The sequence below is a fragment of the Siphateles boraxobius genome, unplaced genomic scaffold (genome assembly GCF_051911475.1).
Source record: "Siphateles boraxobius isolate OS27281-9 unplaced genomic scaffold, OSU_SipBor_1 12, whole genome shotgun sequence".
Classification (NCBI taxonomy): domain Eukaryota; kingdom Metazoa; phylum Chordata; class Actinopteri; order Cypriniformes; family Leuciscidae; genus Siphateles; species Siphateles boraxobius.
Window position 1 is genome coordinate 4,638,221 of NW_027508722.1, and position 122,036 is coordinate 4,760,256.

General features: G+C 44.8%; 61 non-coding genes across 61 annotated transcripts; all 61 read left to right on the forward strand.

The window, feature by feature from the left end:
• The first annotated feature begins 14,198 nt into the window (after positions 1 to 14,198).
• Positions 14,199 to 14,280, forward strand: trnal-uaa (transfer RNA leucine (anticodon UAA)). The gene has a single exon. It is a non-coding gene; the product is annotated as a tRNA-Leu (tRNA).
• Positions 14,281 to 15,152: 872 nt separating this feature from the next.
• On the forward strand, positions 15,153 to 15,234 carry trnal-uag (transfer RNA leucine (anticodon UAG)). The gene has a single exon. It is a non-coding gene; the product is annotated as a tRNA-Leu (tRNA).
• A 583-nt stretch (positions 15,235 to 15,817) lies between these two features.
• Positions 15,818 to 15,899, forward strand: trnal-aag (transfer RNA leucine (anticodon AAG)). Its single transcript has one exon. It is a non-coding gene; the product is annotated as a tRNA-Leu (tRNA).
• Positions 15,900 to 30,287: 14,388 nt separating this feature from the next.
• Positions 30,288 to 30,369, forward strand: trnal-aag (transfer RNA leucine (anticodon AAG)). Its single transcript has one exon. It is a non-coding gene; the product is annotated as a tRNA-Leu (tRNA).
• Positions 30,370 to 31,673: 1,304 nt separating this feature from the next.
• trnal-aag (transfer RNA leucine (anticodon AAG)) lies at positions 31,674 to 31,785 on the forward strand. Its single transcript has 2 exons — positions 31,674 to 31,711; positions 31,742 to 31,785. It is a non-coding gene; the product is annotated as a tRNA-Leu (tRNA).
• A 427-nt stretch (positions 31,786 to 32,212) lies between these two features.
• trnal-aag (transfer RNA leucine (anticodon AAG)) lies at positions 32,213 to 32,294 on the forward strand. Its single transcript has one exon. It is a non-coding gene; the product is annotated as a tRNA-Leu (tRNA).
• Positions 32,295 to 33,372: 1,078 nt separating this feature from the next.
• On the forward strand, positions 33,373 to 33,454 carry trnal-aag (transfer RNA leucine (anticodon AAG)). The gene has a single exon. It is a non-coding gene; the product is annotated as a tRNA-Leu (tRNA).
• Positions 33,455 to 34,556: 1,102 nt separating this feature from the next.
• On the forward strand, positions 34,557 to 34,638 carry trnal-uag (transfer RNA leucine (anticodon UAG)). The gene has a single exon. It is a non-coding gene; the product is annotated as a tRNA-Leu (tRNA).
• A 1,125-nt stretch (positions 34,639 to 35,763) lies between these two features.
• trnal-aag (transfer RNA leucine (anticodon AAG)) lies at positions 35,764 to 35,845 on the forward strand. Its single transcript has one exon. It is a non-coding gene; the product is annotated as a tRNA-Leu (tRNA).
• Positions 35,846 to 37,280: 1,435 nt separating this feature from the next.
• On the forward strand, positions 37,281 to 37,362 carry trnal-aag (transfer RNA leucine (anticodon AAG)). Its single transcript has one exon. It is a non-coding gene; the product is annotated as a tRNA-Leu (tRNA).
• Positions 37,363 to 37,565: 203 nt separating this feature from the next.
• On the forward strand, positions 37,566 to 37,647 carry trnal-uag (transfer RNA leucine (anticodon UAG)). Its single transcript has one exon. It is a non-coding gene; the product is annotated as a tRNA-Leu (tRNA).
• Positions 37,648 to 39,034: 1,387 nt separating this feature from the next.
• On the forward strand, positions 39,035 to 39,116 carry trnal-aag (transfer RNA leucine (anticodon AAG)). Its single transcript has one exon. It is a non-coding gene; the product is annotated as a tRNA-Leu (tRNA).
• A 1,442-nt stretch (positions 39,117 to 40,558) lies between these two features.
• On the forward strand, positions 40,559 to 40,640 carry trnal-aag (transfer RNA leucine (anticodon AAG)). The gene has a single exon. It is a non-coding gene; the product is annotated as a tRNA-Leu (tRNA).
• Positions 40,641 to 41,742: 1,102 nt separating this feature from the next.
• trnal-uag (transfer RNA leucine (anticodon UAG)) lies at positions 41,743 to 41,824 on the forward strand. The gene has a single exon. It is a non-coding gene; the product is annotated as a tRNA-Leu (tRNA).
• A 1,138-nt stretch (positions 41,825 to 42,962) lies between these two features.
• Positions 42,963 to 43,044, forward strand: trnal-aag (transfer RNA leucine (anticodon AAG)). The gene has a single exon. It is a non-coding gene; the product is annotated as a tRNA-Leu (tRNA).
• A 1,172-nt stretch (positions 43,045 to 44,216) lies between these two features.
• On the forward strand, positions 44,217 to 44,298 carry trnal-aag (transfer RNA leucine (anticodon AAG)). The gene has a single exon. It is a non-coding gene; the product is annotated as a tRNA-Leu (tRNA).
• Positions 44,299 to 45,400: 1,102 nt separating this feature from the next.
• trnal-uag (transfer RNA leucine (anticodon UAG)) lies at positions 45,401 to 45,482 on the forward strand. Its single transcript has one exon. It is a non-coding gene; the product is annotated as a tRNA-Leu (tRNA).
• A 1,048-nt stretch (positions 45,483 to 46,530) lies between these two features.
• Positions 46,531 to 46,612, forward strand: trnal-aag (transfer RNA leucine (anticodon AAG)). The gene has a single exon. It is a non-coding gene; the product is annotated as a tRNA-Leu (tRNA).
• Positions 46,613 to 48,054: 1,442 nt separating this feature from the next.
• On the forward strand, positions 48,055 to 48,136 carry trnal-aag (transfer RNA leucine (anticodon AAG)). The gene has a single exon. It is a non-coding gene; the product is annotated as a tRNA-Leu (tRNA).
• Positions 48,137 to 49,571: 1,435 nt separating this feature from the next.
• Positions 49,572 to 49,653, forward strand: trnal-aag (transfer RNA leucine (anticodon AAG)). Its single transcript has one exon. It is a non-coding gene; the product is annotated as a tRNA-Leu (tRNA).
• A 1,078-nt stretch (positions 49,654 to 50,731) lies between these two features.
• On the forward strand, positions 50,732 to 50,813 carry trnal-aag (transfer RNA leucine (anticodon AAG)). Its single transcript has one exon. It is a non-coding gene; the product is annotated as a tRNA-Leu (tRNA).
• A 1,102-nt stretch (positions 50,814 to 51,915) lies between these two features.
• trnal-uag (transfer RNA leucine (anticodon UAG)) lies at positions 51,916 to 51,997 on the forward strand. Its single transcript has one exon. It is a non-coding gene; the product is annotated as a tRNA-Leu (tRNA).
• Positions 51,998 to 53,135: 1,138 nt separating this feature from the next.
• trnal-aag (transfer RNA leucine (anticodon AAG)) lies at positions 53,136 to 53,217 on the forward strand. The gene has a single exon. It is a non-coding gene; the product is annotated as a tRNA-Leu (tRNA).
• A 1,705-nt stretch (positions 53,218 to 54,922) lies between these two features.
• trnal-aag (transfer RNA leucine (anticodon AAG)) lies at positions 54,923 to 55,004 on the forward strand. The gene has a single exon. It is a non-coding gene; the product is annotated as a tRNA-Leu (tRNA).
• Positions 55,005 to 56,439: 1,435 nt separating this feature from the next.
• Positions 56,440 to 56,521, forward strand: trnal-aag (transfer RNA leucine (anticodon AAG)). The gene has a single exon. It is a non-coding gene; the product is annotated as a tRNA-Leu (tRNA).
• Positions 56,522 to 57,623: 1,102 nt separating this feature from the next.
• On the forward strand, positions 57,624 to 57,705 carry trnal-uag (transfer RNA leucine (anticodon UAG)). The gene has a single exon. It is a non-coding gene; the product is annotated as a tRNA-Leu (tRNA).
• Positions 57,706 to 58,970: 1,265 nt separating this feature from the next.
• Positions 58,971 to 59,052, forward strand: trnal-uag (transfer RNA leucine (anticodon UAG)). Its single transcript has one exon. It is a non-coding gene; the product is annotated as a tRNA-Leu (tRNA).
• A 1,424-nt stretch (positions 59,053 to 60,476) lies between these two features.
• On the forward strand, positions 60,477 to 60,558 carry trnal-uag (transfer RNA leucine (anticodon UAG)). The gene has a single exon. It is a non-coding gene; the product is annotated as a tRNA-Leu (tRNA).
• Positions 60,559 to 61,433: 875 nt separating this feature from the next.
• trnal-aag (transfer RNA leucine (anticodon AAG)) lies at positions 61,434 to 61,515 on the forward strand. Its single transcript has one exon. It is a non-coding gene; the product is annotated as a tRNA-Leu (tRNA).
• Positions 61,516 to 62,950: 1,435 nt separating this feature from the next.
• Positions 62,951 to 63,032, forward strand: trnal-aag (transfer RNA leucine (anticodon AAG)). The gene has a single exon. It is a non-coding gene; the product is annotated as a tRNA-Leu (tRNA).
• Positions 63,033 to 64,134: 1,102 nt separating this feature from the next.
• trnal-uag (transfer RNA leucine (anticodon UAG)) lies at positions 64,135 to 64,216 on the forward strand. The gene has a single exon. It is a non-coding gene; the product is annotated as a tRNA-Leu (tRNA).
• Positions 64,217 to 65,351: 1,135 nt separating this feature from the next.
• Positions 65,352 to 65,433, forward strand: trnal-aag (transfer RNA leucine (anticodon AAG)). Its single transcript has one exon. It is a non-coding gene; the product is annotated as a tRNA-Leu (tRNA).
• Positions 65,434 to 65,648: 215 nt separating this feature from the next.
• Positions 65,649 to 65,730, forward strand: trnal-uag (transfer RNA leucine (anticodon UAG)). Its single transcript has one exon. It is a non-coding gene; the product is annotated as a tRNA-Leu (tRNA).
• A 1,139-nt stretch (positions 65,731 to 66,869) lies between these two features.
• Positions 66,870 to 66,951, forward strand: trnal-aag (transfer RNA leucine (anticodon AAG)). Its single transcript has one exon. It is a non-coding gene; the product is annotated as a tRNA-Leu (tRNA).
• A 1,098-nt stretch (positions 66,952 to 68,049) lies between these two features.
• trnal-uag (transfer RNA leucine (anticodon UAG)) lies at positions 68,050 to 68,131 on the forward strand. The gene has a single exon. It is a non-coding gene; the product is annotated as a tRNA-Leu (tRNA).
• Positions 68,132 to 69,217: 1,086 nt separating this feature from the next.
• On the forward strand, positions 69,218 to 69,299 carry trnal-aag (transfer RNA leucine (anticodon AAG)). Its single transcript has one exon. It is a non-coding gene; the product is annotated as a tRNA-Leu (tRNA).
• Positions 69,300 to 70,401: 1,102 nt separating this feature from the next.
• trnal-uag (transfer RNA leucine (anticodon UAG)) lies at positions 70,402 to 70,483 on the forward strand. The gene has a single exon. It is a non-coding gene; the product is annotated as a tRNA-Leu (tRNA).
• A 1,086-nt stretch (positions 70,484 to 71,569) lies between these two features.
• Positions 71,570 to 71,651, forward strand: trnal-aag (transfer RNA leucine (anticodon AAG)). The gene has a single exon. It is a non-coding gene; the product is annotated as a tRNA-Leu (tRNA).
• Positions 71,652 to 72,752: 1,101 nt separating this feature from the next.
• trnal-uag (transfer RNA leucine (anticodon UAG)) lies at positions 72,753 to 72,834 on the forward strand. The gene has a single exon. It is a non-coding gene; the product is annotated as a tRNA-Leu (tRNA).
• A 1,083-nt stretch (positions 72,835 to 73,917) lies between these two features.
• trnal-aag (transfer RNA leucine (anticodon AAG)) lies at positions 73,918 to 73,999 on the forward strand. The gene has a single exon. It is a non-coding gene; the product is annotated as a tRNA-Leu (tRNA).
• A 1,102-nt stretch (positions 74,000 to 75,101) lies between these two features.
• trnal-uag (transfer RNA leucine (anticodon UAG)) lies at positions 75,102 to 75,183 on the forward strand. The gene has a single exon. It is a non-coding gene; the product is annotated as a tRNA-Leu (tRNA).
• A 1,086-nt stretch (positions 75,184 to 76,269) lies between these two features.
• On the forward strand, positions 76,270 to 76,351 carry trnal-aag (transfer RNA leucine (anticodon AAG)). Its single transcript has one exon. It is a non-coding gene; the product is annotated as a tRNA-Leu (tRNA).
• A 1,101-nt stretch (positions 76,352 to 77,452) lies between these two features.
• Positions 77,453 to 77,534, forward strand: trnal-uag (transfer RNA leucine (anticodon UAG)). The gene has a single exon. It is a non-coding gene; the product is annotated as a tRNA-Leu (tRNA).
• Positions 77,535 to 78,091: 557 nt separating this feature from the next.
• On the forward strand, positions 78,092 to 78,173 carry trnal-aag (transfer RNA leucine (anticodon AAG)). The gene has a single exon. It is a non-coding gene; the product is annotated as a tRNA-Leu (tRNA).
• Positions 78,174 to 79,259: 1,086 nt separating this feature from the next.
• Positions 79,260 to 79,341, forward strand: trnal-uag (transfer RNA leucine (anticodon UAG)). Its single transcript has one exon. It is a non-coding gene; the product is annotated as a tRNA-Leu (tRNA).
• Positions 79,342 to 80,499: 1,158 nt separating this feature from the next.
• trnal-uag (transfer RNA leucine (anticodon UAG)) lies at positions 80,500 to 80,581 on the forward strand. Its single transcript has one exon. It is a non-coding gene; the product is annotated as a tRNA-Leu (tRNA).
• A 203-nt stretch (positions 80,582 to 80,784) lies between these two features.
• On the forward strand, positions 80,785 to 80,866 carry trnal-uag (transfer RNA leucine (anticodon UAG)). The gene has a single exon. It is a non-coding gene; the product is annotated as a tRNA-Leu (tRNA).
• A 1,086-nt stretch (positions 80,867 to 81,952) lies between these two features.
• trnal-aag (transfer RNA leucine (anticodon AAG)) lies at positions 81,953 to 82,034 on the forward strand. The gene has a single exon. It is a non-coding gene; the product is annotated as a tRNA-Leu (tRNA).
• A 1,086-nt stretch (positions 82,035 to 83,120) lies between these two features.
• On the forward strand, positions 83,121 to 83,202 carry trnal-uag (transfer RNA leucine (anticodon UAG)). The gene has a single exon. It is a non-coding gene; the product is annotated as a tRNA-Leu (tRNA).
• A 1,158-nt stretch (positions 83,203 to 84,360) lies between these two features.
• Positions 84,361 to 84,442, forward strand: trnal-uag (transfer RNA leucine (anticodon UAG)). Its single transcript has one exon. It is a non-coding gene; the product is annotated as a tRNA-Leu (tRNA).
• A 203-nt stretch (positions 84,443 to 84,645) lies between these two features.
• trnal-uag (transfer RNA leucine (anticodon UAG)) lies at positions 84,646 to 84,727 on the forward strand. Its single transcript has one exon. It is a non-coding gene; the product is annotated as a tRNA-Leu (tRNA).
• Positions 84,728 to 85,814: 1,087 nt separating this feature from the next.
• trnal-aag (transfer RNA leucine (anticodon AAG)) lies at positions 85,815 to 85,896 on the forward strand. The gene has a single exon. It is a non-coding gene; the product is annotated as a tRNA-Leu (tRNA).
• Positions 85,897 to 86,099: 203 nt separating this feature from the next.
• Positions 86,100 to 86,181, forward strand: trnal-uag (transfer RNA leucine (anticodon UAG)). Its single transcript has one exon. It is a non-coding gene; the product is annotated as a tRNA-Leu (tRNA).
• Positions 86,182 to 87,729: 1,548 nt separating this feature from the next.
• Positions 87,730 to 87,811, forward strand: trnal-aag (transfer RNA leucine (anticodon AAG)). Its single transcript has one exon. It is a non-coding gene; the product is annotated as a tRNA-Leu (tRNA).
• A 215-nt stretch (positions 87,812 to 88,026) lies between these two features.
• Positions 88,027 to 88,108, forward strand: trnal-uag (transfer RNA leucine (anticodon UAG)). The gene has a single exon. It is a non-coding gene; the product is annotated as a tRNA-Leu (tRNA).
• Positions 88,109 to 89,199: 1,091 nt separating this feature from the next.
• Positions 89,200 to 89,281, forward strand: trnal-aag (transfer RNA leucine (anticodon AAG)). The gene has a single exon. It is a non-coding gene; the product is annotated as a tRNA-Leu (tRNA).
• A 1,757-nt stretch (positions 89,282 to 91,038) lies between these two features.
• trnal-aag (transfer RNA leucine (anticodon AAG)) lies at positions 91,039 to 91,120 on the forward strand. Its single transcript has one exon. It is a non-coding gene; the product is annotated as a tRNA-Leu (tRNA).
• An 872-nt stretch (positions 91,121 to 91,992) lies between these two features.
• On the forward strand, positions 91,993 to 92,074 carry trnal-uag (transfer RNA leucine (anticodon UAG)). Its single transcript has one exon. It is a non-coding gene; the product is annotated as a tRNA-Leu (tRNA).
• A 1,703-nt stretch (positions 92,075 to 93,777) lies between these two features.
• Positions 93,778 to 93,859, forward strand: trnal-uag (transfer RNA leucine (anticodon UAG)). The gene has a single exon. It is a non-coding gene; the product is annotated as a tRNA-Leu (tRNA).
• Positions 93,860 to 94,945: 1,086 nt separating this feature from the next.
• trnal-aag (transfer RNA leucine (anticodon AAG)) lies at positions 94,946 to 95,027 on the forward strand. Its single transcript has one exon. It is a non-coding gene; the product is annotated as a tRNA-Leu (tRNA).
• Positions 95,028 to 96,607: 1,580 nt separating this feature from the next.
• On the forward strand, positions 96,608 to 96,689 carry trnal-aag (transfer RNA leucine (anticodon AAG)). Its single transcript has one exon. It is a non-coding gene; the product is annotated as a tRNA-Leu (tRNA).
• Positions 96,690 to 122,036: the final 25,347 nt, after the last annotated feature.

Genomic DNA, 122,036 nt, shown 5'->3' on the forward strand with positions numbered 1-122,036 from the left:
GTCCTTTGAGCGGTTGGTGCTGGCCCACCTCAAATCTATCACAGACTCTCTCCTGGATCCCCTGCAGTTTGCCTACAGAGCCAATAGGTCTGTGGATGACGCAATCAACATGGCTCTGCACTTCACCCTCCAGCACCTGGACTTTCCGGCAACCTATGCCAGGATCTTGTTTGTGGACTTCAGTTCCGCCTTTAATAACATCATCCCTGCCCTGTTACAGGACAAGCTCACCAAGCTCAATATACCGGATTCTACCTGTAGGTGGATTACGGACTTTCTGTCTGACAGGAAGCAGTGCGTTAAGCTGGGGTCACAAGTCTCTGACCCCCAGTTTATCAGCACCGGCTCCCCTCAGGGCTGCGTCCTTTCTCCTCAGCTTTTCTCCCTATACACCAACAGCTGCACCTCCAGTCACCCATCCGTCAAACTCTTGAAGTTTGCGGATGACACCACCCTCATTGGGCTCATCTCTGATGGGGATGAGTCTGACTACAGGTGGGAAGTTGACAACCTGGTGTCCTGGTGTAGTCAGAACAATTTAGAGCTCAATGCTCTAAAGACAGTGGAGATGGTAGTGGACTTTAGAAGGAGTACAGCCCCACCTACTCCCATCAACCTGTGTGACTCCCCAGTAAACATTGTGGAGTCCTTCTGTTTCCTGGGCACTATCCTCTCCCAGAACCTAAAGTGGGAACTGAACATCAGCTCCCTCGCCAAGAAAGCACTTCAGCGGATGTATTTCCTACGGCAACTGAAGAAATTCAAGCTCCCGAAGACAATGATGGTTCACTTTTATACAGCCATCATAGAGTCCATTCTTACCTCCTCCATCACCACATGGCATGCTGCTGCCACGGCCAAGGATAAGAGCAGACTGCAGCGTATCATCCGCACTGCGGAGAAGGTGATTGGTTGAAATCTGCCTTCCCTCGAGGACTTGTACTCCTCAAGGGCGCTGAAACGGGCGAAGAAGATTGTGGCAGATCCCTCCCATCCTGGTAATTCCCTGTTTCAGCTACTCCCCTCTGGCAGAAGGCTGCGGTCCGTCAAGACCAGCACCTCACTGTCACGTTACGCTAAATAGAACCCAAGCGCAGACAGTACTTTCACAAAACACGGTTTATTTATAAACGGAAAACAAAGACCCACGATGGGGCAAACAAACAGTAACTCAGACAATAACTAGACTTGACCATAAATAGAAACTGGAACTTTCACAGACAGATCACAATACTCACAGAACCGAATGTTAACAAGACGAACCAGCACTGAGGAACAAACACCGGGAGCTTACATAGAACACATCACAAAAGGTACAGGTGACACTGATGAACATCAATACTAACGAGGGAACAAGGGGCGTGGTAAGGACACATGATCACAATCACAGGTGACACTGATACAACATTAACAAGGAAACGAGGTAAAACACAAGACAATGCCAACACATAGCCCAAAACAACCGGCCATGTGTTTGCACACAAAACAAGAGACAAATACATGACATAACCTCCTCCTTACGGAGCGGCTACCAGCCGCTCCACATGGGACATAACCGACTGTAAACTAGACATAAACCAACAAAACATAACAACCATTAACAGTGGCAAACACGAAAACATAACAGTAGGATCGGGATGACACAATAAAAATAACACATGAGGGAGGGGGGGTGGGGGAACAAAAGAGTTCGTAGGTGGAGGTCCAGGGTGGGTGGGTGGAACAAAAGTCCTAAATTCACTGGACATGGGCACTGATTGAGGACACGAAAACCGGACAGTTCTGGGTGGAGACACATGAGGTACAGTCTTGGGGGGGACAGGTCGGGGCACAACAGAAACAGGGGTAATCGGGGAAACAACAGATGTTGTGGCAGCAAGCAGAGGAGACGATACAGAACCCAAAACTGGGGGCGTTGCAACTCGCAACGGAACTGGGACAGGGGGTGCCACAGACGACTCAGCATGGACCGAACTAGACTCCACAGCTGGGACAGGGCTGGACTTGGTCACTCTCCCATCTACCACAGCGTGGACAGAACTAGACTCCACAGCTGGGACAGGGCTGGACTTGGTCACTCCCCCATCTGCCTCAGCGTGGACCAGACTGACAGAAGCAACCTGAAGAATCGGGACGGAGCCGGAAAGGAACTGAGACGGCAAACCCGACGATCTCTTCCTCCTCCTCTTTGACCGCGGTGCAGAAGCCATAGCCGGACCTAGGATCGGTACTGTGATCCCCGCAGCCAAGGCTGAAGGACCCCCCGCCAACGTCGAAGCAGCGAGAACGTGGGCGCCAAGCGTTTTCGTGGCTAGGACGCGACTCTCCGGGATCGCTGGTAATGCAGAAGCTGACAACGCCATTGTGGGGTCCTGCTGCTCCTTTTGACGCACATGGTCCACCACCTCTCGAAATGGGCGTCGGATCAGCCCCTGCCGTTCAGCCAGCGGAGGTGGTACATTGAGCCCCGCGATGAAATAGGAGTTTAGGAGGACCTCCGGCGTAAAATTTCTCTTCTCCTCTAGGCCCTGGGCATATCTCTCCAGGGATCTCTCTCCCTGGGGAGGAAACGGAATCTTGCCCCTCCTCATGTCCTCGATGGTCGACTGCCACCATCGCTCCTGGTCACCCAACTGGCTACTGGCGGAACAAGACATAGTCGACTGTCTGCTGGGTTCAAATTGGCTGGTTCGTTCTGTCACGTTACGCTAAATAGAACCCAAGCGCAGACAGTACTTTCACAAAACACGGTTTATTTATAAACGGAAAACAAAGACCCACGATGGGGCAAACAAACAGTAACTCAGACAATAACTAGACTTGACCATAAATAGAAACTGGAACTTTCACAGACAGATCACAATACTCACAGAACCGAATGTTAACAAGACGAACCAGCACTGAGGAACAAACACCGGGAGCTTACATAGAACACATCACAAAAGGTACAGGTGACACTGATGAACATCAATACTAACGAGGGAACAAGGGGCGTGGTAAGGACACATGATCACAATCACAGGTGACACTGATACAACATTAACAAGGAAACGAGGTAAAACACAAGACAATGCCAACACATAGCCCAAAACAACCGGCCATGTGTTTGCACACAAAACAAGAGACAAATACATGACACTCACGTCATAAGAACAGTTTTTTCCCTTCTGCTACTGGTCTCCTTAACAAGGCCTTGAGCTCTCAGTGACACTGGCTTTAAACTTGAACTTATTGCTATTGTTGCACTTTGGCATATTTGCACCATTGCTTTATTGGATACCCCATGTGGGCACATTTGTGGTGTTATTATAGCATGTACCTTATATGTTGTATGTTATATGTATGCACCTCCTGCCAAAGTAAATTCCTTGTCTGTAAATATTCAAGGCGATTAAAACCCCCCATTCTGATTCATTCTGATTCATTCATTCTGATTCCATTCTGATCTCGGCCAACTTTTTAATCCATTATTTTACTAGGAATCTTTTGAACATTGCACAATTCACATGTTTTAACGATTGCTACACATTGGATTTGATTAAACAATCTTCAAAGTTATAGGCTCTTGCTTTACTGAGCATTTGCTTCATACTCATACACTGTGGTTTGCTTAATTTTACAGAGACTTAAGTTGTTGAAGGTAGAACTGCAGCAATTGGCTCCAAATTACACAATCATCTAAAGTTGTATATTAAATGTGGCTCAAACCCATTATCTCTGTATCAGAAGCCTGTCACTCATCTCATTGCGCCACTGTGAAGTTGTGCTTTTGCTAAGATGCAGAAGGCCCATAGTTCAAGTGCATAAACCAACAAATATAATGACATAAAGCAATCAAATTTTTAACTATGATTTCAAAAGATTTAAGCGTTTTGGCAAAAAAAAAAAAAACGTATATTTCTGGAAAACTAGCTCTGTTCAAACTTCTCATGTACCTTCAGGACATGGTGTTGATGATCCATTCTAAATTTTGGTATCTGTAAAAATCGGTATCTGCGGATTCAACATGACACAAGGAATGCATTGATACCACATTTATGCTTTTCTGACAAACTGTTCAAAAGTTATTGGCCAAAATAGCCATTTTTACCAGATCTCATGACCTGTAGGTGGCGCTGTTCCCAACTTTGGCATGGACACTCAGATCATGGTTTCGATGAAGCGTACCAATTTCCGTTTCGATTGATTAAACTTTGGCTGAGATACAGCCTCTGAACCAATTTTGGGTCAACCTCGTTAAGTTTGCAACATCATGACTTTTTTTTTAACCAGTATGGCATGAAATTCTGTTGAGTCATTTCTGTGCAGCTCAGTCCAAAGAACATTTGAGCAAGTGTTTGGACAAAATTGGACAAAATTTGAAGGAGGAGTAGCAAAAAAACTGATTACTGTACTTTTCAAAATGGCCACTACTGTAATGGGCGGAGTCTTGATGTACAATATTGATTGCAATCATCATAATGAGTGGATTCAGGTGTATTAAGTTTAATTTTTCAAGATCTAAGGGTTCAAAAGTTATAACCATTTTAATGTTGAATTTTTGAACTGGTGGTGGCGCTATAGAGTTGGTTCTAGAGACTCAAAATTTGGTCAAATTGGTATTCATGACCATCACTAAAAGTTTGTCAAATTTCATAATTTTCCTACTTGTGGTTCATAGGGCTGCCACTGACAACCATTCTGGGTGAAGAAGAACAATTAATTTTACATAAAACCACTGCATGTTGTATGTGATAGCTTCAGATGAGACCATTCTTAGGCACAATGCCTGGAAAAGATGCAACTTCTGCATCTTTTCCTGCCACAGTACCTCATGCGGTCTGGGCACGTGTCACACTGAGTTGCGAACCCACGACGCTGAGCATCGGGATACGTGGTGTAACACGCTGAGCTAATCACTCAAGCATGTTCACCAGCCTGCTGATTAGAGGTTTCAGTGTGAGAATGAGTTCACAAAAAAGTTTCATGACTCGTTAACCAGATTAGCATGCTAAGCTAGCTTAATACTAATTTAGCTTATGACGTGGTACATCCAATCCTGGCAAAATAGATATCCTCGGATTCGACATGACACAAGGAATCGATAGACACCAATTTTATGATTTTGTGACAAACTGTTCACAAGTTACAGCCTGTGAACCAATGTTGGGTCGACCTTGTTAAATTTGCGACATCATAACTTTTTTTTTCAAGTATAGCAAAAAAATCGGGAACAGTACTTCTATGCGGCTTGGTCTAAAGATAATTTGAGCAAATTTTGGACAATTTTGGACAAATTCTGAAGGAGGAGTAGCGAAAAAACTGTTTTACATTCGCTCCAATATGGCGACCAGTCACATTGTTGAAAAATAACATATGAGATATCGTTGAAATTGACATAACCCAAGGAATATATTGACATAAAGAAATCAAATTTCAAGCAATGTTAGCAAAAGTTATAAGCGTTTTTTCAAAAAACAATGATATCTCTGGAACACTAGGTGGCGCTGTGATCAAACTTCTCAGGTACCTCCGGGCCATGCTAATGGTGATCCATACCAAATTTGGTGAAGAAATTTCAAATAGTTTAAAAGATATTGCAAATTATGACAAAATTCAAAATGGCGGACACGGGGTACATCCCACCATGGCAAAATTGATATCCACGGATTCGTCATGACGCAAGGAATCCATAGATACCACAATTATGATTTTCTGACAAAGTGTTCAAAAGTTATTGTCCAAAATAGCAATTTTGCATATCTCATCACCCGTAGGTGGCGCTGTTCCCAACTTTGGCATGGAACCTCAACACATGCTTCCGATGAAGTGTACCAATTTTCGTTTCGATTGATCAAACTTTGGCCGAGATACAGCCTCTTAGCCAATTTTAGGGTGGACCTTGTTAAGTTTGCAACACTATAACTTTTGAACAAAGATGAATAAAAAAAATCGAGAACAGTACTTTTATGCGGCTCAGTCCGAAGATCATTTGAGCATATGTTTGGACAAAATTGGACAAAATTTGAAGGAGGAGTAGCAAAAAAACTGAATACTGTACATTTCAAAATGGCCACTACTGTAATGGGCGGGGTCTTAATGTAAGGGGTTGGTTGTGATCAGCATGATGAGTGGAATCAGGTGGACTAAGTTGCATGTCTCTAGATCAAAGGGTTCAACAGTTATAACCATTTCAATATTGAATTTTTGAACTGGTGGTGGCGCTATAGAGTTGGTCCTAGAGGGTCAAAAATTGGTCCAATTACTATTCATTAGCATCACTACAAGTGTGCCAAATTTCATCATTTTCCTACTTACGGTTCATAGGGCTGCCATAGACTCCATTTGCGGAATAATAATAATAATAATAATTAAAGCTGCAAGCAGCCTTACGGGGCCAAGCCTTCAATGGTTCCATGGGTTCAAAAAGTACTTAAAAATACTTTGCTTTCAAAACTTTAAAATAAACTTTAATAACCAAAGTATTCTTACTTATTAACTTCTTACCTCACAGAAGAAATGAGTTCATCCAGCTGCTAAGGTTCAGTAGTTAAAAAGAGAATGAACTCAAAATAAAGACTTTGCATATAAATGAAACCCACGTTATATTTAATAGGAAGACAGAATAGTACAATGCTTTTCAGTATGATAAAGGAATTGAAATGACACAACTTTATAAAGTTGTAAGACAAAGGACTTGAACCCACACTCTCTGGGTCATATGCCTGTCACTCATCTCATTGAGCCCCTGGGAAGACATGTGTTTCCATAGATGTAGAAGTTCCATAGTTCAAATGAGAATCAACTGAAAATGAAGATTTAGTATTTAAATGGACAGCATGTTATGTTTAATGAGTTTAGTTTATATTATTGTGATTCACTGTTAGGTGGTTGTCCTGCACCTTTAATAAATAAAGTTAGTCCAAGATGCAGTGTATAGATTAATAAAATATTATATTACAACATATTTTCATTTTTACAATTATTACTTAAGTTCTGTATTGATTACGAAGTTTTGTCATCATCTAAAGGTTCTAAATGGTTTAGATTTAGTGTATTTAACTGATTTTGTACTGATGTTCCTCATCTCTATTTGTTAAGATTAACAGGTTCTTGTAGGAATCTTACAATTCTGGACTTTTGGTACTACTTAGGATATTGAACTGCACTAAAGGAGAGAATGTTTTGTCCTAAAGTCTGGAACAGGTTTCCTGATAATGTTCACTATTCTGACAAACAGTCCTAGTTTAATTGTAGATTAAACACATCTCTTTAAACAAGAATTCACGCAATGCATTTTATAATTTTGTCATTTTGTTCTATTAGATCTAATACATATTTTTATGTTCTATTTTCAGTTTCTAAATTGTCATGGGCATATTAGATATTATGTCATCTCCAATTTGGATCCAGCCTTGTATGAGGATTTCAGATGATACTAACTTCTGTGAAGAGATGATGCCAACTCTGTTTTAAAGTTGACATGAAATCAAAATTGACCCTATTAACTTTGTTAGTACATATAACTTGTCTTGTGGTGAACAATTAATCTGTGGAAGTTAATGCTCAGAAAAAATACAAGTACTCCACAGCGACTCCTGGGGTCACTGTTTCACAAATGGAAATGTTGCATAGTGTGCCTTTAATGTAATACAACACTATTAACTAAAGCTTAAAACAATTATTGAACCTGGTCTTTAAACTGTAGAAGTTTGTCAGTTTATAAATCCATTAACACCATATACCTAGCCTCTCTTTGTTCTGCTAATGGTCACAATTGTGACCTGACGAATAATCAAGTTTTTTGTATGGACTTTGATATATTTTTTTGACGTAATTGATAAAGATTGTTTAATATCCTTATAAATTCATACATGTTATCTCAGGGAAAAGAAATTGGAATTACATGGGTTAACTGCCGTATGCAACTTTAACCTATATTTTTGCTATAAGTACATTACTTTGACAGTCACCTTTGATAATGTCTTGTACAATTATGTTTTTTTAATGCTGCCTAGAAACAATATTGTGGGAGGTGATAAAAATGTGAATTAAAAATAAGTTATTTTTAGTTTAAATACCTTTGAGCACATTGGATAAAGTAAGCAAATTAGAGTGGGCCTTTTAAGAAGTGATTTTAAAGCACTATTGTTGCATATTTAAATCTATATAGAAAAGAATACTAACCGTTTCTTTAGTTATTCACAATGACACTTATGGTTACACTACTTGCTTTTCCCAGTATGGTTTGTGAAACTAAACTTAGTGCCTAGTTAAGAATGGCTAGAAGAATGCACGCAACTTTCCAAATGTAAGATAAGCCCATGCAATAAAGGTCACATATTCCAAGAATTGACACATTTGCTTTAATAAAATTGAAGAAAAAAAACGACATGAAACAACATTTAACAAAGCTTTGCCATAAAAATAAATAAATCAGTAGCATTTCAGAACATAATGGACAAAATTAACCTAATTTCAATAGCTTTAGAAAATATGACTTAAATCAATATTTGCCATTCATTAAAAAAAAAAAAAAAAAAAAAAAACACTACCACCATTTCAATGGAATTACAATCCTGAAAACTACTTTAAACTTCAAACTACTTCAACCTTCTTCAAACTTTCAGGTCCAAACTTTCACAAGCCAGCTTAAACGTTATCTCGGCCAACTTTTTAATCTATTATTTTACTAGGAATCTTTTGAACATTGCACAATTCACATGTTTTAACGATTGCTACACATTGGATTTGATTAAACAATCTTCAAAGTTATAGCCTCTTGCTTTACTCAGCATTTGCTTTATACTCATACACTGTGGTTTGCTTAATTTTACAGAGACTTAAGTTGTTGAAGGTAGAACTGCAGCAATTGGCTCCAAATTACACAATAATCTAAAGTTGTATAACATGGGGCTCAAACCCACTATCTCTGTGTCAGAAGCCTGTCACTCATCTCATTGCGCCACGGTGAAGTTGTGTTTTTGCTAAGATGCAGAAGGTCCATAGTTCAAGTGCATAAACCAACAAATATAATGACATAAAGCAATCAAATTTTTAACTATGATTTCAAAAGTTTTAAGCGTTTTGGCAAAAAAAAACGTATATTTCTGGAAAACTAGGTGGCGCTCTGTTCAAACTTCTCATGTACCTTCAGGACATGGTGTTGATGATCCATACTAAATTTTGGTATCTGTAATAATCAGTATTTGCGGATTCAACATGACACAAGGAATGCATTGATACCACATTTATGATTTTCTGACAAACTGTGCAAAAGTTATTGGCCAAAATAGCCATTTTTACCAGATCTCATGACCTGTAGGTGGCGCTGTTCCCAACTTTGGCATGGACACTCAGATCATGGTTTCGATGAAGCGTACCAATTTCCGTTTCGATTGATTAAACTTTGGCTGAGATACAGCCTCTGAACCAATTTTGGGTCAACCTCGTTAAGTTTGCAACATCATGACTTTTTTTTTAACCAGTATGGCATGAAATTCTGTTGAGTCATTTCTGTGCAGCTCAGTCCAAAGATCATTTGAGCAAGTGTTTGGACAAAATTGGACAAAATTTGAAGGAGGAGTAGCAAAAAAACTGATTACTGTACTTTTCAAAATGGCCACTACTGTAATGGGCGGAGTCTTAATGTACGATATTGATTGCAATCATCATAATGAGTGGATTCAGGTGTATTAAGTTTAATTTTTCAAGATCTAAGGGTTCAAAAGTTATAACCATTTTAATGTTTAATTTTTGAACTGGTGGTGGCGCTATAGAGTTGGTCCTAGAGGGTCAAAATTTGGTCAAATTGGTATTCATGAGCATCACTACAAGTGTGCCAAATTTCATCATTTTCCTACTTACGGTTAATAGGGCTGCCATAGACTCCCATTTGCGGAATAATAATAATAATAATAATTAAAGCTGCAAGCAGCCTTACGGGGCCAAGCCTTCAATGGTTCCATGGGTTCAAAAAGTACTTAAAAATACTTTGCTTTCAAAACTTTAAAATAAACTTTAATAACCAAAGTATTCTTACTTATTAACTTCTTACCTCACAGAAGAAATGAGTTCATCCAGCTGCTAAGGTTCAGTAGTTAAAAAGAGAATGAACTCAAAATAAAGACTTTGCATATCTGCATTAAGTTTAATTTTTCAAGATCTAAGGGTTCAAAAGTTATAACCATTTTAATGTTGAATTTTTGAACTGGTGGTGGCGCTATAGAGTTGGTTCTAGAGACTCAAAATTTGGTCAAATTGGTATTCATGACCATCACTAAAAGTTTGTCAAATTTCATAATTTTCCTACTTGTGGTTCAAAGGGCTGCCACTGACAACCATTCTGGGTGAAGAAGAACAATTAATTTTACATAAAAGCACTGCATGTTGTATGTGATAGCTTCAGATGAGACCATTCTTAGGCACAATGCCTGGAACAGATGCAACTTCTGCATCTTTTCCTGCCACAGTACCTCATGCGGTCTGGGCACATGTCACACTGAGTTGCGAACCCACAACGCTGAGCATTGGGATCCGTGGTGTAACACGTTGAGCTAATCACTCAAGCATGTTCACCAGCCTGCTGATTAGAGGTTTCAGTGTGAGAATGAGTTCACAAAAAAGTTCCATGGCTCGTTAACCAGATTAGCATGCTAAGCTAGCTTAATGCTAATTTAGCTTATGACGTGGTACATCCAATCCTGGCAAAATAGATATCCTCGGATTTGACATGACACAAGGAATCGATAGACACCAATTTTATGATTTTGTGACAAACTGTTCACAAGTTACAGCCTGTGAACCAATGTTGGGTCGATCTTGTTAAATTTGCGACATCATAACTTTTTATTTCCAGTATAGCAAAAAAATCGGGAACAGTACTTCTATGCGGCTCGGTCCAAAGATCCTTTGAGCAAATTTTGGACAATTTTGGACAAATTCTGAAGGAGAAGTAGCGAAAAAACTGTTTTACATTCGCTCCAATATGGCGACCAGTCACATTGTTGAAAAATAACATATGAGATATCGTTGAAATTGATATAACCCAAGGAATATATTGACATAAAGAAATCAAATTTCAAGCAATGTTAGCAAAAGTTATAAGCGTTTTTTTAAAAAAAACACTGATATCTCTGGAACACTAGGTGGCGCTGTGATCAAACTTCTCAGGTCCCTCCGGGCCATGCTAATGGTGATCCATACCAAATTTGGTGAAGAAATTTCAAATAGTTCAAAAGATATTGCAAATTATGACAAAATTCAAAATGGCGGACACGGGGTACATCCCACCATGGCAAAATTGATATCCACGGATTCGGCATGACGCAAGGAATCCATAGATACCACAATTATGATTTTCTGACAATGTGTTCAAAAGTTATTGTCCAAAATAGCAATTTTGCATATCTCATCACCCGTAGGTGGCGCTGTTCCCAACGTTGGCATGGAACCTCAACACATGCTTACGATGAAGTGTACCAATTTTCGTTTCGATTGATCAAACTTTGGCCGAGATACAGCCTCTTAGCCAATTTTGGGTGGACCTCGTTAAGTTTGCAACACCATAACTTTTGAACAAAGATTAATAAAAAAAATCGGGAAAAGTACTTTTATGCGGCTCAGTCCGAAGATTATTTGAGCACATGTTTGGACAAAATTGGACAAAATTTGAAGGAGGAGTAGCGAAAAAACTGAATACTGTACATTTCAAAATGGCCACTACTGTAATGGGCGGGGTCTTAATATAAGGGATTGGTTGTGATCAGCATGATGAGTGGAATCAGGTAGACTAAGTTTCATGTCTCTAGATCAAAGGGTTCAAAAGTTATAACCATTTCGATGTTAAATTGTAGAACTGGTGGTGGCGCTATAGAGTTGGTTCTAGAGGGTCAAAAATTGGTCCAATTACTATTCATTAGCATCACTACAAGTGTGCCAAATTTCATCATTTTCCTACTTACGGTTCATAGGGCTGCCATAGACTCCCATTTGCGGAATAATAATAATAATAATAATAATAATAAAAATAATAACAATAATAATAATAATAATAAGAAAACTAATAGATACAATAGGTGCCTTGCCCTTCGGGCTTGGCCCCTAATAGTAATAATAATAAGAAAACTAACAGATACAATAGGTGCCTTGCCCTTCGGGGCTTGGCCCCTAACTAACAGATACAATAAGTGGCTCAGCCCCTTCGGGGCTTGGCCCCTAACTAACAGATACAATAGGTGGCTCAGCCCCTTCGGGGCTTGGCCCCTAATAATAATGTATAGCACACAGGGGTGCCCAATCCTACTCTGTGCAGTACAGTCTATCGGCAGGACTGGGCACCCCTGGTCTTTAATAATGGAGTTTGCAAATTTGACTCATTGGGAGTTTTTGGTGAACTGACAGCTACCTCTTGATTTTGAGTTGAACTGCGACACATCTGGCTGCCATTTTGGAGTATGGCCCAAAGGCTTTGATTAGGTAATTCAGTTGTGTTTGATTAAAAATGGTATTGCAATCTTCAGGGAGGGGGGCCTCCAAGAGTGTAACTGCGTCCCCCCTCTACTTAGTAGGCCTTTCCACCTGTCGAGGAGCTCCTTCAAGGTATGAAGAATTTCAACTGATTTAACTATGGAGAAGTGAGACACTAAAAGAAAAAATTGGCGAAAATGGCCCACAGAAGGCATTCTTACAAGGTAGTGTGATCGAGCGGTCTAAGGCGCTGGATTAAGGCTCCAGTCTCTTCGGGGGCATGGGTTCAAATCCCACCGCTGCCAAGAATGCATTTTAGAAGGCACCTGTGAAAAGACTGGAGAAGTGACACTGCTTGCTCCCAGTCTCTTCAAAACTCAGCCGTTTTTGCTTTCCTTGGCCGAACTCGGCGGGCTTCAGAGCCTGACGATGAAGGTCCATACCCAACAATTTCTCTATTTCTGAAATTTAATGGCCAGAGAATGGCCCACTAGAGTGGCCAAACCGGGGTAGCGTGGCTGAGGGGTCTAAGGCGCTGGAATTAGGCTCCAGTCTCTTCGGGGGCGTCGTTTCGAATCCCACCGCTGCCAGCAGAGGTGTTAATGAGGGCCAGACACCTAAAGTGTGCTCTGAAAAGGTGCAAAAGCGGCTGAAAATATGCACGCTCTAAAATCAGAGACAACAATAACTTGCAATTATTATAATGACACTTCAAAAATGATTTTTATATATAATAATAATGTATAGCACACAGGGGTGCCCAATCCTGCTCTGTGCAGGACAGTCGATCGGCAGGAATGAGACTTGTTGGTGAACTGACAGCTACCTCTTGATTTTGAGTTTAACTGCGACACATCTGGCTGCCATTTTGGAGTAGCCAAGCCAGGGTAGCGTTGCCGAGGGGTCTAAGGCGCTGGATTTAGGCCCCAGGCTCCAGTCTCTTCGGGGGCGTGGGTCCGAATCCCACTGCTGCCAGCAGAGGTTTTAATGAGGGCCCGACACCTAAAGTGTGCTCTGAAAAGGTGCAAAAGCAGCTGAAAATATGCACCCTCTTGAATCAGAGACAACAATAACTTGCAATTATTATAATGACACTTCCAAAATGAATTTAAATATAATAATAATGTATAGCAGGACAGTCGATCGGCAGGACTGAGAGTTTTTGGTGAACTGACAGCTACCTCTTGATTTTGAGTTTAACTGCGACACATCTGGCTGCCATTTTGGACTATGGCCCAAATGCTTTGATTAGGTAATTCAGTTGTGTTTGATTAGAGATGGAATTGCAATCTGCAGGGAGGGGGGCCTCCAAGAGTGTAACTGCATCCCCCCTCTACTTAGTAGACCTTTCCACCTGTCGAGGAGCTCCTTCAAAGCATGAAGAATTTCAACTGATTTAACTATGGAGAAGTGAGACACTAAAAGAAAAAATTGGTGAAAATGGCCCACAGAAGGCATTCTCACAAGGTACCGTGGCCGAGCGCTCTAAGGCGCTGGATTAAGGCTCCAGTCTCTTCGGGGATGTGTGTTCAAATCACACCACTGCCAAGTCTACATTTTAGAAGGCAATTGTGAAAAGACTGGAGAAGTGACACTGCTTGCTCCTAGTCTCTTCAAAACTCAGCCGTTTTTGCTTTCCTTGGCCGAACTCGGCGGGCTTCAGAGCATGACGATGAAGGTCCAAACCCAACAATTTCTCTATTTCTGAAATGTAATGGCCAGAAAATGGCCTACTAGAGCAGCCAAGCCGGGGTAGCGTGGCCGAGGGGTCTAAGGTGCTGGATTTAAGCTCCAGTCTCTTCGGGGGCGTGGGTTCGAATCCCACCGCTGCCAGCAGAGGTTTTAATTAGGGCCAGACACCTAAAGTGTGCTCTGAAGAGGTGCAAAAGCAGCTGGAAATATGCACCCTCTAAAATCAGAGACAACAATAACTTGCAATTATTATAATGACACTTCAAAAAAGAATTTTAAATATAATAATAATGTATAGCACACAGGGGTGCCCAATCCTGCTCTGTGCAGGACAGTCGATCGGCAGGACTGAGAGTTTTTGGTGAACTGACAGCTACCTCTTGATTTTGAGTTTAACTGCGACACATCTGGCTGCCATTTTGGAGTAGCCAAGCCGGGGTAGCGTTGCCGAGGGGTCTAAGGCACTGGATTTAGGCCCCAGGCTCAAGTCTCTTGGCCCAAATGCTTTGATTAGGTAATTCAGTTGTGTTTGATTAGAGATGGAATTGCAATCTGCAGAGAGGGGGGCCTCCAAGAGTGTAACTGCATCCCCCCTCTACTTAGTAGGCCTTTCCACCTGTCGAGGAGCTCCTTCAAAGCATGAAGAATTTCAACTGATTTAACTATGGAGAAGTGAGACACTAATAGAAAAAATTGGCGAAAATGGCCCACAGAAGGCATTCTCACAAGGTAGCGTGGCCGAGCGCTCTAATGCGCTGGAGTAAGGCTCCAGTCTCTTCGGGGACATGAGTTCAAATCCCACCGCTGCCAAGTGTTCATTTTAGAAGGCAATTGTGAAAAGACTGGAGAAGTGACACTGCTTGCTCCCAGTCTCTTCAAAACTCAGCCGTTTTTGCTTTCCTTGGCCGAACTCGGCGGGCTTCAGAGCCTGACGATGAAGGTCCACACCCAACAATTTCTCTATTTCTGAAATTTAATGAGCAGAAAATGGCCCACTAGAGTAACCAAGCCGGGGTAGCATGGCCGAGGGGTCTAAGGCGCTGGATTTAGGCTCCAGTCTCTTCGGGGGCGTGGGTTCAAATCCCACTGCTGCCAGCAGAGGTTTTAATGAGGGCCAGACACCTAAAGTGTGCTCTGAAAAGGTGCAAAAGCAGCTGAAAATATGCACCCTCTAAAATCAGAGACAACAATAACTTGCAATTATTATAATGACACTTCCAAAATGAATTTAAATATAATAATAATGTATAGCACACAGGGTTGCCCAATCCTGCTCTGTGCAGGACAGTCGATCGGCAGGACTGAGAGTTTTTGGTGAACTGACAGCTACCTCTTGATTTTGAGTTTAACTGCGACACATCTGGCTGCCATTTTGGAGTAGCCAAGCCAGGGTAGCGTTGCCGAGGGGTCTAAGGTACTGGATTTAGGCCCCATGGCTCCAGTCTCTTGGCCCAAATGCTTTGATTAGGTAATTCAGTTGTGTTTGATTAGAGATGGAATTGCAATCTGCAGGGAGGGGGGCCTCCAAGAGTGTAACTGCGTCCCCCCTCACTTAGTAGGCATTTTCACCTGTCCAGGAGCTCCTTCAAGGCATGAAGAATTTCAACTGATTTAACTATGAAGTGAGACACTAAAAGAAAAAAATGGCGAAAATGGCCCACGGAAGGCATTCTCACAAGGTAGCGTGGCCGAGCGGTCTAAGGCGCTGGATTAAGGCTCCAGTCTCTTTGGGGGCGTGGGTTCAAATCCCACCGCTGCCAAGTCTGCATTTTAGAAGGCACCTGTGAAAAGACTGGAGAAGTGACACTGCTTGCTCCCAGTCTCTTCAAAACTCAAGATTTTGCTTTCCTTGGCCGAACTCGGCGGGCTTCAGAGCCTGACGATGAAGGTCCACACCCAACAATTTCTCTATTTCTGAAATTTAATGGCCAGAGAATGGCCCACTAGAGTGGCCAAAGAAGCGTGGCCGAGGCGTCTAAGGCGCTGGATTTAGTCTCTTCGGGGGCGTGGGTTCGAATCCCACTGCTGCCAGCAGAGGTTTTAATGAGGGCCAGACACCTAAAGTGTGCTCTGAAAAGGTGCAAAAGCAGCTGAAAATATGCATCCTCTTGAATCAGAGACAACAATAACTTGCAATTATTATAATGACACTTCCAAAATGATTTTAAATATAATAATAATGTATAGCACACAGGGGTGCCCAATCCTGCTCTGTGCAGGACAGTCGATCGGCAGGACTGAGAGTTTTTGGTGAACTGACAGCTGCTGTCGTGGCTAATTGCTGGTCTCTGGTCCTGATCAGTAGTTTTTCAGAGTCTAGTAGGAGTTAGTCTTCAAAAAGTTTTCAGAGTCGAAGTTCCAGGTCTCAGAAGAAGAACTTTATTGAGCAATTCAACAAAGTGAGATGGTCAGCTGAATCATCTGATCTTACAGTGGTTGAAACATAGATTTTATACATCTTTCTTATCGCCAGTGTCCAATTAGTGTTTGTACCGTTATCTCTTACACATTGCTCCTCCTTGGTATCACGCCACCATTAAGATCACATGCTCCGAGGCCTTATTTCTATTGGTGGCGGAGTATCACATGTATAGTTTTTTAAAAAATATTACATCATATATGTTTTTTAGTACTTTTCTGTACCTTGCACCAACGTCATCTATGCATTAAAGGTACTTTTCCAACTCTACATTGCCCTATGGCTAGGGTGACCAGATTTCTCAGAGTGGAATACGGGACAGACACAGAACCCACAGACCTACAACACCTACTGCACACATACAAGTATTTACACTTAATAATATTGTTAGCTATGTAAAAAAATAAATGTAGACTTACATAAAATTGCAGATCAGTGGGAACAAGATGGTTCTTGTTTTGTATTTTTCACTGGAACCAATTTTTGCCAGCGTGCGCTTGTCTTTTAAGAGTTTATCATAAAATGCGGAGCAGTCCAGTCCGAAATTAATTCGTACGAAAAGCATTGCCTTCATTGTTGTTACACTCAGTCGAGATTTTTCATCCGTCCATGATGCATTCATTAACGAGAACACACGCTCCACAGGTGCAGATGTACCAGGCAGGCATAAAACAAACTCCACAGCCAAAGATAAGACTCCAAAGTTGAGTGACTTGCTCCCCATCTCACTAAACACGTCTGTCCATCTATCAGACACAGCCACCTTGTTTTTGTTCCACTCAGTGATGTGACAAGTGACAATGTTTTTAGCACAGGCCCACTCATCAAAGAGCATGGTTTCGGCAACTGATGTGAGAGCAGGTATTCTTGAGTAGAACTTGCTGAGGCTGCTCTGAATGTCTCTCCATTCTGGAACACTTCTCAGTAGGACCCACTCTAGTTCTCTTGTATTCTCCAGTGAGCAGCTCCAATTGTCAAGGTAATGCACTGATGCTGAGTAAAAGCTTCTCACTGCACAATAAAAATCATCAGCTTTTATGTCACCAGCTTCAACAAGGGTGTCTAACTGTGTTTTGATGTCAGAGGGAATGAATGATTCCTCCAGCCTGGCCTGCAAGACATTTCTCAGATCATAAATGTGCAAAGCCACTTCTGTGGCAGATATATTTTCTTGCTCTACTGTCGCCAGTGCACGATGGAAAGCTGCAGTTTGCTTAAGTGCAAATCCAAGCCAAAGTTTTGTGCAAGGGCTGCTGAATGTGTCTTTTAGAAACTTTGGCCACTTTTCTTGAGAAAGAAAGTATGCACGTAGACCATCAAAAAGGTGCAGAATTCATTCAAGAGCTGGACCAAGAGAGAGGAAACGTGTGCTGCCATGCTGCAGTAATTTTTGATAGTCCAGCTGTACAAAGTCACAAAACTCCTTGAGCTCCCTTACGCGCACTGTATAGATATGAAAGTATTTGTATACCTTCACAGCAAAACACTCCAAATCAATTGGTAAGCAATCCACTGCTGTTTGCAGGGTATTGTGGATGATGTGTGCATTACAGCCAATGCCCAGAATATCCCTTCCTAGCTGCATTTGCAGCTTTCTCCAGATATTGCCTTTACCAGCTCTTTTAACACCACCAAAGTTTGTGTTAGTGTTATCAGCACAAAGTGCAACTATTTTCTGATCAAGGCCTTGTTTTTCAATGACATGGGAAATGTAGGCAGTTTGCAAATCAGTTGTCTCACCTGGCAGTGATGAACATTCAATTATCTTGACCTTTACACCCTCTAGTGGCTTGAAGTATCGCACAAGCACAGGAAACAATTTAATGTCTTTGTGGTTGGATGCATCCACAGTTAATGTGACACAGGAGCACTTGTCCAAATCATGCTGAACTTCTTCCTCTGACAAAGGACCAAGAACGTTGCATATTATAGCCTCAGATTTAGTGCGAGCAGAAGAAAATTTCGGATCATACAATTTCTTGATCAATTTTGCAGTGCAGTCAGCTGACCGAAAACTATGGCCATGAATAACAGAATGGTATGCAAAAAGTCCTTCACTTGCATGCACTTTATCAGATTCGCAACTTTGCTTCACAAAAAATTTGCTGACACTTGGAGTAGCACACTTACTTTTAGCAGCGTCCATGTGCTTATTTGTGTGCATATGCTGCGTAATGTCGGCTCGGCCTCCGTGAGCAATGGAAAAGCGAGCCCCGCAAATGTCGCATCTTAATTTACTTGCCTCTGATAGTGACTCTCTTTTGAGAAATTTTAACTCTTTTTGAAGATCCTCATTAAATGTACATGTACGCTTCTTTGACATCTTTGCAGCTGAGTCAAGCTTATCTGTTTGCTCTCGTCTCGTATACACTTAACTGTGACGTCGGATTCCGCCTTCACTAAATGCAAGTTGATTGAGTGAATTGTGATTGGATGGAATTGTCCTTCTGCCTTCTCTTATTGGATGGAAAATGTTTTCTCTATGAGGAAAATATATGAGGTGATTTGCTAGTTTTATTATTAGGCTATTTCGAAGAGTACTCGCGCTATCACTCAGGAAAAAATAAAATAAAATAAAAAACCTAAAATATATATTAACGATGAAATACGGGACAAAACATGATTTTTTCATAATAAGTCGGGACACTAAAATTAGAGTTGAAATACGGGACTCTCCCGGGAAAAACGGGACGTCTGGTCACCCTACCTATGGCCTACTGTTGCTCAGCATTACAGCATTCAGACTTGAGCATCAGATAGAGGAGGGGTAACAGAATTCTCCAACACATCCCCCCTTTGGGACTAACTCTAGTCCCACCTTCAATTTTCCCAGGATGTATCTCCATGAGCAGGTCTCTTTCATATCCTACCAATATGATACATTTAGACCATCCAGTCATTCTACCAATAGACCTGTTATCACAGAGGTACACCCTGGAGGAAGAGTGAGACCAAACATCTCCACCCCCATTTGTCTGGAGTGGAGTAAAAGATCTCGCCTTCCTGTCAAACCATCATTCTCTATATGGACAAAGCAGCTTCAAACATTCCGTGTATTCATCATACAGTGTATAGTCTCGAAGTTACAATTGTCCCACGATGCCAGAGGAACCATGCAGGCGCTTCCTGGTGGCCCGTGGCGCTATCTGGGTTGCTACACCGTTGCCAGAGGTGCCCTGGCAGTGCCTAGGGCGCTATCTGGTGTTGGAGCAGACAGCGGGTTTTTAAACCACCAGTTGAGTCTGCCCTTTGTTGAAACAACAGTAGATGACCGCGCTTGCAAATAATTCCTCTTTTACATCTTATATACAACAGTTCCAGTAGTCTAAATGCACACAATGTCAAGGCTTCTTCGTTTTGTTACTGTAATATGCCCATATATGTAAAAAGGTGGATAAAGTGATCTAAAAATAACAAAAACACTCTCATTTCTTTTGCATACAATTACATCACCTCATATCACGGGTAATGTTCTGTTTTAAACCTTCTATTTCCCTTCAGTCTTGCATTAAAATTTGTGACAGCAGTGTGATTATATAAAAACATATCTTAACATGATTATAAGTATAGGATATACAGGACGGGGGCCCTTAAAATAAATGCATAACTGCCCATCTTACTAACTCCCTACTCTACCCATGCATGTTCTAACAAGCTTCCTATTTTTACCCCCAAAAAGAAAGACAGAGTTTTCTAACTCCCTCTCTTGTCAAAAAACAAAGTCAAAAACCTTATAACAAAATTAACAGGTACCCCCAGTCCTTTTACCTTTTTTCATTAGAACTCATCTAACTCATCCAGGCCTGGTCCAATAGGATAGACTCCTGAGTTGCATCCAATGTCAACTCTGTCTCGGTTAACCGACACATTGATCATCTGCTTGGCTCGGGTCATTGACTGAGCAGCTGCAGTGGCCAACATGGATCTGAGAAAAGGTATAACGCAACAGAACAGCAGAAGAGCAACAACAACAACCACAACTATTATTATCCCCACCTTAATCAGCCACTCTTTCCAGGCTCCAAACAAAGAATCAAACCAGTATCCAATATTTCTGTCCCTTCCCGCATTTTCAGCAGCCTCTTGTCTTAGCGCCTTCAGTTTCTTCATAGCCCTAGTGAAAGTTCCATCGGGGGCTGTGTTATTAGGAATAAAGGTGCAGCAGTCAGTCCCAAACATTACACATACTCCTCCTTTATCTGCCAATAACCAATTCAGGGCTTGCCTATTTTGCCATGTCATTTTGCTGGTGGCTTTTAATTGTTGGCCTAGCGCCTCAAGTGCATCATCCGTATAATTAATAAATCTTTGCTGATTGTAGTATATGTAATTTATACATTCAGTATTCTTATTAACAGGTACCCATAGAAGAAATGATTCAAACCCTGACTTTATTTCATCCCTAGCCTTAAATTCATGTGGTATTCCTCTAGGCTGTCCAATTGCATCAATTTTAACATTGGGATCTGGGGTATAAGCTCTCTTAGCTCTGTGCTTATGTCTACTCAACTTTTCTATCGTTTCTTCCTCATTGAGATCCCAGTTTACAATTCCTATTCCTTGAGCTAGCCTCACCCTGGCACAGAGTCCTTTCCAATCAACTAGGGTGGCTCTTAGTCGTTTACCCCCACATAGCCAAAAGAAATCAGCTACTGCTTCAGTTTGATTTTCAAGTGGTCCAATCAGGGGAAAGGATAAGGTAGCATTCTCGCAGTTTTCATGAGCACCTGTTACAGACATGTTTTTATTTATTGTTGCTGTGGCATATATTGAGCTAGAGGATTTATATACGTTTGTCTCGTTGTACATCTCATAATCCAGGTGCCAAATTATAGCACATTTACCTTGAAAGGTTCCTACATTTCGATAGCCCATAGTTTTGTTAAAACATTCATACTCCAATGTTTTATCCAGAATGTAATTTTGTGGGGTCTCCTAATTGGCTTTATCTATTCTTACGTCAAGCTCCTTGCATGCACTTCCCCAACCCTCCTGGTTATAAAATCTTTGATAATAGTGGTTCCCTAACATGGCCAGGCACTCAGCTGGACAGTATGGAATTACATGTCCAGTTCTGTTACAATATTGTGAATTAAATCTGGCACACTGCATGTAGTCATATTGGTTTGGTACTATTCTTAACTTCTTCAAAGGTGAGGGTGAGCATAATACACATGTGCCTTGTTTTACCTGTCTTACAGTATACACTGCCCATTTATACCATTCATTATGATAGGCATCATCCAACAGTTTTTCTTTTTGTAGTTCTACTTCCAAATCAACTTCAGTTTGGGTATAATCTTCATGAATAGTCATAGCTTTCTGCAGGGATCTTTTTACATTATGTCTGCGTGCTTTGTTACCTTGTGTTGGTTGAGTCAGGTTAGCGTGACTTATCCCACTCAAAGCTTGAGAGGTCTGGTAATTCAGTGTCTGGGGGATTAATTTCTGGGAGGTCAATGTCTGCGAAGTCATTTTCTGGGAGGTCGATTCCTGGGATGCCGATGTCTTGGAGGTTGAGTGTGACAAAGTTGTATGGTTCATCAGCAGAGGGTCCTTCTCCAGGGGATTGTTCGCCTGGAGGCATTGTGTCTGGGGAAGCTGCTGCATGAGGTGTATCACCAGAAAGACCAATACTAGGAGCTCTCTCTCCTTCAGGCTCCAGGTCCTCTGAAGGCTGTCCATCATTCCGCTCCGGCATTTCATCCCTTGGCTCAGCGTGTTCAGTCTCCCTAGAATGAGGTTCATCAATGTTAATATCTTCACTTTCAGTTCCCTGCTCTTCTGGGGCATCTTGAGCTATCTCCTCTTGACTCCCTTCCTGACTATCTATTTCCTCCTCTTGCCTTCTAGGTCTCAGCCTTGGGACTCGGGTGCAATGATTCAAATGATACCAGGTTGTGCTGCCCTCTACCTGTACTGCTGTGGGGGTTGCTCTTACTACAGTATAAGGTCCTTCTCTTCGTGGCTCATTCCACCTTCTCCTAAAGACTCTTAGGTATACCTGGTCTCCAGGTACCACCAGACAGGGAACTTCTTCCTCTTCTCTGGGTCCCCTGTTTTGTTCCTGTGAATGAATAGCTTCATGTATAGCAGTCAATTGTCTCATATATGTCCTTAATTCCAATTGTAACTGTTCTAACGGTGGCCCGTCATAAGGTCCTCTCAAATGAGGCACAGGCATTGGTCTCCCAGTCAACATTTCATGGGGGGTCAGATTAGTGATCCTGTTGGTTTGCATTCGATAGCTCATCAGTGCGAGTGGCAACGCATCTACCCAATTAAGTTTAGTGTCCGCACAAATTTTGTTGATTTTGGCCTTAATAGTCCCATTGACCCGTTCCACAAGTCCCTGTGACTCAGGATGGTAGACACACCCCAGTCTCTGCTTGATCCTCAACTGTTGTATTACTGCCTTTACCGTTCTTTGAATAAAAGCAGACCCATTGTCTGAACTGATCTGGGATGGGATACCAAATCTTGGTATGACCTCTCTCGTCAGAAATTTTATAACTGTCTGTGCTCCTTGCTCTGCTGATGGTTCTGCTTCCACCCATCTACTGAATCTGTCTATAATGACCATCATGTACCTTTTTCCTCTTACTGCTTTTATCATGTCCACATAATCCATTACTAGATGCTTAAAGGGTCCTTCTGGAACTGGAACAGAGCCTATTGGAGTTGTTGTTCCTTTTCTTACATTGTTCTGTGCGCAAATTTCACATTCACTCAGAAATTCATCTACCCTTGTTTGTAAGTATGGGGACCAGAATCCTTGTCTTTTTATCTTTCTCATAATGTCCCCCCTTCCACAGTGGTCAAAACTGTGGGCGTCAGGTATAAGAATATTAAGCAATGGGGTGGGGGCTATCATAAAACCTTCATGAGACCTCCAGATATTATTAGCATCTCTAGTCGCCCCCCTTTGTTGCCATAAGTGTATTTCAGGTGGTGTAGCTCTGGACTGCATTTGGGCAATACTTTCTATAGTAGGAAGGGGCTGGATCAAAACGGATGGTGCCATTACAGCAGATTGACACCCAGAAGCCAATTTTGCTTGGCTATCTGCGGCGTTATTGCCTTTGATAACAAAATCATTTCCTTTCTTGTGAGCCTGGCATTTGACGATGGCCAATTTGGCTGGAAACATCATAGCATTAATCAATGCAGTAATTTGGTCCCCATGTTGGATTGGGGTTCCATCACTCTTTTTGAATCCTCTTTGTTTCCATACTGCACCGAAAAGATGGCATACCCCATGGGCGTATGCAGAATCCGTATAAATGTTGGCTGCTTTATTTTTGGCCAGCAGACATGCTGCCGTAAGGGCTTTTAGTTCGGCCAACTGTGCTTAACAAGGCTGTTCACAACGTTGTGTCAGCACAGGAGTAAAATTGTCCCCATCTCGTTGTACAACAGCAAAACCAGCATGATTACCCGAGTGATCTCTAAAGCATGAGCTCCCTACAAAGTAGTACACGTCTGCATCAACAATTGGTGTTGATTCCAAATCTGGTCTCAGACGAGTGAATGCTAGAGAGGCAGCAACACATTCATGAGGTGTTCCTTCCCCCTCTACTGGGACAAAGTTAGCTGGGTTTGTTGTGGTACATCTTTTGATTGTTATATCAGGATAAGTCAACAATGTGGAGTACGCCAAACATCTGGCCTGTGTCAAAACAAAACGTCCCTGTTCCAATAACTCAGCAATCTTATGATGGGTATAGATGATGACTGGATAGCCCATAGTAACAGCAGAGGCTTTCTCAAAAGCAAAGTATACTGCAGCTAGACCTTGTTGATAACATGGTGGGTAGCCTTGGGCTACACTGTCCAATTTGGTGCTATAGTAGGCAATGGGTTGCTCCGTCCGCCCACTGCATGTCTCCTACATCAGGACAGCAGAAGCAAAGCCCTCTTTTCTGTCTGCTACATACAAATGGAAAGTTCTGTCATAATTTGGAATCGTTAATAATGGGGCTGTTTGTAATTCTTTTTTGAATGAGCTGAATGCTATCAGTGCATCAGGATCCCATTTCAATGGTGCTCTAAGATTTTGGTGACCAGCCTGTCTCATAATGGTCCGCAATGGAGCTGTTTTGATCGCATAATCTTCTATCCAATCAGCACTAAAACCAGTCATTCCCAAAAATGAAATCATTTGACCCACAGTTTGCGGTTGGGGTGCTTTACTAATTCCTTCCAATTGGCTGGTTGATATTGCCTTTGTTTGATGTGCAATTAATCGACCCAGATACTCTACTTGAGGCAAGTAGTATTGCAATTTCTCTTTTGAGGCTTTATGGCCACCTTCTGCTAATTTGGTTAATACTTTAATGGAGTCCTGATGGCACTGTTCCAGCGTTGTTGAACAGATCAACAAATCATCCACATACTGTATTAATGTACTATCCAGTCTTAAGTCTTCTAGATCAAGTTTTAACGTGAGTGTTTAAGAGGTGAGTGTTTAAATCCTTGGGGCATTCTCGTGTATGTGTATTGTTTACCTTGGTTAGTGAAGGAAAAAAGGTTTCTGCTTTCTTCTGCTAGAGGAATGCTGAAAAATGCAGAGCACAGATCAATCACAGTGAAATAGTTAGCAGCAGGTGGAACATTTGTCAAAAGCGTATGTGGGTTTGGCACCTCAGCTGGCCAGTCTTCCACTACTTCATTCACTGCCCTTAGGTCATGCACTAGTCTCCACTTAGATTTATTGGCTTTTTCTACTGGTAAAATTGGAGTGTTGCAATAGCTAGCGGTCTCAATTAGTACTCCTGCCTCTATTAACCCTTCAATTGTTTTTCTTATGCCTTCTATTGCTTCGCGTTTCAGTGGGTATTGCTGTTTCCTAGGCAGCTGGACTCCTGGTTTAATAGCAATTCTCACAGGGTTTGCTGACTTGACTAGTCCTACATCTGTGTCATGCTTAGACCATAACTGTAGGGCCACCCTTTCTTCCATTTCTATCATTAATTCCTTCGTTTTAGAGATTGAGTCATGTTGTTGTTCTGTTTCTACAACCAGTTTTGGGGTACCTATCATATTAGTTACACATAGAATCTTTAGGTGTGTTTTATCTGGTGTTTGTAAAATAAAGGGGTTCTCAGTGGCTTCCCACCGTTTTTCCTTAGCTTTTAACATCATTGGACCTAGATCTTTTGCCCGACATCCTTCAATGACGCACAACGTCACATGTGGGACTGAATTATCAACCCTAAAGCATGTTCTGGTGAAGTCACTGTCTTCAATTTGTAGTGCTGCCCCTGTTGGTCCTATAATTATATGGTGTGATCTTAAATGCACTTTCTGGCCCTCAGTTTTCTCTAACCACTCTTTTTCCTGTTCTGGATCCCTAAGGGGGTCATATATCATTGTAGGAGTGATATTCAGTTTCTGGTGAGGTTGGTTTCAGGAATTGTTCTTTTATATACTTTTCCTATCTATCCAGTGTTTGTCTTAGTCCCTCATCTAAATTCCCAATCCAAAATACATTAGCTTGTGGTTCCTGTTGATCCATTTCACTCATTACTATCATCTGTTTTATACCTGCACTATCTATATATATCCCTTGGGGAGTGCACCATATCTGTAAATTTAGCTTGCATATTGCATCTCTTCCCAACAGATTGACTGGTGTTTGGTCTGATACTAGCACAGGAATTTTAATTTCAGAGTCTTTGACTTTTATGCTGACAGGAGTTGTCATTGGAATTAGCTGCGTTAGTCCCGAGAATCCTACTGTCTTTACATATTTTCCAGACCTGGGGAGGTGTGAGGCATAAGTTGGGCTCAAGCAGGTATATGTTGCTCCTGTATCAAGCATAATAGGTGTTATCTTGTCCTCTATCTTAACCCGCAGCATAGGTTCTTGGTCAGCATTTGATGACAGCATTGGAAGCTGACTCCTCCCCGTAGGATTCTCTGGGCATCCCTAGTATCCTTGGTCCGGGCCACGCCATGGGTTGACGGGGCCAGATACCTGATACTGCTGGTTTTGATTTCCTTGTCGCCCTGGCTGTCTTAGCTGGGGCCCATCTTGGGGCCATGGGTTAACTGGGCAGAATCTCTTGGTGTGTCCAGGCTGATTACATCCCCAACAGGTGCTTGGTTGGTCAGGGTTTCTTTGCTGGTTGTAAAATTGTCTCCCTCTTCCTCTTCCTGGGATTGTTCCATTTCTATTGTCTTGATGTTCAGGAAGGTATATTACAATTGGTGCAGCCAGTTGTTGTGGTTTTCCTGTGTTGACGGGCACATTCTGATTCATGTTGTTTGGTGCTTGCTGGACAGTCTGGGGAGCTTGACTTGGTATGTTGACAGCCGCCATCATGGCAGTCGGGTCGTCTGTCTCCTTCACCGCAGCTTGCACTTTCTTCTTTTTGTTGATTGATTCATCCAGCTGCAACTGGGTTAGTTTTCTTTGAAGATCTCTTTCTTGGTTTTTCAGCTTCTGCTCATTTTTTCTGTGTTGTTCTACTGCATGAGCCACATGGTCACTAAATTATTTAGGTGACTTTGAGGTCAGTCCCACCACATCTTCTAACTTGGCTTTCACTGGTGCAGGCATGGCTTCCACAATGGCAGTTCTGAACAGTGCTGTTATTACTGGGTCATGTTCGGGGTTTCTCTCCAATTCTTGCTTCCACTTCCTTGCTTGTTTCTGGACATAGGTGATTGGGTTTTCTCCGTCTCCTATTGGCTCTCCTTTCAGTGATTTTGGGTCCATTTGGGTCTGATAATATTTTCTCAGCACTTGCCATATCGCTGGTGTGCATTGGTCCAGTGGTCTGGCGTCCATTCTAGGTGAATCAATCGCCTGATGTAGTCCTGCGTCCTGTAAGATCTCATTAGTCCTAGCTCCTCCCACGCATTTAGCCAGCAGGGCCTTAACATCTCCAAGGGCCAAAATCTTGCCCATTGTCTCTTCTTCCAGCGATCTGATCCACTTGCCAGCTCCTTCATGTAAATCAGGTAGGTGGGCTATCAGTCCTTCCAGATCCTGCCCCGCCCACGGCACATACTGTCCCTTTTGACCTTTAATTAGGATGGGGCACTGCACAGTTTCTTCCTTCAGTGGGTCCTCCTCTTGTTTGCATGTACTTATCATAGGGCAAAACTTATGATTTTCCATATGCCAGTCTTCTTCTCCCCTATACATGCTTGGTTTCTTTAGTGCCGTTCCCTTAGGTTGTATGGGGTGGCTGGTGGGGCAGCTGGCGAGATATCCTCAAGGAGTAGGGTCCCTGTCACACTCTTGACTTCCCTGCGAGGTCTGGCTGGGCTGAGTGAGCGTGACTTGTGCTTTCGGCGGTTCTGATGTCTCTGGTGTTCTTGAGGTTCGTGTTGTTCTGAGCCCGTGACATTCTTCAGGGATTCCTGTAAGCGTTTAAAGCTGTGATTGATTTGTTCTTCTGTTGTCCTTATATCTTGTTCCAGCTCATCACATTCTTGTTCGAACAGCTGATTGGTGTCTACTTCCTGGTTCAGTTTTTCCCCAAGACTCTGCAGGGCTTTCGCTGCATAATGGTATGGATTAGACAGGGTGGGGTTCTTGCGTTCAGTAAGGTGTTTCCTATTCAAGCTGCTACCTTGACTTCCATCATGGCTTGATGGCCCCTTGTTTAGTGGAGATGATGCTTCAAACATGTCAGCATCTGCCAATATTTTGTGGTCATAACCTGTATTCCTGTGGTCTTCTCTTTCCTCCTCCTCTCTTTCTTCTTCCTCATCCTGCGTATCTGTGAGGGTTACGTTGCCTTTGATCTTCACAGTGCCCTCCATCAGGGGGAGCTGTTTACCAGTCATATCATAGGGTGTGAGCTAATGCTCTCCTATGCCTTTCTTTCCCGTATTCACTGAGTCCCTCCCACATTTGTTTTTCCCTTGACTTCAAACTTTTTCCTTTAAACCTTTTTCTGACTGTTTATCGTCTCTTTATCTTTTTGCTTTATTTGCAATCCGTCTATTCATGCGCTTAAAATTTTATTCACACACTTCTATCCCTTCTTCAATATCAAAAGTATGTAGAAAGCCCCAATGTTCAGTCTTAATTCTCTTTCAACAGACGCTGGGTTTCTCTATCTGGATCACAGTATTTGCAGTCTGGCTAATGGCCAAATAGTGGACAAAACCAATTCTTTGGAGTGTTCTTTGTTTTTTTGGTAAGCACAGTTTTTCACTTGATTTTTACTTGTTAGTTTTATTTTATCCATTAATTTCTAATACATTTTTATACTTCTTTTTTCTATTTATTCTTTATTCTGGACTTTTTTCTGCTTCTGCTGCTATTTCTCACTAATTGGTTCCACTGTCCTCTGCTTCCCAGCACTATCACTGATTAATGACTAGTTAATGCACCTCTTGGCAGAATGCCCGGGAGAGCCAAAAACTCCCTTCTCTCTATATTTTAGTCTTCTGGTGTATACTTTTACATTCTTTAACTCAATTCTTTTAACTTTTCTTACCTTTTTATGTAAAAAACTTTAGCTAATAATTATTATAAGGATTTTAAATGTTTTTGTTCTTTATCTATACTTTACCTTCCTTACTTTGTGCACATTTTAATACCCCCTATTCTCTTTCACAAAAGACAGACAGACAAACAAACAGGTGGTCAGTGTACTTCCTACACTGCCTGGCGCCAATTAAACAATTCTTTTACTAGACAGTGTACTCTTACTTCATGAGCGCAATCTCCACGCTATGCACTTCTTGCTTTTTGAGACAAACACACATACAGCAGCTTCTTTGGACCTGGAAATCAGACTGCCTTCTTATCTTTTATCTCTCAGTTGTTTTTTAGGTTCTTTTGCAGTGGGGTTTTATAATTGCAGAGCAATCATCAAGCTTGTCAGCTTCTCAGAGGCAATTCACAAAACAAAATATATGCAAAAACTGCTTACCTGATTTTTGGCCGGCCTTTGTTTTGTGAATGCCACCGTCAGCGTCAACACCACGATGATCTCCTGACCCCAAGCCTGCTCCTGGCTGGCTCGCCAATTATGTCGTGGCTAATTGCTGGTCTCTGGTCCTGATCAGTAGTTTTTCAGAGTCTAGTAGGAGTTAGTCTTCAGAAAGTTTTCAGAGTCGAAGTTCCAGGTCTCAGAAGAAGAACTTTATTGAGCAATTCAACAAAGTGAGATGGTCAGCTGAATCATCTGATCTTACAGTGGTTGAAACATAGATTTTATACATCTTTCTTATCGCCAGTGTCCAATTAGTGTTTGTACCGTTATCTCTTACACATTGCTCCTCCTTGGTATCACGCCACCATTAAGATCACATGCTCCGAGGCCTTATTTCTATTGGTGGGGGAGTATCACATGTATAGTTTTTTAAAAAATTACATCATATATGTTTTTTAGTACTTTCCTGTACCTTGCACCAACGTCATCTATGCATTACATGGGTTTTTAGGTACTTTTCCAACTCTACATTGCCCTATGGCCTACTTTTGCTCAGCATTACAGCATTCAGACTTGAGCATCAGATAGAGGAGGGGTAACAGAATTCTCCAACACTACCTCTTTATTTTGAGTTTAACTGAGACACATCTGGCTGCCATTTTGGAGTAGCCAAGCCGGGATAGCGTTGCCGAGGGGTCTAAGGCGCTGGATTTAGGCCCCAGGCTCCAGTCTCTTCGGGGGCGTGGGTTCGAATCCCACCGCTGCCAGCAGAGGTTTTAATGAGAGAAAAAAATGGCGAAAATGGCCCACGGAAGGCATTCTCACAAGGTAGCGTGGCCGAGCGGTCTAAGGCGCTGGATTAAGGCTCCAGTCTCTTTGGGGGCGTGGGTTCAAATCCCACCGCTGCCAAGTCTGCATTTTAGAAGGCACCTGTGAAAAGACTGGAGAAGTGACACTGCTTGCTCCCAGTCTCTTCAAAACTCAAGATTTTGCTTTCCTTGGCCGAACTCGGCGGGCTTCAGAGCCTGACGATGAAGGTCCACACCCAACAATTTCTCTATTTCTGAAATTTAATGGCCAGAGAATGGCCCACTAGAGTGGCCAAAGAAGCGTGGCCGAGGCGTCTAAGGCGCTGGATTTAGTCTCTTCGGGGGCGTGGGTTCGAATCCCACTGCTGCCAGCAGAGGTTTTAATGAGGGCCAGACACCTAAAGTGTGCTCTGAAAAGGTGCAAAAGCAGCTGAAAATATGCACCCTCTTGAATCAGAGACAACAATAACATGCAATTATTATAATGACACTTCCAAAATGAATTTTAATAATATAATAATAATGTATAGCAGGACAGTCGATCGGCAGGACTGAGAGTTTTTGGTGAACTGACTGCTACCTCTTGATTTTGAGTTTAACTGCGACACATCTGGCTGCCATTTTGGAGTATGGCCCAAATGCTTTGATTAGGTAATTCAGTTGTGTTTGATTAGAGATGGAATTGCAATCTGCAGGGAGGGGGGCCTCCAAGAGTGTAACTGCATCCCCCCTCTACTTAGTAGGCCTTTCCACCTGTCGAGGAACTCCTTCAAAGCATGAAGAATTTCAACTGATTTAACTATGGAGAAGTGAGACACTAAAAGAAAAAAATGGCGAAAATGGCCCACAGAAGGCATTCTCATTAATGAGGGCCAGACACCTAAAGTGTCCTCTGAAAAGGTGCAAAAGCAGCTGAAAATATGCACCCTCTTGAATCAGAGACAACAATAACTTGCAGGGAGGGGGGCCTCCAAGAGTGTAAAAAAACAAAAATGAATTTCAAAAAACAAAATTAATTTAAATATAATAATAATGTATAGCACACAGGGGTGCCCAATCCTGCTCTGTGCAGGACAGTCGATCGGCAGGACTGAGAGTTTTTGGTGAACTGACAGCTACCTCTTGATTTTGAGTTTAACTGCGACACATCTGGCTGCCATTTTGGAGTATGGCCCAAAGGCTTTGATTAGGTAATTCAGTTGTGTTTGATTAGAGATGGAATTGCAATCTGCAGGGAAGGGGGCCTCCAAGAGTGTAACTGCGTCCCCCCTCTACTTAGTAGGCCTTTCCACCTGTCGAGGAGCTCCTTCAAGGCATGAAGAATTTCAACTGATTTAACTATGGAGAAGTGGGACACTAAAATAAAAAATTGGTGAAAATGGCCCACGGAAGGTATGCTCACAAGGTAGCGTGGCCGAGCGGTCTAAGGCGCTGGATTAAGGCTCCAGTCTCTTTGGGGGTGTGGATTAAGGCTCCAGTCTCTTTGGGGGTATGGGTTCAAATCCCACTGCTGCCAAGTCTGCATTTTAGAAGGCACTTGTGAAAAGACTGGAGAAGTGACACTGCTTGCTCCCAGTCTCTTCAAAACTCAGCCGTTTTTGCTTTCCTTGGCCGAACTCGGCGGGCTTCTTCACTAAAAGAAAAAATTGGCGAAAATGGCCCACGGAAGGCATTCTCACAAGGTAGCGTGGCCAAGCTTTGATTAGGTAATTCGATTAGGCTTTGATTAGGTAATTCAGTTGTGTTTGATTAGAGATGGAATTGCAATCTGCAGGGAGGGGGCCTCCAAGAGTGTAACTGCGTCCCCCCTCTACTTAGTAGGCATTTCCACCTGTCGAGGAGTTCCTTCAAGGCATGAAGAATTTCAACTGATTTAACTATGGAGAAGTGAGACACTAAAAGAAAAAATTGCCGAAAATGGCCAACGGAAAGCATTCTTACAAGGTAGCGTGGCCGAGCGGTCTAAGGCGCTGGATTAAGGCTCCAGTCTCTTCGGGGGCGTGGGTTCAAATCCCACCGCTGCCAAGTCTGCATTTTAGAAGGCACCTGTGAAAAGACTGGAGAAGTGACACTGCTTGCTCCCAGTCTCTTCAAAACTCAGCCGTTTTTCCTTTCCTTGGCCGAACTCGGCGGGCTTCAGAGCCTGACGATGAAGGTCCACACCCAACAATTTCTCTATTTCTGAAATTTAATGGCCAGATAATGGCCCACTAGAGTAGCCAAGCCGGGGTAGCGTGGCCGAGGGGTCTAAGGTGCTGCATTTAGGCCTTAGGCTCAAGTCTACTCGGGGCGTGGGTTTGAATCCCACCGCTGCCAGCAGAGGTTTTAATCAGCTGAAAATTTGCACCATCTCGAATCGAAGGCAACAATAACTTGCAATTATTATAATGACACTTCCAAAATGAATTTAAATATAATAATAATGTATAGCACACAGGGGTGCCCAATCCTACTCTGTGCAGTACAGTCGATCGGCAGGACTGGGCACCCCTGGTCTTTAATAATGGAGTTTGCAAATTTGACTCATTGAGAATTTTTGGTGAACTGACAGCTACCTCTTGATTTTGAGTTGAACTGCGACACATCTGGCTGCCATTTTGGAGTATGGCCCAAATGCTTTGATTAGGTAATTCAGTTGTGTTTGATTAGAGATGGAATTGCAATCTTCAGGGAGGGGGGCCTCCAAGAGTGTAACTGCGTCCCCCCTCTACTTAGTAGGCATTTCCACCTGTCGAGGAGCTCCTTCAAGGCATGAAGAACTTCAACTGATTTAACTATGGAGAAGTGAGACACAAAAAGAAAAAAATGGCGAAAATGGCCCAGGGAAGGCATTCTCACAAGGTAGCGTGGCCGAGCTTTGATTAGGTAATTCGATTAGGCTTTGATTAGGTAATTCAGTTGTGTTTGATTAGAGATGGAATTGCAATCTGCAGGGAGGGGGGCCTCCAAGAGTGTAACTGCGTCCCCCCTCTACTTAGTAGGCATTTCCACCTGTCGAGGAGCTCCTTCAAGGCATGAAGAATTTCAACTGATTTAACTATGGAGAAGTGAGACACTAAAAGAAAAAATTGCCGAAAATGGCCAACGGAAAGCATTCTTACAAGGTAGCGTGGCCGAGCGGTCTAAGGCGCTGGATTAAGGCTCCAGTCTCTTCGGGGGCGTGGGTTCAAATCCCACCGCTACCAAGTCTGCATTTTAGAAGGCACCTGTGAAAAGACTGGAGAAGTGACACTGCTTGCTCCCAGTCTCTTCAAAACTCAGCCGTTTTTCCTTTCCTTGGCCGAACTCGGCGGGCTTCAGAGCCTGACGATGAAGGTCCACACCCAACAATTTCTCTATTTCTGAAATTTAATGGCCAGAAAATGGCCCACTAGAGTAGCCAAGCCGGGGTAGCGTGGCCGAGGGGTCTAAGGTGCTGGATTTAGGCCTTAGGCTCAAGTCTACTCGGGGCGTGGGTTTGAATCCCACCGCTGCCAGCAGAGGTTTTAATCAGCTGAAAATTTGCACCATCTCGAATCGAAGGCAACAATAACTTGCAATTATTATAATGACACTTCCAAAATGAATTTAAATATAATAATAATGTATAGCACACAGGGGTGCCCAATCCTACTCTGTGCAGTACAGTCGATCGGCAGGACTGGGCACCCCTGGTCTTTAATAATGGAGTTTGCAAATTTGACTCATTGAGAATTTTTGGTGAACTGACAGCTACCTCTTGATTTTGAGTTGAACTGCGACACATCTGGCTGCCATTTTGGAGTATGGCCCAAAGGCTTTGATTAGGTAATTCAGTTGTGTTTGATTAAAGAATGGTATTGCAATCTTCAGGGAGGGGGGCCTCCAAGAGTGTAACTGCGTCCCCCCTCTACTTAGTAGGCCTTTCCACCTGTCGAGGAGCTCCTTCAAGGTATGAAGAATTTCAACTGATTTAACTATGGAGAAGTGAGACACTAAAAGAAAAAAAATGGCGAAAATGGCCCACAGAAGGCTTTCTTACAAGGTAGTGTGATCGAGCGGTCTAAGGCGCTGGGTTTAGGCTCCAGTCTTTTCGGGGGCATGGGTTCAAATCCCACCGCTGCCAAGTATGCATTTTAGAAGGCAATTGTGAAAAGACTGGAGAAGTGACACTGCTTGCTCAAAGTCTCTTCAAAACTCAGCCGTTTTTGCTTTCCTTGGCCGAACTCGGCGGGCTTCAGAGCCTGACGATGAAGGTCCACACCCAACAATTTCTCTATTTCTGAAATTTAATGGCCAGAAAATGGCCCACTAGAGTGGCCAAGCCGGGGTAGCGTGGCCGAGTGGTCTAAGGCGCTGGATTTAGGCTCCAGTCTCTTTGGGGGCGTGGGTTCGAATCCCACCGCTGCCAGCAGAGGTTTTAATGAGGGCCAGACACCTAAAGTGTCCTCTGAAAAGGTGCGAAAGCAGCTGAAAATATGCACCCTCTTGAATCAGAGACAACAATAACTTGCAATTCAGTTGTTATTATATTTAAATTCATTTTGGAAGTGTCATTATAATATGACACTTCCAAAATGAATTTAAATATAATAATAATGTATAGCACACAGGGGTCCCCAATCCTGCTTTGTGCAGGACAGTCCATCGGCAGGACTGGGCACCCCTTGTCAATTGAGTTTGCAAATTTGACTCATTGAGAGTTTATGGTGAACTGACAGCTACCTCTTGATTTTGAGTTTAACTGCGACACATCTGGCTGCCATTTTGGAGTATGGCCCAAAGGATTTGATCAGGTAATTCAGTTGTGTTTGATTAGAGATGGAATTGCAATCTGCAGGGAGGGGGGCATCCAAGAGTGTAACTGCGTCCCCCCTCTACTTAGTAGGCATTTCCACCTGTCGAGGAGCTCCTTCAAGGCATGAAGAATTTCAACTGATTTAACTATGGAGAAGTGAGACACAAAAAGAAAAAATTGGCGAAAATGGCCCACGGAAGGCATTCTCACAAGGTAGCGTGGCCGAGCTTTGATTAGGTAATTCGATTAGGCTTTGATTAGGTAATTCAGTTGTGTTTGATTAGAGATGGAATTGCAATCTTCAGGGAGGGGGGCCTCCAAGAGTGTAACTGCGTCCCCCCTCTACTTAGTAGGCATTTCCACCTGTCGAGGAGCTCCTTCAAGGCATGAAGAACTTCAACTGATTTAACTATGGAGAAGTGAGACACAAAAAGAAAAAATTGGCGAAAATGGCCCACGGAAGGCATTCTCACAAGGTAGCGTGGCCGAGCTTTGATTAGGTAATTCGATTAGGCTTTGATTAGGTAATTCAGTTGTGTTTGATTAGAGATGGAATTCCAATCTGCAGGGAGGGGGGCATCCAAGAGTGTAACTGCGTCCCCCTTCTACTTAGTAGGCATTTCCACCTGTCGAGGAGCTCCTTCAAGGCATGAAGAATTTCAACTGATTTAACTATGGAGAAGTGAGACACTAAAAGAAAAAATTGGCGAAAATGGCCCACGGAAAGCATTCTTACAAGGTAGCGTGGCCGAGCGGTCTAAGGCGCTGGATTAAGGCTCCAGTCTCTTCGGGGGCGTGGGTTCAAATCCCACCGCTGCCAAGTCTGCATTTTAGAAGGCACCTGTGAAAAGACTGGAGAAGTGACACTGCTTGCTCCCAGTCTCTTCAAAACTCAGCCGTTTTTGCTTTCCTTGGCCGAACTCGGCGGGCTACAGAGCCTATGTTGGGTGTGGACGATGAAGGTCCACACCCAACAATTTCTCTATTTCTGAAATTTAATGGGCAGAAAATGGCCCACTAGAGTGGCCAAGCCGGGGTAGCGTGACCGAGAGGTCTAAGGCGCTGGATGTAGGCTCCAGTCTTTTCGGGGGCGTGGGTTCAATTCCCACTGCTGCCAGCAGAGGTTTTAATGAGGGCCAGACACCTAAAGTGTGCTCTGAAAAGGTGAAAAAGCAGCTGAAAATATGCATCCTCTTCAATCAGAGACAACAATAACTTGCAATTATTATAATGACACTTCCAAAATGAATTTAAATATAATAATAATGTATAGCACACAGGGGTGCCCAATCCTGCTCTGTGCAGGACAGTGGATCAGCAGGACTGAGAGTTGTTGGTGAACTGACAGCTACCTTTTGATTTTGAGTTTAACTGCGACACATCTGGCTGCCATTTTGGAGTAGCCAAGCCGGGGTAGCGTTGCCGAGGGGTCTAAGGCGCTGGATTTAGGCTCCAGGCTCCAGTCTCTTCGGGGGCGTGGGTCCGAATCCCACTGCTGCCAGCAGAGGTTTTAATGAGGGCCAGACACCTAAAGTGTGCTCTGAAAAGGTGCAAAAGCAGCTGAAAATATACACCCTCTTGAATCAGAGACAACAATAACTTGCAATTATTATAATGACACTTCCAAAATGAATTTAAATATAATAATAATGTATAGCAGGACAGTCGATCGGCAGGACTGAGAGTTTTTGGTGAACTGACAGCTACCTCTTGATTTTGAGTTTAACTGCGACACATCTGGCTGCCATTTTGGAGTATGGCCCAAATGCTTTGATTAGGTAATTCAGTTGTGTTTGATTAGAGATGGAATTGCAATCTTCAGGGAGGGGGGCCTCCAAGAGTGTAACTGCGTCCCCCCTCTACTTAGTAGGCATTTCCACCTGTCGAGGAGCTCCTTCAAGGCATGAAGAACTTCAACTGATTTAACTATGGAGAAGTGAGACACAAAAAGAAAAAATTGGCGAAAATGGCCCAGGGAAGGCATTCTCACAAGGTAGCGTGGCCGAGCTTTGATTACGTAATTCGATTAGGCTTTGATTAGGTAATTCAGTTGTGTTTGATTAGAGATGGAATTGCAATCTGCAGGGAGGGGGGCCTCCAAGAGTGTAACTGCGTCCCCCCTCTACTTAGTAGGCATTTCCACCTGTCGAGGAGCTCCTTCAAGGCATGAAGAATTTCAACTGATTTAACTATGGAGAAGTGAGACACTAAATGAAAAAATTGCCGAAAATGGCCAACGGAAAGCATTCTTACAAGGTAGCGTGGCCGAGCGGTCTAAGGCGCTGGATTAAGGCTCCAGTCTCTTCGGGGGCGTGGGTTCAAATCCCACCGCTGCCAAGTCTGCATTTTAGAAGGCACCTGTGAAAAGACTGGAGAAGTGACACTGCTTGCTCCCAGTCTCTTCAAAACTCAGCCGTTTTTCCTTTCCTTGGCCGAACTCGGCGGGCTTCAGAGCCTGACGATGAAGGTCCACACCCAACAATTTCTCTATTTCTGAAATTTAATGGCCAGAAACTGGCCCACTAGAGTAGCCAAGCCGGGGTAGCGTGGCCGAGTGGTCTAAGGCGCTGGATTTAGGCTCCAGTCTCTTTGGGGGCGTGGGTTCGAATCCCACCGCTGCCAGCAGAGGTTTTAATGAGGGCCAGACACCTAAAGTGTCCTCTGAAAAGGTGCGAAAGCAGCTGAAAATATGCACCTTCTTGAATCAGAGACAACAATAACTTGCAATTCAGTTGTTATTATATTTAAATTCATTTTGGAAGTGTCATTATAATATGACACTTCCAAAATGAATTTAAATATAATAATGATGTATAGCACACAGGGGTCCCCAATCCTGCTTTGTGCAGGACAGTCCATCGGTAGGACTGGGCACCCCTTGTCAATTGAGTTTGCAAATTTGACTCATTGAGAGTTTATGGTGAACTGACAGCTACCTCTTGATTTTGAGTTTAACTCCGACACATCTGGCTGCCATTTTGGAGTATGGCCCAAAGGATTTGATCAGGTAATTCAGTTGTGTTTGATTAGAGATGGAATTGCAATCTGCAGGGAGGGGGGCATCCAAGAGTGTAACTGCGTCCCCCCTCTACTTAGTAGGCATTTCCACCTGTCGAGGAGCTCCTTCAAGGCATGAAGAATTTCAACTGATTTAACTATGGAGAAGTGAGACACAAAAAGAAAAAATTGGCGAAAATGGCCCACGGAAGGCATTCTCACAAGGTAGCGTGGCCGAGCTTTGATTAGGTAATTCGATTAGGCTTTGATTAGGTAATTCAGTTGTGTTTGATTAGAGATGGAATTGCAATCTTCAGGGAGGGGGGCCTCCAAGAGTGTAACTGCGTCCCCCCTCTACTTAGTAGGCATTTCCACCTGTCGAGGAGCTCCTTCAAGGCATGAAGAACTTCAACTGATTTAACTATGGAGAAGTGAGACACAAAAAGAAAAAATTGGCGAAAATGGCCCACGGAAGGCATTCTCACAAGGTAGCGTGGCCGAGCTTTGATTAGGTAATTCGATTAGGCTTTGATTAGGTAATTCAGTTGTGTTTGATTAGAGATGGAATTGCAATCTTCAGGGAGGGGGGCCTCCAAGAGTGTAACTGCGTCCCCCCTCTACTTAGTAGGCATTTCCACCTGTCGAGGAGCTCCTTCAAGGCATGAAGAACTTCAACTGATTTAACTATGGAGAAGTGAGACACAAAAAGAAAAAATTGGCGAAAATGGCCCACGGAAGGCATTCTCACAAGGTAGCGTGGCCGAGCTTTGATTAGGTAATTCGATTAGGCTTTGATTAGGTAATTCAGTTGTATTTGATTAGAGATGGAATTGCAATCTGCAGGGAGGGGGGCATCCAAGAGTGTAACTGCGTCCCCCTTCTACTTAGTAGGCATTTCCACCTGTCGAGGAGCTCCTTCAAGGCATGAAGAATTTCAACTGATTTAACTATGGAGAAGTGAGACACTAAAAGAAACAATTGGCGAAAATGGCCCACGGAAAGCTTCTTACAAGGTAGCGTGGCCGAGCGGTCTAAGGCGCTGGATTAAGGCTCCAGTCTCTTCGGGGGCGTGGGTTCAAATCCCACCGCTGCCAAGTCTGCATTTTAGAAGGCACCTGTGAAAAGACTGGAGAAGTGACACTGCTTGCTCCCAGTCTCTTCAAAACTCAGCCGTTTTTGCTTTCCTTGGCCGAACTCGGCGGGCTTCAGAGCCTATGTTGGGTGTGGACGATGAAGGTCCACACCCAACAATTTCTCTATTTCTGAAATTTAATGGCCAGAAAATGGCCCACTAGAGTGGCCAAGCCGGGGTAGCTTGACCGAGAGGTCTAAGGCGCTGGATTTAGGCCCCAGTCTTTTCGGGGGCATGGGTTCAATTCCCACTGCTGCCAGCAGAGGTTTTAATGAGGGCCAGACACCTAAAGTGTGCTCTGAAAAGGTGAAAAAGCAGCTGAAAATATGCATCCTCTTCAATCAGAGACAACAATAACTTGCAATTATTATAATGACACTTCCAAAATGAATTTAAATATAATAATAATGTATAGCACACAGGGGTGCCAAATCCTGCTCTGTGCAGGACAGTGGATCAGCAGGACTGAGAGTTGTTGGTGAACTGACAGCTACCTCTTGATTTTGAGTTTAACTGCGACACATCTGGCTGCCATTTTGGAGTAGCCAAGCCGGGGTAGCGTTGCCGAGGGGTCTAAGGCGCTGGATTTAGGCTCCAGGCTCCAGTCTCCAGTCTCTTCGGGGTAGTGGGTCCGAATCCCACTGCTGCCAGCAGAGGTTTTAATGAGGGCCAGACACCTAAAGTGTGCTCTGAAAAGGTGCAAAAGCAGCTGAAAATATACACCCTCTTGAATCAGAGACAACAATAACTTGCAATTATTATAACGACACTTCCAAAATGAATTTAAATATAATAATAATGTATAGCAGGACAGTCGATCGGCAGGACTGAGAGTTTTTGGTGAACTGACAGCTACCTCTTGATTTTGAGTTTAACTGCGACACATCTGGCTGCCATTTTGGAGTATGGCCCAAATGCTTTGATTAGGTAATTCAGTTGTGTTTGATTAGAGATGGAATTGCAATCTTCAGGGAGGGGGGCCTCCAAGAGTGTAACTGCGTCCCCCCTCTACTTAGTAGGCATTTCCACCTGTCGAGGAGCTCCTTCAAGGCATGAAGAACTTCAACTGATTTAACTATGGAGAAGTGAGACACAAAAAGAAAAAATTGGCGAAAATGGCCCAGGGAAGGCATTCTCACAAGGTAGCGTGGCCAAGCTTTGATTAGGTAATTCGATTAGGCTTTGATTAGGTAATTCAGTTGTGTTTGATTAGAGATGGAATTGCAATCTGCAGGGAGGGGGGCCTCCAAGAGTGTAACTGCGTCCCCCCTCTACTTAGTAAGCATTTCCACCTGTCGAGGAGCTCCTTCAAGGCATGAAGAATTTCAACTGATTTAACTATGGAGAAGTGAGACACTAAAAGAAAAAATTGCCGAAAATGGCCAACGGAAAGCATTCTTACAAGGTAGCGTGGCCGAGCGGTCTAAGGCGCTGGATTAAGGCTCCAGTCTCTTCGGGGGCGTGGGTTCAAATCCCACCGCTGCCAAGTCTGCATTTTAGAAGGCACCTGTGAAAAGACTGGAGAAGTGACACTGCTTGCTCCCAGTCTCTTCAAAACTCAGCCGTTTTTCCTTTCCTTGGCCGAACTCGGCGGGCTTCAGAGCCTGACGATGAAGGTCCACACCCAACAATTTCTCTATTTCTGAAATTTAATGGCCAGAAAATGGCCCACTAGAGTAGCCAAGCCGGGGTAGCGTGGCCGAGGGGTCTAAGGTGCTGGATTTAGGCCTTAGGCTCAAGTCTACTCGGGGCGTGGGTTTGAATCCCACCGCTGCCAGCAGAGGTTTTAATCAGCTGAAAATTTGCACCATCTCGAATCGAAGGCAACAATAACTTGCAATTATTATAATGACACTTCCAAAATGAATTTAAATATAATAATAATGTATAGCACACAGGGGTGCCCAATCCTACTCTGTGCAGTACAGTCGATCGGCAGGACTGGGCACCCCTGGTCTTTAATAATGGAGTTTGCAAATTTGACTCATTGAGAATTTTTGGTGAACTGACAGCTACCTCTTGATTTTGAGTTGAACTGCGACACATCTGGCTGCCATTTTGGAGTATGGCCCAAAGGCTTTGATTAGGTAATTCAGTTGTGTTTGATTAAAGAATGGTATTGCAATCTTCAGGGAGGGGGGCCTCCAAGAGTGTAACTGCGTCCCCCCTCTACTTAGTAGGCCTTTCCACCTGTCGAGGAGCTCCTTCAAGGTATGAAGAATTTCAACTGATTTAACTATGGAGAAGTGAGACACTAAAAGAAAAAAAATGGCGAAAATGGCCCACAGAAGGCTTTCTTACAAGGTAGTGTGATCGAGCGGTCTAAGGCGCTGGGTTTAGGCTCCAGTCTTTTCGGGGGCATGGGTTCAAATCCCACCGCTGCCAAGTATGCATTTTAGAAGGCAATTGTGAAAAGACTGGAGAAGTGACACTGCTTGCTCAAAGTCTCTTCAAAACTCAGCCGTTTTTGCTTTATTTGGGCGAACTCGGCGGGCTTCAGAGCCTGACGATGAAGGTCCACACCCAACAATTTCTCTATTTCTGAAATTTAATGGCCAGAAAATGGCCCACTAGAGTGGCCAAGCCGGGGTAGCGTGGCCGAGTGGTCTAAGGCGCTGGATTTAGGCTCCAGTCTCTTTGGGGGCGTGGGTTCGAATCCCACCGCTGCCAGCAGAGGTTTTAATGAGGGCCAGACACCTAAAGTGTCCTCTGAAAAGGTGCGAAAGCAGCTGAAAATATGCACCCTCTTGAATCAGAGACAACAATAACTTGCAATTCAGTTGTGCAATTCAGTTGTTATTATATTTAAATTCATTTTGGAAGTGTCATTATAATATGACACTTCCAAAATGAATTTAAATATAATAATAATGTATAGCACACAGGGGTCCCCAATCCTGCTTTGTGCAGGACAGTCCATCGGCAGGACTGGGCACCCCTTGTCAATTGAGTTTGCAAATTTGACTCATTGAGAGTTTATGGTGAACTGACAGCTACCTCTTGATTTTGAGTTTAACTGCGACACATCTGGCTGCCATTTTGGAGTATGGCCCAAAGGATTTGATCAGGTAATTCAGTTGTGTTTGATTAGAGATGGAATTGCAATCTGCAGGGAGGGGGGCATCCAAGAGTGTAACTGCGTCCCCCCTCTACTTAGTAGGCATTTCCACCTGTCGAGGAGCTCCTTCAAGGCATGAAGAATTTCAACTGATTTAACTATGGAGAAGTGAGACACAAAAAGAAAAAATTGGCGAAAATGGCCCACGGAAGGCATTCTCACAAGGTAGCGTGGCCGAGCTTTGATTAGGTAATTCGATTAGGCTTTGATTAGGTAATTCAGTTGTGTTTGATTAGAGATGGAATTGCAATCTTCAGGGAGGGGGGCCTCCAAGAGTGTAACTGCGTCCCCCCTCTACTTAGTAGGCATTTCCACCTGTCGAGGAGCTCCTTCAAGGCATGAAGAACTTCAACTGATTTAACTATGGAGAAGTGAGACACAAAAAGAAAAAATTGGCGAAAATGGCCCACGGAAGGCATTCTCACAAGGTAGCGTGGCCGAGCTTTGATTAGGTAATTCGATTAGGCTTTGATTAGGTAATTCAGTTGTGTTTGATTAGAGATGGAATTCCAATCTGCAGGGAGGGGGGCATCCAAGAGTGTAACTGCGTCCCCCTTCTACTTAGTAGGCATTTCCACCTGTCGAGGAGCTCCTTCAAGGCATGAAGAATTTCAACTGATTTAACTATGGAGAAGTGAGACACTAAAAGAAAAAATTGGCGAAAATGGCCAACGGAAAGCATTCTTACAAGGTAGCGTGGCCGAGCGGTCTAAGGCGCTGGATTAAGGCTCCAGTCTCTTCGGGGGCGTGGGTTCAAATCCCACCGCTGCCAAGTCTGCATTTTAGAAGGCACCTGTGAAAAGACTGGAGAAGTGACACTGCTTGCTCCCAGTCTCTTCAAAACTCAGCCGTTTTTGCTTTCCTTGGCCGAACTCGGCGGGCTTCAGAGCCTATGTTGGGTGTGGACGATGAAGGTCCACACCCAACAATTTCTCTATTTCTGAAATTTAATGGCCAGAAAATGGCCCACTAGAGTGGCCAAGCCGGGGTAGCGTGACCGAGAGGTCTAAGGCGCTGGATGTAGGCTCCAGTCTTTTCGGGGGCGTGGGTTCAATTCCCACTGCTGCCAGCAGAGGTTTTAATGAGGGCCAGACACCTAAAGTGTGCTCTGAAAAGGTGAAAAAGCAGCTGAAAATATGCATCCTCTTCAATCAGAGACAACAATAACTTGCAATTATTATAATGACACTTCCAAAATGAATTTAAATATAATAATAATGTATAGCACACAGGGGTGCCCAATCCTGCTCTGTGCAGGACAGTGGATCAGCAGGACTGAGAGTTGTTGGTGAACTGACAGCTACCTTTTGATTTAGAGTTTAACTGCGACACATCTGGCTGCCATTTTGGAGTAGCCAAGCCGGGGTAGCGTTGCCGAGGGGTCTAAGGCGCTGGATTTAGGCTCCAGGCTCCAGTCTCTTCGGGGGCGTGGGTCCGAATCCCACTGCTGCCAGCAGAGGTTTTAATGAGGGCCAGACACCTAAAGTGTGCTCTGAAAAGGTGCAAAAGCAGCTGAAAATATACACCCTCTTGAATCAGAGACAACAATAACTTGCAATTATTATAATGAAACTTCCAAAATGAATTTAAATATAATAATAATGTATAGCAGGACAGTCGATCGGCAGGACTGAGAGTTTTTGGTGAACTGACAGCTACCTCTTGATTTTGAGTTTAACTGCGACACATCTGGCTGCCATTTTGGAGTATGGCCCAAATGCTTTGATTAGGTAATTCAGTTGTGTTTGATTAGAGATGGAATTGCAATCTTCAGGGAGGGGGGCCTCCAAGAGTGTAACTGCGTCCCCCCTCTACTTAGTAGGCATTTCCACCTGTCGAGGAGCTCCTTCAAGGCATGAAGAACTTCAACTGATTTAACTATGGAGAAGTGAGACACTAAAAGAAAAAATTGCCGAAAATGGCCAACGGAAAGCATTCTTACAAGGTAGCGTGGCCGAGCGGTCTAAGGCGCTGGATTAAGGCTCCAGTCTCTTCGGGGGCGTGGGTTCAAATCCCACCGCTGCCAAGTCTGCATTTTAGAAGGCACCTGTGAAAAGACTGGAGAAGTGACACTGCTTGCTCCCAGTCTCTTCAAAACTCAGCCGTTTTTCCTTTCCTTGGCCGAACTCGGCGGGCTTCAGAGCCTGACGATGAAGGTCCACACCCAACAATTTCTCTATTTCTGAAATTTAATGGCCAGAAAATGGCCCACTAGAGTAGCCAAGCCGGGGTAGCGTGGCCGAGGGGTCTAAGGTGCTGGATTTAGGCCTTAGGCTCAAGTCTACTCGGGGCGTGGGTTTGAATCCCACCGCTGCCAGCAGAGGTTTTAATCAGCTGAAAATTTGCACCATCTCGAATCGAAGGCAACAATAACTTGCAATTATTATAATGACACTTCCAAAATGAATTTAAATATAATAATAATGTATAGCACACAGGGGTGCCCAATCCTACTCTGTGCAGTACAGTCGATCGGCAGGACTGGGCACCCCTGGTCTTTAATAATGGAGTTTGCAAATTTGACTCATTGAGAATTTTTGGTGAACTGACAGCTACCTCTTGATTTTGAGTTGAACTGCGACACATCTGGCTGCCATTTTGGAGTATGGCCCAAAGGCTTTGATTAGGTAATTCAGTTGTGTTTGATTAAAGAATGGTATTGCAATCTTCAGGGAGGGGGGCCTCCAAGAGTGTAACTGCGTCCCCCCTCTACTTAGTAGGCCTTTCCACCTGTCGAGGAGCTCCTTCAAGGTATGAAGAATTTCAACTGATTTAACTATGGAGAAGTGAGACACTAAAAGAAAAAAAATGGCGAAAATGGCCCACAGAAGGCTCTCTTACAAGGTAGTGTGATCGAGCGGTCTAAGGCGCTGGGTTTAGGCTCCAGTCTTTTCGGGGGCATGGGTTCAAATCCCACCGCTGCCAAGTATGCATTTTAGAAGGCAATTGTGAAAAGACTGGAGAAGTGACACTGCTTGCTCCCAGTCTCTTCAAAACTCAGCCGTTTTTGCTTTCCTTGGCCGAACTCGGCGGGCTTCAGAGCCTGACGATGAAGGTCCACACCCAACAATTTCTCTATTTCTGAAATTTAATGGCCAGAAAATGGCCCACTAGAGTGGCCAAGCCGGGGTAGCGTGGCCGAGTGGTCTAAGGCGCTGGATTTAGGCTCCAGTCTCTTTGGGGGCGTGGGTTCGAATCCCACCGCTGCCAGCAGAGGTTTTAATGAGGGCCAGACACCTAAAGTGTCCTCTGAAAAGGTGCGAAAGCAGCTGAAAATATGCACCCTCTTGAATCAGAGACAACAATAACTTGCAATTCAGTTGTTATTATATTTAAATTCATTTTGGAAGTGTCATTATAATATGACACTTCCAAAATGAATTTAAATATAATAATAATGTATAGCACACAGGGGTCCCCAATCCTGCTTTGTGCAGGACAGCTACCTCTTGATTTTGAGTTTAACTGCGACACATCTGGCTGCCATTTTGGAGTATGGCCCAAAGGATTTGATCAGGTAATTCAGTTGTGTTTGATTAGAGATGGAATTGCAATCTGCAGGGAGGGGGGCATCCAAGAGTGTAACTGCGTCCCCCCTCTACTTAGTAGGCATTTCCACCTGTCGAGGAGCTCCTTCAAGGCATGAAGAATTTCAACTGATTTAACTATGGAGAAGTGAGACACAAAAAGAAAAAATTGGCGAAAATGGCCCACGGAAGGCATTCTCACAAGGTAGCGTGGCCGAGCTTTGATTAGGTAATTCGATTAGGCTTTGATTAGGTAATTCAGTTGTGTTTGATTAGAGATGGAATTGCAATCTTCAGGGAGGGGGGCCTCCAAGAGTGTAACTGCGTCCCCCCTCTACTTAGTAGGCATTTCCACCTGTCGAGGAGCTCCTTCAAGGCATGAAGAACTTCAACTGATTTAACTATGGAGAAGTGAGACACAAAAAGAAAAAATTGGCGAAAATGGCCCACGGAAGGCATTCTCACAAGGTAGCGTGGCCGAGCTTTGATTAGGTAATTCGATTAGGCTTTGATTAGGTAATTCAGTTGTGTTTGATTAGAGATGGAATTGCAATCTGCAGGGAGGGGGGCATCCAAGAGTGTAACTGCGTCCCCCTTCTACTTAGTAGGCATTTCCACCTGTCGAGGAGCTCCTTCAAGGCATGAAGAATTTCAACTGATTTAACTATGGAGAAGTGAGACACTAAAAGAAAAAAATTGGCGAAAATGGCCCACGGAAAGCATTCTTACAAGGTAGCGTGGCCGAGCGGTCTAAGGCGCTGGATTAAGGCTCCAGTCTCTTCGGGGGCGTGGGTTCAAATCCCACCGCTGCCAAGTCTGCATTTTAGAAGGCACCTGTGAAAAGACTGGAGAAGTGACACTGCTTGCTCCCAGTCTCTTCAAAACTCAGCCGTTGTTGCTTTCCTTGGCCGAACTCTGCGGGCTTCAGAGCCTATGTTGGGTGTGGACGATGAAGGTCCACACCCAACAATTTCTCTATTTCTGAAATTTAATGGCCAGAAAATGGCCCACTAGAGTGGCCAAGCCGGGGTAGCTTGACCGAGAGGTCTAAGGCGCTGGATTTAGGCCCCAGTCTTTTCGGGGGCATGGGTTCAATTCCCACTGCTGCCAGCAGAGGTTTTAATGAGGGCCAGACACCTAAAGTGTGCTCTGAAAAGGTGAAAAAGCAGCTGAAAATATGCATCCTCTTCAATCAGAGACAACAATAACTTGCAATTATTATAATGACACTTCCAAAATGAATTTAAATATAATAATAATGTATAGCACACAGGGGTGCCAAATCCTGCTCTGTGCAGGACAGTGGATCAGCAGGACTGAGAGTTGTTGGTGAACTGACAGCTACCTCTTGATTTTGAGTTTAACTGCGACACATCTGGCTGCCATTTTGGAGTAGCCAAGCCGGGGTAGCGTTGCCGAGGGGTCTAAGGCGCTGGATTTAGGCTCCAGGCTCCAGTCTCCAGTCTCTTCGGGGTAGTGGGTCCGAATCCCACTGCTGCCAGCAGAGGTTTTAATGAGGGCCAGACACCTAAAGTGTGCTCTGAAAAGGTGCAAAAGCAGCTGAAAATATACACCCTCTTGAATCAGAGACAACAATAACTTGCAATTATTATAACGACACTTCCAAAATAAATTTAAATATAATAATAATGTATAGCAGGACAGTCGATCGGCAGGACTGAGAGTTTTTGGTGAACTGACAGCTACCTCTTGATTTTGAGTTTAACTGCGACACATCTGGCTGCCATTTTGGAGTATGGCCCAAATGCTTTGATTAGGTAATTCAGTTGTGTTTGATTAGAGATGGAATTGCAATCTTCAGGGAGGGGGGCCTCCAAGAGTGTAACTGCGTCCCCCCTCTACTTAGTAGGCATTTCCACCTGTCGAGGAGCTCCTTCAAGGCATGAAGAACTTCAACTGATTTAACTATGGAGAAGTGAGACACAAAAAGAAAAAATTGGCGAAAATGGCCCAGGGAAGGCATTCTCACAAGGTAGCGTGGCCGAGCTTTGATTAGGTAATTCGATTAGGCTTTGATTAGGTAATTCAGTTGTGTTTGATTAGAGATGGAATTGCAATCTGCAGGGAGGGGGGCCTCCAAGAGTGTAACTGCGTCCCCCCTCTACTTAGTAGGCATTTCCACCTGTCGAGGAGCTCCTTCAAGGCATGAAGAATTTCAACTGATTTAACTATGGAGAAGTGAGACACTAAAAGAAAAAATTGGCGAAAATGGCCCACGGAAAGCATTCTTACAAGGTAGCGTGGCCGAGCGGTCTAAGGCGCTGGATTAAGGCTCCAGTCTCTTCGGGGGCGTGGGTTCAAATCCCACCGCTGCCAAGTCTGCATTTTAGAAGGCACCTGTGAAAAGACTGGAGAAGTGACACTGCTTGCTCCCAGTCTCTTCAAAACTCAGCCGTTTTTGCTTTCCTTGGCCGAACTCGGCGGGCTTCAGAGCCTATGTTGGGTGTGGACGATGAAGGTCCACACCCAACAATTTCTCTATTTCTGAAATTTAATGGCCAGAAAATGGCCCACTAGAGTGGCCAAGCCGGGGTAGCGTGACCGAGAGGTCTAAGGCGCTGGATGTAGGCTCCAGTCTTTTCGGGGGCGTGGGTTCAATTCCCACTGCTGCCAGCAGAGGTTTTAATGAGGGCCAGACACCTAAAGTGTGCTCTGAAAAGGTGAAAAAGCAGCTGAAAATATGCATCCTCTTCAATCAGAGACAACAATAACTTGCAATTATTATAATGACACTTCCAAAATGAATTTAAATATAATAATAATGTATAGCACACAGGGGTGCCCAATCCTGCTCTGTGCAGGACAGTGGATCAGCAGGACTGAGAGTTGTTGGTGAACTGACAGCTACCTTTTGATTTAGAGTTTAACTGCGACACATCTGGCTGCCATTTTGGAGTAGCCAAGCCGGGGTAGCGTTGCCGAGGGGTCTAAGGCGCTGGATTTAGGCTCCAGGCTCCAGTCTCTTCGGGGGCGTGGGTCCGTATCCCACTGCTGCCAGCAGAGGTTTTAATGAGGGCCAGACACCTAAAGTGTGCTCTGAAAAGGTGCAAAAGCAGCTGAAAATATACACCCTCTTGAATCAGAGACAACAATAACTTGCAATTATTATAATGACACTTCCAAAATGAATTTAAATATAATAATAATGTATAGCAGGACAGTCGATCGGCAGGACTGAGAGTTTTTGGTGAACTGACAGCTACCTCTTGATTTTGAGTTTAACTGCGACACATCTGGCTGCCATTTTGGAGTATGGCCCAAATGCTTTGATTAGGTAATTCAGTTGTGTTTGATTAGAGATGGAATTGCAATCTTCAGGGAGGGGGGCCTCCAAGAGTGTAACTGCGTCCCCCCTCTACTTAGTAGGCATTTCCACCTGTCGAGGAGCTCCTTCAAGGCATGAAGAACTTCAACTGATTTAACTATGGAGAAGTGAGACACAAAAAGAAAAAATTGGCGAAAATGGCCCAGGGAAGGTATTCTCACAAGGTAGCGTGGCCGAGCTTTGATTAGGTAATTCGATTAGGCTTTGATTAGGTAATTCAGTTGTGTTTGATTAGAGATGGAATTGCAATCTGCAGGGAGGGGGGCCTCCAAGAGTGTAACTGCGTCCCCCCTCTACTTAGTAGGCATTTCCACCTGTCGAGGAGCTCCTTCAAGGCATGAAGAATTTCAACTGATTTAACTATGGAGAAGTGAGACACTAAAAGAAAAAATTGCCGAAAATGGCCAACGGAAAGCATTCTTACAAGGTAGCGTGGCCGAGCGGTCTAAGGCGCTGGATTAAGGCTCCAGTCTCTTCGGGGGCGTGGGTTCAAATCCCACCGCTGCCAAGTCTGCATTTTAGAAGGCACCTGTGAAAAGACTGGAGAAGTGACACTGCTTGCTCCCAGTCTCTTCAAAACTCAGCCGTTTTTCCTTTCCTTGGCCGAACTCGGCGGGCTTCAGAGCCTGACGATGAAGGTCCACACCCAACAATTTCTCTATTTCTGAAATTTAATGGCCAGAAAATGGCCCACTAGAGTAGCCAAGCCGGGGTAGCGTGGCCGAGGGGTCTAAGGTGCTGGATTTAGGCCTTAGGCTCAAGTCTACTCGGGGCGTGGGTTTGAATCCCACCGCTGCCAGCAGAGGTTTTAATCAGCTGAAAATTTGCACCATCTCGAATCGAAGGCAACAATAACTTGCAATTATTATAATGACACTTCCAAAATGAATTTAAATATAATAATAATGTATAGCACACAGGGGTGCCCAATCCTACTCTGTGCAGTACAGTCGATCGGCAGGACTGGGCACCCCTGGTCTTTAATAATGGAGTTTGCAAATTTGACTCATTGAGAATTTTTGGTGAACTGACAGCTACCTCTTGATTTTGAGTTGAACTGCGACACATCTGGCTGCCATTTTGGAGTATGGCCCAAATGCTTTGATTAGGTAATTCAGTTGTGTTTGATTAGAGATGGAATTGCAATCTTCAGGGAGGGGGGCCTCCAAGAGTGTAACTGCGTCCCCCCTCTACTTAGTAGGCATTTCCACCTGTCGAGGAGCTCCTTCAAGGCATGAAGAACTTCAACTGATTTAACTATGGAGAAGTGAGACACAAAAAGAAAAAAATGGCGAAAATGGCCCAGGGAAGGCATTCTCACAAGGTAGCGTGGCCGAGCTTTGATTAGGTAATTCGATTAGGCTTTGATTAGGTAATTCAGTTGTGTTTGATTAGAGATGGAATTGCAATCTGCAGGGAGGGGGGCCTCCAAGAGTGTAACTGCGTCCCCCCTCTACTTAGTAGGCATTTCCACCTGTCGAGGAGCTCCTTCAAGGCATGAAGAATTTCAACTGATTTAACTATGGAGAAGTGAGACACTAAAAGAAAAAATTGCCGAAAATGGCCAACGGAAAGCATTCTTACAAGGTAGCGTGGCCGAGCGGTCTAAGGCGCTGGATTAAGGCTCCAGTCTCTTCGGGGGCGTGGGTTCAAATCCCACCGCTGCCAAGTCTGCATTTTAGAAGGCACCTGTGAAAAGACTGGAGAAGTGACACTGCTTGCTCCCAGTCTCTTCAAAACTCAGCCGTTTTTCCTTTCCTTGGCCGAACTCGGCGGGCTTCAGAGCCTGACGATGAAGGTCCACACCCAACAATTTCTCTATTTCTGAAATTTAATGGCCACAAAATGGCCCACTAGAGTAGCCAAGCCGGGGTAGCGTGGCCGAGGGGTCTAAGGTGCTGGATTTAGGCCTTAGGCTCAAGTCTACTCGGGGCGTGGGTTTGAATCCCACCGCTGCCAGCAGAGATTTTAATCAGCTGAAAATTTGCACCATCTCGAATCGAAGGCAACAATAACTTGCAATTATTATAATGACACTTCCAAAATAAATTTAAATATAATAATAATGTATAGCACACAGGGGTGCCCAATCCTACTCTGTGCAGTACAGTCGATCGGCAGGACTGGGCACCCCTGGTCTTTAATAATGGAGTTTGCAAATTTGACTCATTGAGAATTTTTGGTGAACTGACAGCTACCTCTTGATTTTGAGTTGAACTGCGACACATCTGGCTGCCATTTTGGAGTATGGCCCAAAGGCTTTGATTAGGTAATTCAGTTGTGTTTGATTAAAGAATGGTATTGCAATCTTCAGGGAGGGGGGCCTCCAAGAGTGTAACTGCGTCCCCCCTCTACTTAGTAGGCCTTTCCACCTGTCGAGGAGCTCCTTCAAGGTATGAAGAATTTCAACTGATTTAACTATGGAGAAGTGAGACACTAAAAGAAAAAAAATGGCGAAAATGGCCCACAGAAGGCTTTCTTACAAGGTAGTGTGATCGAGCGGTCTAAGGCGCTGGGTTTAGGCTCCAGTCTTTTCGGGGGCATGGGTTCAAATCCCACCGCTGCCAAGTATGCATTTTAGAAGGCAATTGTGAAAAGACTGGAGAAGTGACACTGCTTGCTCCCAGTCTCTTCAAAACTCAGCCGTTTTTGCTTTCCTTGGCCGAACTCGGCGGGCTTCAGAGCCTGACGATGAAGGTCCACACCCAACAATTTCTCTATTTCTGAAATTTAATGGGCAGAAAATGGCCCACTAGAGTGGCCAAGCCGGGGTAGCGTGGCCGAGTGGTCTAAGGCGCTGGATTTAGGCTCCAGTCTCTTTGGGGGCGTGGGTTCGAATCCCACCGCTGCCAGCAGAGGTTTTAATGAGGGCCAGACACCTAAAGTGTCCTCTGAAAAGGTGCGAAAGCAGCTGAAAATATGCACCCTCTTGAATCAGAGATAACAATAACTTGCAATTCAGTTGTGCAATTCAGTTGTTATTATATTTAAATTCATTTTGGAAGTGTCATTATAATATGACACTTCCAAAATGAATTTAAATATAATAATAATGTATAGCACACAGGGGTCCCCAATCCTGCTTTGTGCAGGACAGTCCATCGGCAGGACTGGGCACCCCTTGTCAATTGAGTTTGCAAATTTGACTCATTGAGAGTTTATGGTGAACTGACAGCTACCTCTTGATTTTGAGTTTAACTGCGACACATCTGGCTGCCATTTTGGAGTATGGCCCAAAGGATTTGATCAGGTAATTCAGTTGTGTTTGATTAGAGATGGAATTGCAATCTGCAGGGAGGGGGGCATCCAAGAGTGTAACTGCGTCCCCCCTCTACTTAGTAGGCATTTCCACCTGTCGAGGAGCTCCTTCAAGGCATGAAGAATTTCAACTGATTTAACTATGGAGAAGTGAGACACAAAAAGAAAAAATTGGCGAAAATGGCCCACGGAAGGCATTCTCACAAGGTAGCGTGGCCGAGCTTTGATTAGGTAATTCGATTAGGCTTTGATTAGGTAATTCAGTTGTGTTTGATTAGAGATGGAATTGCAATCTTCAGGGAGGGGGGCCTCCAAGAGTGTAACTGCGTCCCCCCTCTACTTAGTAGGCATTTCCGCCTGTCGAGGAGCTCCTTCAAGGCATGAAGAACTTCAACTGATTTAACTATGGAGAAGTGAGACACAAAAAGAAAAAATTGGCGAAAATGGCCCACGGAAGGCATTCTCACAAGGTAGCGTGGCCGAGCTTTGATTAGGTAATTCGATTAGGCTTTGATTAGGTAATTCAGTTGTGTTTGATTAGAGATGGAATTGCAATCTGCAGGGAGGGGGGCATCCAAGAGTGTAACTGCGTCCCCCTTCTACTTAGTAGGCATTTCCACCTGTCGAGGAGCTCCTTCAAGGCATGAAGAATTTCAACTGATTTAACTATGGAGAAGTGAGACACTAAAAGAAAAAATTGGCGAAAATGGCCCACGGAAAGCATTCTTACAAGGTAGCGTGGCCGAGCGGTCTAAGGCGCTGGATTAAGGCTCCAGTCTCTTTGGGGGCGTGGGTTCAAATCCCACCGCTGCCAAGTCTGCATTTTAGAAGGCACCTGTGAAAAGACTGGAGAAGTGACACTGCTTGCTCCCAGTCTCTTCAAAACTCAGCCGTTTTTGCTTTCCTTGGCCGAACTCGGCGGGCTTCAGAGCCTATGTTGGGTGTGGACGATGAAGGTCCACACCCAATAATTTCTCTATTTCTGAAATTTAATGGCCAGAAAATGGTCCACTAGAGTGGCCAAGCCGGGGTAGCTTGACCGAGAGGTCTAAGGCGCTGGATTTAGGCCCCAGTCTTTTCGGGGGCATGGGTTCAATTCCCACTGCTGCCAGCAGAGGTTTTAATGAGGGCCAGACACCTAAAGTGTGCTCTGAAAAGGTGAAAAAGCAGCTGAAAATATGCATCCTCTTCAATCAGAGACAACAATAACTTGCAATTATTATAATGACACTTCCAAAATGAATTTAAATATAATAATAATGTATAGCACACAGGGGTGCCAAATCCTGCTCTGTGCAGGACAGTGGATCAGCAGGACTGAGAGTTGTTGGTGAACTGACAGCTACCTCTTGATTTTGAGTTTAACTGCGACACATCTGGCTGCCATTTTGGAGTAGCCAAGCCGGGGTAGCGTTGCCGAGGGGTCTAAGGCGCTGGATTTAGGCTCCAGGCTCCAGTCTCCAGTCTCTTCGGGGTAGTGGGTCCGAATCCCACTGCTGCCAGCAGAGGTTTTAATGAGGGCCAGACACCTAAAGTGTGCTCTGAAAAGGTGCAAAAGCAGCTGAAAATATACACCCTCTTGAATCAGAAACAACAATAACTTGCAATTATTATAACGACACTTCCAAAATGAATTTAAATATAATAATAATGTATAGCAGGACAGTCGATCGGCAGGACTGAGAGTTTTTGGTGAACTGACAGCTACCTCTTGATTTTGAGTTTAACTGCGACACATCTGGCTGCCATTTTGGAGTATGGCCCAAATGCTTTGATTAGGTAATTCAGTTGTGTTTGATTAGAGATGGAATTGCAATCTTCAGGGAGGGGGGCCTCCAAGAGTGTAACTGCGTCCCCCCTCTACTTAGTAGGCATTTCCACCTGTCGAGGAGCTCCTTCAAGGCATGAAGAACTTCAACTGATTTAACTATGGAGAAGTGAGACACAAAAAGAAAAAATTGGCGAAAATGGCCCAGGGAAGGCATTCTCACAAGGTAGCGTGGCCGAGCTTTGATTAGGTAATTCGATTAGGCTTTGATTAGGTAATTCAGTTGTGTTTGATTAGAGATGGAATTGCAATCTGCAGGGAGGGGGGCCTCCAAGAGTGTAACTGCGTCCCCCCTCTACTTAGTAGGCATTTCCACCTGTCGAGGAGCTCCTTCAAGGCATGAAGAACTTCAACTGATTTAACTATGGAGAAGTGAGACACAAAAAGAAAAAATTGGCGAAAATGGCCCACGGAAGGCATTCTCACAAGGTAGCGTGGCCGAGCTTTGATTAGGTAATTCGATTAGGCTTTGATTAGGTAATTCAGTTGTGTTTGATTAGAGATGGAATTCCAATCTGCAGGGAGGGGGGCATCCAAGAGTGTAACTGCGTCCCCCTTCTACTTAGTAGGCATTTCCACCTGTCGAGGAGCTCCTTCAAGGCATGAAGAATTTCAACTGATTTAACTATGGAGAAGTGAGACACTAAAAGAAAAAATTGGCGAAAATGGCCCACGGAAAGCATTCTTACAAGGTAGCGTGGCCGAGCGGTCTAAGGCGCTGGATTAAGGCTCCAGTCTCTTCGGGGGCGTGGGTTCAAATCCCACCGCTGCCAAGTCTGCATTTTAGAAGGCACCTGTGAAAAGACTGGAGAAGTGACACTGCTTGCTCCCAGTCTCTTCAAAACTCAGCCGTTTTTGCTTTCCTTGGCCGAACTCGGCGGGCTTCAGAGCCTATGTTGGGTGTGGACGATGAAGGTCCACACCCAACAATTTCTCTATTTCTGAAATTTAATGGCCAGAAAATGGCCCACTAGAGTGGCCAAGCCGGGGTAGCGTGACCGAGAGGTCTAAGGCGCTGGATGTAGGCTCCAGTCTTTTCGGGGGCGTGGGTTCAATTCCCACTGCTGCCAGCAGAGGTTTTAATGAGGGCCAGACACCTAAAGTGTGCTCTGAAAAGGTGAAAAAGCAGCTGAAAATATGCATCCTCTTCAATCAGAGACAACAATAACTTGCAATTATTATAATGACACTTCCAAAATGAATTTAAATATAATAATAATGTATAGCACACAGGGGTGCCCAATCCTGCTCTGTGCAGGACAGTGGATCAGCAGGACTGAGAGTTTTTGGTGAACTGACAGCTACCTTTTGATTTAGAGTTTAACTGCGACACATCTGGCTGCCATTTTGGAGTAGCCAAGCCGGGGTAGCGTTGCCGAGGGGTCTAAGGCGCTGGATTTAGGCTCCAGGCTCCAGTCTCTTCGGGGGCGTGGGTCCGAATCCCACTGCTGCCAGCAGAGGTTTTAATGAGGGCCAGACACCTAAAGTGTGCTCTGAAAAGGTGCAAAAGCAGCTGAAAATATACACCCTCTTGAATCAGAGACAACAATAACTTGCAATTATTATAATGACACTTCCAAAATGAATTTAAATATAATAATAATGTATAGCAGGACAGTCGATCGGCAGGACTGAGAGTTTTTGGTGAACTGACAGCTACCTCTTGATTTTGAGTTTAACTGCGACACATCTGGCTGCCATTTTGGAGTATGGCCCAAATGCTTTGATTAGGTAATTCAGTTGTGTTTGATTAGAGATGGAATTGCAATCTTCAGGGAGGGGGGCCTCCAAGAGTGTAACTGCGTCCCCCCTCTTCTTAGTAGGCATTTCCACCTGTCGAGGAGCTCCTTCAAGGCATGAAGAACTTCAACTGATTTAACTATGGAGAAGTGAGACACAAAAAGAAAAAATTGGCGAAAATGGCCCAGGGAAGGCATTCTCACAAGGTAGCGTGGCCGAGCTTTGATTAGGTAATTCGATTAGGCTTTGATTAGGTAATTCAGTTGTGTTTGATTAGAGATGGAATTGCAATCTGCAGGGAGGGGGGCCTCCAAGAGTGTAACTGCGTCCCCCCTCTACTTAGTAGGCATTTCCACCTGTCGAGGAGCTCCTTCAAGGCATGAAGAATTTCAACTGATTTAACTATGGAGAAGTGAGACACTAAAAGAAAAAATTGCCGAAAATGGCCAACGGAAAGCATTCTTACAAGGTAGCGTGGCCGAGCGGTCTAAGGCGCTGGATTAAGGCTCCAGTCTCTTCGGGGGCGTGGGTTCAAATCCCACCGCTGCCAAGTCTGCATTTTAGAAGGCACCTGTGAAAAGACTGGAGAAGTGACACTGCTTGCTCCCAGTCTCTTCAAAACTCAGCCGTTTTTCCTTTCCTTGGCCGAACTCGGCGGGCTTCAGAGCCTGACGATGAAGGTCCACACCCAACAATTTCTCTATTTCTGAAATTTAATGGCCAGAAAATGGCCCACTAGAGTAGCCAAGCCGGGGTAGCGTGGCCGAGGGGTCTAAGGTGCTGGATTTAGGCCTTAGGCTCAAGTCTACTCGGGGCGTGGGTTTGAATCCCACCGCTGCCAGCAGAGGTTTTAATCAGCTGAACATTTGCACCATCTCGAATCGAAGGCAACAATAACTTGCAATTATTATAATGACACTTCCAAAATGAATTTAAATATAATAATAATGTATAGCACACAGGGGTGCCCAATCCTACTCTGTGCAGTACAGTCGATCGGCAGGACTGGGCACCCCTGGTCTTTAATAATGGAGTTTGCAAATTTGACTCATTGAGAATTTTTGGTGAACTGACAGCTACCTCTTGATTTTGAGTTGAACTGCGACACATCTGGCTGCCATTTTGGAGTATGGCCCAAAGGCTTTGATTAGGTAATTCAGTTGTGTTTGATTAAAGAATGGTATTGCAATCTTCAGGGAGGGGGGCCTCCAAGAGTGTAACTGCGTCCCCCCTCTACTTAGTAGGCCTTTCCACCTGTCGAGGAGCTCCTTCAAGGTATGAAGAATTTCAACTGATTTAACTATGGAGAAGTGAGACACTAAAAGAAAAAAAATGGCGAAAATGGCCCACAGAAGGCTTTCTTACAAGGTAGTGTGATCGAGCGGTCTAAGGCGCTGGGTTTAGGCTCCAGTCTTTTCAGGGGCATGGGTTCAAATCCCACCGCTGCCAAGTATGCATTTTAGAAGGCAATTGTGAAAAGACTGGAGAAGTGACACTGCTTGCTCCCAGTCTCTTCAAAACTCAGCCGTTTTTGCTTTCCTTGGCCGAACTCGGCGGGCTTCAGAGCCTGACGATGAAGGTCCACACCCAACAATTTCTCTATTTCTGAAATTTAATGGCCAGAAAATGGCCCACTAGAGTGGCCAAGCCGGGGTAGCGTGGCCGAGTGGTCTAAGGCGCTGGATTTAGGCTCCAGTCTCTTTGGGGACGTGGGTTCGAATCCCACCGCTGCCAGCAGAGGTTTTAATGAGGGCCAGACACCTAAAGTGTCCTCTGAAAAGGTGCGAAAGCAGCTGAAAATATGCACCCTCTTGAATCAGAGACAACAATAACTTGCAATTCAGTTGTGCAATTCAGTTGTTATTATATTTAAATTCATTTTGGAAGTGTCATTATAATATGACACTTCCAAAATGAATTTAAATATAATAATAATGTATAGCACACAGGGGTCCCCAATCCTGCTTTGTGCAGGACAGTCCATCGGTAGGACTGGGCACCCCTTGTCAATTGAGTTTGCAAATTTGACTCATTGAGAGTTTATGGTGAACTGACAGCTACCTCTTGATTTTGAGTTTAACTGCGACACATCTGGCTGCCATTTTGGAGTATGGCCCAAAGGATTTGATCAGGTAATTCAGTTGTGTTTGATTAGAGATGGAATTGCAATCTGCAGGGAGGGGGGCATCCAAGAGTGTAACTGCGTCCCCCCTCTACTTAGTAGGCATTTCCACCTGTCGAGGAGCTCCTTCAAGGCATGAAGAATTTCAACTGATTTAACTATGGAGAAGTGAGACACAAAAAGAAAAAATTGGCGAAAATGGCCCACGGAAGGCATTCTCACAAGGTAGCATGGCCGAGCTTTGATTAGGTAATTCGATTAGGCTTTGATTAGGTAATTCAGTTGTGTTTGATTAGAGATGGAATTGCAATCTTCAGGGAGGGGGGCCTCCAAGAGTGTAACTGCGTCCCCCCTCTACTTAGTAGGCATTTCCACCTGTCGAGGAGCTCCTTCAAGGCATGAAGAACTTCAACTGATTTAACTATGGAGAAGTGAGACACAAAAAGAAAAAATTGGCGAAAATGGCCCACGGAAGGCATTCTTTAGGTAGCTCCTTCAAGGTATGAAGAATTTCAACTGATTTAACTATGGAGAAGTGAGACACTAAAAGAAAAAAAATGGCGAAAATGGCCCACAGAAGGCTTTCTTACAAGGTAGTGTGATCGAGCGGTCTAAGGCGCTGGGTTTAGGCTCCAGTCTTTTCAGGGGCATGGGTTCAAATCCCACCGCTGCCAAGTATGCATTTTAGAAGGCAATTGTGAAAAGACTGGAGAAGTGACACTGCTTGCTCCCAGTCTCTTCAAAACTCAGCCGTTTTTGCTTTCCTTGGCCGAACTCGGCGGGCTTCAGAGCCTGACGATGAAGGTCCACACCCAACAATTTCTCTATTTCTGAAATTTAATGGCCAGAAAATGGCCCACTAGAGTGGCCAAGCCGGGGTAGCGTGGCCGAGTGGTCTAAGGCGCTGGATTTAGGCTCCAGTCTCTTTGGGGGCGTGGGTTCGAATCCCACCGCTGCCAGCAGAGGTTTTAATGAGGGCCAGACACCTAAAGTGTCCTCTGAAAAGGTGCGAAAGCAGCTGAAAATATGCACCCTCTTGAATCAGAGACAACAATAACTTGCAATTCAGTTGTGCAATTCAGTTGTTATTATATTTAAATTCATTTTGGAAGTGTCATTATAATATGACACTTCCAAAATGAATTTAAATATAATAATAATGTATAGCACACAGGGGTCCCCAATCCTGCTTTGTGCAGGACAGTCCATCGGTAGGACTGGGCACCCCTTGTCAATTGAGTTTGCAAATTTGACTCATTGAGAGTTTATGGTGAACTGACAGCTACCTCTTGATTTTGAGTTTAACTGCGACACATCTGGCTGCCATTTTGGAGTATGGCCCAAAGGATTTGATCAGGTAATTCAGTTGTGTTTGATTAGAGATGGAATTGCAATCTGCAGGGAGGGGGGCATCCAAGAGTGTAACTGCGTCCCCCCTCTACTTAGTAGGCATTTCCACCTGTCGAGGAGCTCCTTCAAGGCATGAAGAATTTCAACTGATTTAACTATGGAGAAGTGAGACACAAAAAGAAAAAATTGGCGAAAATGGCCCACGGAAGGCATTCTCACAAGGTAGCATGGCCGAACTTTGATTAGGTAATTCGATTAGGCTTTGATTAGGTAATTCAGTTGTGTTTGATTAGAGATGGAATTGCAATCTTCAGGGAGGGGGGCCTCCAAGAGTGTAACTGCGTCCCCCCTCTACTTAGTAGGCATTTCCACCTGTCGAGGAGCTCCTTCAAGGCATGAAGAACTTCAACTGATTTAACTATGGAGAAGTGAGACACAAAAAGAAAAAATTGGCGAAAATGGACCACGGAAGGCATTCTCACAAGGTAGCGTGGCCGAGCTTTGATTAGGTAATTCGATTAGGCTTTGATTAGGTAATTCAGTTGTGTTTGATTAGAGATGGAATTGCAATCTGCAGGGAGGGGGGCATCCAAGAGTGTAACTGCGTCCCCCTTCTACTTAGTAGGCATTTCCACCTGTCGAGGAGCTCCTTCAAGGCATGAAGAATTTCAACTGATTTAACTATGGAGAAGTGAGACACTAAAAGAAAAAAAATGGCGAAAATGGCCCACAGAAGGCTTTCTTACAAGGTAGTGTGATCGAGCGGTCTAAGGCGCTGGGTTTAGGCTCCAGTCTTTTCAGGGGCATGGGTTCAAATCCCACCGCTGCCAAGTATGCATTTTAGAAGGCAATTGTGAAAAGACTGGAGAAGTGACACTGCTTGCTCCCAGTCTCTTCAAAACTCAGCCGTTTTTGCTTTCCTTGGCCGAACTCGGCGGGCTTCAGAGCCTGACGATGAAGGTCCACACCCAACAATTTCTCTATTTCTGAAATTTAATGGCGAGAAAATGGCCCACTAGAGTGGCCAAGCCGGGGTAGCGTGGCCGAGTGGTCTAAGGCGCTGGATTTAGGCTCCAGTCTCTTTGGGGGCGTGGGTTCGAATCCCACCGCTGCCAGCAGAGGTTTTAATGAGGGCCAGACACCTAAAGTGTCCTCTGAAAAGGTGCGAAAGCAGCTGAAAATATGCACCCTCTTGAATCAGAGACAACAATAACTTGCAATTCAGTTGTGCAATTCAGTTGTTATTATATTTAAATTCATTTTGGAAGTGTCATTATAATATGACACTTCCAAAGTGAATTTAAATATAATAATAATGTATAGCACACAGGGGTCCCCAATCCTGCTTTGTGCAGGACAGTCCATCGGTAGGACTGGGCACCCCTTGTCAATTGAGTTTGCAAATTTGACTCATTGAGAGTTTATGGTGAACTGACAGCTACCTCTTGATTTTGAGTTTAACTGCGACACATCTGGCTGCCATTTTGGAGTATGGCCCAAAGGATTTGATCAGGTAATTCAGTTGTGTTTGATTAGAGATGGAATTGCAATCTGCAGGGAGGGGGGCATCCAAGAGTGTAACTGCGTCCCCCCTCTACTTAGTAGGCATTTCCACCTGTCGAGGAGCTCCTTCAAGGCATGAAGAATTTCAACTGATTTAACTATGGAGAAGTGAGACACAAAAAGAAAAAATTGGCGAAAATGGCCCACGGAAGGCATTCTCACAAGGTAGCATGGCCGAGCTTTGATTAGGTAATTCGATTAGGCTTTGATTAGGTAATTCAGTTGTGTTTGATTAGAGATGGAATTGCAATCTTCAGGGAGGGGGGCATCCAAGAGTGTAACTGCGTCCCCCTTCTACTTAGTAGGCATTTCCACCTGTCGAGGAGCTCCTTCAAGGCATGAAGAATTTCAACTGATTTAACTATGGAGAAGTGAGACACTAAAAGAAAAAATTGGCGAAAATGGCCCACGGAAAGCATTCTTACAAGGTAGCGTGGCCGAGCGGTCTAAGGCGCTGGATTAAGGCTCCAGTCTCTTCGGGGGCGTGGGTTCAAATCCCACCGCTGCCAAGTCTGCATTTTAGAAGGCACCTGTGAAAAGACTGGAGAAGTGACACTGCTTGCTCCCAGTCTCTTCAAAACTCAGCCGTTTTTGCTTTCCTTGGCCGAACTCGGCGGGCTTCAGAGCCTATGTTGTGTGTGGACGATGAAGGTCCACACCCAACAATTTCTCTATTTCTGAAATTTAATGGCCAGAAAATGGCCCACTAGAGTGGCCAAGCCGGGGTAGCGTGACCGAGAGGTCTAAGGCGCTGGATGTAGGCTCCAGTCTTTTCGGGGGCGTGGGTTCAATTCCCACTGCTGCCAGCAGAGGTTTTAATGAGGGCCAGACACCTAAAGTGTGCTCTGAAAAGGTGAAAAAGCAGCTGAAAATATGCATCCTCTTCAATCAGAGACAACAATAACTTGCAATTATTATAATGACACTTCCAAAATGAATTTAAATATAATAATAATGTATAGCACACAGGGGTGCCCAATCCTGCTCTGTGCAGGACAGTGGATCAGCAGGACTGAGAGTTGTTGGTGAACTGACAGCTACCTTTTGATTTTGAGTTTAACTGCGACACATCTGGCTGCCATTTTGGAGTAGCCAAGCCGGGGTAGCGTTGCCGAGGGGTCTAAGGCGCTGGATTTAGGCTCCAGGCTCCAGTCTCTTCGGGGGCGTGGGTCCGAATCCCACTGCTGCCAGCAGAGGTTTTAATGAGGGCCAGACACCTAAAGTGTGCTCTGAAAAGGTGCAAAAGCAGCTGAAAATATACACCCTCTTGAATCAGAGACAACAATAACTTGCAATTATTATAATGACACTTCCAAAATGAATTTAAATATAATAATAATGTATAGCAGGACAGTCGATCGGCAGGACTGAGAGTTTTTGGTGAACTGACAGCTACCTCTTGATTTTGAGTTTAACTGCGACACATCTGGCTGCCATTTTGGAGTATGGCCCAAATGCTTTGATTAGGTAATTCAGTTGTGTTTGATTAGAGATGGAATTGCAATCTTCAGGGAGGGGGGCCTCCAAGAGTGTAACTGCGTCCCCCCTCTACTTAGTAGGCATTTCCACCTGTCGAGGAGCTCCTTCAAGGCATGAAGAACTTCAACTGATTTAACTATGGAGAAGTGAGACACAAAAAGAAAAAAATGGCGAAAATGGCCCAGGGAAGGCATTCTCACAAGGTAGCGTGGCCGAGCTTTGATTAGGTAATTCGATTAGGCTTTGATTAGGTAATTCAGTTGTGTTTGATTAGAGATGGAATTGCAATCTGCAGGGAGGGGGGCCTCCAAGAGTGTAACTGCGTCCCCCCTCTACTTAGTAGGCATTTCCACCTGTCGAGGAGCTCCTTCAAGGCATGAAGAATTTCAACTGATTTAACTATGGAGAAGTGAGACACTAAAAGAAAAAATTGCCGAAAATGGCCAACGGAAAGCATTCTTACAAGGTAGCGTGGCCGAGCGGTCTAAGGCGCTGGATTAAGGCTCCAGTCTCTTCGGGGGCGTGGGTTCAAATCCCACCGCTGCCAAGTCTGCATTTTAGAAGGCACCTGTGAAAAGACTGGAGAAGTGACACTGCTTGCTCCCAGTCTCTTCAAAACTCAGCCGTTTTTCCTTTCCTTGGCCGAACTCGGCGGGCTTCAGAGCCTGACGATGAAGGTCCACACCCAACAATTTCTCTATTTCTGAAATTTTATGGCCACAAAATGGCCCACTAGAGTAGCCAAGCCGGGGTAGCGTGGCCGAGGGGTCTAAGGTGCTGGATTTAGGCCTTAGGCTCAAGTCTACTCGGGGCTTGGGTTTGAATCCCACCGCTGCCAGCAGAGATTTTAATCAGCTGAAAATTTGCACCATCTCGAATCGAAGGCAACAATAACTTGCAATTATTATAATGACACTTCCAAAATAAATTTAAATATAATAATAATGTATAGCACACAGGGGTGCCCAATCCTACTCTGTGCAGTACAGTCGATCGGCAGGACTGGGCACCCCTGGTCTTTAATAATGGAGTTTGCAAATTTGACTCATTGAGAATTTTTGGTGAACTGACAGCTACCTCTTGATTTTGAGTTGAACTGCGACACATCTGGCTGCCATTTTGGAGTATGGCCCAAAGGCTTTGATTAGGTAATTCAGTTGTGTTTGATTAAAGAATGGTATTGCAATCTTCAGGGAGGGGGGCCTCCAAGAGTGTAACTGCGTCCCCCCTCTACTTAGTAGGCCTTTCCACCTGTCGAGGAGCTCCTTCAAGGTATGAAGAATTTCAACTGATTTAACTATGGAGAAGTGAGACACTAAAAGAAAAAAAATGGCGAAAATGGCCCACAGAAGGCTTTCTTACAAGGTAGTGTGATCGAGCGGTCTAAGGCGCTGGGTTTAGGCTCCAGTCTTTTCGGGGGCATGGGTTCAAATCCCACCGCTGCCAAGTATGCATTTTAGAAGGCAATTGTGAAAAGACTGGAGAAGTGACACTGCTTGCTCCCAGTCTCTTCAAAACTCAGCCGTTTTTGCTTTCCTTGGCCGAACTCGGCGGGCTTCAGAGCCTGACGATGAAGGTCCACACCCAACAATTTCTCTATTTCTGAAATTTAATGGCCAGAAAATGGCCCACTAGAGTGGCCAAGCCGGGGTAGCGTGGCCGAGTGGTCTAAGGCGCTGGATTTAGGCTCCTGTCTCTTTGGGGGCGTGGGTTCGAATCCCACCGCTGCCAGCAGAGGTTTTAATGAGGGCCAGACACCTAAAGTGTCCTCTGAAAAGGTGCGAAAGCAGCTGAAAATATGCACCCTCTTGAATCAGAGACAACAATAACTTGCAATTCAGTTGTTATTATATTTAAATTCATTTTGGAAGTGTCATTATAATATGACACTTCCAAAATGAATTTAAATATAATAATAATGTATAGCACACAGGGGTCCCCAATCCTGCTTTGTGCAGGACAGTCCATCGGCAGGACTGGGCACCCCTTGTCACCCCTTGTCAATTGAGTTTGCAAATTTGACTCATTGAGAGTTTATGGTGAACTGACAGCTACCTCTTGATTTTGAGTTTAACTGCGACACATCTGGCTGCCATTTTGGAGTATGGCCCAAAGGATTTGATCAGGTAATTCAGTTGTGTTTGATTAGAGATGGAATTGCAATCTGCAGGGAGGGGGGCATCCAAGAGTGTAACTGCGTCCCCCCTCTACTTAGTAGGCATTTCCACCTGTCGAGGAGCTCCTTCAAGGCATGAAGAATTTCAACTGATTTAACTATGGAGAAGTGAGACACAAAAAGAAAAAATTGGCGAAAATGGCCCACGGAAGGCATTCTCACAAGGTAGCGTGGCCGAGCTTTGATTAGGTAATTCGATTAGGCTTTGATTAGGTAATTCAGTTGTGTTTGATTAGAGATGGAATTGCAATCTTCAGGGAGGGGGGCCTCCAAGAGTGTAACTGCGTCCCCCCTCTACTTAGTAGGCATTTCCACCTGTCGAGGAGCTCCTTCAAGGCATGAAGAACTTCAACTGATTTAACTATGGAGAAGTGAGACACAAAAAGAAAAAAATGGCGAAAATGGCCCACGGAAGGCATTCTCACAAGGTAGCGTGGCCGAGCTTTGATGAGGTAATTCGATTAGGCTTTGATTAGGTAATTCAGTTGTGTTTGATTAGAGATGGAATTGCAATCTGCAGGGAGGGGGGCATCCAAGAGTGTAACTGCGTCCCCCTTCTACTTAGTAGGCATTTCCACCTGTCGAGGAGCTCCTTCAAGGCATGAAGAATTTCAACTGATTTAACTATGGAGAAGTGAGACACTAAAAGAAAAAATTGGCGAAAATGGCCCACGGAAAGCATTCTTACAAGGTAGCGTGGCCGAGCGGTCTAAGGCGCTGGATTAAGGCTCCAGTCTCTTCGGGGGTGTGGGTTCAAATCCCACCGCTGCCAAGTCTGCATTTTAGAAGGCACCTGTGAAAAGACTGGAGAAGTGACACTGCTTGCTCCCAGTCTCTTCAAAACTCAGCCGTTTTTGCTTTCCTTGGCCGAACTCGGCGGGCTTCAGAGCCTATGTTGGGTGTGGACGATGAAGGTCCACACCCAACAATTTCTCTATTTCTGAAATTTAATGGGCAGAAAATGGCCCACTAGAGTGGCCCAGCCGGGGTAGCGTGACCGAGAGGTCTAAGGCGCTGGATTTAGGCTCCAGTCTTTTCGGGGGCGTGGGTTCAATTCCCACTGCTGCCAGCAGAGGTTTTAATGAGGGCCAGACACCTAAAGTGTGCTCTGAAAAGGTGAAAAAGCAGCTGAAAATATGCATCCTCTTCAATCAGAGACAACAATAACTTGCAATTATTATAATGACACTTCCAAAATGAATTTAAATATAATAATAATATATAGCACACAGGGGTGCCCAATCCTGCTCTGTGCAGGACAGTGGATCAGCAGGACTGAGAGTTGTTGGTGAACTGACAGCTACCTTTTGATTTTGAGTTTAACTGCGACACATCTGGCTGCCATTTTGGAGTAGCCAAGCCGGGGTAGCGTTGCCGAGGGGTCTAAGGCGCTGGATTTAGGCTCCAGGCCCCAGTCTCTTCGGGGGCGTGGGTCCGAATCCCACTGCTGCCAGCAGAGGTTTTAATGAGGGCCAGACACCTAAAGTGTGCTCTGAAAAGGTGCAAAAGCAGCTGAAAATATACACCCTCTTGAATCAGAGACAACAATAACTTGCAATTATTATAATGACACTTCCAAAATGAATTTAAATATAATAATAATGTATAGCAGGACAGTCGATCGGCAGGACTGAGAGTTTTTGGTGAACTGACAGCTACCTCTTGATTTTGAGTTTAACTGCGACACATCTGGCTGCCATTTTGGAGTATGGCCCAAATGCTTTGATTAGGTAATTCAGTTGTGTTTGATTAGAGATGGAATTGCAATCTTCAGGGAGGGGGGCCTCCAAGAGTGTAACTGCGTCCCCCCTCTACTTAGTAGGCATTTCCACCTGTCGAGGAGCTCCTTCAAGGCATGAAGAACTTCAACTGATTTAACTATGGAGAAGTGAGACACAAAAAGAAAAAAATTGGCGAAAATGGCCCAGGGAAGGCATTCTCACAAGGTAGCGTGGCCGAGCTTTGATTAGGTAATTCGATTAGGCTTTGATTAGGTAATTCAGTTGTGTTTGATTAGAGATGGAATTGCAATCTGCAGGGAGGGGGGCCTCCAAGAGTGTAACTGCGTCCCCCCTCTACTTAGTAGGCATTTCCACCTGTCGAGGAGCTCCTTCAAGGCATGAAGAATTTCAACTGATTTAACTATGGAGAAGTGAGACACTAAAAGAAAAAATTGCCGAAAATGGCCAACGGAAAGCATTCTTACAAGGTAGCGTGGCCGAGCGGTCTAAGGCGCTGGATTAAGGCTCCAGTCTCTTCGGGGGCGTGGGTTCAAATCCCACCGCTGCCAAGTCTGCATTTTAGAAGGCACCTGTGAAAAGACTGGAGAAGTGACACTGCTTGCTCCCAGTCTCTTCAAAACTCAGCCGTTTTTCCTTTCCTTGGCCGAACTCGGCGGGCTTCAGAGCCTGACGATGAAGGTCCACTCCCAACAATTTCTCTTTCTGAAATTTAATGGCCAGAAAATGGCCCACTAGAGTAGCCAAGCCGGGGTAGCGTGGCCGAGGGGTCTAAGGTGCTGGATTTAGGCCTTAGGCTCAAGTCTACTCGGGGCGTGGGTTTGAATCCCACCGCTGCCAGTAGAGGTTTTAATCAGCTGAAAATTTGCACCATCTCGAATCGAAGACAACAATAACTTGCAATTATTATAATGACACTTCCAAAATGAATTTAAATATAATAATAATGTATAGCACACAGGGGTGCCCAATCCTACTCTGTGCAGTACAGTCGATCGGCAGGACTGGGCACCCCTGGTCTTTAATAATGGAGTTTGCAAATTTGACTCATTGAGAATTTTTGGTGAACTGACAGCTACCTCTTGATTTTGAGTTGAACTGCGACACATCTGGCTGCCATTTTGGAGTATGGCCCAAAGGCTTTGATTAGGTAATTCAGTTGTGTTTGATTAGAGATGGAATTGCAATCTTCAGGGAGGGGGGCCTCCAAGAGTGTAACTGCGTCCCCCCTCTACTTAGTAGGCCTTTCCACCTGTCGAGGAGCTCCTTCAAGGTATGAAGAATTTCAACTGATTTAACTATGGAGAAGTGAGACACTAAAAGAAAAAATTGGCGAAAATGGCCCACAGAAGGCATTCTTACAAGGTAGTGTGATCGAGCGGTCTAAGGCGCTGGATTTAGGCTCCAGTCTTTTCGGGGGCATGGGTTCAAATCCCACCGCTGCCAAGTATGCATTTTGGAAGGCAATTGTGAAAAGACTGGAGAAGTGACACTGCTTGCTCCCAGTCTCTTCAAAACTCAGCCGTTTTTGCTTTCCTTGGCCGAACTCGGCGGGCTTCAGAGCCTGACGATGAAGGTCCACACCCAACAATTTCTCTATTTCTGAAATTTAATGGCGAGAAAATGGCCCACTAGAGTAGCCAAGCCGGGGTAGCGTGGCCGAGTGGTCTAAGGCGCTGGATTTAGGCTCCAGTCTCTTTGGGGGCGTGGGTTCGTATCCCACCGCTGCCAGCAGAGGTTTTAATGAGGGCCAGACACCTAAAGTGTCCTCTGAAAAGGTGCGAAAGCAGCTGAGAATATGCACCCTCTTGAATCAGAGACAACAATAACTTGCAATTATTATAATGACACTTCCAAAATGAATTTAAATATAATAATAATGTATAGCACACAGGGGTCCCCAATCCTGCTTTGTGCAGGACAGTCCATCGGCATGACTGGGCACCCCTTGTCAATGGAGTTTGCAAATTTGACTCATTGAGAGTTTATTGTGAACTGACAGCTACCTCTTGATTTTGAGTTTAACTGCGACACATCTGGCTGCCATTTTGGAGTATGGCCCAAAGGCTTTGATCAGGTAATTCAGTTGTGTTTGATTAGAGATGGAATTGCAATCTGCAGGGAGGGGGGCCTCCAAGAGTGTAACTGCGTCCCCCCTCTACTTAGTAGGCATTTCCACCTGTCGAGGAGCTCCTTCAAGGCATGAAGAATTTCAACTGATTTAACTATGGAGAAGTGAGACACAAAAAGAAAAAATTGGCGAAAATGGCCCACGGAAGGCATTCTCACAAGGTAGCGTGGCCGAGCTTTGATTAGGTAATTCGATTAGGCTTTGATTAGGTAATTCAGTTGTGTTTGATTAGAGATGGAATTGCAATCTTCAGGGAGGGGGGCCTCCAAGAGTGTAACTGCGTCCCCCCTCTACTTAGTAGGCATTTCCACCTGTCGAGGAGCTCCTTCAAGGCATGAAGAACTTCAACTTATTTAACTATGGAGAAGTGAGACACAAAAAGAAAAAATTGGCGAAAATGGCCCAGGGAAGGCATTCTCACAAGGTAGCGTGGCCGAGCTTTGATTAGGTAATTCGATTAGGCTTTGATTAGGTAATTCAGTTGTGTTTGATTAGAGATGGAATTGCAATCTTCAGGGAGGGGGGCCTCCAAGAGTGTAACTGCGTCACCCCTCTACTTAGTAGGCATTTCCACCTGTCGAGGAGCTCCTTCAAGGCATGAAGAATTTCAACTGATTTAACTATGGAGAAGTGAGACACTAAAAGAAAAAATTGCCGAAAATGGCCAACGGAAAGCATTCTTACAAGGTAGCGTGGCCGAGCGGTCTAAGGCGCTGGATTAAGGCTCCAGTCTCTTCGGGGGCGTGGGTTCAAATCCCACCGCTGCCAAGTCTGCATTTTAGAAGGCACCTGTGAAAAGACTGGAGAAGTGACACTGCTTGCTCCCAGTCTCTTCAAAACTCAGCCGTTTTTCCTTTCCTTGGCCGAACTCTGCGGGCTTCAGAGCCTGACGATGAAGGTCCACACCCAACAATTTCTCTATTTCTGAAATTTAATGGCCAGAAAATGGCCCACTAGAGTAGCCAAGGCGGGGGTAGCATGGCCGAGGGGTCTAAGGTGCTGGATTTAGGCCTTAGGCTCAAGTCTACTCGGGGCGTGGGTTTGAATCCCACCGCTGCCAGCAGAGGTTTTAATCAGCTGAAAATTTGCACCATCTCGAATCGAAGACAACAATAACTTGCAATTATTATAATAACACTTCCAAAATGAATTTAAATATAATAATAATGTATAGCACACAGGGGTGCCCAATCCTACTCTGTGCAGTACAGTCGATCGGCAGGACTGGGCACCCCTGGTCTTTAATAATGGAGTTTGCAAATTTGACTCATTGAGAATTTTTGGTGAACTGACAGCTACCTCTTTATTTTGAGTTGAACTGCGACACATATGGCTGCCATTTTGGAGTATGGCCCAAAGGCTTTGATTAGGTAATTCAGTTGTGTTTGATTAAAGAATGGTATTGCAATCTTCAGGGAGGGGGGCCTCCAAGAGTGTAACTGCGTCCCCCCTCTACTTAGTAGGCCTTTCCACCTGTCGAGGAGCTCCTTCAAGGTATGAAGAATTTCAACTGATTTAACTATGGAGAAGTGAGACACTAAAAGAAAAAATTGGCGAAAATGGCCCACAGAAGGCATTCTTACAAGGTAGTGTGATCGAGCGGTCTAAGGCGCTGGATTTAGGCTCCAGTCTTTTCGGGGGCATGGGTTCAAATCCCACCGCTGCCAAGTATGCATTTTGGAAGGCAATTGTGAAAAGACTGGAGAAGTGACACTGCTTGCTCCCAGTCTCTTCAAAACTCAGCCGTTTTTGCTTTCCTTGGCCGAACTCGGCGGGCTTCAGAGCCTGACGATGAAGGTCCACACCCAACAATTTCTCTATTTCTGAAATTTAATGGCCAGAAAATGGCCCACTAGAGTAGCCAAGCCGGGGTAGCGTGGCCGAGTGGTCTAAGGCGCTGGATTTAGGCTCCAGTCTCTTTGGGGGCGTGGGTTCGAATCCCACCGCTGCCAGCAGAGGTTTTAATGAGGGCCAGACACCTAAAGTGTCCTCTGAAAAGGTGCGAAAGCAGCTGAAAATATGCAGCCTCTTGAATCAGAGACAACAATAACTTGCAATTATTATAATGACACTTCCAAAATGAATTTAAATATAATAATAATGTATAGCACACAGGGGTCCCCAATCCTGCTTTGTGCAGGACAGTCCATCGGCATGACTGGGCACCCCTTGTCAATGGAGTTTGCAAATTTGACTCATTGAGAGTTTATGGTGAACTGACAGCTACCTCTTGATTTTGAGTTTATTTGCGACACATCTGGCTGCCATTTTGGAGTATGGCCCAAAGGCTTTGATCAGGTAATTCAGTTGTGTTTGATTAGAGATGGAATTGCAATCTGCAGGGAGGGGGGCATCCAAGAGTGTAACTGCATCCCCCCTCTACTTAGTAGGCATTTCCACCTGTCGAGGAGCTCCTTCAAGGCATGAAGAATTTCAACTGATTTAACTATGGAGAAGTGAGACACAAAAAGAAAAAATTGGCGAAAATGGCCCACGGAAGGCATTCTCACAAGGTAGCGTGGCCGAGCTTTGATTAGGTAATTCGATTAGGCTATGATTAGGTAATTCAGTTGTGTTTGATTAGAGATGGAATTGCAATCTTCAGGGAGGGGGGCCTCCAAGAGTGTAACTGCGTCCCCCCTCTACTTAGTAGGCATTTCCACCTGTCGAGGAGCTCCTTCAAGGCATGAAGAACTTCAACTGATTTAACTATGGAGAAGTGAGACACAAAAAGAAAAAATTGGCGAAAATGGCCCACGGAAGGCATTCTCACAAGGTAGCGTGGCCGAGCTTTGATTAGGTAATTCGATTAGGCTTTGATCAGGTAATTCAGATGTGTTTGATTAGAGATGGAATTGCAATCTGCAGGGAGGGGGGCCTCCAAGAGTGTAACTGCGTCCCCCCTCTACTTAGTAGGCATTTCCACCTGTCGAGGAGCTCCTTCAAGGCATGAAGAATTTCAACTGATTTAACTATGGAGAAGTGAGACACAAAAAGAAAAAATTGGCGAAAATGGCCCACGGAAAGCATTCTTACAAGGTAGCGTGGCCGAGCGGTCTAAGGCGCAGGATTAAGGCTCCAGTCTCTTCGGGGGCGTGGGTTCAAATCCCACCGCTGCCAAGTCTGCATTTTAGAAGGCACCTGTGAAAAGACTGGAGAAGTGACACTGCTTGCTCTCAGTCTCTTCAAAACTCAGCCGTTTTTGCTTTCCTTGGCCGAACTCGGCGGGCTTCAGAGCCTGACGATGAAGGTCCACACCCAACAATTTCTCTATTTCTGAAATTTAATGGCCAGAAAATGGCCCACTAGAGTAGCCAAGCCGGGGTAGCGTGGCTGATGGGTCTAAGGCGCTGGATTTAGGCTCCAGGCTCCAGTCTACTCGAGGCGTGGGTTTGAATCCCACCGCTGCCAGCAGAGGTTTTAATCAGCTGAAAATTTGCACCATCTCGAATCGAAGACAACAATAACTTGCAATTATTATAATGACACTTCCAAAATGAATTTAAATATAATAATAATGTATAGCACACAGGGGTGCCCAATCCTACTCTGTGCAGTACAGTCGATCGGCAGGACTGGGCACCCCTGGTCTTTAATAATGGAGTTTGCAAATTTGACTCATTGAGAATTTTTGGTGAACTGACAGCTACCTCTTGATTTTGAGTTGAACTGCGACACATCTGGCTGCCATTTTGGAGTATGGCCCAAAGGCTTTGATTAGGTAATTCAGTTGTGTTTGATTAAAGAATGGTATTGCAATCTTCAGGGAGGGGGGCCTCCAAGAGTGTAACTGCGTCCCCCCTCTACTTAGTAGGCCTTTCCACCTGTCGAGGAGCTCCTTCAAGGTATGAAGAATTTCAACTGATTTAACTATGGAGAAGTGAGACACTAAAAGAAAAAAATGGCGAAAATGGCCCACAGAAGGCATTCTTACAAGGTAGTGTGATCGAGCGGTCTAAGGCGCTGGATTTAGGCTCCAGTCTTTTCGGGGGCATGGGTTCAAATCCCACCGCTGCCAAGTATGCATTTTGGAAGGCAATTGTGAAAAGACTGGAGAAGTGACACTGCTTGCTCCCAGTCTCTTCAAAACTCAGCCGTTTTTGCTTTCCTTGGCCGAACTCGGCGGGCTTCAGAGCCTGACGATGAAGGTCCACACCCAACAATTTCTCTATTTCTGAAATTTAATGGCCAGAAAATGGCCCACTAGAGTAGCCAAGCCGGGGTAGCGTGGCCGAGTGGTCTAAGGCGCTGTATTTAGGCTCCAGTCTCTTTGGGGGCGTGGGTTCGAATCCCACCGCTGCCTGCAGAGGTTTTAATGAGGGCCAGACACCTAAAGTGTCCTCTGAAAAGGTGCGAAAGCAGCTGAAAATATGCACCCTCTTGAATGAGAGACAACAATAACTTGCAATTATTATGACACTTCCAAAATGAATTTAAATATAATAATAATGTATAGCACACAGGGGTCCCCAATCCTGCTTTGTGCAGGACAGTCCATCGGCAGGACTGGGCACCCCTTGTCAATGGAGTTTGCAAATTTGACTCATTGAGAGTTTATTGTGAACTGACAGCTACCTCTTGATTTTGAGTTTAACTGCGACACATCTGGCTGCCATTTTGGAGTATGGCCCAAAGGCTTTGATCAGGTAATTCAGTTGTGTTTGATTAGAGATGGAATTGCAATCTGCAGGGAGGGGGGCCTCCAAGAGTGTAACTGCGTCCCCCCTCTACTTAGTAGGCATTTCCACCTGTCGAGGAGCTCCTTCAAGGCATGAAGAATTTCAACTGATTTAACTATGGAGAAGTGAGACACAAAAAGAAAAAATTGGCGAAAATGGCCCACGGAAGGCATTCTCACAAGGTAGCGTGGCCGAGCTTTGATTAGGTAATTCGATTAGGCTTTGATTAGGTAATTCAGTTGTGTTTGATTAGAGATGGAATTGCAATCTTCAGGGAGGGGGGCCTCCAAGAGTGTAACTGCGTCCCCCCTCTACTTAGTAGGCATTTCCACCTGTCGAGGAGCTCCTTCAAGGCATGAAGAACTTCAACTTATTTAACTATGGAGAAGTGAGACACAAAAAGAAAAAATTGGCGAAAATGGCCCAGGGAAGGCATTCTCACAAGGTAGCGTGGCCGAGCTTTGATTAGGTAATTCGATTAGGCTTTGATTAGGTAATTCAGTTGTGTTTGATTAGAGATGGAATTGCAATCTTCAGGGAGGGGGGCCTCCAAGAGTGTAACTGCGTCACCCCTCTACTTAGTAGGCATTTCCACCTGTCGAGGAGCTCCTTCAAGGCATGAAGAATTTCAACTGATTTAACTATGGAGAAGTGAGACACTAAAAGAAAAAATTGCCGAAAATGGCCAACGGAAAGCATTCTTACAAGGTAGCGTGGCCGAGCGGTCTAAGGCGCTGGATTAAGGCTCCAGTCTCTTCGGGGGCGTGGGTTCAAATCCCACCGCTGCCAAGTCTGCATTTTAGAAGGCACCTGTGAAAAGACTGGAGAAGTGACACTGCTTGCTCCCAGTCTCTTCAAAACTCAGCCGTTTTTCCTTTCCTTGGCCGAACTCTGCGGGCTTCAGAGCCTGACGATGAAGGTCCACACCCAACAATTTCTCTATTTCTGAAATTTAATGGCCAGAAAATGGCCCACTAGAGTAGCCAAGGCGGGGGTAGCATGGCCGAGGGGTCTAAGGTGCTGGATTTAGGCCTTAGGCTCAAGTCTACTCGGGGCGTGGGTTTGAATCCCACCGCTGCCAGCAGAGGTTTTAATCAGCTGAAAATTTGCACCATCTCGAATCGAAGACAACAATAACTTGCAATTATTATAATGACACTTCCAAAATGAATTTAAATATAATAATAATGTATAGCACACAGGGGTGCCCAATCCTACTCTGTGCAGTACAGTCGATCGGCAGGACTGGGCACCCCTGGTCTTTAATAATGGAGTTTGCAAATTTGACTCATTGAGAATTTTTGGTGAACTGACAGCTACCTCTTTATTTTGAGTTGAACTGCGACACATATGGCTGCCATTTTGGAGTATGGCCCAAAGGCTTTGATTAGGTAATTCAGTTGTGTTTGATTAAAGAATGGTATTGCAATCTTCAGGGAGGGGGGCCTCCAAGAGTGTAACTGCGTCCCCCCTCTACTTAGTAGGCCTTTCCACCTGTCGAGGAGCTCCTTCAAGGTATGAAGAATTTCAACTGATTTAACTATGGAGAAGTGAGACACTAAAAGAAAAAATTGGCGAAAATGGCCCACAGAAGGCATTCTTACAAGGTAGTGTGATCGAGCGGTCTAAGGCGCTGGATTTAGGCTCCAGTCTTTTCGGGGGCATGGGTTCAAATCCCACCGCTGCCAAGTATGCATTTTGGAAGGCAATTGTGAAAAGACTGGAGAAGTGACACTGCTTGCTCCCAGTCTCTTCAAAACTCAGCCGTTTTTGCTTTCCTTGGCCGAACTCGGCGGGCTTCAGAGCCTGACGATGAAGGTCCACACCCAACAATTTCTCTATTTCTGAAATTTAATGGCCAGAAAATGGCCCACTAGAGTAGCCAAGCCGGGGTAGCGTGGCCGAGTGGTCTAAGGCGCTGGATTTAGGCTCCAGTCTCTTTGGGGGCGTGGGTTCGAATCCCACCGCTGCCAGCAGAGGTTTTAATGAGGGCCAGACACCTAAAGTGTCCTCTGAAAAGGTGCGAAAGCAGCTGAAAATATGCAGCCTCTTGAATCAGAGACAACAATAACTTGCAATTATTATAATGACACTTCCAAAATGAATTTAAATATAATAATAATGTATAGCACACAGGGGTCCCCAATCCTGCTTTGTGCAGGACAGTCCATCGGCATGACTGGGCACCCCTTGTCAATGGAGTTTGCAAATTTGACTCATTGAGAGTTTATGGTGAACTGACAGCTACCTCTTGATTTTGAGTTTATTTGCGACACATCTGGCTGCCATTTTGGAGTATGGCCCAAAGGCTTTGATCAGGTAATTCAGTTGTGTTTGATTAGAGATGGAATTGCAATCTGCAGGGAGGGGGGCATCCAAGAGTGTAACTGCATCCCCCCTCTACTTAGTAGGCATTTCCACCTGTCGAGGAGCTCCTTCAAGGCATGAAGAATTTCAACTGATTTAACTATGGAGAAGTGAGACACAAAAAGAAAAAATTGGCGAAAATGGCCCACGGAAGGCATTCTCACAAGGTAGCGTGGCCGAGCTTTGATTAGGTAATTCGATTAGGCTATGATTAGGTAATTCAGTTGTGTTTGATTAGAGATGGAATTGCAATCTTCAGGGAGGGGGGCCTCCAAGAGTGTAACTGCGTCCCCCCTCTACTTAGTAGGCATTTCCACCTGTCGAGGAGCTCCTTCAAGGCATGAAGAACTTCAACTGATTTAACTATGGAGAAGTGAGACACAAAAAGAAAAAATTGGCGAAAATGGCCCACGGAAGGCATTCTCACAAGGTAGCGTGGCCGAGCTTTGATTAGGTAATTCGATTAGGCTTTGATCAGGTAATTCAGATGTGTTTGATTAGAGATGGAATTGCAATCTGCAGGGAGGGGGGCCTCCAAGAGTGTAACTGCGTCCCCCCTCTACTTAGTAGGCATTTCCACCTGTCGAGGAGCTCCTTCAAGGCATGAAGAATTTCAACTGATTTAACTATGGAGAAGTGAGACACAAAAAGAAAAAATTGGCGAAAATGGCCCACGGAAAGCATTCTTACAAGGTAGCGTGGCCGAGCGGTCTAAGGCGCAGGATTAAGGCTCCAGTCTCTTCGGGGGCGTGGGTTCAAATCCCACCGCTGCCAAGTCTGCATTTTAGAAGGCACCTGTGAAAAGACTGGAGAAGTGACACTGCTTGCTCTCAGTCTCTTCAAAACTCAGCCGTTTTTGCTTTCCTTGGCCGAACTCGGCGGGCTTCAGAGCCTGACGATGAAGGTCCACACCCAACAATTTCTCTATTTCTGAAATTTAATGGCCAGAAAATGGCCCACTAGAGTAGCCAAGCCGGGGTAGCGTGGCTGATGGGTCTAAGGCGCTGGATTTAGGCTCCAGGCTCCAGTCTACTCGAGGCGTGGGTTTGAATCCCACCGCTGCCAGCAGAGGTTTTAATCAGCTGAAAATTTGCACCATCTCGAATCGAAGACAACAATAACTTGCAATTATTATAATGACACTTCCAAAATGAATTTAAATATAATAATAATGTATAGCACACAGGGGTGCCCAATCCTACTCTGTGCAGTACAGTCGATCGGCAGAACTGGGCACCCCTGGTCTTTAATAATGGAGTTTGCAAATTTGACTCATTGAGAATTTTTGGTGAACTGACAGCTACCTCTTGATTTTGAGTTGAACTGCGACACATCTGGCTGCCATTTTGGAGTATGGCCCAAAGGCTTTGATTAGGTAATTCAGTTGTGTTTGATTAAAGAATGGTATTGCAATCTTCAGGGAGGGGGGCCTCCAAGAGTGTAACTGCGTCCCCCCTCTACTTAGTAGGCCTTTCCACCTGTCGAGGAGCTCCTTCAAGGTATGAAGAATTTCAACTGATTTAACTATGGAGAAGTGAGACACTAAAAGAAAAAAATGGCGAAAATGGCCCACAGAAGGCATTCTTACAAGGTAGTGTGATCGAGCGGTCTAAGGCGCTGGATTTAGGCTCCAGTCTTTTCGGGGGCATGGGTTCAAATCCCACCGCTGCCAAGTATGCATTTTGGAAGGCAATTGTGAAAAGACTGGAGAAGTGACACTGCTTGCTCCCAGTCTCTTCAAAACTCAGCCGTTTTTGCTTTCCTTGGCCGAACTCGGCGGGCTTCAGAGCCTGACGATGAAGGTCCACACCCAACAATTTCTCTATTTCTGAAATTTAATGGCCAGAAAATGGCCCACTAGAGTAGCCAAGCCGGGGTAGCGTGGCCGAGTGGTCTAAGGCGCTGTATTTAGGCTCCAGTCTCTTTGGGGGCGTGGGTTCGAATCCCACCGCTGCCTGCAGAGGTTTTAATGAGGGCCAGACACCTAAAGTGTCCTCTGAAAAGGTGCGAAAGCAGCTGAAAATATGCACCCTCTTGAATGAGAGACAACAATAACTTGCAATTATTATGACACTTCCAAAATGAATTTAAATATAATAATAATGTATAGCACACAGGGGTCCCCAATCCTGCTTTGTGCAGGACAGTCCATCGGCAGGACTGGGCACCCCTTGTCAATGGAGTTTGCAAATTTGACTCATTGAGAGTTTATGGTGAACTGACAGCTACCTCTTGATTTTGAGTTTAACTGCGACACATCTGGCTGCCATTTTGGAGTATGGCCCAAAGGCTTTGATCAGGTAATTCAGATGTGTTTGATTAGAGATGGAATTGCAATCTGCAGGGAGGGGGGCCTCCAAGAGTGTAACTGCGTCCCCCCTCTACTTAGTAGGCATTTCCACCTGTCGAGGAGCTCCTTCAAGGCATGAAGAATTTCAACTGATTTAACTATGGAGAAGTGAGATACAAAAAGAAAAAATTGGCGAAAATGGCCCACGGAAAGCATTCTTACAAGGTAGCGTGGCCGAGCGGTCTAAGGCGCAGGATTAAGGCTCCAGTCTCTTCGGGGGCGTGGGTTCAAATCCCACCGCTGCCAAGTCTGCATTTTAGAAGGCACCTGTGAAAAGACTGGAGAAGTGACACTGCTTGCTCTCAGTCTCTTCAAAACTCAGCCGTTTTTGCTTTCCTTGGCCGAACTCGGCGGGCTTCAGAGCCTGACGATGAAGGTCCACGCCCAACAATTTCTCTATTTCTGAAATTTAATGGCCAGAAAATGGCCCACTAGAGTAGCCAAGCCGGGGTAGCGTGGCTGATGAGTCTAAGGCGCTGGATTTAGGCTCCAGGCTCCAGTCTACTCGAGGCGTGGGTTTGAATCCCACCGCTGCCAGCAGAGGTTTTAATCAGCTGAAAATTTGCACCATCTCGAATCGAAGACAACAATAACTTGCAATTATTATAATGACACTTCCAAAATGAATTTAAATATAATAATAATGTATAGCACACAGGGGTGCCCAATCCTACTCTGTGCAGTACAGTCGATCGGCAGGACTGGGCACCCCTGGTCTTTAATAATGGAGTTTGCAAATTTGACTCATTGAGAATTTTTGGTGAACTGACAGCTACCTCTTGATTTTGAGTTGAACTGCGACACATCTGGCTGCCATTTTGGAGTATGGCCCAAAGGCTTTGATTAGGTGATTAAAGAATGGTATTGCAATCTTCAGGGAGGGGGGCCTCCAAGAGTGTAACTGCGTCCCCCCTCTACTTAGTAGGCCTTTCCACCTGTCGAGGAGCTCCTTCAAGGTATGAAGAATTTCAACTGATTTAACTATGGAGAAGTGAGACACTAAAAGAAAAAATTGGCGAAAATGGCCCACAGAAGGCATTCTTACAAGGTAGTGTGATCGAGCGGTCTAAGGCGCTGGATTTAGGCTCCAGTCTTTTCGGGGGCATGGGTTCAAATCCCACCGCTGCCAAGTATGCATTTTGGAAGGCAATTGTGAAAAGACTGGAGAAGTGACACTGCTTGCTCCCAGTCTCTTCAAAACTCAGCCGTTTTTGCTTTCCTTGGCCGAACTCGGCGGGCTTCAGAGCCTGACGATGAAGGTCCACACCCAACAATTTCTCTATTTCTGAAATTTAATGGCCAGAAAATGGCCCACTAGAGTAGCCAAGCTGGGGTAGCGTGGCCGAGTGGTCTAAGGCGCTGTATTTAGGCTCCAGTCTCTTTGGGGGCGTGGGTTCGAATCCCACCGCTGCCTGCAGAGGTTTTAATGAGGGCCAGACACCTAAAGTGTCCTCTGAAAAATGGGGAAAACAGCTGAAAATATGCACCCTCTTGAATCAGAGACAACAATAACTTGCAATTATTATAATGACACTTCCAAAATGAATTTAAATATAATAATAATGTATAGCACACAGGGGTCCCCAATCCTGCTTTGTGCAGGACAGTGGATCAGCAGGACTGAGAGTTGTTGGTGAACTGACAGCTACCTCTTGATTTTGAGTTTAACTGCGACACATCTGGCTGCCATTTTGGAGTAGCCAAGCCGGAGTAGCGTTGCCGAGGGGTCTGAGGCGCTGGATTTAGGCTCCAGGCTCCAGTCTCTTCGGGGGCGTGGGTCCGAATCCCACTGCTGCCAGCAGAGGTTTTAATGAGGGCCAGACACCTAAAGTGTGCTCTGAAAAGGTGCAAAAGCAGCTGAAAATATGCACCCTCTTGAATCAGAGACAACAATAACTTGCAATTATTATAATGACACTTCCAAAATGAATTTAAATATAATAATAATGTATAGCAGGACAGTCGATCGGCAGGACTGAGAGTGTTGGTGAACTGACAGCTACCTCTTGATTTTGAGTTTAACTGCGACACATCTGGCTGCCATTTTGGAGTATGGCCCAAATGCTTTGATTAGGTAATTCAGTTGTGTTTGATTAGAGATGGAATTGCAATCTGCAGGGAGGGGGGCCTCCAAGAGTGTAACTGCATCCCCCCTCTACTTAGTAGGCCTTTCCACCTGTCGAGGAGCTCCTTCAAAGCATGAAGAATTTCAACTGATTTAACTATGGAGAAGTGAGACACTAAAAAAAAAATTTGCGAAAATGGCCCACAGAAGGCATTCTCACAAGGTAGCGTGGCCGAGCGCTCTAAGGCGCTGGTTTAAGGCTCCAGTCTCTTCAGGGACGTGAGTTCAAATCCCACCGCTGCCAAGTGTTCATTTTAGAAGGCAATTGTGAAAAGACTGGAGAAGTGACACTGCTTGCTCCCAGTCTCTTCAAAACTCAGCCGTTTTTGCTTTCCTTGGCCGAACTCGGCGGGCTTCAGAGCCTGACGATGAAGGTCCACACCCAACAATTTCTCTATTTCTGAAATTTAATGGGCAGAAAATGGCCCACTAGAGTAACCAAGCCGGGGTAGCATGGCCGAGGGGTCTAAGGCGCTGGATTTAGGCTCCAGTCTCTTCGGGGGCGTGGGTTCAAATCCCACCGCTGCCAAGTATGCATTTTAGAAGGCAATTGTGAAAAGACTGGAGAAGTGACACTGCTTGCTCCCAGTCTCTTCAAAACTCAGCCGTTTTTGCTTTCCTTGGCCGAACTCGGCGGGCTTCAGAGCCTGACGATGAAGGTCCACACCCAACAATTTCTCTATTTCTGAAATTTAATGGCCAGAAAATGGCCCACTAGAGTAGCCAAGCCGGGGTAGCGTGGCCGAGTGGTCTAAGGCACTGGATTTAGGCTCCAGTCTCTTTGGGGGCGTGGGTTCGAATTCCACCGCTGCCAGCAGAGGTTTTAATGAGGGCCAGACACCTAAAGTGTCCTCTGAAAAGGTGAGAAAGCAGCTGAAAATATGCACCCTCTTGAATCAGAGACAACAATAACTTGCAATTATTATAATGACACTTCCAAAATGAATTTAAATATAATAATAATGTATAGCACACAGGGGTCCCCAATCCTGCTTTGTGCAGGACAGTCCATCGGCAGGACTGGGCACCCCTTGTCAATGGAGTTTGCAAATTTGACTCATTGAGAGTTTATGGTGAACTGACAGCTACCTCTTGATTTTGAGTTTAACTGCGACACATCTGGCTGCCATTTTGGAGTATGGCCCAAAGGCTTTGATCAGGTAATTCAGTTGTGTTTGATTAGAGATGGAATTGCAATCTGCAGGGAGGGGGGCCTCCAAGAGTGTAACTGCGTCCCCCCTCTACTTAGTAGGCATTTCCACCTGTCGAGGAGCTCCTTCAAGGCATGAAGAATTTCAACTGATTTAACTATGGAGAAGTGAGACACAAAAAGAAAAAATTGGCGAAAATGGCCCACGGAAGGCATTCTCACAAGGTAGCGTGGCCGAGCTTTGATTAGGTAATTCGATTAGGCTTTGATTAGGTAATTCAGTTGTGTTTGATTAGAGATGGAATTGCAATCTTCAGGGAGGGGGGCCTCCAAGAGTGTAACTGCGTCCCCCCTCTACTTAGTAGGCATTTCCACCTGTCGAGGAGCTCCTTCAAGGCATGAAGAACTTCAACTGATTTAACTATGGAGAAGTGAGACACAAAAAGAAAAAATTGGCGAAAATGGCCCAGGGAAGGCATTCTCACAAGGTAGCGTGGCCGAGCTTTGATTAGGTAATTCGATTAGGCTTTGATTAGGTAATTCAGTTGTGTTTGATTAGAGATGGAATTGCAATCTGCAGGGAGGGGGGCCTCCAAGAGTGTAACTGCGTCCCCCCTCTACTTAGTAGGCATTTCCACCTGTCGAGGAGCTCCTTCAAGGCATGAAGAATTTCAACTGATTTAACTATGGAGAAGTGAGACACTAAAAGAAAAAATTGCCGAAAATGGCCAACGGAAAGCATTCTTACAAGGTAGCGTGGCCGAGCGGTCTAAGGCGCTGGATTAAGGCTCCAGTCTCTTCGGGGGCGTGGGTTCAAATCCCACCGCTGCCAAGTCTGCATTTTAGAAGGCACCTGTGAAAAGACTGGAGAAGTGACACTGCTTGCTCCCAGTCTCTTCAAAACTCAGCCGTTTTTCCTTTCCTTGGCCGAACTCGGCGGGCTTCAGAGCCTGACGATGAAGGTCCACACCCAACAATTTCTCTATTTCTGAAATTTAATGGCCAGAAAATGGCCCACTAGAGTAGCCAAGCCGGGGTAGCGTGGCCGAGGTGTCTAAGGTGCTGGATTTAGGCCTTAGGCTCAAGTCTACTCGGGGCGTGGGTTTGAATCCCACCGCTGCCAGCAGAGGTTTTAATCAGCTGAACATTTGCACCATCTCGAATCGAAGGCAACAATAACTTGCAATTATTATAATGACACTTCCAAAATGAATTTAAATATAATAATAATGTATAGCACACAGGGGTGCCCAATCCTACTCTGTGCAGTACAGTCGATCGGCAGGACTGGGCACCCCTGGTCTTTAATAATGGAGTTTGCAAATTTGACTCATTGAGAATTTTTGGTGAACTGACAGCTACCTCTTGATTTTGAGTTGAACTGCGACACATCTGGCTGCCATTTTGGAGTATGGCCCAAAGGCTTTGATTAGGTGATTAAAGAATGGTATTGCAATCTTCAGGGAGGGGGGCCTCCAAGAGTGTAACTGCGTCCCCCCTCTACTTAGTAGGCCTTTCCACCTGTCGAGGAGCTCCTTCAAGGTATGAAGAATTTCAACTGATTTAACTATGGAGAAGTGAGACACTAAAAGAAAAAATTGGCGAAAATGGCCCACAGAAGGCATTCTTACAAGGTAGTGTGATCGAGCGGTCTAAGGCGCTGGATTTAGGCTCCAGTCTTTTCGGGGGCATGGGTTCAAATCCCACCGCTGCCAAGTATGCATTTTGGAAGGCAATTGTGAAAAGACTGGAGAAGTGACACTGCTTGCTCCCAGTCTCTTCAAAACTCAGCCGTTTTTGCTTTCCTTGGCCGAACTCGGCGGGCTTCAGAGCCTGACGATGAAGGTCCACACCCAACAATTTCTCTATTTCTGAAATTTAATGGCCAGAAAATGGCCCACTAGAGTAGCCAAGCTGGGGTAGCGTGGCCGAGTGGTCTAAGGCGCTGTATTTAGGCTCCAGTCTCTTTGGGGGCGTGGGTTCGAATCCCACCGCTGCCTGCAGAGGTTTTAATGAGGGCCAGACACCTAAAGTGTCCTCTGAAAAATGGGGAAAACAGCTGAAAATATGCACCCTCTTGAATCAGAGACAACAATAACTTGCAATTATTATAATGACACTTCCAAAATGAATTTAAATATAATAATAATGTATAGCACACAGGGGTCCCCAATCCTGCTTTGTGCAGGACAGTGGATCAGCAGGACTGAGAGTTGTTGGTGAACTGACAGCTACCTCTTGATTTTGAGTTTAACTGCGACACATCTGGCTGCCATTTTGGAGTAGCCAAGCCGGAGTAGCGTTGCCGAGGGGTCTGAGGCGCTGGATTTAGGCTCCAGGCTCCAGTCTCTTCGGGGGCGTGGGTCCGAATCCCACTGCTGCCAGCAGAGGTTTTAATGAGGGCCAGACACCTAAAGTGTGCTCTGAAAAGGTGCAAAAGCAGCTGAAAATATGCACCCTCTTGAATCAGAGACAACAATAACTTGCAATTATTATAATGACACTTCCAAAATGAATTTAAATATAATAATAATGTATAGCAGGACAGTCGATCGGCAGGACTGAGAGTGTTGGTGAACTGACAGCTACCTCTTGATTTTGAGTTTAACTGCGACACATCTGGCTGCCATTTTGGAGTATGGCCCAAATGCTTTGATTAGGTAATTCAGTTGTGTTTGATTAGAGATGGAATTGCAATCTGCAGGGAGGGGGGCCTCCAAGAGTGTAACTGCATCCCCCCTCTACTTAGTAGGCCTTTCCACCTGTCGAGGAGCTCCTTCAAAGCATGAAGAATTTCAACTGATTTAACTATGGAGAAGTGAGACACTAAAAAAAAAATTTGCGAAAATGGCCCACAGAAGGCATTCTCACAAGGTAGCGTGGCCGAGCGCTCTAAGGCGCTGGTTTAAGGCTCCAGTCTCTTCAGGGACGTGAGTTCAAATCCCACCGCTGCCAAGTGTTCATTTTAGAAGGCAATTGTGAAAAGACTGGAGAAGTGACACTGCTTGCTCCCAGTCTCTTCAAAACTCAGCCGTTTTTGCTTTCCTTGGCCGAACTCGGCGGGCTTCAGAGCCTGACGATGAAGGTCCACACCCAACAATTTCTCTATTTCTGAAATTTAATGGGCAGAAAATGGCCCACTAGAGTAACCAAGCCGGGGTAGCATGGCCGAGGGGTCTAAGGCGCTGGATTTAGGCTCCAGTCTCTTCGGGGGCGTGGGTTCAAATCCCACCGCTGCCAAGTATGCATTTTAGAAGGCAATTGTGAAAAGACTGGAGAAGTGACACTGCTTGCTCCCAGTCTCTTCAAAACTCAGCCGTTTTTGCTTTCCTTGGCCGAACTCGGCGGGCTTCAGAGCCTGACGATGAAGGTCCACACCCAACAATTTCTCTATTTCTGAAATTTAATGGCCAGAAAATGGCCCACTAGAGTAGCCAAGCCGGGGTAGCGTGGCCGAGTGGTCTAAGGCACTGGATTTAGGCTCCAGTCTCTTTGGGGGCGTGGGTTCGAATTCCACCGCTGCCAGCAGAGGTTTTAATGAGGGCCAGACACCTAAAGTGTCCTCTGAAAAGGTGAGAAAGCAGCTGAAAATATGCACCCTCTTGAATCAGAGACAACAATAACTTGCAATTATTATAATGACACTTCCAAAATGAATTTAAATATAATAATAATGTATAGCACACAGGGGTCCCCAATCCTGCTTTGTGCAGGACAGTCCATCGGCAGGACTGGGCACCCCTTGTCAATGGAGTTTGCAAATTTGACTCATTGAGAGTTTATGGTGAACTGACAGCTACCTCTTGATTTTGAGTTTAACTGCGACACATCTGGCTGCCATTTTGGAGTATGGCCCAAAGGCTTTGATCAGGTAATTCAGTTGTGTTTGATTAGAGATGGAATTGCAATCTGCAGGGAGGGGGGCCTCCAAGAGTGTAACTGCGTCCCCCCTCTACTTAGTAGGCATTTCCACCTGTCGAGGAGCTCCTTCAAGGCATGAAGAATTTCAACTGATTTAACTATGGAGAAGTGAGACACAAAAAGAAAAAATTGGCGAAAATGGCCCACGGAAGGCATTCTCACAAGGTAGCGTGGCCGAGCTTTGATTAGGTAATTCGATTAGGCTTTGATTAGGTAATTCAGTTGTGTTTGATTAGAGATGGAATTGCAATCTTCAGGGAGGGGGGCCTCCAAGAGTGTAACTGCGTCCCCCCTCTACTTAGTAGGCATTTCCACCTGTCGAGGAGCTCCTTCAAGGCATGAAGAACTTCAACTGATTTAACTATGGAGAAGTGAGACACAAAAAGAAAAAAATTGGCGAAAATGGCCCAGGGAAGGCATTCTCACAAGGTAGTGTGGCCGAGCTTTGATTAGGTAATTCGATTAGGCTTTGATTAGGTAATTCAGTTGTGTTTGATTAGAGATGGAATTGCAATCTGCAGGGAGGGGGGCCTCCAAGAGTGTAACTGCGTCCCCCCTCTACTTAGTAGGCATTTCCACCTGTCGAGGAGCTCCTTCAAGGCATGAAGAATTTCAACTGATTTAACTATGGAGAAGTGAGACACTAAAAGAAAAAATTGGCGAAAATGGCCCACGGAAAGCATTCTTACAAGGTAGCGTGGCCGAGCGGTCTAAGGCGCTGGATTAAGGCTCCAGTCTCTTCGGGGGCGTGGGTTCAAATCCCACCGCTGCCAAGTCTGCATTTTAGAAGGCACCTGTGAAAAGACTGGAGAAGTGACACTGCTTGCTCCAAGTCTCTTCAAAACTCAGCCGTTTTTGCTTTCCTTGGCCGAACTCGGCGGGCTTCAGAGCCTGACGATGAAGGTCCACACCCAACAATTTCTCTATTTCTGAAATTTAATGGCGAGAAAATGGCCCACTAGAGTAGCCAAGCCGGGGTAGCGTGGCCGAGTGGTCTAAGGCGCTGGATTTAGGCTCCAGTCTCTTTGGGGGCGTGGGTTCGAATCCCACCGCTGCCAGCAGAGGTTTTAATGAGGGCCAGACACCTAAAGTGTCCTCTGAAAAGGTGCGAAAGCAGCTGAAAATATGCACCCTCTTGAACAAAGACAACAATAACTTGCAATTATTATAATGACACTTCCAAAATGAATTTAAATATAATAATAATGTATAGCACACAGGGGTCCCCAATCCTGCTTTGTGCAGGACAGTCCATCGGCAGGACTGGGCACCCCTTGTCAATGGAGTTTGCAAATTTGACTCATTGAGAGTTTATGGTGAACTGACAGCTACCTCTTGATTTTGAGTTTAACTGCGACACATCTGGCTGCCATTTTGGAGTATGGCCCAAAGGCTTTGATCAGGTAATTCAGTTGTGTTTGATTAGAGATGGAATTGCAATCTGCAGGGAGGGGGGCCTCCAAGAGTGTAACTGCGTCCCCCCTCTACTTAGTAGGCATTTCCACCTGTCGAGGAGCTCCTTCAAGGCATGAAGAATTTCAACTGATTTAACTATGGAGAAGTGAGACACAAAAAGAAAAAATTGGCGAAAATGGCCCACGGAAGGCATTCTCACAAGGTAGCGTGGCCGAGCTTTGATTAGGTAATTCGATTAGGCTTTGATTAGGTAATTCAGTTGTGTTTGATTAGAGATGGAATTGCAATCTTCAGGGAGGGGGGCCTCCAAGAGTGTAACTGCGTCCCCCCTCTACTTAGTAGGCATTTCCACCTGTCGAGGAGCTCCTTCAAGGCATGAAGAACTTCAACTGATTTAACTATGGAGAAGTGAGACACAAAAAGAAAAAAATTGGCGAAAATGGCCCAGGGAAGGCATTCTCACAAGGTAGTGTGGCCGAGCTTTGATTAGGTAATTCGATTAGGCTTTGATTAGGTAATTCAGTTGTGTTTGATTAGAGATGGAATTGCAATCTGCAGGGAGGGGGGCCTCCAAGAGTGTAACTGCGTCCCCCCTCTACTTAGTAGGCATTTCCACCTGTCGAGGAGCTCCTTCAAGGCATGAAGAATTTCAACTGATTTAACTATGGAGAAGTGAGACACAGCTGAAAATTTGCACCATCTCGAATCGAAGACAACAATAACTTGCAATTATTATAATGACACTTCCAAAATGAATTTAAATATAATAATAATGTATAGCACACAGGGGTGCCCAATCCTACTCTGTGCAGTACAGTCGATCGGCAGGACTGGGCACCCCTGGTCTTTAATAATGGAGTTTGCAAATTTGACTCATTGAGAATTTTTTTGTGAAATGACAGCTACCTCTTGATTTTGAGTTGAACTGCGACACATCTGGCTGCCATTTTGGAGTATGGCCCAAATGCTTTGATTAGGTAATTCAGTTGTGTTTGATTAGAGATGGAATTGCAATCTGCAGGGAGGGGGCCTCCAAGAGTGTAACTGCGTCCCCCCTCTACTTAGTAGGCCTTTCCACCTGTCGAGGAGCTCCTTCAAGGTATGAAGAATTTCAACTGATTTAACTATGGAGAAGTGAGACACTAAAAGAAAAAATTGGCGAAAATGGCCCACGGAAAGCATTCTTACAAGGTAGCGTGGCCGGGCGGTCTAAGGCGCTGGATTAAGGCTCCAGTCTCTTCGGGGGCTTGGGTTCAAATCCCACCGCTGCCAAGTCTGCATTTTAGAAGGCACCTGTGAAAAGACTGGAGAAGTGACACTGCTTGCTCCCAGTCTCTTCAAAACTCAGCCATTTTTGCTTTCCTTGGCCGAACTCGGCGGGCTTCAGAGCCTATGTTGGGTGTGGACGATGAAGGTCCACATCCAACAATTTCTCTATTTCTGAAATTTATTGGGCAGAAAATGGCCCACTAGAGTGGCCAAGCAGGGGTAGCGTGACCGAGAGGTCTAAGGCGCTGGATTTAGGCTCCAGTCTTTTCGGGGCCGTGGGTTCAATTCCCACTGCTGCCAGCAGAGGTTTTAATGAGGGCCAGACACCTAAAGTGTGCTCTGAAAAGGTGAAAAAGCAGCTGCAAATATGCATCCTCTTCAATCAGAGACAACAATAACTTGCAATTATTATAATGACACTTCCAAAATGAATTTAAATATAATAATAATGTATAGCACACAGGGGTGCCCAATCCTGCTCTGTGCAGGACAGTGGATCAGCAGGACTGAGAGTTGTTGGTGAACTGACAGCTACCTTTTGATTTTGAGTTTAACTGCGACACATCTGGCTGCCATTTTGGAGTAGCCAAGCCGGGGTAGCGTTGCCGAGGGGTCTAAGGCGCTGGATTTAGGCTCCAGGCTCCAGTCTCTTCGGGGGCGTGGGTCCGAATCCCACTGCTGCCAGCAGAGGTTTTAATGAGGGCCAGACACCTAAAGTGTGCTCTGAAAAGGTGCAAAAGCAGCTGAAAATATACACCCTCTTGAATCAGAGACAACAATAACTTGCAATTATTATAATGACACTTCCAAAATGAATTTAAATATAATAATAATGAATAGCAGGACAGTCGATCGGCAGGACTGAGAGTTTTTGGTGAACTGACAGCTACCTCTTGATTTTGAGTTTAACTGCGACACATCTGGCTGCCATTTTGGAGTATGGCCCAAATGCTTTGATTAGGTAATTCAGTTGTGTTTGATTAGAGATGGAATTGCAATCTTCAGAGGGGGGCCTCCAAGAGTGTAACTGCGTCCCCCCTCTACTTAGTAGGCATTTCCACCTGTCGAGGAGCTCCTTCAAGGCATGAAGAACTTCAACTGATTTAACTATGGAGAAGTGAGACACAAAAAGAAAAAATTGGCGAAAATGGCCCAGGGAAGGCATTCTCACAAGGTAGCGTGGCCGAGCTTTGATTAGGTAATTCGATTAGGCTTTGATTAGGTAATTCAGTTGTGTTTGATTAGAGATGGAATTGCAATCTGCAGGGAGGGGGGCCTCCAAGAGTGTAACTGCTTCAAGGCATGAAGAATTTCAACTGATTTAACTATGGAGAAGTGAGACACTAAAAGAAAAAATTGGCGAAAATGGCCCATGGAAAGCATTCTTACAAGGTAGCGTGGCCGAGCGGTCTAAGGCGCTGGGTTAAGGCTCCAGTCTCTTCGGGGGCGTGGGTTCAAATCCCACCGCTGACAAGTCTGCATATTAGAAGGCACCTGTGAAAAGACTGGAGAAGTGACACTGCTTGCTCCCAGTCTCTTCAAAACTCAGCCGTTTTTGCTTTCCTTGGCCGAACTCGGCGGGCTTCAGAACGTATGTTGGGTGTGGACGATGAAGGTCCACATCCAACAATTTCTCTATTTCTGAAATTTAATGGGCAGAAAATGGCCCACTAGAGTGGCCAAGCCGGGGTAGCGAGCCATACAATGGGTAAAATGAACACAAAATTCAGGTGTTTTTTATTTTTATTTTTTATCTGTGCCTCTCCTCAAAACAGTTTAGCTAAATCTTCTCCTAAACTACCTAAACTACTCCTAAACTACCTAAACTATCTACACTACTCCTAAACTACTCTCAAAATCTACTCAAACTCTTCCAAAAACGAGCAATAATCTCTCTCTCTATATATAACGTATATATGTCTATCTTTATCAACTCCGTAAATCCTCTGCCTTTCAATTTTGCGTCTTAGCTCAGTTGGCTCCTCCTCCATTCCCTAAAATGTGCAGCCTGAATAGCAGAGTCAGCAGATTCACACATTTTTCTCCGTTTTGTTTTATGACAAAAACCGACGAAGTTATTAGAATAAATGCAACGCCTGTCGCATCCCATCTTGCGTTCTTTTACGAACGCGTCAGTATTTTTTTATATAAAGTTTAAATGATCATATCTCCGTTTTTACTTGGTCTATCAACACAAAACAAAAAGTAAAATAGAATTTCAAGCCAGCACTTTCGACAGAAGTGGACGGCAGCGCTCAACGTGACTTTGTTTTTATGCTTCGACGTCTTAAACTGGTCATGTAACTTGATCACGCCGGCGTGATCGGCGACCCCGAAGAGTTAACTGCGACACATCTGGCTGCCATTTTGGAGTATGGCCCGAATGCTTTGATTAGGTAATTCAGTTGTGTTTGATTAGAGATGGAATTGCAATCTGCAGGGAGGGGGGCCTCCAAGAGTGTAACTGCATCCCCCCTCTTCTTAGTAGGCCTTTCCACCTGTCGAGGAGCTCCTTCAAAGCATGAAGAATTTCAACTGATTTAACTATGGAGAAGTGAGACACTAAAAGAAAAAATTGGCGAAAATGGCCCACAGAAGGCATTCTCACAAGGTAGCGTGGCCGAGCGCTCTAAGGCGCTGGATTAAGGCTCCAGTCTCTTCGGGGAAGTGAGTTCAAATCCCACCGCTGCCAAGTGTTCATTTTAGAAGGCAATTGTGAAAAGACTGGAGAAGTGACACTGCTTGCTCCCAGTCTCTTCAAAACTCAGCCGTTTTTGCTTTCCTTGGCCTAACTCGGCGGGCTTCAGAGCCTGACGATGAAGGTCCACACCCAACAATTTCTCTATTTCTGAAATTTAATGGGCAGAAAATGGCCCACTAGAGTAACCAAGCCGGGGTAGCATGGCCGAGGGGTCTAAGGCGCTGGATTTAGGCTCCAGTCTCTTCGGGGGCGTGGGTTCATGTCTGCGACACATCTGGCTGACATTTTCGAGTATGGCCCAAATGCTTTGATTAGGTAATTCAGTTGTGTTTGATTAGAGATGGAATTGCAATCAGCAGGGAGGGATGCCTCCAAGAGTGTAACTGCATCCCCCCTCTACTTAGTAGGCCTTTCCACCTTTCGAGGAGCTCCTTCAAGGCATGAAGAATTTCAACTGATTTAACTCTGGAGAAGTGAGACACAAAAAGAAAAAATTGGCGAAAATGGCCCACGGAAGGCATTCTCACAAGGTAGCGTGGCCGAGCGCTCTAAGGCGCTGGATTAAGGCTCCAGTCTCTTCGGGGGCGTGGGTTCAAATCCCACCGCTGCCAGCAGAGGTTTTAATGAGGGCCAGACACCTAAAGTGTTCTCTGAAAAGGTGCAAAAGCAGCTGAAAATATGCACCCTCTAAAATCAGAGACAACAATAACTTGCAATTATTACAATGACACTTCAAAAATGAATTTTAAATATAATAATTATGTATTGCACACAGGGGTGTCCAATCCTGCTCTGTGCAGGACAGTCGATCGGCAGGACTGAGAGTTTTTGGTGAACTGACAACTACCTCTTGATTTTGAGTTTAACTGCGACACATCTGGCTGCCATTTTGGAGTAGCCAAGCCGGGGTAGCGTTGCCGAGGGGTCTAAGGCACTGGATTTAGGCCCCAGGCTCCAGTCTCTTGGCCCAAATGCTTTGATTAGGTAATTCAGTTGTGTTTGATTAGAGTTGGAATTGCAATCTGCAGGGAGGGGGGCCTCCAAGAGTGTAACTGCATCCCCCCTCTACTTAGTAGGCCTTTCCACCTGTCGAGGAGCTCCTTCAAAGCATGAAGAATTTCAACTGATTTAACTATGGAGAAGTGAGACACTAAAAGAAAAAATTGGCGAAAATGGCCCACAGAAGCCATTCTCACAAGGTAGCGTGGCCGAGCGCTCTAAGGCGCTGGATTAAGGCTCCAGTCTCTTCGGGGACATGAGTTCAAATCTCACCGCTGCCAAGTGTCAATATTAGAAGGCAATTGTGAAAAGACTGGAGAAGTGACACTGCTTGCTCCCAGTCTCTTCAAAACTCAGCCGTTTTTGCTTTCCTTGGCCGAACTCGGCGGGCTTCAGAGCCTGACGATGAAGGTCCACACCCAACAATTTCTCTATTTCTGAAATTTAATGGCCAAAAAATGGCCCACTACAGTAACCAAGCCGGGGTAGCATGGCCGAGGGGTCTAAGGCGCTGGATTTAGGCTCCAGTCTCTTCGGGGGCGTGGGTTCAAATCCCATTGCTGCCAGCAGAGGTTTTAATGAGGGCCAGACACCTAAAGTGTGTTCTGAAAAGGTGCAAAAGCAGCTGAAAATATGCACCCTCTAAAATCAGAGACAACAATAACTTGCAATTATTATAATAACACTTCCTAAATGAATTTAAATATAATAATAATGTATAGCACACAGGGGTGCCCAATCCTGCTCTGTGCAGGACAGTCGATCGGCAGGACTGAGAGTTTTTGGTGAACTGACAGCTACCTCTTGATTTTGAGTTTAACTGCGACACATCTTGCTGCCATTTTGGAGTATGGCCCAAATGCTTTGATTAGGTAATTCAGTTGTGTTTGATTAGAGATGGAATTGCAATCAGCAGGGAGGGATGCCTCCAAGAGTGTAACTGCATCCCCCCTCTACTTAGTAGGCCTTTCCACCTTTCGAGGAGCTCCTTCAAGGCATGAAGAATTTCAACAGATTTAACTATGGAGAAGTGAGACACTAAAAGAAAAAATTGACGAAAATTGTCCACGGAAAGCGTTCTCACAAGGTAGCGTGGCCGAGCGGTCTAAGGTGCTGGATTAAGGCTCCAGTCTCTTTGGGGGCGTGTGTTCAAATCCCACCGCTGCGAAGTCTGCATTTTAGAAGGCAATTGTGAAAAGACTGGAGAAGTGACACTGCTTGCTCCCAGTCTCTTCAAAACTCAGCCGTTTTTGCTTTCCTTGGCCGAACTCGGCGGGCTTCAGAGCCTGACGATGAAGGTCCACACCCAACAATTTCTCTATTTCTGAAATTTAATGGCCAGAAAATGGCCCACTAGAGTAGCCAAGCCGGGGTAGCGTGGCCGAGGGGTCTAAGGCGATGGATTTAGGCTCCAGGCTCCAGTCTACTCGGGGTGTGGGTTTGAATCCCACCGCTGCCAGCAGAGGTTTTAATCAGCTGAAAATTTGCACCATCTCGAATCAAAGACAACAATAACTTGCAATTATTATAATGACACTTCCAAAATGAATTTAAATATAATAATAATGTATAGCACACAGGGGTGCCCAATCCTACTCTGTGCAGTGCAGTCGATTGGCAGGACTGGGCACCCCTGGTCTTTAATAATGGAGTTTGCAAATTTGACTCATTGATAATTTTTGGTGAACTGACAGCTACCTCTTGATTTTGAGTTGAACTGCGACACATCTGGCTGCCATTTTGGAGTATGGCCCAAAGGCTTTGATTAGGTAATTCAGTTGTGTTTGATTAAAGAATGGTATTGCAATCTTCAGGGAGGGGGGCCTCCAAGAGTGTAACTGCGTCCCCCCTCTACTTAGTAGGCCTTTCCACCTGTCGAGGAGCTCCTTCAAGGTATGAAGAATTTCAACTGATTTAACTATGGAGAAGTGAGACACTAAAAGAAAAAATTGGCGAAAATGGCCCACAGAAGGCATTCTTACAAGGTAGTGTGATCGAGCGGTCTAAGGCGCTGGATTTAGGCTCCAGTCTTTTCGGGGGCATGGGTTCAAATCCCACCGCTGCCAAGTATGCATTTTGGAAGGCAATTGTGAAAAGACTGGAGAAGTGACACTGCTTGCTCCCAGTCTCTTCAAAACTCAGCCGTTTTTGCTTTCCTTGGCCGAACTCGGCGGGCTTCAGAGCCTGACGATGAAGGTCCACACCCAACAATTTCTCTATTTCTGAAATTTAATGGCCAGAAAATGGCCCACTAGAGTAGCCAAGCCGGGGTAGCGTGGCCGAGTGGTCTAAGGCGTTGGATTTAGGCTCCAGTCTCTTTAGGGGCGTGGGTTCGAATCCCACCGCTGCCAGCAGAGGTTTTAATGAGGGCCAGACACCTAAAGTGTCCCCTGAAAAGGTGCGAAAGCAGCTGAAAATATGCACCCTCTAAAATCAGAGACAACAATAACTTGCAATTATTATAATGACACTTCCAAAATGAATTTAAATATAATAATAATGTATAGCACACAGGGGTCCCCAATCCTGCTTTGTGCAGGACAGTCCATCGGCAGGACTGGGCACCCCTTGTCAATGGAGTTTGCAAATTTGACTCATTGAGAGTTTATGGTGAACTGACAGCTACCTCTTGATTTTGAGTTTAACTGCGACACATCTGGCTGCCATTTTGGAGTATGGCCCAAAGGCTTTGATCAGGTAATTCAGTTGTGTTTGATTAGAGATGGAATTGCAATCTGCAGGGAGGGGGGCCTCCAAGAGTGTAACTGCGTCCCCCCTCTACTTAGTAGGCATTTCCACCTGTCGAGGAGCTCCTTCAAGGCATGAAGAATTTCAACTGATTTAACTATGGAGAAGTGAGACACAAAAAGAAAAAATTGGCGAAAATGGCCCACGGAAGGCATTCTCACAAGGTAGCGTGGCCGAGCTTTGATTAGGTAATTCGATTAGGCTTTGATTAGGTAATTCAGTTGTGTTTGATTAGAGATGGAATTGCAATCTTCAGGGAGGGGGGCCTCCAAGAGTGTAACTGCGTCCCCCCTCTACTTAGTAGGCATTTCCACCTGTCGAGGAGCTCCTTCAAGGCATGAAGAACTTCAACTTATTTAACTATGGAGAAGTGAGACACAAAAAGAAAAAATTGGCGAAAATGGCCCAGGGAAGGCATTTTCACAAGGTAGCGTGGCCGAGCTTTGATTAGGTAATTCGATTAGGCTTTGATTAGGTAATTCAGTTGTGTTTGATTAGAGATGGAATTGCAATCTGCAGGGAGGGGGGCCTCCAAGAGTGTAACTGCGTCCCCCCTCTACTTAGTAGGCATTTCCACCTGTCGAGGAGATCCTTCAAGGCATGAAGAATTTCAACTGATTTAACTATGGAGAAGTGAGACACTAAAAGAAAAAATTGGCGAAAATGGCCCACGGAAAGCATTCTTACAAGGTAGCGTGGCCGAGCGGTCTAAGGCGCTGGATTAAGGCTCCAGTCTCTTCAGGGGTGTGGGTTCAAATCCCACCGTTGCCAAGTCTGCATTTTAGAAGGCACCTGTGAAAAGACTGGAGAAGTGACACTGCTTGCTCCCAGTCTCTTCAAAACTCAGCCGTTTTTGCTTTCCTTGGGCGAACTCGGCGGGCTTCAGAGCCTGACGATGAAGGTCCACACCCAACAATTTCTCTATTTCTGAAATTTAATGGCCAGAAAACGGCCCACTAGAGTGGCCAAGCCGGGGTAGCGTGACCGAGGGGTCTAAGGCGCTGGATTTAGGCTCCAGTCTTTTCGGGGGCGTGGGTTCAATTTCCACTGCTGCCAGCAGATGTTTTAATGAGGGCCAGACACCTAAAGTGTGCTCTGAAAAGGTGCAAAAGCAGCTGAAAATATGCATCCTCTTGAATCAGAGACAACAATAACTTGCAATTATTATAATGACACTTCAAAAATGAATTTTAAATATAATAATAATGTATTGCACATAGGGGTGTCCAATCCTGCTCTGTGCAGGACAGTCGATCGGCAGGACTGAGAGTTTTTGGTGAACTGACAGCTACCTCTTGATTTTGAGTTTAACTGCGACACATCTGGCTGCCATTTTGGAGTAGCCAAGCCGGGGTAGCGTTGCCGAGGGGTCTAAGGCACTGGATTTAGGCCCCAGGCTCCAGTCTCTTGGCCCAAATGCTTTGATTAGGTAATTCAGTTGTGTTTGATTAGAGATGGAATTGCAATCAGCAGGGAGGGATGCCTCCAAGAGTGTAACTGCATCCCCCCTCTACTTAGTAGGCTTTTCCACCTTTCGAGGAGCTCCTTCAAGGCATGAAGGATTTTAAATGATTTAAATATGGAGAAGTGAGACACTAAAAGAAAAAATTGGCGAAAATGGCCCACGGAAGGCATTCTCACAAGGTAGAGTGTATAGCACACAGGGGTGTCCAATCCTGCTCTGTGCAGGACAGCCGATCAGCAGGACTGAGAGTTTTTGGTGAACTGACAGCTACCTCTTGATTTTGAGTTTAACTGCGACACATCTGGCTGCCACTTTGGAGTAGCCAAGCCGGGGTAGCGTTTAGGCTCCAGGCTCCAGTCTCTTCGGGGGCGTGGGTCCGAATCCCACTGCTGCTAGCAGAGGTTTTAATGAGGGCCAGACACCTAAAGTGTGCTCTGAAAAGGTGCAAAAGCAGCTGAAAATATGCACCCTCTTGAATCAGAGACAACAATAATTTGCAATTATTATAATGACACTTCCAAAATGAATTTAAATATAATAATAATGTATAGCAGGACAGTCGATCGGCAGGACTGAGAGTTTTTGGTGAACTGACAGCTACCTCTTGATTTTGAGTTTAACTGCGACACATCTGGCTGCCATTTTGGAGTATGGCCCAAATGCTTTGATTAGGTAATTCAGTTGTGTTTGATTAGAGATGGAATTGCAATCTGCAGGGAGGGGGGCCTCCAAGAGTGCAACTGCATCCCCCCTCTACTTAGTAGGCCTTTCCACCTGTCGAGGAGCTCCTTCAAAGCATGAAGAATTTCAACTGATTTAACTACGGAGAAGTGAGACACTAAAAGAAAAAAATGGCGAAAATGGCCCAGAGAAGGCATTCTCACAAGGTAGCGTGGCCGAGCGCTCTAAGGCGCTGGATTAAGGCTCCAGTCTCTTCGGGGACGTGAGTTCAAATCCCACCGCTGCCAAGTGTTCATTTTAGAAGGCAATTGTGAAAAGACTGGAGAAGTGACACTGCTTGCTCCCAGTCTCTTCAAAACTCAGCCGTTTTTGCTTTCCTTGGCCGAAGTCGGCGGGCTTCAGAGCCTGACGATGAAGGTCCACACCCAACAATTTCTCTATATCTGAAATTTAATGGGCAGAAAATGGCCCACTAGAGTAAGCAAGCCAGGGTAGCATGGCCGTGGGGTCTAAGGCGCTGGATTTAGGCTCCAGTCTCTTTGGGGGCGTGGGCTCAAAACCCACTGCTGCCAGCAGAGATTTTAATGAGGGCCAGACACCTAAAGTGTGTTCTGAAAAGGTGCAAAAGCAGCTGAAAATATGCACCCTCTAAAATCAGAGACAACAATAACTTGCAATTATTATAATGACACTTCCTAAATGAATTTAAATATAATAATAATGTATAGCACACAGGGGTGCCCAATCCTGCTCCGTGCATGGACAGTCGATCGGCAGGACTGAGAGTTTTTGGTGAACTGACAGCTACTGTCGTTGCTAATTGCCTGTCTCTGGTCCTGATCAGTAGTTTTTCAGAGTCTAGTAGGAGTTAGTCTTCAAAAAGTTTTCAGAGTCGAAGTTCCAGGTCTCAGAAGAAGAACTTTATTGAGCAATTCAACAAAGTGAGATGGTCAGCTGAATCATCTGATCTTACAGTGGTTGAAACATAGATTTTATACATCTTTCTTATCGCCAGTGTCCAATTAGTGTTTGTACCGTTATCTCTTACACATTGCTCCTCCTTGGTATCACGCCACCATTAAGATCACATGCTCCGAGGCCTTATTTCTATTGGTGGCGGAGTATCACATGTATAGTTTTTTTTAAAATATTACATCATATATGTTTTTTAGTACTTTCCTGTACCTTGCACCAACGTCATCTATGCATTAAAGGTACTTTTCCAACTCTACATTGCCTTATGGCTAGGGTGACCAGATTTCTCAGAGTGGAATACGGGACAGACACAGAACCCACAGACCCACAACACCTACTGCACACATACAAGTATTTACACTTAATAATATTGTTAGCTATGTAAAAAAATAAATGTAGACTTACATAAAATTGCAGATCAGTGGGAACAAGATGGTTCAACAGCATCATTCACTGTTGCTCTTTTGTATTTTTCACTGGAACCAATTTTTGCCAGTGTGCGCTTGTCTTTTAAGAGTTTATCATAAAATGCGGAGCAGTCCAGTCCGAAATTAATTCGTACGAAAAGCATTGCCTTCATTGTTGTTACACTCAGTCGAGATTTTTCATCCGTCCATGATGCATTCATTAACGAGAACACACGCTCCACCGGTGCAGATGTACCAGGCAGGCATAAAACAAACTCCACAGCCAAAGATAAGACTCCAAAGTTGAGTGACTTGCTCCCCATCTCACTAAACACGTCTGTCCATCTATCAGACACAGCCACCTTGTTTTTGTTCCACTCAGTGATGTGACAAGTGACAATGTTTTTAGCACAGGCCCACTCATCAAAGAGCATGGTTTCGTCAACTGATGTGAGAGCAGGTATTCTTGAGTAGAACTTGCTGAGGCTGCTCTGAATGTCTCTCCATTCTGGAACACTTCTCAGTAGGACCCACTCTAGTTCTCTTGTATTCTCCAGTGAGCATCTCCAATTGTCAAGGTAATCCACTGATGCTGAGTAAAAGCTTCTCACTGCACAATAAAAATCATCAGCTTTTATGTCACCAGCTTCAACAAGGGTGTCTAACTGTTTTGATGTCAGAGGGAATGAATGATTCCTCCAGCCTGGCCTGCAAGACATTTCTCAGATCATAAATGTGCAAAGCCACTTCTGTGGCAGATATATTTTCTTGCTCTACTGTCGCCAGTGCACGATGGAAAGCTGCAGTTTGCTTAAGTGCAAATCCAAGCCAAAGTTTTGTGCAAGGGCTGCTGAATGTGTCTTTTAGAAACTTTGGCCACTTTTCTTGAGAAAGAAAGTATGCACGTAGACCATCAAAAAGGTGCAGAATTCGTTCAAGAGCTGGACCAAGAGAGAGGAAACGTATGCTACCATGCTGCAGTAATTTTTGATAGTCCAGCTGTACAAAGTCACAAAACTCCTTGAGCTCCCTTACGCGCACTGTATAGATATGAAAGTATTTGTATACCTTCACAGCAAAACACTCCAAATCAATTGGTAAGCAATCCACTGCTGTTTGCAGGGTATTGTGGATGATGTGTGCATTACAGCCAATGCCCAGAATATCCCTTCCTAGCTGCATTTGCAGCTTTCTCCAGATATTGCCTTTACCAGCTCTTTTAACACCACCAAAGTTTGTGTTAGTGTTATCAGCACAAAGTGCAACTATTTTCTGATCAAGGCCATGTTTTTCAATGACATGGGAAATGTAGGCAGTTTGCAAATCAGATGTCTCACCTGGCAGAGATGAAAATTCAATTATCTTGACCTTTACACCCTCTAGTGGCTTGAAGTATCGCACAAGCACAGGAAACAATTTAATGTCTTTGTGGTTGGATGCATCCACAGTTAATGTGACACAGGAGCACTTGTCCAAACTATGCTGAACTTCTTCCTCTGACAAAGGACCAAGAACGTTGCATATTATAGCCTCAGATTTAGTGCGAGCAGAAGAAAATTTCGGATCATACAATTTCTTGATCAATTTTGCAGTGCAGTCAGCTGACCGAAAACTATGGCCATGAATAACAGAATGGTATGCAAAAAGTCCTTCACTTGCATGCACTTTATCAGATTCGCAACTTTGCTTCACAAAAAATTTGCTGACACTTGGAGTAGCACACTTACTTTTAGCAGCGTCCATGTGCTTTTTTGTGTGCATATGCTGCGTAATGTCGGCTCGGCCTCCGTGAGCAATGGAAAAGCGAGCCCCGCAAATGTCGCATCTTAATTTACTTGCCTCTGATAGTGACTCTCTTTTGAGAAATTTTAACTCTTTTTGAAGATCCTCATTAAATGTACATGTACGCTTCTTTGACACCTTTGCACCTGAGTCAAGCTTATCCGTTTGCTCTCGTCTCGTATACACTTAACTGTGACGTCGGATTCCGCCTTCACTAAATGCAAGTATATTGAGTGAATTGTGATTGGATGGAATTGTCCTTCTGCCTTCTCTTATTGGACGGAAAAATGTTTTCTCTATGAGGAAAATATATGAGGTGATTTGCTAGTTTTATTATTAGGCTATTTCGAAGAGTACTCGTGCTATCACTCAGGAAAAAATAAAATAAAATAAAAAACCTAAAATATATATTAACGATGAAATACGGGACAAAACATGATTTTTTCATAATAAGTCGGGACACTAAAATTAGAGTTGAAATACGGGACTGTCCCGGGAAAAACGGGACGTCTGGTCACCCTATCTATGGCCTACTGTTGCTCAGCATTACAGCATTCAGACTTGAGCATCAGATAGAGGAGGGGTAACAGAATTCTCCAACACATCCCCCCTTTGGGACTAACTCTAGTCCCACCTTCAATTTTCCCAGGATGTATCTCCATGAGCAGGTCTCTTTCATATCCTACCAATATGATCAATTTAGACCATCCAGTCATTCTACCAATAGACGTGTTATCACAGAGGTACACCCTGGAGGAAGAGTGAGACCAAACATCTCCACCCCCATTTGTCTGGAGTGGAGTAAAAGATCTCGCCTTCCTGTCAAACCATCATTCTCTATATGGACAAAGCAGCTTCAAACATTCAGTGTATTCATCATACAGTGTATAGTCTCGAAGTTACAATTGTCCCACGATGCCAGAGGAACCATGCAGGCGCTTCCTGGTGGCCCGTGGCGCTATCTGGGTTGCTACACCGTTGCCAGAGGTGCCCTGGCAGTGCCTAGGGCGCTATCTGGTGTTGGAGCAGACAGCGGGTTTTTAAACCACCAGTTGAGTCTGCCCTTTGTTGAAACAACAGTAGATGACCACGCTTGCAAATAATTCCTCTTTTACATCTTATATACAACAGTTCCAGTAGTCTAAATGCACACAATGTCAAGGCTTCTACGTTTTGTTACTGTAATATGCCCATATATGTAAAAAGGTGGATAAAGTGATCTAAAAATAACAAAAACACTCTCATTTCTTTTGCATACAATTACATCACCTCATATCACGGGTAATGTTCTGTTTTAAACCTTCTATTTCCCTTCAGTCTTGCATTAAAATTTGTGACAGCAGTGTGATTATATAAAAACATATCTTAACATGATTATAAGTATAGGATATACAGGACGGGGGCCCTTAAAATAAATGCATAACTGCCCATCTTACTAACTCCCTACTCTACCCATGCATGTTCTAACAAGCTTCCTATTTTTACCCCCAAAAAGAAAGACAGAGTTTTCTAACACCCTCTCTTGTCAAAAAACAAAGTCAAAAACCTTATAACAAAATTAACAGGTACCCCCAGTCCTTTTACCTTTTTTCATTAGAACTCATCTAACTCATCCAGGCCTGGTCCAATAGGATAGACTCCTGAGTTGCATCCAATGTCAACTCTGTCTCGGTTAACCGACACATTGATCATCTGCTTGGCTCGGGTCATTGACTGAGCAGCTGCAGTGGCCAACATGGATCTGAGAAAAGGTATAACGCAACAGAACAGCAGAAGAGCAACAACAACAACCACAACTATTATTATCCCCACCTTAATCAGCCACTCTTTCCAGGCTCCAAACAAAGAATCAAACCAGTATCCAATATTTCTGTCCCTTCCCGCATTTTCAGCAGCCTCTTGTCTTAGCGCCTTCAGTTTCTTCATAGCCCTAGTGAAAGTTCCATCGGGGGCTGTGTTATTAGGAATAAAGGTGCAGCAGTCAGTCCCAAACATTACACATACTCCTCCTTTATCTGCCAATAACCAATTCAGGGCTTGCCTATTTTGCCATGTCATTTTGCTGGTGGCTTTTAATTGTTGGCCTAGCGCCTCAAGTGCATCATCCGTATAATTAATAAATCTTTGCTGATTGTAGTATATGTAATTTATACATTCAGTATTCTTATTAACAGGTACCCATAGAAGAAATGATTCAAACCCTGACTTTATTTCATCCCTAGCCTTAAATTCATGTGGTATTCCTCTAGGCTGTCCAATTGCATCAATTTTAACATTGGGATCTGGGGTATAAGCTCTCTTAGCTCTGTGCTTATGTCTACTCAACTTTTCTATCGTTTCTTCCTCATTGAGATCCCAGTTTACAATTCCTATTCCTTGAGCTAGCCTCACCCTGGCACAGAGTCCTTTCCAATCAACTAGGGTGGCTCTTAGTCGTTTACCCCCACATAGCCAAAAGAAATCAGCTACTGCTTCAGTTTGATTTTCAAGTGGTCCAATCAGGGGAAAGGATAAGGTAGCATTCTCGCAGTTTTCATGAGCACCTGTTACAGACATGTTTTTATTTATTGTTGCTGTGGCATATATTGAGCTAGAGGATTTATATACGTTTGTCTCGTTGTACATCTCATAATCCAGGTGCCAAATTATAGCACATTTACCTTGAAAGGTTCCTACATTTCGATAGCCCATAGTTTTGTTAAAACATTCATACTCCAATGTTTTATCCAGAATGTAATTTTGTGGGGTCTCCTAATTGGCTTTATCTATTCTTACGTCAAGCTCCTTGCATGCACTTCCCCAACCCTCCTGGTTATAAAATCTTTGATAATAGTGGTTCCCTAACATGGCCAGGCACTCAGCTGGACAGTATGGAATTACATGTCCAGTTCTGTTACAATATTGTGAATTAAATCTGGCACACTGCATGTAGTCATATTGGTTTGGTACTATTCTTAACTTCTTCAAAGGTGAGGGTGAGCATAATACACATGTGCCTTGTTTTACCTGTCTTACAGTATACACTGCCCATTTATACCATTCATTATGATAGGCATCATCCAACAGTTTTTCTTTTTGTAGTTCTACTTCCAAATCAACTTCAGTTTGGGTATAATCTTCATGAATAGTCATAGCTTTCTGCAGGGATCTTTTTACATTATGTCTGCGTGCTTTGTTACCTTGTGTTGGTTGAGTCAGGTTAGGGTGACTTATCCCACTCAAAGCTTGAGAGGTCTGGTAATTCAGTGTCTGGGGGATTAATTTCTGTGAGGTCAATGTCTGGGAAGTCATTTTCTGGGAGGTCGATTCCTGGGATGCCGATGTCTTGGAGGTTGAGTGTGACAAAGTTGTATGGTTCATCAGCAGAGGGGCCTTCTCCAGGGGATTGTTCGCCTGGAGGCATTGTGTCTGGGGAAGCTGCTGCATGAGGTGTATCACCAGAAAGACCAATACTAGGAGCTCTCTCACCTTCAGGCTCCAGGTCCTCTGAAGGCTGTCCATCATTCCGCTCCGGCATATTAATCCCTTGGCTCAGCGTGTTCAGTCTCCCTAGAATGAGGTTCATCAATGTTAATATCTTCACTTTCAGTTCCCTGCTCTTCTGGGGCATCTTGAGCTATCTCCTCTTGACTCCCTTCCTGACTATCTATTTCCTCCTCTTGCCTTCTAGGTCTCAGCCTTGGGACTCGGGTGCAATGATTCAAATGATACCAGGTTGTGCTGCCCTCTACCTGTACTGCTGTGGGGGTTGCTCTTACTACAGTATAAGGTCCTTCTCTTCGTGGCTCATTCCACCTTCTCCTAAAGACTCTTAGGTATACCTGGTCTCCAGGTACCACCAGACAGGGAACTTCTTCCTCTTCTCTGGGTCCCCTGTTTTGTTCCTGTGAATGAGTAGCTTCATGTATAGCAGTCAATTGTCTCATATATGTCCTTAATTCCAATTGTAACTGTTCTAACGGTGGCCCGTCATAAGGTCCTCTCAAATGAGGCACAGGCATTGGTCTCCCAGTCAACATTTCATGGGGGGTCAGATTAGTGATCCTGTTGGTTTGCATTCGATAGCTCATCAGTGCGAGTGGCAACGCATCTACCCAATTAAGCTTAGTGTCCGCACAAATTTTGTTGATTTTGGCCTTAATAGTCCCATTGACCCGTTCCACAAGTCCCTGTGACTCAGGGTGGTAGACACACCCCAGTCTCTGCTTGATCCTCAACTGTTCTATTACTGCCTTTACCGTTCTTTGAATAAAAGCAGACCCATTGTCTGAACTGATCTGGGATGGGATACCAAATCTTGGTATGACCTCTCTCGTCAGAAATTTTATCACTGTCTGTGCTCCTTGCTCTGCTGATGGTTCTGCTTCCACCCATCTACTGAATCTGTCTATAATGACCAACATGTACCTTTTTCCTCTTACTGCTTTTATCATGTCCACATTACTAGATGCTTAAAGGGTCCTTCTGGAACTGGAATAGAGCCTATTGGAGTTGTTGTTCCTTTTCTTACATTGTTCTGTGCGCAAATTTCACATTCACTCAGAAATTCATCTACCCTTGTTTGTAAGTATGGGGACCAGAATCCTTGTCTTTTTATCTTTCTCATAATCTCCCCCCTTCCACAGTGGTCAAAACTGTGGGCGTCAGGTATAAGAATATTAAGCAGTGGGGTGGGAGCTATCATAAAACCTTCATGAGACCTCCAGATATTATTAGCATCTCTAGTCGCCCCCCTTTGTTGCCATAAGTGTATTTCAGGTGGTGTAGCTCTGGACTGCATTTGGGCAATACTTTCTATAGTAGGGAGGGGCTGGATCAAAACGGATGGTGCCATTACAGCAGATTGACACCCAGAAGCCAATTTTGCTTGGCTATCTGCGGCGTTATTGCCTTTGATAACAAAATCATTTCCTTTCTTGTGAGCCTGGCATTTGACTATGGCCAATTTGGCTGGAAACATCATAGCATTAATCAATGCAGTAATTTGGTCCCCATGTTGGATTGGGGTTCCATCACTCTTTTTGAATCCTCTTTGTTTCCATACTGCACCGAAAAGATGGCATACCCCATGGGCGTATGCAGAATCCGTATAAATGTTGGCTGCTTTATTTTTGGCCAGCAGACATGCTGCCGTAAGGGCTTTTAGTTCGGCCAACTGTGCTTAACAAGGCTGTTCACAACGTTGTGTCAGCGGGGGAGTAAAATTGTCCCCATCTCGTTGTACAACAGCAAAACCAGCATGATTACCCGAGTGATCTCTAAAGCATGAGCCATCTACAAAGTAGTCCACCTCTGCATCAACAATTGGTGTTGATTCCAAATCTGGTCTCAGACGAGTGAATGCTAGAGAGGCAGCAACACATTCATGAGGTGTTCCTTCCCCCTCTACTGGGACAAAGTTAGCTGGGTTTGTTGTGGTACATCTTTTGATTGTTATATCAGGATAAGTCAACAATGTGGAGTACGCCAAACATCTGGCCTGTGTCAAAACAAAACGTCCCTGTTCCAATAACTCAGCAATCTTATGATGGGTATAGATGATGACTGGATAGCCCATAGTAACAGCAGAGGCTTTCTCAAAAGCAAAGTATACTGCAGCTAGACCTTGTTGATAACATGGTGGGTAGCCTTGGGCTACACTGTCCAATTTGGTGCTATAGTGGGCAATGGGTTGCTTCTTCCGCCCACTGCATGTCTCCTACATCAGGACAGCAGAAGCAAAGCCCTCTTTTCTGTCTGCTACATACAAATGGAAAGTTCTGTCATAATTTGGAATCGTTAATAATGGGGCTGTTTGTAATTCTTTTTTGAGTGAGCTGAATGCTATCAGTGCATCAGGATCCCATTTCAATGGTGCTCTAAGATTTTGGTGACCAGCCTGTCTCATAATGGTCCGCAATGGAGCTGTTTTGATCGCATAATCTTCTATCCAATCAGCACTAAAACCAGTCATTCCCAAAAATGTCATCATTTGACCCACAGTTTGCGGTTGGGGTGCTTTACTAATTCCTTCCAATTGGCTGGGTGATATTGCCTTTGTTTGATGTGCAATTAATCGACCCAGATACTCTACTTGAGGCAAGCAGTATTGCAATTTCTCTTTTGAGGCTTTATGGCCACCTTCTGCTAATTTGGTTAATACTTTAATGGAGTCCTGATGGCACTGTTCCAGCGTTGTTGAACAGATCAACAAATCATCCACATACTGTATTAATGTACTATCCAGTCTTAAGTCTTCTAGATCAAGTTTTAAAACTTGGTTAACCACATGAGGTGAGTGTTTAAATCCTTGGGGCATTCTCGTGTATGTGTATTGTTTACCTTGGTAAGTGAAGGAAAAAAGGTTTCTGCTTTCTTCTGCTAGAGGAATGCTGAAAAATGCAGAGCACAGATCAATCACAGTGAAATAGTTAGCAGCAGGTGGAACATTTGTCAAAAGCGTATGTGGGTTTGGCACCTCAGCTGGCCAGTCTTCCACTACTTCATTCACTGCCCTTAGGTCATGCACTAGTCTCCACTTAGATTTATTGGCTTTTTCTACTGGTAAAATTGGAGTGTTGCAATAGCTAGCTGTCTCAATTAGTACTCCTGCCTCTATTAACCCTTCAATTGTTTTTCTTATGCCTTCTATTGCTTCGCGTTTCAGTGGGTATTGCTGTTTCCTAGGCAGCTGGACTCCTGGTTTAATAGCAATTCTCACAGGGTTTGCTGACTTGACTAGTCCTACATCTGTGTCATGCTTAGACCATAACTGTAGGGGCACCCTTTCTTCCATTTCTATCATTAATTCCTTCATTTTAGAGATTGAGTCATGTTGTTGTTCTGTTTCTACAACCAGTTTTGGGGTACCTATCATATTAGTTACACATAGAATCTTTAGGTGTGTTTTATCTGGTGTTTGTAAAATAAAGGGGTTCTCAGTGGCTTCCCACCGTTTTTCCTTAGCTTTTAACATCATTGGACCTAGATCTTTTGCCCGACATCCTTCAATGACGCACAACGTCACATGTGGGACTGAATTATCAACCCTAAACCATGTTCTGGTGAAGTCACTGTCTTCAATTTTTAGTGCTGCCCCTGTTGGTCCTATAATTATATGGTGTGATCTTAAATGCACTTTCTGGCCCTCAGTTTTCTCTAACCACTCTTTTTCCTGTTCTGGATCCCTAAGGGGGTCTTATATCATTGTAGGAGTGATATTCAGTTTCTGGTGAGGTTGGTTTCAGGAATTGTTCTTTTATATACTTTTCCTATCTATCCAGTGTTTGTCTTAGTCCCTCATCTAAATTCCCAATCCAAAATGCATTAGCTTGTGGTTCCTGTTGATCCATTTCACTCATTACTATCATCTGTTTTATACCTGCACTATCTATATATATCCCTTGGGGAGTGCACCATATCTGTAAATTTAGCTTGCATATTGCATCTCTTCCCAACAGATTGACTGGTGTTTGGTCTGATACTAGCACAGGAATTTTAATTTCAGACTCTTTGACTTTTATGCTGACAGGAGTTGTCATTGGAATTAGCTGCGTTAGTCCCGAGAATCCTACTGTCTTTACATATTGGGCTCAAGCAGGTATATGTTGCTCCTGTATCAAGCATAATAGGTGTTATCTTGTCCTCTATCTTAACCCGCAGCATAGGTTCTTGGTCAGCATTTGATGACAGCATTGGAAGCTGACTCCTCCCCGTAGGATTCTCTGGGCATCCCTACTATCCTTGGTCCGGGCCACGCCATGGGTTGACGGGGCCAGATACCTGATACTGCTGGTTTTGATTTCCTTGTTGCCCTGGCTGTCTTAGCTGGGGCCCATCTTGGGGCCATGGGTTAACTGGGCAGAATCTCTTGGTGTGTCCAGGCTGATTACATCCCCAACAGGTGCTTGGTTGGTCAGGGTTTCTTTGCTGGTTGTAAAATTGTCTCCCTCTTCCTCTTCCTCTTCCTGGGATTGTTCCATTTCTATTGTCTTGATGTTCAGGAAGGTATATTACAATTGGTGCAGCCAGTTGCTGTGGGTTTCCTGTGTTGACGGGCACATTCTGATTCATGTTGTTTGGTGCTTGCTGGACAGTCTGGGGAGCTTGACTTGGTATGTTGACAGCCGCCATCATGGCAGTCGGGTCGTCTGTCTCCTTCACCGCAGCTTGCACTTTCTTCTTTTTGTTGATTGATTCATCCAGCTGCAACTGGGTTAGTTTTCTTTGAAGATCTCTTTCTTGGTTTTTCAGCTTCTGCTCATTTTTTCTGTGTTGTTCTACTGCATGAGCCACATGGTCACTAAATTATTTAGGTGACTTTGAGGTCAGTCCCACCACATCTTCTAACTTGGCTTTCACTGGTGCAGGCATGGCTTCCACAATGGCAGTTCTGAACAGTGCTGTTATTACTGGGTGATGTTCGGGGTCTCTCTCCAATTCTTGCTTCCACTTCCTTGCTTGTTTCTGGACATAGGTGATTGGGTTTTCTCCGTCTCCTATTGGCTCTCCTTTCAGTGATTTTGGGTCCATTTGGGTCTGATAATATTTTCTCAGCACTTGCCATATCGCTGGTGTGCATTGGTCCAGTGGTCTGGCGTCCATTCTAGGTGAATCAATCGCCTGATGTAGTCCTGCGTCCTGTAAGATCTCATTAGTCCTAGCTCCTCCCACGCATTTAGCCAGCAGGGCCTTAACATCTCCAAGGGCCAAAATCTTGCCCATTGTCTCTTCTTCCAGCGATCTGATCCACTTGCCACCTCCTTCATGTAAATCAGGTAGGTGGGCTATCAGTCTTTCCAGATCCTGCCCCGCCCACGGCACATACTGTCCCTGTTGACCTTTAATTAGGATGGGGCACTGCACAGTTTCTTCCTTCAGTGGGTCCTCCTCTTGTTTGCATGTACTTATCATAGGGCAAAACTTATGATTTTCCATATGCCAGTCTTCTTCTCCCCTATACATGCTTGGTTTCTTTAGTGCCGTTCCCTTAGGTTGTATGGGGTGGCTGATGGGGCAACTGGCGAGATATCCTCAAGGAGTAGGGTCCCTGTCACACTCTTGACTTCCCTGCGAGGTCTGGCTGGGCTGAGTGAGCGTGACTTGTGCTTTCGGCGGTTCTGATGTCTCTGGTGTTCTTGAGGTACGTGTTGTTCTGAGCTCGTGACATTCTTCAGGGATTCCTGTAAGCGTTTAAAGCTGTGATTGATTTGTTCTTCTTGTGTCCTTATATCTTGTTCCAGCTCATCACATTCTTGTTCGAACAGCTGATTGGTGTCTACTTCCTGGTTCAGTTTTTCCCCAAGACTCTGCAGGGCTTTCGCTGCATAATGGTATGGATTAGACAGGGTGGGGTTCTTGCGTTCAGTAAGGTGTTTCCTATTCAAGCTGCTACCTTGACTTCCATCATGCCTTGATGGCCCCTTGTTTAGTGGAGATGATGCTTCAAACATGTCAGCATCTGCCAATATTTTGTGGTCATAACCTGTATTCCTGTGGTCTTCTCTTTCCTCCTCCTCTCTTTCTTCTTCCTCATCCTGCGTATCTGTGAGGGTTACGTTGCCTTTGATCTTCACAGTGCCCTCCATCAGGGGGAGCTGTTTACCAGTCATATCATAGGGTGTGAGCTAATGCTCTCCTATGCCTTTCTTTCCCGTATTCACTGAGTCCCTCCCACATTTGTTTTTCCCTTGACTTCAAACTTTTTCCTTTAAACCTTTTTCTGACTGTTTATCGTCTCTTTATCTTTTTGCTTTATTTGCAATCCGTCTATTCATGCGCTTAAAATTTTATTCACACACTTCTATCCCTTCTTCAATATCAAAAGTATGTAGAAAGCCCCAATGTTCAGTCTTAATTCTCTTTCAACAGAAGCTGGGTTTCTCTATCTGGATCACAGTATTTGCAGTCTGGCGAATGGCCAAATAGTGGACAAAACCAATTCTTTGGAGTGTTCTTTGTTTTTTTGGTAAGCACAGTTTTTCACTTGATTTTTACTTGTTAGTTTTATTTTATCCATTAATTTCTAATACATTTTTATACTTCTTTTTTCTATTTATTCTTTATTCTGGACTTTTTTCTGCTTCTGCTGCTATTTCTCACTAATTGGTTCCACTGTCCTCTGCTTCCCAGCACTATCACTGATTAATGACTAGTTAATGCACCTCTTGGCAGAATGCCCGGGAGAGCCAAAAACTCCCTTCTCTCTATATTTTAGTCTTCTGGTGTATACTTTTACATTCTTTAACTCAATTCTTTTAACTTTTCTTACCTTTTTATGTAAAAAACTTTAGCTAATAATTATTATAAGGATTTTAAATGTTTTTGTTCTTTATCTATACTTTACCTTCCTTACTTTGTGCACATTTTAATACCCCCTATTCTCTTTCACAAAAGACAGACAGACAAACAAACAGGCGGTCAGTGTACTTCCTACACTGCCTGGCGCCTTTTAAACACTTCTTTTACTAGACAGTGTACTCTTACTTCATGAGCGCAATCTCCACGCTATGCACTTCTTGCTTTTTGAGACAAACACACATACAGCAGCTTCTTTGGACCTGGAAATCAGACTCCCTTCTTATCTTTTATCTCTCAGTTGTTTTTTAGGTTCTTTTGCAGTGGGGTTTTATAATTGCAGAGCAATCATCAAGCGTGTCAGCTTCTCAGAGGCAATTCACAAAACAAAATATAAGCAAAAACTGCTTACCTGATTTTTGGCCGGCCTTTGTTTTGTGAATGCCACCGTCAGCGTCAACACCACGATGATCTCCTGACCCCAAGCCTGCTCCTGGCTGGCTCGCCAATTATGTAGTGGCTAATTGCTGGTCTCTGGTCCTGATCAGTAGTTTTTCAGAGTCTAGTAGGAGTTAGTCTTCAGAAAGTTTTCAGAGTCGAAGTTCCAGGTCTCAGAAGAAGAACTTTATTGAGCAATTCAACAAAGTGAGATGGTCAGCTGAATCATCTGATCTTACAGTGGTTGAAACATAGATTTTATACATCTTTCTTATCGCCAGTGTCCAATTAGTGTTTGTACCGTTATCTCTTACACATTGCTCCTCCTTGGTATCACGCCACCATTAAGATCACATGCTCCGAGGCCTTATTTCTATTGGTGGCGGAGTATCACATGTATAGTTTTTTAAAAAATTACATCATATATGTTTTTTAGTACTTTCCTGTACCTTGCACCAACGTCATCTATGCATTACATGGGTTTTTAGGTACTTTTCCAACTCTACATTGCCCTATGGCCTACTTTTGCTCAGCATTACAGCATTCAGACTTGAGCATCAGATAGAGGAGGGGTAACATAATTCTCCAACACTACCTCTTGATTTTGAGTTTAACTGAGACACATCTGGCTGCCATTTTGGAGTAGCCAAGCCGGGGTAGCGTTGCCGAGGGGTCTAAGGCGCTGGATTTAGGCCCCAGGCTCCAGTCTCTTCGGGGGCGTGGGTTCGAATCCCAACGCTGCCAGCAGAGGTTTTAATGAGGGCCAGACACCTAAAGTGTGCTCTGAAAAGGTGCAAAAGCAGCTGAAAATATGCACCCTCTTGAATCAAGGACAACAATAACTTGCAATTATTATAATGACACTTCCAAAATGAATTTTAATAATATAATAATAATGTATAGCAGGACAGTCGATCGGCAGGACTGAGAGTTTTTGGTGAACTGACAGCTACCTCTTGATTTTGAGTTTAACTGTGACACATCTGGCTGCCATTTTGGAGTATGGCCCAAATGCTTTGATTAGGTAATTCAGTTGTGTTTGATTAGAGATGGAATTGCAATCTGCAGGGAGGGGGGCCTCCAAGAGTGTAACTGCATCCCCCCTCTACTTAGTAGGCCTTTCCACCTGTCGAGGAACTCCTTCAAAGCATGAAGAATTTCAACTGATTTAACTATGGAGAAGTGAGACACTAAAAGAAAAAATTGGCGAAAATGGCCCACGGAAGGCATTCTCATTAATGAGGGCCAGACACCTAAAGTGTCCTCTGAAAAGGTGCAAAAGCAGCTGAAAATATGCACCCTCTTGAATCAGAGACAACAATAACTTGCAGGGAGGGGGGCCTCCAAGAGTGTAAAAAAACAAAAATGAATTTCAAAAAACAAAATTAATTTAAATATAATAATAATGTATAGCACACAGGGGTGCCCAATCCTGCTCTGTGCAGGACAGTCGATCGGCAGGACTGAGAGTTTTTGGTGAACTGACAGCTACCTCTAGCTAGTCCATAAAAATAAAAAGCGTCCATTCAGTCCTTGGGCCGATGGGGCTCGGACGTGGGTTGGCGGACGAGCGCGCCGACCCCCCGAAATTTTTGGGGGGTCGGCCGACGCCGCGGGCCGACCCTCCCCGGGCGCCCGACCCACGCGGGCGGGGTCGGGGTGCCCCGAACCCCTCAGGGGCCCGACGGGAGTGCCCCGAAGCCCGAGGCCACCCTAAGCAGTTCTGCCTTCGTCCTTGGTGGGGCGCCACACGTTCCCCCTTTCCACTAACCCACTATTTGTCCGATTGGCCACTAGAGTGACCAGACCCCCCCCCCGCCCCCCCCCCCCCCGTCCCACGAACCTACTATTTGTCCAATAACCCACTATATTTACCAAAAGTCCCGGGACCACCCCCCCCCCCCCACTCCCGGGCCACGCCCCCATCCCACGAACCCGCTATTTGTCCAATAACCCACTATATTTACCAAAAGTACCAAAAGTCCCGGGACCAACCCCCCCCCCCCCCTCCCCCCACTCCCGGGCCACGCCCCCATCCCACGAACCCACTATTTGTCCAATAACCCACTATATTTACCAAAAGTCCCGGGACCATCCCCCCCCCCCCCCCCCACCACTCCCGGGCCACGCCCCCATCCCACAAAGCCACTATTTGTCCAATAACCCACTATTTTTGAAAAGTACTAACCCCGGCCTTCATGCAATAAGCTGCAATCGGACACAATCCCACCTGCCATCGATTAAATGCGGATATTCAGACAGTTTCTTTGATAGACATTTGAATTAAAGTTCCTGTCATGATGGTAACTATTTGACTGCACTCAGCAGTCCACCCAGAGTCCATAGCACCCAGTGCCATCCCGTAATTCCACTGTCCAAGAAGCCACTATTTGTCCAATAACCCACTATATTTGAAAAGTACTAACCCCGGCCTTCATGCAATAAGCTGCAATTGGACACAATCCCACCTGCCATCGATTGAATGGGGATATTCAGACAGTTTCTTTGATAGACATTTGAATTAAAGTTCCTGTCATGATGGTAACTATTTGACTGCACTCAGCAGGCCACCCAGAGTCCATAGCACCCAGTGCCATCCCATAATTCCACTGTCCACGAAGCCACTATTTGTCCAATAACCCACTATTTTTGAAAAGTACTAACCCCGGCCTTCATGCAATAAGCTGCAATCGGACACAATCCCACCTGCCATCGATTGAATGGGGATATTCAGACAGTTTCTTTGATAGACATTTGAATTAAAGTTCCTGTCATGATGGTAACTATTGTAGAAGATTTTATTATTTAGAAAGCAAGTAATTTTGCTATATATTTGGACACAATTATTTCTTCTGTCTGTGACTTTGGATTTCCTCTGTGTATGTGAAAGACTTTGAATGGAATGTTGTTTGCTGCAGAAAATTCTATTCTGAGAAGTCACATGGTAAAAGACCTTTACCCAAAACTATCTATAGGGTGTGTTACCTTCTTTGGAAGAAGATGTATGTATATAACTCTGAACCAAAAGATACTCGGGAGCGCACTGGAAGGCCAGAGGGCCAGAGAGCGTTAGAGCGCCGTTCTATGGAACGGGACGGCGTTCGAAAATAAAGTCTAATTATTTCTGGCATCAAAGATCTCTGCGAAGTTATTTTTCAGAAAGATTGAAAACCACAACATTTGGCGACCCCGGCAGGACTTGGGTTGAGGCTGAAGGAACCACGAAAGGCAACACTGGTGACCGACACAGACAACAATGGCCACTGTAATTTGAGGTGAGCAAATTTTTGCTTTTGAAAAAGTATGTGTTGTCACCAGTGAGCCAGAGTGGTAAGACCCTTTAAAATGCTTCTCCAAGCTTAAAGAACTAAAAAATTGAAAAGAGGATCTTTGATTCTAGAAATAAGTGTCTATTGTTGTTGATGATGTCAAGTAATGTGTTATAGCGCGGCGGAGCTCCCGTTAGTGTTTGCCAGTATTTATATAATCTGATGCAGATTGTATGAATATTGGTAGGATGCTGATGTGCCGCTAAAGGTTTTGTCGTATGTACGTAAGAATTTATGTTTACTGTTAAAGGATAACAGTTATTGTTTGTTCTTGTCAAGAGGGCCTTGAGGATGACAAGTGTACTGGTTAAGGTTAATCAGTTGTTTTTTTATATTTACTGTTAAGGATAATGGTAAATGTTAATGATTAAGGTTAATCATTTTCTGCTCGTTAAGGATAATGAGTATACTGGTAAGGTTATCAGTTTTATCTGTGTTTCTTATTAAGGATAATAGGATAGCATGCGCACAGATAAGTTTAGCTTATGGTTACCGCATTGTTATAGGAATGACAATGGACTGCTCGGGTAAGCTAAATTGAATCGCAGAGGTCTGTGATAGTTTAAAGTTATTCAGTGAAGTATTGTTTGTAAAAACAGTGAGAAACACTGTGAGTAGAATTTAGCTCTATTTGTATGTAGGAGCCTGTCCTGTGTGTCTGCTTGACTGTGCCTGTGGTTAAAAATAGGGGACAAGGAATGTGTGAATGAGCTTGAGAGACAAGTACTTTATAAATGAGTATTAAAAGTAAAGGAAATAGTAAAAGAAAACAATTGTTTCAAGATATTAGTCTCGCAGATTATTGTAGTATAAATAAGTTAAAGTATAAAATATATATTAATAAATGGACTGATATTGTCACGGCTTCCAGTCCCGCTGTCTCTAATAGTAACCGGCAACGAACGCCCTCGCCTGAATACTAATATCTCCAGTACTACAAATCCCATTATGCATCACTCGCACTGATTGCCTGTCACCTGTGTCTAATGATTACCTGCCACCTGTGTCTAATGATTGCCTGTCTGTTACCTATATCAACCATGCCCACGGCTCACTCTGTGCGAAGTATTGTTTCACAGTTGTGTTGCATGTCCGAGCCCTTCCCTGAAAGCTTACCTGACTCTACCCCTTGCAATCCTAGATCTTCGTGTCTGTCAGCAGCCTGCCTATTGACCCTCTGCCTGTCCCTGGACTTCGTTGGTTTGCTGCCCGCCTCTCGATCCCCTGCCTGGCTTACTTCACGTTTCTGCACGCCCCACTACACTGGTTAAAGCTGTCCTGTCTTCTGTTGAGCGACTTTAATAAACGTTGTTGCAAATGGATCTGACTCCGACTTCTGATTCACAACAGAATACTTCGCCTGAAGTAGATCCAGCAACGGTGACTGCACTATCTGCCGCTGTCTCTGCTCAAGGCTCCCAGCTCGCTACTCACCATCATCAGCTTAACCGATTGACTTCTTTAACCGAGGAATTGATACAAGCGGTTCGAAATCTTCAAACTCCAGTCCCTGATCCGACACCTCCCGCTCCTGCACCGGCGCCAGTAGTGCAATCTTACGCGAGCGCGAGTCCCCGCCTCGCGCTTCCAGAGAAGTACGATGGAGATCCAAGTAAATGTAAAGGTTTTGTTCTCCAGTGTTCCATATATCTCTCTCATCAACCCGTGCTTCACTCCACCGATGCCAGTAAAATCGCCTTTGTGTGCTCCCTGCTAACTGGTCGCGCGCTGGATTGGTTCACGGCGGTTTGGCGAACGGACGGCTCAGCTTTCCCTACGTTTGATGATTTTCTTCAGCGCTTCCAAACTGTTTTTGAACATTCCAAGGAGGGTAAGGGAGCGGAAGATCGTCTTCTGGAACTCACACAAGGGCGCTCCACCGCTGCAGAATATGCTCTCGAGTTTCGCACCCTTGCCGCTCAGACCAATTGGACTGACAAACGCGCTGAAGGTGATCTATAGGCGTGGCTTAACCCATGAATTGCAAGCGGAACTGGCCTGCCGCGACGAGGGAAGAAATTTCGACCAGTTCGCTCATCTGTCCATTCAAATAGACAATTTGATCCGTTCACGTCGTCCAAGCAGTCGCTCCACATGTCCTGCGCGCTACCTCTATACTCCACGAGCCTCGGGTTCCCCTCCAGCTGACATCAGTGAACCTATGCAGGTAAACACTTCTCGGTTGACCCAGGGGGAGAAGGAGCGACGTAAAGCACAGAACTTGTGTCTCTACTGTGGCGGGACGGGGCACTTTCGTCTTGAATGCCCATTACGACCCACTCCTAAGGACGTCAAACTGGTGAGTCTGTCTGTTGATTCCCTTAACCCCCAGTCCTGTGTCTCTGTACCCATCGCATTCCGCATCAATGGCCGAGTGCTTCCCACACCAGCTCTTATTGATTCCGGAGCCGCTGGGAATTTCATGTCCCGAGAGTATGCCTTGCATCACAGGATTGCTCTAATTCCCTGTTCCTCTCTCCTTTCAGTCGAAGCTATCGACGGGCGGCCACTAGGCTCTGGCCGAATTTCCCACGTCACACAAGAGCTTCACATGCGAACAGGAGTCCTTCACTGGGAAACCATCCAATTTTTTGTACTTCATGCACCGGGCACACCTGTCATCTTGGGATTACCCTGGCTCCGCAAACACGACCCACACATCCAATGGGCTACTGGTCAAATCGTCTGCTGGGGTAAGAACTGTCTCACTACCTGTTTAACCTCTGTCACTCCTTCCCCCGTTCAGAGCAGTAACGAACCTCGAGAGAGCACCGAGTTGAGCTGTCTGCCTCCCATGTATCATGATCTGACGGAAGCCTTTAGCAAGACCAAACCATCCAAGTTGCCCCCTCATCGGGCATCCGATTGTGCCATCGACCTTTTGCCTGGCTCCACACCCTCCAGGGGTCGAGTTTTCCCGCTCTCTCAGCCCGAGACCGAGGCCATGCAAGAATACATCGAAGCAGAACTCGCTAAAGGGTTTATTCGACCATCCACGTCTCCCCTGTCGGCCGGGTTTTTCTTTGTGCAGAAGAAAGACGGCGGTCTCCGACCTTGTATTGATTATAGAGCCCTCAACGACTGCACCGTCAAGTTTCGCTACCCGTTGCCTCTAGTACCATCAGTCCTGGAACTCCTTCGCAAGGCCAAGTTCTTCACTAAACTGGACTTACGGTGCGCTTACAATCTGATCCGCATCCGCGAGGGGGATGAGTGGAAGACCGCCTTTTCCACTTGCACTGGGCACTATGAGTATCTGGTCATGCCTTTCGGTCTCTCAAACAGCCCAGCCACTTTCCAGTCCTTCATTAATGATGTGTTTCGAGACATGCTCCACCGGTTCGTCATTGTCTACATTGACGATATTCTGATATATTCTGACAACCTGAAAGACCACATCCAACACGTCCGGGCAGTTCTCCAGAGGCTCATTCAACACCAACTCTATGCAAAAATGGAGAAATGTGATTTCCACCAGACCTTCGTAACATTCTTGGGCTATGTCATCAGTCCAGAAGGTGTGGCAATGGACAAGAGTAAAGTCAAGGCGGTGCTGGATTGGCCTCAACCCGTCTCTGTGAAGGAACTGCAACGCTTCCTGGGGTTTGCAAACTTCTACCGCCGCTTCATTAAGGATTTCAGCACAGTGGCTGGACCTCTCACCTCTCTCGTACTTAAGAACGTGTCACGGATTCCCTGGAATGAGAGTGCCATTCTCGCCTTTAATCACCTAAAACAACTGTTCGCCACAGCGCCCATCCTGCACCATCCTAACCCCGAGCTGCCTTTCATAGTGGAAGTGGATGCCTCTAACACGGGATTGGGCGCCATCCTCTCACAACGACAGGGTTCTCTACCCAAGTTGTATCCGTGCGCCTACTACTCCAAGAAACTCACCTCGGCGGAACGGAATTACGATGTAGGAGATCGGGAATTACTGGCAATGAAAGCTGCATTTGAAGAGTGGCGGCACTGGCTTGAGGGAGCTTCCCATTCTTTCACTGTGCTCACGGACCACAGGAACTTAGAGTACCTCCGGACGGCAAAGAGATTGAATCCCCGTCAAGCCAGGTGGTCTCTATTCTTCTCTCGGTTTCAATTCACGGTTACTTACCGACCCGGCTCCAAGAACACTAAGGCTGATTCCCTCTCCCGACAGTTCGACTCTAATGTGACCTCACAGTCTCCGGAAACAGTCCTGAACCCTGACCTCGTCCTCGGCCCCATCCTGTGGGATATTGAAACAGAGCTTGACCAGGCCAATGCCAATGTGGAAGTTCCTCCAGAGTGTCCTCACAATAAAGTCAATGTCCCCGAAGCCCTCCGGGAAAAGGTCCTGGAACATGTGCATTCACTCCCCAGCTCAGGACATCCGGGCATCACAGCAACCATTCAACTCCTCCAGAATCGCTACTGGTGGTCCACGTTGGTCCATGATACCATCAAGTTCGTGCAGCAGTGTCAGAACTGCAACACACAGAAATCATCTCGACTACTGCCCGCCGGTCTTCTCCATCCTCTACCGATCCCGCAACGTCCCTGGTCACATATAGCTATAGATTTCATCACTGACTTACCCCCCTCTAATGGTCACACCACCATTCTCACAGTGATAGACCGCTTTTTTGTAAAGCCTGCCGCCTCATCCCACTCCACAAACTACCCACAGCGTTACAGACAGCAGAACACCTCTGTAATCTGGTCTTCAGATTTTACGGGCTGCCTGAGGACATAGTGTCGGACAGGGGCCCTCAGTTCACCTCTCGTGTCTGGGCGGCATTCTTTCAGATGCTTCAGGTCAACGTGAGCCTCACATCCGGGTATCATCCCCAAGCCAACGGCCAAGTCGAACGCCTCAATCAGGAGATTACCCGGTTCCTCCGGTCCTACTGTCACCTGCACCAAAAGGATTGGAGTCGATATCTAATGTGGGCAGAGTATGCCCAAAACTCTATCCGCAAGCACTCCATTGGTATGACTCCCTTCCAGTGTGTTCTCGGTTTTCAGCCACCTCTGTTTCCTTGGTCCGGTGAGCCCACAAATGTCCCTTCTGTGGATGACTGGTTAAAACACAGTGAGGAAACCTGGAACCTGGCTCACCACCACCTCCAACGAGCCCTAAACCGCAACAAGAAGCAGGCCGACCGCCACCGCCGTCCTAACCCAGAGTACCAACCGGGCCAATGGGTATGGCTTTCGTCTCGGGACCTTCGTCTCAAACTCCCATGTAAAAAACTCAGTCCAAGGTTTGTGGGTCCTTTTAAAAACTCCCGCCAGATCACTCCGGTGTCCTTTCGTCTCGCTCTACCTAATCATCTTCGCATCTCTCCCACATTCCATGCCTCGCTGCTCAAACCGGCCACGCCCCCCACCGAGGAGGAAGAAAGGGAGTCCACAGACCTTCCTCCGCAGTCCATCCTGGTGGAGGGTGAAGAAGCCTACCGTGTCCACCAACTGCTAGATTCCAGACGTCGGGGCGGTCATCTCCAGTATCTAGTCGACTGGGAAGGCTTCGGTCCAGAGGAACGGTCATGGGTCAACGCCAATGATATTCTGGACCCCTCACTCACTCATGAGTTCCATCTTAACCACCCAAACAAGCCTGCTCCCCGACCGCGTGGTAGACCCCGTCGACGCCAGCATCCTCGCGCCGGGAGTCGCTCGCAGGGGGGGGGCTCTGTCACGGCTTCCAGTCCCGCTGTCTCTAATAGTAACCGGCAACGAACGCCCTCGCCTGAATACTAATATCTCCAGTACTACAAATCCCATTATGCATCACTCGCACTGATTGCCTGTCACCTGTGTCTAATGATTACCTGCCACCTGTGTCTAATGATTGCCTGTCTGTTACCTATATCAACCATGCCCACGGCTCACTCTGTGCGAAGTATTGTTTCACAGTTGTGTTGCATGTCCGAGCCCTTCCCTGAAAGCTTACCTGACTCTACCCCTTGCAATCCTAGATCTTCGTGTCTGTCAGCAGCCTGCCTATTGACCCTCTGCCTGTCCCTGGACTTCGTTGGTTTGCTGCCCGCCTCTCGATCCCCTGCCTGGCTTACTTCACGTTTCTGCACGCCCCACTACACTGGTTAAAGCTGTCCTGTCTTCTGTTGAGCGACTTTAATAAACGTTGTTGCAAATGGATCTGACTCCGACTTCTGATTCACAACAGATATATATTAATGGATAAATAAATAAGAATGCACGTGCTTAATATATTATATCTTATATCTGAAGACGTCTAAAATTTGTATCTCATTATCCCTGAAGACAAAGTGAGAAAAAGGATTCCATTGTAGATAATTAAGTTTGTGCTAAGAAAAAATAACTTGTGCAGTGTGCTAAAAGTGAACAAGATTGAGTGACCAAGTTTCAACAGTCATAAATAATTTACAGCAATCTTAGAATTGTGGTAAATGGGAATTGTTGGGAATGGGTGAGGAAAAGTTTATTCACCATGTTAGATTATTTTGAGCACAGCATGCAAATATAGGAGAAAGATTGAAGGCTGATTTTATGATAGGGAAAATTATTTAATTGTATTATACTCAGAAAATCAAAAGTTAGATTATTGCTCATATTGCAATAAAGAAATAGCTTGCTTTTTCCTGCAACGAAGAACTTGCTTTACTAAAAACAGAATGGGAGAACTGCTGTTGTCAACCAGTGATTATTATATAATATAAAAGATCTAGGAAAAAGATGGTTAAAGAATGGAATTTAGATAAAGAGCTAATAGCTCAGGAACAAATATTTATAAAGATTAATTTGATCTATGCAGCTCTCTGAGTGTTCAAGTTTCAGATGGCTTCAGTGTCGAATGGAAGAGGTGAAAGGTCAAAGACGACTGCAGAGAGAAGAAGAAGAGAGGGTGAGGGGCGTTCAGCTCCCCTTCTGAAGATGACCACTCTCTGGAAAACTCAGTATGGAGAAAGACTGATTTAATGCTGGAAAAGGTGAAACTTTCACTATTTCACGGGAGACTTTTTCCTGAGGACAAGAGGAAAATCCTGAGATGCAAAGCTGTGGCAAAATCTATCAAAGCCCAAACTGAGAAGGGGCAGAGAAACAACAGAGCCTATATTCCTGTTTACACCAAGCCTTGAGTGACAGCTAGGCTGACGACACATGCAGAGCGACAGCCAAGAAGCTTTAACATTACTCCAAAAGTCCAAGCTTATGAAATCGCAAAAAATGCTGTCAGACCTGGGATAATGAGATGGAAATGTTGTTGGCCATGGATCAAAGATTATGCAGAGATCTCCAATTTCATAAAGCAGCTCATGAGCAAAAAACAAAAAACAATAGGAAAAATCAGAAAAACAAATGACAAAATGTATTTGAAAAATTACAATGGCAGGCTTATTATTCTAAAATACTTAGTCTATTAGATTTTGTAAAAAGAAAAAAAAAAGGATTATAACAACGGTGTTAAACTAAACCTTATGATCATTGACACTTCTCAGTAGTGTATGACATAGTTGTGTTGACCTGATCAGACCTTATGGCTAAAATTATAGGATGTCACATTTAGAGCACAACCTGTAAGAGTGTTTGCTGGCCAGTGTGTGTGAGAGAGAGACACTGAGTGTGAATGAGTGAGAAATGGTGTTTGAAGAAACACTAAGGCAAATCAATTATTTTGCCAATAAAGCTGTATTTAAAATTTAACATGTGGGCCCACAGGGCAAATTCTGCCCAGTAAAATAATGACCATGGATGCATTTGGTTAAATTTCCTGGTAGGAACTGAAGTAACAATATGAAAAAACAAAGAATGAAAAGAGAAAAATAAAAAGAGAAAAAACAGTGCCACATTTGCGCAGCGCATAACATATCTGACTCTCTTTTCAGCATAACACGTCTGCCTTTCTTTTCAGCATATCATGATGGAGCTGATCTTTGTCAAAAGTATGAAATATTGTCTTGTAACTTTTGTCAAAGTGGGTTGAGTATTGTCCAAGATGCCTAATAAATAATGTGCTGATAGTGGAACTCAAGACAAAGAGATAACTGAGTTGAATTGACTAATTATAAGAGTACATTGGAAATTTATTGTGAGAAAAATGCAAAAAGTTGCAAATAATGATCAAAAGTCAAATTTATGAACAACAAATGAGAATATATGGATTAAAGTCCTGCTGTTAATGAAGGCAGAAAGGACACCACTCAGCCCACATGACCTTTCTACAGGTAACATCGAGAAGGACAATGGGACAGATGAGCAGATGATTGAAATCACATGTTGTTTTCACTAACAAAAATAATTAAGCTTTAATTTACAGATAGCAGCAGCTCGATTCCAGGAAGGATTCTGGAACAAGTCTAACAAAAAGAACCAGTAACTGTGCTTTGTAATTTCAGAGGAAGTGATCAACAGAGTGACATTTGAGTTCATGTCTCTCAACTTAAAATACACCAACTGACTT